The sequence below is a fragment of the Nycticebus coucang genome, chromosome 24 (genome assembly GCF_027406575.1).
Source record: "Nycticebus coucang isolate mNycCou1 chromosome 24, mNycCou1.pri, whole genome shotgun sequence".
In the NCBI taxonomy this organism is placed as follows: Eukaryota; Metazoa; Chordata; class Mammalia; order Primates; family Lorisidae; genus Nycticebus; species Nycticebus coucang.
This window is the reverse complement of record NC_069803.1, coordinates 31,103,362-31,247,243: the sequence shown is the minus strand read 5'-3', so window position 1 is coordinate 31,247,243 and position 143,882 is coordinate 31,103,362. Positions and strand designations below refer to the sequence as shown.

At 49.6% G+C, this 143,882-nt stretch overlaps 1 protein-coding gene and 1 pseudogene across 1 annotated transcript; both read right to left on the bottom strand.

Annotated features, from left to right (window-relative positions):
• Positions 1-1,061: 1,061 nt before the first annotated feature.
• Positions 1,062-6,513, bottom strand: LOC128576315 (60S ribosomal protein L32-like; annotated as a pseudogene).
• A 49,839-nt stretch (positions 6,514-56,352) lies between these two features.
• On the bottom strand, positions 56,353-95,289 carry SFRP1 (secreted frizzled related protein 1). The gene is made up of 3 exons (XM_053578703.1): positions 94,472-95,289; positions 87,629-87,706; positions 56,353-59,810 (listed from the first exon to the last, which is right to left on the bottom strand). The coding sequence occupies exons 1-3, from the start codon at positions 95,013-95,015 to the stop codon at positions 59,488-59,490; spliced, it is 945 nt and encodes a 314-aa protein (XP_053434678.1). The 5' UTR covers positions 95,016-95,289; the 3' UTR covers positions 56,353-59,487.
• Between the last annotated feature and the right edge of the window lie 48,593 nt (positions 95,290-143,882).

Genomic DNA, 143,882 nt, shown 5'->3' with positions numbered 1-143,882 from the left:
CATGGGGAGTGGGGAGCCAACAGCTCAGCCTGTGATCAGCCAGTGATTCCCGACTCCCTGAGGAGAGGCTCCGTTCTCTTTCCCAGGCTCCCCACACAGGGGCTGACTGCGATTGGGGCTCCTGTCCTGAGCCCTGTGCCCTGCTGTGGGGCTGCGTTCACCAGGGGGAAGCACCTCTTGCTAATTCACACAAAGGCACCCCATGAGCCCAGGGCTGCCCTGCATCCATAAACCCGCATGTCCCCTCAGGCATCAGGACAACTTGGGGACCTCGCCCAGTGCCCCACAGGGTTCACACTAAGCCCAGGAGTAACGTGAGGACGGGAGAGAATGGGGCCCTCCCGTGGGCCCACATGCAACAGGGACCATCGCCCAGACATCTGACAGAGTGGGAGACGGGGTCCAGCTCAGCTCGTCCCCACGGGAGGTCAAGCCAGACCAAAGCAGAAAACTTCTCTGCCAGGTCAGGCTCTTCCCTGGTAACTCTTCTCCAGCTGGGGTGATGGGCTGCTTACTGGAAAATACTGCCGGAGTCGGGAAAAGGGAGTTGTCATCTCTTCAAATGACTTACAGTCTCTGGTCCTCAGTTTCCCCATCAGAGAAGAGGTCCTGCTTGGGGTGGTTAGAGGATCACTTTCAGTGAGACAGTTAAAACTACTAAGAAAAGTACTAAGAAATCTGCTGACATAAAGCAGAAGGGAAGGTGAATCCTGGCACAATCCTCCTCCTCCAAATCAGATCTTTGCTCCTGCGACATGTCCTGTGCAAACACAGTGTGCAGGAGTCTGCAGGGAAGCTAGGCATGTGTAGAAACTAGTTTTTGATACAGAACCAGAAGTCTCAAGTTTCAGCTTGATGGGAGAGGATAGATGACCTTCCCTGGTCTTTCCAAATTCCCAACTGCAGTTTCCAGGAGCTGGAGAAGAACAGGCTGTGTCCTAGGCTGTCCTTGTACTCACCTCTCTGAGCCACCCAGAGGCACCAGCCTACAGGAACTGTCCCTTTTTTATAATCCCCCAGTTTTTATGATTTTATTTAAACACAAAAAACACGTGAGCTATCTATTCATTTTCTTTACCGCGCAGCCTGCCGTGGGGACTGGGGTGACCCTGACGGCCAGCTGGGCTGTTCTCTCCACGATGGCTTTGCAGCTCTTGAAGGAAGTGTGCACAACTCCACACAGGGAGATTGCTTGCTCATCAGCAGCACTTCCAGCTCCTTGACGCTGTGGACAAGGACCTTGGGGAAACCACTGGGAAGCGTATGTTTTGTTTGCTTGTTGTTCCCGTAACCGATGTTGGGCATCAAGATCTGGCCCTTGAATCTTCTCCGAACCTTGTTGTCAATACCTCTGGGTTTCCACCAGTTACGCTTGATTTTGACATGTCTTTCTGAATGGTGCTGGATAAACTTCTTGGTCCTCTTTTTGACGATCTTCGGCTTCACAAGGGGTCTGAGGGCGGCCAAGATGCTGACTAGGAGATGGTGCCATGTCTGTAGGCAGCGCCGCGGAAGAGCAGGGATTGTCCCTTTTGAAACTGTCACTCTTCCCAGTCATATTCAACCACATCCCCAGCTCTGGGGGCGAAGAGGAATCAGGGTGGGGAGGACATTGGCACAGGGGTCAAGGCAGATGTGGAGGACAGTGAGCCACAGTACCCCTACCAGAGTATACCTGAAAATAGTTTCATAATGTAAACCCCAGGACAAAGTCTTCCTTGGCTCCAGGAGTAAAAATTCTCCTGGAGAATTCAACTGAAGGCTTTGTTACAAATGCCTGGCATGATGGAGCCTATTAATATCTCTAGCTCCCAGTTTTGTAATCTCTGTGACAAAAATTCCAGGCAGGTCAGTTAAGGGGAGTGGATTTGCCTTATCAGAGGGCCCCCAAGTTCCTAAAAACTGGATCACGGTTGTTTTTTTATCCAGCTCAGGAGCCCCACTGCTGAGGCTTGGTCTTAAGTCTCTGTTCCCCTGCACCCCAGGGGATTTTCCAGGCCCATTGTGTTGGGGGTGACAGGAGAGAACTAAGGAGGGGTCACAGAGAGAAAAGTGCTTTCTTACAGCTTAAAATAAGGCAGACTGCCCAAGAGCAGGCATGTCGTGGTGAGTTTGCCTTTGGCTGGATGTAAGAGGGAGCTGCCAAAAGCCCCAGCCCTGGTCTTTATAAATTGGATCAATCAAAATCTCTCCTCTGGCTTTTATTAGTGAAGCTCCAGGCCCTTGGGGGAGGGTGGGGACTGGGTGGTGGTCAGGCTATCCGCTCCCCCACACAGACCCAGAATCCTCAGGAGCCAACGCCATGGAAATTGAGAATTCAGAAAACGGTGTCGACACTGATTGGTCCATGGCTGTGGCCAAGACAGAAAACTCCTGAGAGAAAATTATTATCTGTAAAGACCTCTCTAAATATAAACATATTACTGAAATAACTGGGGATCATTTCTTCCATGGACCTCAGGAAAGACTCTGAGACTGGGAATCTTTAACACCTGCCCCCTGACTATCCTCTGTGGCAGGGAGGGTTGATGACATTAAAACTTAGTGTCTGAGTGTTAGAGTCTGAGTGTTCCCAGACTCAAGGGGGACACAAACCAGTCCCCTCTACACATGGACATGGTGGGAGGCTACAAACTAAAAGAGCAGAATAAATGCTTCACCTGGTCACACAGTGGTCATTCTTGAAAGTGCCTTGGAAATTCTTTCAGATCTTCTTTATTTCTGGTGGTTTTTTATTTTAATTAAAATTTGAATGCATGAATGCACTCATTCATCATAAAGGGGTTTTTTAAGTTTCATTTAATTTGTTTATGCTTCCAATTTATATTTCCAATTGTTTGGAAATGTCAAGAAGATCATGAGCAGTTTAATTTTTAATCAACAAATAACAATTGTATCTCTTTATGGGGTGTAATATGATGTTTTGATCTGTATACTTTGTGGAAAGAACGAATAAGGCTAATAAATGTATCCATCACTTCAATACGTGTTAGGCTTTCCTTCTGTAGTAAGAATACTTAAAATCCGTTTTTAAGCTATTTTGAAATATACGTTATTATTAACTATAATTACTAAGCTGTGTAGTAGGTCACCATAACCTCTTCCTCCCGTCTCACTGAACATGTGTACCCATCAACATCTCCCCGGACAACCTCCGAGCTGCCCGCCTCCTCAGCCTCCAGTGACCACCGCCCTGCTTGCTTCTTCTCAGGGAGGCCCTTGACCTCCACGTACAGGTGGGATCAGGTGGTATTTCTCTGCCCATGTCTGGATTATTGCTCTTCGCTTCATGTTGTCTGTCACAGATGACAGAAATTCTTGCCTTTGGAAGGTTCTCCAAGAAGTTTTTGAGAAATTGTCATATTCTAGCTTTTTTGCTAGGTGTCTGGGATTGGATTTGTTGCAAAATTGCTAAGAATTCCCATCCTGGAGGAGCTGATAGTCTGCTGGGTTGGCGCTCGGGGAAGTAAGGTCCCAGGACACTCACTGGCATCTCCTGCCACATGAGGACTTTGTGAGAAGGCGGGATCAGGACAGAGCCGACCTCATTAGACACAAATCTGCTAGGACCTCCATCTTGGACTTCCCAGCCTTCAAGATTGTAAGAAAAAAAGAAATGCTGTTGTTTCTAAGCCTCCCAAGTTCATGGTGCTTTGTTATGGCAGCCTAAATGGGCTGAGTGGTTGGGCATTGGTGCAGGGCCTGTGGAGGCTGCAGGAGACACCGTCTCGTAGGAGATGCACTGTTTTGCTGGAGGGTTTGACTGTTTTTGTTTTGAAGCACTGGCATCTGAAGGTGGTGACGAGGGGTATAATTCTTTAAAATGTGACTTTTGCTTGTTTTGTTGTTAATAAATTACATCTTGGACTCTAACTACAAGCTCCTTTTGGCTGAAACCACTCTAATGATCTATCCTGAATTGTTTGGAAATGTCAAGAAGATGACGAGGACATAGCTGCCGTCACCAGTTCAAGTTGAAGCTCAAGCATGACCCGCATATGACCTCTGATGCCTCCTGCCACATGCCACAGTCTGGTCTCACTTGCCAGGTTCTGCAGAGGTCCCTGTGAGGCGTTCACTCTGGGATGACAGCCCGGGAGAGGTGTCTCTATTTGTGGGTACTGACACTTCCCTGGGGATGGCACAGTACCCTAGCACGTCACACCCGGAATGCATTTCAAGAATGGAAGCCACTTAGAAGAGAGGTCTGCACAGAGCCAAAATTCTTTAGTCACTAAAGTAAAGCCCACAGCAACACTTGGCTATGGGGTTTTCCACCCAGCCTGGGGAACAGCTGCTTCACAGGCAATCCTGCCCTACGTTTTTGAGGCCACAGCTAAAACCTCCTAAAAAGCCACCATTTGCACCAGCTCCTTCCCTTTACCCACCGGAAGCCTTACCTTTCCACCTTCCAAAAGCACATCCTCTGTGAGTCTTAGGACTCATCTTCAAGGTGCAACCCTGAACCCTGAGAGCCCAGCTGCCCAAGAGGCGTGTCGGAGCAGCACAGGGCAACCCGCTCACAGACATGGGCGGGGGGGGGCGGGAGACTCAACCATCTCCCGTTACCAGTCCACAGTACCATCTACACCTCCATCCTCTAGACATTTGCATTTGGCGTTTCCATTAAAAATCAGGCCCGAGCATCATTGGCAGAGTTCCTAAAAGCTGTTGATACTCATCCTTCGCCATTTCATAAATCTTTTCTAATGCGTCTCCATAACAAAGCCAAACAGACATATTTCATGCTCTTCTCTCCTTTTTTCCTTCTTTTCTTCACTTCTTCCCTCTTGCCTCCCTCTGCCTCCACCACCCCATCAGAGGGAGCGCATAGGGGCACATGCGGCCCAGACTTTGTTTATGCAGAGGAATTATTCTCAAGGCAACGATTTTCCCAGCAACAATGTAATTATGAAATATTACCCAAACACACTGGGTATTATTGAATGTGCCATTTCTGGATCTTGGCCAAGGGCTTTGGCAGAAAGGGGACTCAGAGGAGAAAAGAGGGGGAGAGAAATTATGAACATGTCCCCCCTCCAGTCCTGATGTTGAATTAAACCACATGTAAGTTTTCTGGATGAGCGTGGCAGAGTGAACAGCTCTGAGGCACAGGCTTCAGAGCAGAGGTCTTGCTGCTTGGAAATCAGCAGCTGAAACAATATAACATGAAGCCCAGGACATGTGGAAGTGATTAGGTTCCACTGCCATTCGCAGAGTTATTACCCAGCACCTCACAGCCGGCTACTTGGAGACAGGATTGGAATAAACACGGACTGGTGCTCAGTAACTAAACCAGAGGTCGTGAGCACTGTAGAGGGACGGTGGTGCAGACATCTTGTCCACAAAGTTGTGACTGTCTGTGCCAGGACTGAAACACCAAGTCACCACAGAGGAGCTCCCGAAAGGTGGGTGTGTTCAGTCCTCCACTCGCTGTTCATTTAGAAATTTATTTGCAAGTTTATTTAAGCAGTGCCACTCACAGTGAAAAGATTTGAAAAAACTCCCTGTCTGGTGACAGCAGAATACCGAAGCTCAACGCAAAACACAAGATATGCCCCAAGACAACAGATGTGCAAACGAGAATCTTCAGGGCGCGTTAGAGCGGGAGATGTGATTGCTGTGGTCCAGGGTAGCCTGAAAGGGAGGAGGTTTGAGTTGGGCTCTGGACGAGTGGACAGGAAGGGGTGGGCCAGGTGAGGCCAGACAGCACAGAGCTCAGGAAATCCCAGTCATGCTCCACCCCTGTGTAAGAGCTCTGCCATCAGAAGCAGGCTGATTAGATGAGCGTGCCCTTGATGGAAGCTGCCAGAAAGGCTGGCCGGGACTCCGTGCTCTTCTGTGCAGCTGGAAAACAAGTTCACAACTGGTCATGTTGTCCCCTGCTGCAAGGGAGGTGCTGACAGCCTCCAGCACGCCCAAGCCCTGTTTGTCTTGCCCATGTGTGTAGGGTTCTGAGCGTCCCTTCGTGGGATTCCACCACATGGCACTGTATTCCAGGACCTTCTGCCAAGGACAACAGTAAGGGGACCCATTTGACTCTTCCTCTAGCTGGGCTGTTTCTGCAGCAGCCCCCAGGACCCATTCCAATAGGGCATCGGGAACCCTCGTGGGACTTGGTAAGTAAGGAAAACAGCCCTGCCCTGAGCTGGCTACTACACAGGTCAACTTCAGGGAGCAATCTGCAACCACACAAACTCAAGGCAGATGGAGGAGTCTGGAGTGTACCCCTGGTCTAGACAACCCAGCTTCCTATCCTCTATAGAGACACAGATGTCACTGCCCAGATGTCTGGGTGGTAAAGAGAAAGTGTGATATATTCTCTGGGGTTCCCCTAACCACCTTCTCCTTTTATCATTTGTACTGTTCTAACTTTCTCTCCAGTTTCGTGGGCTACTTCACCTTTCCTCAAAATTTAGCAGGTCCCGCGTTACGAGCTGCACCCACCTCGCTCGGCTCCTGCAGGGGAAAGAGGACGCAGAGGGTGGGTGGAGGGAAGACGCTAGAGCCCATCTCACCTCCAGTTACAGTCGGATTTTCTTCTTTCTTTTCATGTCTTTCTTCTTCTTTCTTTTCCTCCACAAAATAGAATAGAACCTCCAGAGCTAACCACCTCCCTGCACTGACCACCTCCTTAAATGGACCTAATTGTAAAGAGTGGACATGTACCACACTACGGATCAGCACAGTACACCTAGTTCCTTATGCTGACCAGTGTGTTCCAGTCCCGTGGGTGGTCAACTTAGAGAGGTTCTACTGTACATAAAAATAATAAAAGCCGGGGGACCACAACTATGGAGCACATTACAAGTACAAGTTGGTTCTATCATGTGTAGAACACAAATGTCCTAATGCTATAATTGGGTAAATGAGATGAAAGCTATGTTGATTAGTATGATGTAAGCTCTCCAATTTGTACAAATAATCAACACACTGAAATGGGCATAAATGTATTTATGATCTATGTACAAAAGACTTAATAAAAAAATAAAATTATAAAAAATAATAATAATAAAAGCCATCTTTCACTGTGAGGGTTAGATTCGTAGCACAAGCCTACACAAATCCCAGTCTTCCCTGTTACGTTGACATTTTCACACTTACAGCCCCTCTCACACCCTTCCTGTCCCTGGATTACATCATGAAGAAGGATGTTCCCTGCAAAGCTCCCAAAGCCAGGGTTTCTCTTGCTGGCTGCGGGGTGGGCAGTACAGGCTGGGTAGCAGTTCCTCCCCACCTGCGGGGCCATCCTAGCCCCTCAGCCCTCCGTGCCTCACTCTTCCAAATAGATGGGCAGATTCTGAGTTCTATAGAGACAAGGGTGCTATTCTGTTCATCTCTCCTGACCCACAGGCTCTGTGCCTAGGAAGTCTCAAAAAGTGATTGGTTCAGGACGGCACCTGTGGCTCAGTGGGTAGGGCACCAGCCCCATATACCGAAAGCGGAGGGTTCAAACCCAGCCCCAGCCAAACTGCAACAAAAAAATAGCTGGGCGTTATGGCCGGTGCCTGTAGTCCTAGCTACTCAGGAGGCTGGGGCAAGAGAAGTGCCTAAGCCCAAGAGCTAGAGGTTGCTGTGAGCTGTGACGCCACGGCATTCTACCGAGGGCAATAAAGTGAGACTCCGTCTCTAAAAAAGAAAAAAAAAAAAAAAGATTGGTTCATATACTATTTTACCTCATTTCCTTAGGAGCAGCTAACAAAGGATTTAATAATGTTAAAATTTTCTCCATGAAAATCTTGCCTATCTCTTTGAAGGATTTATACCTAGACACCTCATATTTTAGGTTCTGATTTATTATGTTTTAATTGATGAGTATGACCATATGTATTTATGGGGTATAAAGTAATGTTTTCCAATTTGGGTCTCTTTTTTTTTTTTTTAAGAGATGGGTCTTGCTCTATTGCCCAGTCTGGAGTGCAGTGGTGCAATCACAGATCACTGCAGCCTTGAACTCCTGGTCTCAAGCAATCCTCCTGCCTCAGCCTCCCAAATAGCTGGGACTACAGGCACATGCCACTTTGTCTAGCACTGGTATTTTTGTCTTTAATGCAGCTTTTAATTGTTTGCTACTAATATACAGAGACGCAGTTGATTTTACATAGAATCATCTCCTCAGATGTCTTAGTAATTCTAATACTTAATATGCAGATTCTTCTGGGTTTGTTATGTAGAAAATTGTATTATCAGTGGAAAGAATGCTTTTTCTTCGTTTCCAAGCCATATTTTCTAAAAATGTGTTTGTCTTGTCTTCTCTGAAATCTTTGACTGAGTATGAATAAAATAAAGATGAATAGAAGCAGCCACAGTGGGCATCCTCATTTGGCTTTACAAACAATGTCCTCCAGGGTGGCACCTGTGGCTCAAAGGAGTAGGGCACCGGCCAACCCACCCCTGGCCAAAAACTGTAAAAAAAAAAAAAAAAAGAATGTTCTCCATTAAGTTTCTGGCAGAAACCCTTTATCTAAGTAAAAGTTCATTCTGTTGCCAGTTTACAAAACACTTGTTTTTGTTGTTTAAATAATGGCTAACTATGCATTTAATCAAATATTTCTTTTGCGTCTATTGGGATAAGCTTATGCTGTTACAAACTGAATTGTGTTCCCAGAAAACGCATGTTCTGCAGCCCTGACCACTGACACCACAAGATGGTACTGTTCATAAAGACAAAGCCTTTACAGAGCTGATGAAATTAAAATCTGGCCTATAAGGTGGGCCCTAACCCAATCGGTCCAGTGTCTTTGTAAGAGGAGGTGATCAGGATACACAGAGACTAAGGGTTCATATGCTCACGGGGATGACCACATGAAAAGGCAGCAAGAAGGCGGCCATCTGCAAGCCCAGAAGAGAGCCCTCAGGAGAAACCAACCCTGTGGCACCCCGTCTTGGACTTCCAGCCTCCAGAACCCGAGAGGATGAATTTCTGTCATTTGAGCCATCCCGTCAAATAAGCCTACGGCACCCTGAGACTACAGCTTTCTTCCTTTCATCTGGTCATCTACATGACAGGAAGAGATTTCAAAATTAATTCATCCTTGTGTCCCTAGGACAGTGAAGTTATGAAGGGCATATTTTAAATATATTTTACTTAGTATTTTTTAACATTTATATTGCCAAGGGAGAGGGGGTACATATTTCTTTCTTATATTGCTTCTATCTTGTTTGGCTATTGTAGGAGCTAAGAAAAGAAAAACAGCTCAGAGCAGTCAGATATGTGAGGTATGCAAAATTTATCAGGCCTAGAGAGAGAGGAGTGTGGGATTTCAGTTATGCCCCATGTTTAAAGGCATTTTGTTCTTGACAAGCTGCCTCACTCATTCATTATCTTCCTGTTCCTGGAATTTGTTATATAAAGAATCAATCCCTTATTTTATATATATATATATATATATATATTTTTTTTTTTTTTCAGGTGCACAAAGCTTTATTTCCATTTGGTTCAAGGCTTGGGAAAAGACTGCAAGGTGTTTAAAAAGCTGCCTTGTGGCTGGAGGAGGCCCTTATTATATTTTCTTTTTTTTATTATTATTAAATCATAGCTGTGTACATTAATGCAATCATGGGGCACCATACACTGGTTTTATAGACCGTTTGACACATTTTCATCACCCTGGTTAACATAGCCTTCCTGGCATTTTCTTAGTTATTGTGCTAAGACATTTACATTCCACATTTACTAAGTTTCACATGTACCCTTGTAAGATGCACTGCAGGTGTAATCCCACCAATCACCCTCCCTCCGCCCTCCTGCCCCTTATTATATTTTCATGTAAATTATTGGTAAACAACTTAGGAACAGCCTCTTCTTTTCCTTTAAAAACCCACTTGTAATTGCTGCTGATCAGAGCACATATTCAGTTTGAATCCATGTTCCCTCCAGGGTCGTAGTCCTCAAATTTGGCCCAAATCTACATTCGACTTGTATTGCTTGCCTCAGTTTTTTCCTTTGGCTCCACAGGGCCAATGAAAAATCTCCCCTTTGCCTCCTGAAGGTTCAGTGAAAAATTAACTACGGAAAGGCAGATTAGCAGGAGAGAAGGCATATAAATTATTAACGATGTGCTTAAGTGAGAACCACACGGTGTTATCACCCCAAACCCCCTATGGGCTACAGAAGCTTATACGAACGGCCTCTTTCGTGGGGAGGAAGAAGGGGAATGCAGACAATTATTCTGAGGGACATTAAGGGATTATTGGGGAGAATGAATGGACCCAACAGGCAAGCACTATAAAACAAAATATAAGATCTCAAAGAAAGGGAAGATGGTTTCTTACCTCATCTTGAGGTTTCAGAGAGAATAGGGGCTTAGAGTGTGACAAAACAGGTTATGGGGGGGAGAGAAGATGAGGCCTGGCCTGCAAAGGTGGTCAATAATGTACAGATGAAACCTCACAGGTAGCCGCCCTCAGAGAAAAACCACGGTAAATATTTCTTGTAGGCCTTTTAAAGTTGTCAGGCTCAGTTGATCTTTCCCAGATCTGGACAAAGGAAGTCTTGGAGAAAGTTTGGCTGCATCAGCACAGATTTTCTCTGCTGATAAAAATCTCTTCCACAAAAACAAACAAACAACAAGAAAACAAAAAAACAGCTTTTAAACTATTCCTGTATTTCCAGCCCTTCCAAATAGCCATCTTGAACTATGTCAAGAAGTAATATATTTGGGATGAACCCAAAACCATTTTGGTTTTCTTTAGTTTTAGAAGAGTGCCCGTAGACTGCCATGACCAAACTATCCGTGGAGCACCCAAGCACCCACTGTTTGGTAAGTTCCTTATCTACAACCCACACAACACTATAAAACAGTATCTTCATCCCCATTTTCAAAGGCAAGAAAATAAACTCAGAAAAATTAAGGCACTTACTCAAGGTAAGGAAGAAGATAGTCCCAAGGGCCTACGCCTGGACAGACTCAGTGAGGAAGCTGACGTCCAGGGTCAACAGAAACAGATGCAGTGGAGGGTGGAGGGTGAGCTGGTGTGTCCTGAGTGCTAGGGGTGGAAACTAAGTGATTCTGAGGCACCGTAATTGTAGGGGACCAATAAATGCCCAGCTAGATGTCAGAAAACCCAGTGACTAGAGAGGCATCTTTCCAGTTTCCAAACTATGTTTCTGTGTCTTTAAGACCAGCTACGTGGCTCTTTCTGGGACACAGTGACATCCGTTCTCACTCACTGCATATGTGTCCTGCTCGGAATCTGCATTCTTTGAAGCAATGAAGGAGGCAAACTAATACCCACACCCTCTCCCCCTCCGTCCTGCCCCTTGCAGTGTGAGCAGACACAGCGCTGTGTCCTGCTCCCACCATAAGACCTGCTGGGAGGGCACTTCTCCCAAAGCCCACGGGAGCACCTCTGCTCACAGTTGCTGAGATGGGGGCCTCCAGCATTTCTGTACAACATGGAGACCACTTCAGAACACTGTTAACATATTTAATTTGGGGAAAAGGGAGGGTGATCCCTCACTGCTCTTTGGTTCTTCCTGGGGTTGAGGGCATCTGCTCCTTTTGGGTTCCTGAGTCATGAGCTACAGAAAGGGGAGCTCTGGGGAAAAGGAGACTCCAGGCAGGCATTGGAGACATTGCATCTTTCTAATGATCTTTCCTATTACTCCTGAAAACCTTCCCCCCTTCTCCCTGTCTCCTCCCCATGTCTCTTAGGTGACTCAGAGCTCAGGGTATCATGCTTGTGTAAGAGGCCCACTTGAGCCTCCGGGCAGCCATTCTGGCAAACTGGCAGAGACATCTCAGCCACAGCCCATTGCATGAGGGGTAAGTAACAGCCTGGGAAAGCCTACCCCATCCCCTCCCTCTCACCTCTGCTGCAGCTCTCGCTGGGTGCTCTGAGGGAAGAAGGAACTAGGTACAAAGGGCTGGTGGCCAGTGTGAGGCGTGGGTAGTTGGACTTTTTCCCTACTGGCCTCTTCTGGGTTTTGTCTTCACAAAGGAGTCTGAAAGTCACAACTCAGAGAACCATTTCATGGAAGTTTTATAATCATCGAATAGCCAGCAAAGCTCCTTCAGGGCACACCACCAAGGAAGAAGGAAAAGACTCTCCCTCTACCCCATACAGGCCAGGGCAACAACCAGGGAGGGCAGAGCCCGGGGCAGGGCCTGGAGGAACTGGGCCAGAGGTGGACCCTTGGGCAGGTGCACCTTCAATGCAATTCTGGGTCTCCCAGGAACACGGGGAAGGAGGAGGTGTCTGGCTCCAGGTGTGTTAGCCAGGACTGATTTCTCCTTGTTCTTCTCAACCCCTCATCCCACCATTGAACTTTGCCTCTGTTCTTCTCTTTGCCTAAAAGATCCTCTAGTCTTTTTCATGGCCCCTTTTCTGAGTTTAAACATTTGGGGGGGAACCAATCATTGCAACGCATCCCTGAGGGAAGAATTTTGGCGTTTGTTGTTTCTGCTGACTCTTGCTCACAGTGGCTTGTTCCCTTGTACGGTCTGTGATTTTGAATTAACAGAAGGGAAGTAAAGTTGGAATTGGAAATTCAAGGAGTAATTCAAAAGTTGCTCAAACATTCAATGAATTCAAAGACAAAATCTCCAAAGATTTACTCATAATGACATAAGAAATTGCAGCCCTCAAAGATCTGAGAAATACAGTAGAATCCCTCAGTAAGATACTGGGCTAAGAAATGGGTGAGAGAGAGCTCCATAAGATGTAGTCCTGGCCCTCAAGAAGCCAGCAGATCAGCAGAGAATATAAAACCCTCATAAAGAACGGCCCCCATATAAAGTACAACATGACGCAGGATAGACATACCACTAGGGAAGCTTCATCCAGCAGGAGGAATCGAGGAAGGTTTCATAAAAGCAAGGAAGTGTGAGTTGGGTGTTGAGGGAAAGGTCGGACACAGAGAGAAGGAAGGCAAGAGCCTCATCCAAGGCAGAAGGGAACATCAGGAAGTCTGCTGGGATGCAGGGCAGGTGAGGAACACCCTGGAGGACGTGCTGGGGTAGGTCTCAGGTGGCTCCAAGGAATCACAACACTTTATACTTTATGGAGCTCTTTACTGCCAACTGCCACAATGACCCCACCACTTAGAAATTCTTAGATAATGAAACAGGAGCTCAAACAGTCTAAAGTAATTCACCCAAGGTTACACAGTGGCAAAAGTCCATTTTAAATCAGGAAAATACAGAGTGCTTTGCATAAGAAGGGATAAAATAGGAGTGTTGACTGGTTCCCAGTAGCCTGGGGCAATTTTAGAAGTTTGTTCTCCTACATACTTTGACCATTCCCCCTGAGTAAATAATTGTCCGATATTAATTTGCATTGTAAGTCATTTCTTTTGGTAAATATCTGGCTAAACTTCAGCCTTGATCACCTTTAAAATTTCCCAAATTCTGAATTACCAGCGAGTGAATGAATGGCGTTTTACTGCTTCTGTATACCAGGTCAGCCGTACCAGTTTGCAGCCTGTCGTCTTCACAGCCGCGTTTTAACTTGTTTTCTGAAGCTTTTGGACTCATAGTGGGGTCCAAAAGGGACAGGCTTTGTCTTTCCCTACCTTCTGATCCCTCTTTTTATTGACTTTTTTTTGTTATTGATGTTCTGTTTTCAATAAGGATGAAAAGACTAAAAGTGACTCACCTGCAGCTTTATGAGAGAGCTGAATGGATTGCATTATTACTTATTTTCTGGATTTCCTCCCCAAATGGTGTTGCAAAATTGAATTAGACCAATAGCAAATAACTGCTTCATGTGAGAAGTGCCTTGTTAGGCAGTAGTTTGTTTTTATTGTTGTTGTTTGGAGATTTCAGTTTTCCTGCTTGGGAATGGTATTTTGGTTTGGTTTGGTTTTTGTTGTGCTTTGCTTTGTTTGAGCCTAGGAGGGTTGCTGAACAAATTAGTATGCAGAGAAAGTGTTCACTGTGCTCTCAAGTCCCATGGGACTTGTGCGCACATTGGCACACTCCTGCCCAGTGCCACAGATGCCCTAAAAACATCTGCTATGTGAGAAAAATCATCTTCATGGATGTGAACCTGGAACTTTCTAGAGCTCCCTATCTGGGGTGCCCTTTAGACACTTGAGGGCCAGAGCACTGATCAATTCATCACCATTCCCCTCATAAGGCTAAGATGAAAAATGTAGACATTATTCGAGAAAGCTATGTTTTATGAAGTCACTGGAAACATGAAACATTGCTCCTAGGGGAAATACACAGGTTCCTGTGAGACTCTGGTCACACCATCTTCATCAACTGATTGAAACATAACCTCATTTGATGTCTGTTTCTGCTTAGAGAGACTTTAATATACACAGGGTATAAAAAATGTATACTCATTTTAGGAAAAAAAATATTAAAATTATAACATTCAACTCACGTTTGACTTCTGCAATTATAAGAGATACAACATACCAGATAACAAATGTTATCAGTACATATTGAGGATTACAGTTTTACGGGTTTTTCCTTTTGTGAAATGTGTGTACATTTTTCGACACCCTCTGTCTGTTGCTGATTCATTAACTCACCAAACTCATGGCCAACTGCACCATAACTCACATCTGAGCTAAGCATATCTAACCTTGTGGAAGGCACATCACACCCTTCTGGGGCTCCAGAATACAAACAGCACAGCACTCTGGCACTACACTTGGAGGGACATTTTAAACATGAAAATCACCAATGAAATGCACAAAATTGTAAAAAGCATGGCACAAAATAGACTGTGAAAAGGACGGTGGTTTAGAGGAAGATAAAAGAAGGCCCAAGTTCACCTTGTTTGACCTAAGCTGAGGCCCCACATTGTTCGCCTTTCTGCACAAGTCCACAAACGATCCCGAAAGTGCCATGAGTATTGATTTTGTGGTTACCAATAAATTTGAGCAAGCAGGCAAATTTGCAAATATGGAACTTGTGAGAAATAAGGATCAACTGAATATCGCAAATGTGTGTGCTTGTGTATACATGTATGTGTGCATGTGTGTACATGTATGTGCACGTGTGTCCATGCAGGTACTTGTGCACATGTGTGTGTTCTTGTGGAAAGAATGAAGGATTCTGTCGCTGGGCAATGTCAGGGCTGTGTTCAGCCAGATCACCCCCTACCACACAGCTGCTCTTCTGCACAGCACTTTCCAATGCATCAGATAGTGGCAGCCCCTCTGGGCAGCCTCAACCTCCCAACACAGCTTGAGGAGCAGGCAGAAAAATCAGCACCTTCAATTCAAGTAAAGAAAACCCCTTTCTCCAGGGAAAGAGGCTTCACCCCATACTCAGGGCTTGGTGGATGGAGCACGGACACCATTGCAGCCCCTCCTCTGCCCCTGAGTGGTGCAAACCGCAGAGCCACGTGTAGTGGCCTAGTACCAGAATATGGCAAGGACTGGCCAGTGCTGTCTGGGGCAGAAATGAAGCCTCAGAGCAGGTCTAGTCAAGGCCCTCCCTGGGGGACCTCTGTGTCCCTATTTCCTGTCTCTGACCCATGTTTTGCTTCAGACCTTGTAACAAATGATCACAAGCGCCTTTTTTGCAGTACTGGAGCCCACAAGTCTGAAATCAGGGTGTCAGCAGAGCCAGGCTCTTGGGGAGACTCTTCCTTGCCTCTCACAGCTTTTGGGGGCTCTTGGCCAGCCTCGGCAGGCCTCAGAGTGTACCTCTGTCACTGCAGTTTCTGCTCCATATCCACATACCCTTCTCGGTGTGTCCTCATAGAGATTTGTCCTCTTCTCTTTATATTTAAGACCCACCCTCAATCTCATATGACCTCATCTTAACTAACATAGCAGCAAAGACCATTTTGAAATGAGGTCATATCCTGCAGTTTCCAAGTGGACATGATTTCAGGGGAGGGAGACAGTAGTCAAACCCCTACTGCCCACGTACGTGAAGTTGGGGGAGATACTATAAAACAGCAGCAACCGTAACCGTCATCGGACACCCTTTGCCCAGACCTCTGGATTACTCTCAAGTACCATTGCACTCCTACCCCTCCCCGCAGTTTTAAGGTCCCCTTTTTCCCTATGTTCTCTGCAGGCTTAAGGGGTTTGAATCAATGGTAGCAAATAAAAAGAAAGAGAAGGAAAAAAAAACAGCAGCCCTAGGAAAAAACCTAAAAAGATTTCACCTCGAAAGTTTCTGCAAAAACACAGAACCTCATTAACAATGTCTTAAATTTTGCCATGACCCAAGGGCAAATTCCAAGGGACACCATGGTCTCAGCTTTAGAATTGCATCCAGAATAAAACAGGAGGTTAGACATTAATGATCCCTTCGGCCACATTTCCCAGGGACTCAGGAAAACAGGCTGTGGTGAGTACACACCTGGAGGAGCGTGCAGCCTTCAGTGCAGCTGAGCACTGGAGTCTTGACCAGGACACTTCAAGTCAGCCTGCCAGGTAGACGCCTGCCTACAACCCTCCCAAAGGCTTCCTTCAGCCTAAGTCCCTTTGACAATAGCAACTCACTTCCTTGAAAATGGCTAAATCTCTGAGATTAGTCAGATATCTAATATCTGGTCCATATCATCCTTTCTCCCACCCAGGGCATGAGCTGTGGGTGGAGTTAAGGGCTCCCCCACCCCAGGTGGCCATGGGCAGGGGATTGCCTTGGCCACAGCAGGTGGATGAATATGGGTGTCCGGCACAAAACCAAGGAGAAGCAATGGGACTATTTCTGGGTCTCTGGGGGAGAAGAGAGTGTTTGGGGAGAAGGGAGTGTTTGCCAAGCTGGTCCCAGCCATGCGCCACGTGGAATTAACTTGAGAATGAACCACATGAAGAGCAGCTGAGCAGAGAATGTTCATGCTGAGACTTGATGGTATCAGCTGTGCTCTGGATCAAGCCAGACTTTCAGTATAGGAAGCAGTAATACTCCCTCTTTGCTGAATTGAATTGGGTTTTTTAACCACTTGCAACAGAGAAACTCTACTAATGTGTCACCCACCATAGAAAACCAGCCAGGAAGGACGTAAGTGGTGACTCGTCCAGCAGGTGTGGCTCAGTCACTACTTCCTCCCTTCCTCTAACTAGGACAAAGGAGAGATGTCTGCACCAACACTGTCAATGCCATCACTCTGGCCCTCCAGGAGACATTGGTCTGGCTCGCATTGTACACCAAAGTCTTGGTGTGTGTGCATCGCTCCTGGGCTACTTCTGCCTGTCCTGCTCAGACTCTAGTGCCCACTTCAGACAGCCTGGGCCTCCCTGTAGCCTCCACAGCCCACAGACACTGAGTCTACACCCACCTACCAGCTGCAGGTCCAAGGCGGCCTCTGTGGTGAGTTGCATCCACCTGTCATGGTGGATGAGTGGCAGTGAGAAAAGGCAAGCCCTGTACCTTGCGGGGCCACCCAGCACTGCAGGCTGATGCCCCCCAGGCTGACATGTAGCCAACCCACTTCTGATGGGCCTCATCTCACCTGCACCCCACCCCAACCTGGAGGGGACAACTGAGCAGATGCCTGCCCAGCCACTGGCCGGGGAAAGCCCTTCCTCCCCTCCTGCCTATCCAATGCCCACGTTCTTCCCGCCTGGAAGGGCTCTGACTTGTATGGTACCTCTTCAGCCTCATGCCCTCCTTCCCCTGATCCAGCTAAGCCTGTCTCTCTTCTGCGTCAGGCAAGGATCTCTGAGAGGAGACGTCTGGGCTCCGTTGCTGCCTGTTCAGGGGGAAGGACGGAGATGAGGGAACGCGTGCCTGACAGCCCTCTCATGTTGAAGGATCGGATGCTGAATGTCGAGGGCTGGATATTCAGTTGTCCTTCTTTGCATTTTTTGTGTCACTTTTCTCCCTCCCACCCCCATGGGGAGGTGAGAGCAGAGCCATCGGGAAGAGCACTCTGTAGCAGCACAAACCCCACCTAGAGTGGGGCGAGCACCGACAGGGCCGGTCGGCCTGAGGAAGATTTCAATTCATTTCATTAACTTACATGCAATTAGCCATATGTAGCCGCTGTACTAGACTGGACAGCACAGAGGGAGGGTACACGCCTTAGACTCACCAGGGCCAGAGAGAAAGCCATAATTGCGAGTACACACTCTCCCCCTGCCCAGGTGCAGCTGGGAATGGCCGCACAGCTCTGCACACTCCATCTGGGACACCGGCTCTGGGGTTCAGCTACTTCATACCCAAGGCTCTCCCATCGTCACCCATAGCCACAGCTGCTGGTGCACGTTTTGGAGCTCTGCACACCCCACTGTCCCCTAACATCTCCTACAGGGGTGCACACCGTTTCCAAGAAACAGGTCCTTACCCGAGATCTCTCTCCTGCAGAAAGCTTCCTTGTTTTCCTTTGAGAGCTGTTTTCCTTAGCATCAGGGGTGGCCCACACCTCAGGAGCCTTTAGTACCGGAAGTTAGGGATCAGCAGGAAACAGTTCCACAAAAGCTGATTCTCCCAAGCTCCAAGAGGTCACAGAGAAGCACAACCAGCCAGGCTTATTTTCTTTGGGAAGTGTCTGTCAGCCAGGCCTCTGTGGGGAGTCTGTGCAGTCGATCCCAGCTCAGGGCCAGGGTGCTCCCGAGTAGGCCCATGGAGGCTGCGTTACACAATAACCCTGGGGGCGGGAAGGCCCCAGAAAGGCGGGGAAACCCCTACCTTATGCTCTAACTCTGAGTTCTAAAACCACAAGCCCACAACGCTGCACCCTGCTCTTTCCCACAATAAAGGGGGGGAGGGAACAGAAAGTCACTGACCACACAGTCTGGACTGTGGCTACAAGTGGTCACACCACCAACCCCATGCTGGTCTTGAGGCTGACGACTGTCAGGGGCACGCTCAAAACCTGCATCTGTGTGGGCTTCCAGCACTTTCTCATACAGTGTTTCACATGAATCCTCTGGAGCAGTTGGCACTGTCACCATCCTGCAGTGTGAGAAGAGAAGGCTGCATCAGCAGGGCTCAGCACCCTGTTTGATGTCACATGCCACATTCACGTCACAGGGCAGGTCCACGGTCTACAGAGCCCAGGGTGGTGTGGGGCCAGACACAGCCACAGAGGTGAGGGTGCCGGGCAGGGCAGAGCAAGGAAGGAAGTGGTCACGGGGCAAAACTCGCGAGAACGTAAGACATAGCCTACGTCTTCAATGGCACTGAACTCGGCAGGGCTCAAGGTGGTTGGTGCTCCTGGCCTGCACGCTGCCTGTCACCCACCCTGGACAGGAAGTCCCTGGGGTCACATGCAGGTGAGCCCTGGGGCTCCGACAATATTTTCAGTTTGCCAAGTTTTCTGTACACGATCTCATTTGACCCTCGCAGAGACACTGTGAGGGACTCAGGGGAGGGACATAACCACGGCCCCCATGTGGTGGGAAAGCTGCAGCACAAAAAGAGCAAAGATGTTATTTTTGTTTTTTACTAATCTTTTTTTTTTTTTTTTTTGCAGTTTTTGGCTGGGGCTGGGTTTAAACCCACCACCTCCGGCATATGAGGCCAGCGCGCTACCCCTTTGAGCCACAGGCGCCGCCCTTTCCTAATTTTTTAGTTTTCACTTTTTTTTAAGTTCTCGCTGTGTTGCCCAGGCAGGAGAGCAGTGGTTATCCATAGAACTCACTACAGCCTAGAACTCCTGGGCTCAAGTGATCCTCCCACCTCTGCCTCCCAATGGCTGGAACTCCAGTCAAGGGCTAAAGAGCGTGCATTTTAACCTCTGCCTCCAGGTCTGCAGCTCTTTCCTTGCAGACACAGCCCCACTGCAGCCCCAGGAACTCCACATTTCCATCTCTCTGCTCTGCGTGTCACCTCCTCTCGGGCCATCCCTGCAGGAAGGGGTGGTGTCTGGCTGTCCTTTGCCTCCCTGTCTGGCCAGTCCTTGACTAGATGTTACCCCTTCTGAGCAAGTTGAGGGAAACTCCAACAGCACCCACCTTCTGCCCATGCTACCCTCCTCTCTGGGGCTGGAGCCAGACCATGCTGCCAGCCTGTGTTGTGTCAGCAGGAAGCCCAGCCTGGCCCAGCCACCTGCCCATCTGTCCAGGCTTGTCTCCATCAGTCATCACATTCTCCCCCCCGCTCCCTAGGCTGTTCTGCGGAGTTTCATGCAGGCACCATGGCTGGGCCTTTCAGCTCTGCAGCTAGCACTGGAGCAGGGGCTCTCCCGTGAGGTCCGTGGAAACAGCTCCAGGCAAGGTCTCTCCCTTGTCTCCTGAAGATGCCTACCTTCTAGACTAGGGGTCCTCAAACTTTGTGAACAGGGGGCCAGTTCACTGTTCCTCAGACCATTGGAGGGCCGGACTATAGTTTAAAAAAAAAAAAAAACTATGAACAAATTCCTATGCACACTGCATGTATCTTATTTTGAAGTAAAAAAACAAAACTGGAAAAATACAATCATACCGCTGCATGTGGCCCGCGGGCCGTAGTTTGAGGACCCCTGTGACACTTCCTTCCTCCTCTCCTGCGTGTCTCCTCACCCGAGGGCCTGGAAGGGTGGGCAGCCCAGTCCCTGCCCAAGCTTGCTGAGGCTGCTTCCTGAGGGCAGAACAAGCCCAGGTGATTCTAGACCTGCTAACCAGCACCTCCCGCAGGAAGGCAGGGTGTGATCCCTTGAGCCGGGGGTGTTCTGGGAGAGGCTCGGCGTTCCTGGAAGCCACCTGAGTACACGTGCCTCCACCCCTGCTTCCCTGAAGGGCTCGCTGGGGCCACACCACCCAGTCCATCCTCCTGATCGGCTGCCGGTGGAAGGCAGGAAGACCTGGGCCACCTTGACCCAAGCCCCTTCCGTCTACACCTCCACCCACCGCTCTGCCCTTAGGGCCTCTCTTGCATGTGGGAAGCCAGAGTGCTGCCTCATCCTCCTGTCCTTTCATCCACTCATGGGCACCTGCTGTGTGCCAGGCACTCTGCTGGGAGCTGGGCATACGTATGCTCACGAGCAAACTGTCCAGCCCTGCTGTCTTTGAGGTGACTGTCTCCTTCTCAAAGGACATCACTTGTGGCTCTGTGCCTGGCACAGGGCTCCTACACACAACCACAGGTCCCAATGTCTGTCTACCCGGCGTAATTAACACATGTCCTTGTGCTCAAGGCTGCGGCGAGGGGCTGATGAGATGGTGCAGGATCAGCACTTTGTAAACTATAAAAGGATTATAATTGTGTCAGGGATGATTTGACTGTGGCCAGGACAGAGCCACAGCTCTGCTAGGCAGCCCCCACATGGAAGAGAGAGGAGGCTCAGCCCTGCAGGGAGAGGTGCTAGCCCCTCGAGTTCTTTGTGGTCAGAGTCAGGTCAGCTCTCCTGCCACTGCCCCAGGCCAACGGCTTTGTTGTTCTTTCTAAAGTTCTTCAACCTTTTTGAAGTCAGCTACTGTGAAGGCTCTGAGATTCTGCAGACCTCCTTCCTGAGCCTGCCCCAACTGGGGTCCTGCACTTGCACACTCTCTCACGCTGAATTTCTTCCATCTCAGTGAGTCACCCACCTGGGAACTCCAGCGCTTTCCCATTTTCTCTGCCCCTTAGGCAAATATGACTGACAAGCCTTGGATGGGTTTATTGATTGATTGGTCGATTGATGGATTTCTGGCCACAGTCACCATCTTATTCTACAGAGCAGCTCATTTGTAATGATGAGATCACCACGCTGAAAATACTGATCAGCATGGAAAGGCCAGGAAAAGGGAGTGAGGGCTCCAAGGCTGCCAAAGAACACGATTTGCCAAACACACACACAGGCAAGACCACACGACAGTTTCCTTCCTAATAAGCCCTTGGAGGAAAAGCTAAGACCTGGGTCTGCTCCCGTGACACTTTGGAAGCCAGTTCTCTCATCCTCTGCAGCCCTGTTTGTAGGGGGGCTTGAGTCAGGGTGCTGGGCTCACCAGCTGTGTCTGGACCTGCCAACTGGGCTGCACCTGGCAGACACTGAACTTGGCTGAGGCACCTGGTTAGGGATGGAACCAGCACCACGTATAAGGCACAGCATCACACCCACACACACAGTCATCAGCAGGGGCTGAGAGTGCGCCCAGCACCATGCCCAGGGGATGTGCACTGCTCAGAGAACTTGCCTTCTGCAGGCATCAGGCCCCCGCCTGCACCCACCTGCTCTCTCCCTATTGCCAGCCACCCTCCCTCAAGAGAATGGGCCACGCTGCAGAAGCTACCAAGCACCCCAAACCTCCACCAGCCCAGCCCTGCAGTCCAGGGTTGCATATGTGTTTGTGTGTGTGTGTGCATTTGTGTGTGTTTGTATATAAATTTGTGTGTGTGGCGTGTGTGTTTATGTCCATTTGTTTGTGTTTGTGTATATGTGTGTGTTTGCACACACATGTGTGTGTACACACACGCGTGTGTGTGGGGTGGGGTGGGGCAAGAGCAGGCCCTTTGCTGACAGTGAGAGCTGGAATGCCCACCTCCCTCCTGGCAGGGATTGAGACCTAAACACTCAGAGGGAGGAGGGCGGCTTCGGGGGAGACAGCACCGGCAGGAAGTCAGGCAGCCAGCTGGGCACACCCTGGTTGTGGACCATGAGTATGACACTCCACAGCTGAGTCCCGCAGACAGCTATCAGGCTGGACACGACACACAGAGACTCTGGCCCCACACACACAGAGGAATGAGAACAGCTGACTGTGCCATGATCTGGCTGGGGGCCACGAGGGAAGATTTAAATTCCATCTCCAAGGAGCAAGAAAGCTCCGAGGACGCCTGACCCCAGGAGAGGAGGAAGAGCCTCCTCCCTTGCAGGACCTTCCGCACACAGCAGGGCACAGCCACCCTCATGCCACAGAGGAGCCCACCCGGGAGCACTTCTCCTCACCCTGGATGGAACCCCTCCTGACCTCCCAAGTCCCCGTCACATGCCAGAGGCACATAAGACACCACAGCTGACACCGCCAGGCTGTCCCCATCCTTGTGAGCACCGCGTCCTCACTGTTTTGAACAGGACTCCTCAGTCAGAGCTGAGGGCTACCAGAAACACTTCTCTGCTCTGGGCACACAGGGTTTGGGCTGCCAGATGACAGTCACTGCCCCAGATCTGTGGGTCTGGAGAGACCCCACCCAGCCGGGTAGGGGATGAGTGGTGTTCTAGGGAAAGGCAGACTGATGGCCTTTCCCGTCAGCTCAGGAAGTCAGCCCTCCAAGCAGTTGCTCAAGCCCCAGAGCTGACATGGATGGCAGGCAGCTTAGCTCCCGATGGGCTGAACAGGATCAGGACGACCCCTCACTCTGGTCCATGGCCAGTTTGCTCTCGGATGGAGACTGGGACTCAGATCCCAGAGGGGCCTGGCCAGGAGGGGAGGTGCGCTTACATGGGGCAGGAGGGCCTGCAGCAATGCTGACCCTCGCTGAGGTCTTTGGAGCTGAAGTGACCCACTGCCCACAGCCATCTCAACGTCACCTCAACTACAGACTTCCTCTGGTCAACATGGCCCATGAGGCAACCTCTGGCCCTCAAGAAGCTGCAGTGTGGCAGCAGCCCCTGCCCAGCTGAGCTCTTCTCCAGGGCTCACCGAGTGTCTTCACACCTCCCCACCCCAACAGGGGTCAGTGAAGGCCTCAAAGAACACAGGAAATTCCAGGACATGCCACCATTCAGAAGCAGCCAGCAACAATGAGAGGAGGCAGGGGCGTTTGGCCTCTGTCACCCATTGTGCACTGGTCTTTGTTGGAGACTCTGCTGTGCCTCCAAAAAGACACTATCTCGGGGGCGGGGGTGGCACCAAGGTCCAGAGAGAAAGGAACTTGGCTGGCGGAAGAGCAGATGTGCCGGCTAAGCCCCAAATGCTAACTCCTTCCCATAGGGCTTCTCGTTAGGGGCTGAGAGGGGCTTGGGTGGGGACGATGGGGGGTCACCCTGCACAGCCTTCTCAGTTCCCAGCAGAATATGTTCCAAAGCCTAGTCAAAGCCTCTCAAGCTGGCCCCCCTTGACTGACCAAGGTGTCTCCCCTCCTGCAGGTGAGCACGGTCTTGGGGAGCATGCTGCTCCACCTTCTTGTCCCCCAGCCCAGGCTGGCGCTCACATGCCCCCCACCCTCTGGGCCTCTCCCCGACCCATCCCATGCAGACCATAAGCTTTGAAGGGGAGAGTGAACAGACTTCTGACTCAGGCACCCAGAGTCCCGCAGCTTCCCAGTCCAGAATTGCTGGGTTGGGCAGAACGCAGCAGGGCCAGGCTGGTGTGGTGTGGCCGTCGGCCTGGCCCTGGCTCTTTGACACCAAGCTGCGTCTACATCTAATCTGTGGCCCCTACAGCACTAGAAAATGCCATCTCCTCAGAGCAGCTGTCACCCCGAGCACTGTCCAGGACATTAGCTGTACTACCACATAAGGCAGTCTCGTGTCCAGCTTCTGGAAGTCTGTCCACCTTCACGGCCACCAGGAACACAAGGAGGTCACACACGAGCCGAAAATGCAATTTAGCTGAAAATGCAGCTTCTGACGCAGGAGGGCACCAGCATGTGCTTCTTGCCATTCTGCGGTTTGGGTGCCCCGGACCGGGCTGCACCCGTCAGGCTGTGCCCCTCCTTCAGCCTCACGGGTAGGAGGCCCTGGGCAAGGCTTGGGGCCAAACCAGAGGGTGACCCAGATTCCTGTTGTTGGGATTCTAACAGTCACCACCATCTGTTTTTTAACTTTTGGCCAGAGCCTTAGATGCACCAGAATTCCAAGTGACTGCCCCGTGTCACCGTCCCCCCTTCATTTTCCTCGTCTTCCCTGCCCAGAGCACACGCCGACCTCGTGGCTGCCCACACACTTGTGGGGAGCACCTCGCTGGGGGCCGAGCCCCACGTGCTCCGTAGGAGTTCCCAGAACACGCGTGAGCGGGAGCCGCGCCGCGGCAGGCAGGGCAGAGTCAGCAGAAGTGGAAGTGACAGAGCGTTCAGCAAACATTAAACCCAGGAAGCGTGAAAGGTCTTGGAGTGTCCTTAAATAAACATTTAGAATGGCTGAGAGGGCAGAATATGACATGGAAAGGGATGTGTAAACACTTTCTGTGGGTGGGAGAGGCTCTGACATTCTTCCAGCTTCTTCCGGTCATAAGGAGATGAGGGAGCTGGGTGGGGTCGGAACGAGGCCGTGGATTGCTTAAAACAAAACTGCCCTTTGTGAGACAAGCTGCAGTCAGCAGAGGAAAGGGACTGGGTCTCTGTGCACCTGGCCGGTCAGCGTGGACGCAATCTTCATGCTAGGAAGGGCCAGGGTCTAGGATGTCCCACGGTAGTCCTGGCATCGCCTCCCACATGCCCCAGCTAGAATGATCCCCAGGCACACCAGCACCAGAAGGGGCAACTGAGGCTGAGAGGGACAGCAGCCTCTGAGTGTGGCCAGAGGGCAAGCTCTGCCCTCAGCAGCACCCATGTTTCCAGGGAGTTCTGGGCACACACAAGGAGGAATGAGGGCTGCAGGGGACGAGGCATGAGGGCAGCCAAAGCAAGGGCAGTGACCAGTGAGGAGCAGGGAGACCCAACTCGACAGTGTCACTGGCATGGTACCTGCCAGCCTCGCACCACACCCTCAGGCTATCTATGGCTGATTTTCAGAGGGCATTTCCCACAGGGCTCCACTCAGCCCTAGGAATGGGCAGTGGGATGCAAGCCTGAGTCGGGGGTGGGTAGCCAGCGGCCCACCAGTGTAGGGGCTGAGTCCTGGCAGTGTCACCAGTGACAGTGTGGGGCCCTTTCTCCTGTGGCACCACAGGCTGCTGATAAACTTCCCAGCCAATGCCTCTTTCAGTCCTGACATCACAGGTGCAAAGGACAGTGTGTCAGGGGAGGGGCGTGTCTGCTGAGGACACCACGCTCACACTCGCACACGACTCCTCCCCAAAATATACACGTGCTCATACACAGTCGCACCCTACCTCTCCCCAAACACACACACACTCAAACCCTCTTTCTCGTGGAGCCCTCAGCTACGCCCTCTCCCTCTGGCAACCAAGGCACTGAAGAACTTCCCAAGGCGAATCCCCACCAGCAAGGTGAGTAAAGAAATAACAACTCATCAAGTGTGAGGGTGATGACAGAGCCGGTGCACTGGCAGCACCTTCCTGAGCCCCCACGACAGGCTCTGCCCTTGCCAGTGTCTGCAGGCTCATTCCACGTCCCTGGCTCCGTGAATGTCTCTGTCCCCACAGCCACCTGAAGGCTTTCCCTGAGGCATGTGGGCTCAAGCACGTGGGACAGAGCCCTGCCCACACTCAGTCCCTCACACTTGTGCAGTCCACCAGCACCTTGCTCTTTGCAGCCTCTGATTCTCATCTCTGTGACTCAGGCGTCCCAGGATCCCAGAGTCTGTGTCATCTCTGGCTTTCTGACGTGTTCCCAGCCTTCAGGTCCCCTCTTTATGTAGCTGCCTCTGCCCACTGCAGCCAGAGAGACTCCCCTTCCCATCCCTCCAGCAGTCTCCGGCCAGAGCTTGGCTCCCTCCCTCAGTGCCAAGTTGGTTAGTCCGAGTCCTCCTTAGACCCTAGTCCTTGGGCTCAGAGACCATGGCTGCTATTTCTCTGCCGGTATGTAACAAGGGCTTGTTACTTGGCCAGGAAAGGAACATCTGTCCTTTTTGTGATAAAGTCGGGCCACCAGCACTCTCTCCACAGCTGGGCTGGCAGTGTTGGTTCAGGCTGCACAGCCTGCTCCAGGCCAGAGCAAACACATTCCAGAGACCTGTGACCTTCGGCAAAGCCTCGGCACCTGCCCAGATCTGCAACAGTCCCAACAAACAACTCAGAAATTAAACATGGGCCTAAGTTCTGGTATGTTTAACTGAATACCTGGGACACTAAGAAAAGGGGGGAAAAGAATTAAAAAATAGCCTTGATCGTTACTTACTGAATCAGTTGTAAACTTCCACAAGCAAAGCTCATTCTTCTCCAAATAAAAATTATATTTGTAGCCTTACTAGCTTGTAGCAGCTTTGGTAGCCTTGGACTTAATGACTCAAAAGGACATTTACACCTGTGTGATCACAGCTGCTGGCACAGCCCACCTGAAGCTTCACATGTGTATTTGCTCCCATGGGCTGGGGCCATTAACTGTCTTCTTGTAATATAATAGCACAACTTATGCATGAGGCTTTCTCTCTATGGATAGTTTTCAAAATACTGTAGAAGTTCCAATGGTGGAAAGTGAGAGAAAAGCAGGGTGTCTGCAGTGAAACTTGTAGTGCAAACATAAGGCTGTGGCCCCCAGTTGTGGTCAACAGGAGAGAGGCCGGGCTTTAGAACAAGATGTGAACACAAACTGCAGTTTACCCCCTAGCCTGTGTGCCCTCAGAGAGCACCTCTGTTGTTGTATCAGGGGATACCCTCGTAAGGACACTCCTTCCCCACAATAAGGTTCCGTCCGATAAACCCACTGCAAATTGAAAAGATTATTAAGTTGAAAATGCATTTAATACATCTAACCTACTGAACATCACAGTTTAGCCAGGCCTATCTTAAACATTATTCAGAACTCTTACATTAGCCTATAGTTGGATAAAATCACCCAACACAAAGATTGTTTTATAATAAAGTGTTGAATACTATCCACAGATGACCATTTTGTAGACATGATAGATTGTCACACACAAACTCAACATCTGAAAAACATGGGCAACACAGTACACCGTAGGGTGCAGGTCCCAGGACTCTCCATGACAACCAAAATCCACGGATGCTTGAGTCCCCCATATAAAACAGAATAGTATTTGCATGTAATCTCTGCACATCCTCTCACATACTTTAAATCATCTCTAAAGTACTTATAATAATACAGCATAAATGCTATGGAAACAGTTGCTATAATGTGTGTTTTAGAGCTACAGTCCTCAAACCCCTGCTGCAGATCAGTACCAGTCTGCGGCCTTTTAGGAACTGGGCCACACACAGTGGGAGGGTGGGAGCAGGCGAGCCAGTGAAGCTTCTTCTGTGTTTACAGCCACTCCCCATCACTGACATCACTGCCTGAGCTCTGCCTCCTGTCTCTATAGCCACTCCCCACCACTGACATCACAGCCTGAGCTCTGCCTCCTGACTCTATAGCCACTCCCCATCACTGACATCACCTCCTGAGCTCCACCTCCTGAGCTCCACCTCCTGTTTCTATAGCCACTCCCTATCACTGACATCACTACCTGAACTCCACCTCCTGTCTCTATAGCCACTCCCCATCACTCACATCACCACCTGATCTCCACCTCCTGTCTCCATAGCCACTCTCCATCACCGCCTGAGCTCTGCCTCCTCTCTATAGCCACTCCCCATCACTGACATCACCACCTGAGCCCCACCTCCTGTCTCTATAGCCACTCCCCATCACTGACATCATGACCTGAGCTCCGCCCCCTGTCTCTATGGCCATTCCCCATCACTGACATCACCACCTGAGCTCTGCCTCCTATCTCTATGGCCATTCCCCATCACTGACATCACCACCTGAGCTCTGCCTCCTATCTCTATGGCCACTCCCCATCACTGACATCACCACCTGAGCTCCACCTCCTATCTCTATGGCCACTCCCCATCACTGACATCACCACCTGAGCTGCACCTCCTATCTCTATGGCCACTCCCCATCACTGACATCACCATCTGAGCTCCGCCTCCTATCTCTATGGCCATTCTCCATCACTAACATCACCACCTGAGCTCCACCTCCTGTCTCTATGGCCACGCCCCATCACTGACATCACCACCTGAGCTCCACTTCCTATCTCTATGGCCACTCCCCATCACTGACATCACCACCTGAGCGCTGCCTCCTGGCTCATCAGTGGCAGCAATAGATTCTCTACTGTAAACTGCTAATGTGAGGGGTCTAGGTTGTGCTCACATCTGTCACAAATTTATGGAATTTCTCTCTTTGAAGCTGCTGTTGGCCCCAGCCAGCTCAGGGAGTGATGCTTCTCTCTCTTCTCTCTCTCTCTCTCTGGTCCTCCTGTAAATCCTACACTATCCCTGGCTTGGGATCCACCACCCCTGGAAACCTTCCCTAACCCCACCAACCTCCTTAATCACTTTCACTGTAGGGGCGCCCAACCTTTTCTCTTTTCTGCTGCACATCAGAAGAGTAAGAGTTGTCTTGGGCCACATGGTAATCAATACACAGATGCTAACAAAAGCTGATGAGCAAAAGCATAGGTCTGTGCACACTGTCTGAAATATCTGACAGCGCTGGTGAGCAAAGCAGCCCTCCCATAATCTGCCTGCCACCTGGGTCCACAGGTTGAGCACTTCCACTCCCCAAAACCGTCTATACGTCAACATCTCCTCAGAGGGACCAGGAGGTCCTTGAGGGTGTAAACCACATCTTGGTCTCCATATTCTCCGGGCCTCACTGTGGTCCTCTGCATAGAGTAGGTACTCAATAAACACCTGTTTCTCAATTTCTTCTTTTCCTCCCATCCTCCTTCTTAAAATTGTATAGACTGCAACAGGAGGTGGTGAAAAGTGCAAGTCCAGGAAAATGTGACCTAAGACACGAGTATTAAACATGGGAAGGATTGCCGGTTTAGAAAGTGATTCTTTTAATGTCACATCAGGTTCCTGCAACTAATTGTATCCCACTGTGACTGGACTAGGGAGCCTCCTAGCTCCTTGTCCCCCAGCACCATAAATACTTACTGGGCAGTGGCCGCGTGCTGGATGCCCTGTCAACCACAGGAAATGTCAGGAGGGAAAGCCTCTCCCTTCAGGGAAGTAAAGGGCATGTCCATCTTGCTGTAACGCTGCCTGGCCCAACTGACGACATTCTGCCTTCTGCCAACCTACTTGGCAGGGGTTGGCCTTCAAAATTAGCTGAGCCCATCTATTGGAAAAGAATTAACCAGTGGAGAAAAAAAAAAAGTTTTCTAAATTCAAAAGAGGACCTGGTGGCGCAGTGTATAAATACTACCTTTCTCCTCCAAAATCTTGAATCTGGAGGCCGTTTCATTGTCGTGTGTGATTTGGGAGACTGGTTTAGCTGTTTGCATGTTAACAAGGTAAAATGATGGGACCGATCAACTGTATGGGCAGGTGAGGAAGAAGCCAGGCACACCTGCCATCTCACGGCTCCTCCTACTGTGTCCTGGGGAAACATGTCAGTGGCATCACCGTTACAGAAAACGGCTACTTCTCAAAGAAGAACCAAGGGGCCCTTTGAAGACACTCACTAAACTTGCTCTAACAAGACCAGCAGTGCAGGATTCCTTGGGTCATCTGGTTGAATGTGGACACAGTTTGTTGGTTCGATGCAACCTTTCCTGTGAGCTATGAGCATCTAGATATATCATCTCTTGAATTCATGTCAACATTTGATTTACTCTATTTTGTAAGGGCTTCAACTAGTATTTGCAGTAGTATTATCATAACTACTTGAGTATGTGAGCTAGGCAAAGGTGATTGTTAGAAGAATCACCTCCTGGAATTGTACTGAGTGTCAGAGATAGAATAGTCACTGTCAACGGGAAGGAATGAGTATCAGAAACTCACACACCACCCCACACCTTCCCATCCCGCTGTGGGTTGGATACAATTTTTTCCTTCCCTCTAAACCTCATGTTGAAATTTGAATGATGGAGACAGGGTATGATGAGAGGTATTTGAGTCATGGGGTGATTAATGCCCCCTAAGGGGTGAGTGAGCTCTTGCTCTATTCATTCCTTTGAGTATTAGTTATAAAAAAGAGGCTGGCACCTCCCTGTCTCCCCCTTTCCCCCGACCCCCGTGATCTCTGTGCACCCTGGCTCCCCTTCACCCCCTACAGGAGCAAAGGCAGCCTGACACCCTCCCCCAGAGGCAGATGTCCCAACCTGAGCTTTCCAGACATCAGGATTGTGATCCAAAGAAACCTTTTTTCTTTACAAATTAACCAGCCTCAATTTGCTGCGCTGCCACTCGCCCGGGTCATGGTCTGCGATCCTCACTGCAGACTTTGGAAAACTTTTTTTTTCTTTTTGAGACAGAGTCTCACATTGCCACCCTTGGCAGAGTGCCGTGGTGTCACAGCTCACAGCAACCTCAAATTCCTGGACTCACGCGATTCTCTTGCCTCATCCTCCCAAGTGGTTGGGACTACAGGCACCCGCCACAACACCTGGCTATTTTTTTTCTACAGACGGGGTCTTGTTCTTGCTCAGGCTGGTCTTGAACTCCTGAGCTCAGTCAATCCACCCACCTTGGCCCCTAGGAATGCTAAATTATAGGCATGAGCCACTGTGCCTGGCTCAAATGAAACTTTTCAAGCCAGAAAAGAATAATTATCTCCCTTTAACCTACTTAAACAAAACAATTTCAGCCCCAAATTCTATATCCTGCTAAGCTTAAAACAAAACAATTTTCAGCCCAAAATTCTATATCCTGCTAAGATTAAAATGGAAAGCATCACAAGAGGAGAAGCAAGAATCCAACGTACTCAATTCTAATATGAAGGTAGTAGATGGTCTAATATAAGGTGGGGGTAGGGGAATGAAGGAGTGGGCGCAGGGGAGGAGGCTGGGAGGCTGATAGGGGACATGGTGTAGGGCATACCTCTTGGAGGTGGGACACAATTACAAGAGGGACTTTACCTAACAAATGCAATCAGTGTAACCGAATACTTTGTACCCTCAATGAATCCCAAACCACCAAAAAAATTATCCAGCCTCAAATATTCCTTCATAGTAACACAAAATAGACTAAGACATACCCCAAATGTACCTCTGAAAATATGGTAGCTCTGCACCTCCCTATTATATATTTTCAAATAGCTGCTCATGAGACCCATCCACTCATTAAGAGCCTCCTGGGCTCTGTTAAAGCTTGATTGGTTTCTAAGCAGTGGACGTGAGAGGCAATTAACATGATTAGTTTCTGGGTCTGCAAATTCCTGTCCACATTGCCAAGGACATCATTAATAACAGCGCAATGGCTCTTGGCCCTGACCAGGACATTCTCTTGTCAGTGCTCAAGAAGTAAAAATGGTTCTGAATCCCTGACTCAGGATTCTCATGCCACTTTGCCTCTTATGGAGACCACTCAACATGCCAAATCTGTCTTAACTTGAGTTTCTGCAGGAACCTAATGAGAAAATATACATGAAAGCACTTTTTAAAGTTTGCATGGTGTCAGGGATTCTTGTATGGGTGCCCAGAATCAAGGCAAACTTCCTTCAGGGACATAGGAGTGGGAAGACTTGGCCAGTCTCTCCATTCCTTCTTTTTTTTTTTTTTTTGAGACAAGTGTCTCACTCTGTTACCCTCGGTAAAGTGCAGTGGAGTCACAGCTCACAGCAACCTCAAACTCTTGAGCTTAAGTGGTTCTCTTGCCTCAGCCTCCAGAGTAGCTAGGACTACAGGTGCCCGCCACAATGCCTGGCTGTTTTTTGGTTGCAGCCATCACTGTTGTTTGGTGGGCCTGGGCTGGATTCGAACCCACCAGCTCTGTGTATGTGGCTGGCACCTTAGCCCCTTGAGCCACAGGCGCCAAGCCCGCCCGGCTCTTTTTGTGTTGCAGTTGTCATTGCTGTTTTAGCTGGCTGGGGCCAGGTTCATACCGGCCACCCTTGGTTTATGGGGCCGGCACCCCACCCACTGAGCCACAGGCGCCTCCCCAAGTCTTTCCATTCTACAGGCTGATCCCTTCCACTAATAATACCACATTCATTGGTCCTGGTTAGCAGGAAGTAGAAACCTCACACACAATGGTGTGAATGCCAGAAATGTGGGACTTCAACGTCTCACAAAAATTCAGAGACCTTCCTTCAGGGTGAACTTGCCTGGGGTCCAGTGGTCTGCAGCCCGTAGAGCTATCCCTTCAAAACTGAAGAGCAAGTTGCCATCTCTGGCTAGAAGTCTGAAATAAACGTGCTGGCTCCAGAAGTCCCCAGGGGATACTCTGCCTTACCTCTTCTGGTTTCTGGTAGCCCAAGGAATTCCTTGGCTGTGGCAGCAGCGCCCCCATCTCTGCCTCCACCATCACTGCTTTCTTCCCTCTGTGCTCATGTCTCCACATGGTGCTCTCTTCTGTGTCCATGTCTGGGTCCAAATGTTCCTCTTCCTTTTTTTTTTTTGAGACAGTCTCACTATGTCGCCCGCAGTAGAATGCTGTGGCGTCACAGCTCATAGCAACCTCAAACTCTTGGACTTAAGCAATTCTCTTGCCTCAGCCTCCCGAGTAGCTGGGACTACAGGTGCCCGCCACAACGCTGGCTATTTTTTTGGTTGCAGTTGTCATTGTTGTTTAGCAGGCCCAGGCTGGGCTCCGACCTGCCATCTTTGGTGTATGTGGCTTGGTGCCCTACTCCCTGAGCCATGGGCACCAAGCCAAATGTCTCTCTTCTTACAAGGAAACCTGTCACTTGATCAGAGCCCACCCTAATGACCTCATCTTGATGACATCTGTAAAGACCATGTTCCAAATAAGGTTACATTCACAGGTACCGGGGATTAGGACATACCGTTTTTTAGTAGAGTGCCATGGGGTCATAGCTCACAGCAACCTCAAACTCTTGGGTTGAGAAATCTTCTTGCCTCAGCCTCCTGGGTAGCTGAGACTACAAGTGGACACCACTACACCTGGCTAGTTTTTTCCTATTTGTAGTAGAGCCTGTATCTCTCTCTTCCTCAAGCTGGTCTCCAACTCCTGACCTCACATAATAGACCCGTCTCAGCCTCGCAGAGTGCTGGGATTACAGGTGTGAGCCTCTGCGCCCGGCGAGGACATCAATGCCTTATGACTGAATTAGTATAATTAACTATATAAGATTATAATGGTAATGGAACATATTAATTTAAAACTACACACAGGAATGAAAGCTTGGGTCACCCCACCAGGTATGGAAGTATGACTTATAAGGTGCTTGGTAAGAACAGCGGTAGAAACACATGAAGATACTTAAAAATAGTAGCCGCAGCCACGCAGACTGTTTCAGAGTGAGATCAGCAATAACGTATTTATGTGTATATTTACCAATGATTTTATTTCTTACTCACTTTCAGTTTCTTACTATCTAAGTTGTGCTAATAGGACCTTCCATCTGATATTTAAGTCAGAGAATATTATCGGGGGAACGTAACTTAGCTAGAGATGGAGTGAGGCTCCCCCACAGATGGACAGAGGAACCTTATATCTCCCAGGGAGAACATTAGCACATCTTCAGCTGGATAAACAATGGCTGGGGGCGGTGCCTGTGGCTCAGTAGGTAAGGCGCCGGCCCCATATACCGAGGGTGGCGGGTTCAAGCCCAGCCCCGGCTGAACTGCAACCAAAAAATAGCTGGGCGTTGTGGCAGGAGCTTGTAGTCCCAGCTACTCGGGAGGCTGAGGCAAGAGAATCGCTTAAGACCAGGAGTTGGAGGTTGCTGTGAGCTGTGTGATGCCACGGCACTCTACCGAGGGCCATCAAGTGAGACTCTGTCTCTACAAAAAAAAAAAAATAATGGCTGGATTCCTTCAGTTGCATGATTTTGTTATTGTCTTTGTCAGGAAATTAAGGATGTGAAAATAGTTGTGTGTGGATACGAAGTTTACAATGGGTTGGATCGTGGTAAATTTGCAATAGTCAACTTAGCTTAACTGGAACAGTGTTCTCCAGACGTTCTGGGTTACTCCTGGCCACAAGCTAAATTTTGTGTGTCATCTGGAAGGCAAAAGCAAAGCCAAAGCCCTCTTCTTTGTAGGCTCATAAAGCTGGCATAGGGTCCCAGACCCAGCTGCCGCTCATTTCCTGGCTCTCCTTGTCAGGGTGGCCACTCAACCAGCCCCTGCCTCCCTCTCCCTGAGCCCGTTGACTCCGGAAGCTGTGGCTCTGTGACAGCCCTCATCCTTGACGTTGGAGGCTTGGAGACGACAAGGAGAGGATGCCAGCTGCATCCAGGCTCAGGGCTTCTGTGCCCCCCACGTGGGTGCCAGCATCTTTGTTCCCACCTGTCTGACTGCTGCCTTCAGGCCCTAACACCACAAGAAAGAGCCTCTCATAAACCTTTCACTGGCTTGTGCAAAGTCAAATCCCTACAGTAAACCTCTTGCCTCACATCCTCGCGGCCCTGCTTCTCTGAACCGTCGCCTATCAATGCCGTCCCAGATCCTCGACAGGCTGTCAGCCACTGGTGGAAGCTGCCTCGGTGTTACCAAACGTCACAGTTGCACCCACTGATGACCTCAGGATCTGAGATCACTGTGGTTCAGTGTTTTCATCCCTGAGACCCCTTTAGGAGTGTTTACCCCCTGCATGGTTTCTTTTAAATACATCATCTCTGCAGAAATGTGTCTATTAAGACCAATTCCATTGTTTTCCCTTATTTTTTGACTAACATAATCAAAGCTGCTGTCAGCCGAGAAAGCCGACGTTCCCACCCTACCCTGATGCAATTCCAGCCCAAGGACAGTAACCCAACATGCAGTCAGCTTTCCAAAGACCACAGAGAAAGGGAAATTGTCGCATTTTACGTTTCCCTGCAGGAAGGGAGGGAGTAGCAGTGATCTGGAGATGGGAGAGCCATGACTAGCCCTCCCAGTGACTCTGTGGGCCAGGTCGTAGCCCAGTCTCTGACAGAGGCAGGGATGTAAGAAAGAAGCAAAAGACAGACTGGAGATTGAGAAGTGGGATTCACATGCTCCACGGGGGATGCAGCACCTGGGAAGAGGCCACCCTTTCTGAAAGAGCATGAAAGAAGAACAGCTGCGCCCAGCTCCACAAAGAGGGCTGCCCCAAGGGGATTCACTCAAAGTGACATCTGGGACAGGCCCTGCCAACCTGTGTCCGGTTGGCTATGTCACATAGCCAACTTGGCTATGTGACAAGAGGCTTGGCTCACATTACAGAAAATCTGAAGACGACAGTCACCCAGCCTGGTGTTTGTCAGGCCTCTCGGGGACTCAGGATGTGAACATAAAAGAGTTTATCCCATGAGTTACCATCTAATAACAATGGTGGCAGAGCGGTAACAACAGCAACACTCAGCACAAGGCAGGAGGCGCACTCGCCTGCCGTCAGTCTGTCTCTGATGCAGAGGCAAGGCCGAGGGAACCATGTCACCCTTCCTGGAGCCTCCTTGACAGAGCTGCTGAAGGCCCATCTCACATCTGCATTCCTCTCCCCTGAGCTGACCTGCGGCTGGGGGGCAGCTGCCCAGCCCGGACCACACTTCCAGAACCCCCTCCTGACTACGTTCTTGCCAGCGGAATGAGAAGCGGAAGTAATTGGATCACTTCCAGACCAAAACGGACAAAACCCAGACGTACCTTGTCCATAGTTTCTCTTGTGTGCTAACAGGATGTCAACACCCATGACAACCTCGGAAAACTCATGGCCACAGCCTCCATCAAACAGCCTGTGTCCCCAGATGCACAAATGAAGCGAGCCTGGACCCCACCAGAGGGACTTGACATGAATGAGAAATAGCTCTTTATTGTACAGATTATAAGGTTTACACACTGAAGCAGCTGGAATAAACTACACCAGCCACTCAGTTACAAGTCTGTGAATACTTTATTTTAAAAAATTGTTTTACTTCATTTGACCTACAGAATGACAATCCCGTAAAATCAGTAAGTCAGGGAGATATATTTCCCTTTTGCAAATGAAAACCTTAAGCTCAGAATATTGATGTGAGTCCCCAAAGCTGCTGACAAGCTGTTAGACTGGGACACAGAGACTGGATTGAGTTGCAAGGACAGGGCAGTGCAGGTGGTCACATCGCAGAGCCCGAGTGTGGTCCTGGCTCTCCCTGGGGCTGCTCTGCAACTTTAAGCAGTTTTCCCATTTCCCCAGATTCCATTTCCTCCATAGTAAAAAGGGAGTACAGGTCACATTAATCTTGCAAAACTGTCGTAGAGCTAAAGGAGAATCCCTCCCTGGGAGCTTCTGACTCGTGGCTGGTACTCACGATTCCCCCTGGGACCACTCTGTTCACCTTCCGGCCAGTAGGTACTTGGTCACACTGAGCACCTGCCTCTATGGGCCTATCAGGTTCGTCCAGCCTCCCCACAAGTCACATGCAATTACATCACCCCTCTTAGATGATGAGATTCAGAAAAGGCAGGTCGTTTTCTCCAACATTACATGTGCTTAGCCTAGGTTCCCCAGAAAGCGGGACTGGGGGGAAAACGCAGGCAAGGCGGGAAGGAAGGAGGGTGTGATCACCATCGAGATGGGTAAACTGCTTGACCCCGTGGCAGTGTCCTCCAGGAAGCTTCAGAAAGTGAGACTTGTGGCTGTCCCCCAGGGGGCCGGAAGGTGAACAGAGTGATCCCAGGGGAATCGTGGGCAAAGCCATGAGGTCAGGCCCTGTGAGGTTGACCACTAGGGTCATCGGAGGCTGTGCAGAGCTGCTGTCCACAGTGGAGGTGAGGCAAGAGACAGGCGAGCTTGAGGAAGCCCGGGGCGGCATGCAGTTGGACCTGTTACAAACCGAGGAAGTGGCGGTGCTGGCCGGAGTCCTCTCTGTGTGTGGTTCCCGTGCCCCAGGGAGGTGTGGGCAGTGGGTTCATTGTTCCCAGAGCAAATGGGTTGTTGCAGACTGGCACACATGTTCTGTTCCAGTCTGTGACCAACACCTGTGTTCAAGGAATGGCCGACCCAATCAGAGGGACAGGTGTCTCCGTGTACAGGAAAACCACAGCCTTGTCTCAGGACAGCCAGCAGGTGGAACGTGCAGGTCTGGGGGTCTGTGAGACAGTTCTCCCAGGAGCCCCTATGGCTGGCTGACGAAGATGCTAAGGACGCAGCCAGCTGCACCCAGCCACACCCACCAGGGAAGAACAAGACCACCTCTGAAAGGAGCCCCCAGGCAGGCCTGGGCCTTCTAATCTACCCCAGGCAAATAAGTCCTGCCCTTTGATTATAATACTGTAATACTTCTCCTTCAAAAGTAACATGCTATTGTGAAAAATGTGGAAGTATAAATACACTTAGAAGTTTAAAGAAAAAAATGATTGTCACCAAAGATCTCTCTTTTCTACCCAGAGATAACCACTGATAATATTTTGATGTATTCCTCTCTGGAGATAATATAAATATGAACTGTATGTTTACGTGATACTGAGTCACGTGATGTGTTTTATTGTTCTGCTTTGTTCTGTTAATGTTTTATGATAAATATTTTATTGCCATTAAACACTCTTTCAAGACCCAGTATTTATAGCTGAATAATATGTTTTGGACATTCAGGCTGTTTATAATTTTTTACTATGATATATATTATAGGGCTGTGATGAACATCCTCAAACACAAGTCTTTGATCGTACTTCTGACTACTTTCTTTAGATGATCCTTAAAAATGAGATTCCTGTGACAAATGATATAAATATTTTTAAGAAATTTTTTATTGCCAAGTTGTTTCCAGAAATGCTGTTCCAATTCACAGATCCATTGGTAATGTGTTAGCACAAAAGCACCACAAAATAAGGCAGTATTTTTAAATGCTTTGGTGATTAATAGGAGGAAATGGTACTTCATCACTTTGATTCATATTTCTCTCATTAATGGTTCTATTGATCAATTCTTAGGTTTCTGCCCCTTAGATTTCTTCTTTTAGGAGTCACTTATTCATTTCCTTTGGTCATTTTTCAATTGGGGTATTACCCTGTTTCCCCAAAAATGAGATATCCTCTGAAAATAAGAGCTACCTACAGGAAAGATAAGACATCCCCTGAAAATAAGACCTAGCGCATCTTTGGGAGCACACCTTAAAATAAGACATTGTCTTATTTTCGGGGAAACAGGGTAATATCTTTTCATTGACTTGATATAATTAAAGATGCTTATTCTTTGTCAAACTTGTTGCAAATATTTTCACTATTTTTTTTAATTTCACTTTTAACTTTTAGGATAGAGGGTTTTTAAACATATAGATGATTTCGAGTTGTTTGTTTTATGTGGTTAAACCAAACAACAGTTACCTGTTTGACTCATCCTGTGGTTACTATGTTTATAACCTCTCCCTGATCCCAAGATCAGTTAGATATCTGTATTCTACTTTCTTCCAGATAATTAATAAAATGTATAAAATCACAACCTATCCAAATTAGAAGAGCTCTCAAAGTCTTTCATCTTATAGATGATAAAACTCAGGCTGCAGGGCGGTGCCTGTGGCTCAGTCGGTAAGGCCCCATATACCGAGGGTGGCGGGTTCAAACCCAGCCCCGGCTGAACTGCAACCAAAAAATAGCTGGGCGTTGTGGTGGGCGCCTGTAGTCCTAGCTACTCGGGAGGCTGAGGCAAAAGAATCGCTTAAGCCCAGGAGTTGGAGGTTGCTGTGAGCTGTGTGATGCCATGGCACTCTACCGAGGGCCATAAAGTGAGACTCTATCTCTACAAAAAAAAAAAAAAACTCAGGCTTCAGAGGTAAAGTGACTCAAAATTTAGATCACATAACCAGTAAGTGGCAAAGCGAAGATTTTATTTTTGATTAAAGCGTAAAGTGTAAGTAATAAAATGCACAGATCTTAAGTATTCAATACCATGAGTTTTGATCATTGCAGACTCTCCTGTAACCACCCAAATAAAGATAGAATATTCCCACCACCGTCAGCTGCCGGTATCTCATCTCTTTCACTATAGGCTACTTTTGCCTATATTTGGATTTTATAAAAATGGTGTCATAAAGTAGATTTTATGAGTGCCTTCATTTACTTAACATAATGCCTGAGATTCAACCATGCTGTTGTGTCCACAAGTAGTTCACTCTTTTTTTATTGATGAGTAGAATTCACACATGAATATGCTCCGTTTTCTTGTTCAGGGATACTTGGGTTGTTTCCAGTTTGGGCTCTTTATGAAGAAGGCTCTTATGAATATTCTTATAGAAGTATTTAGGCACATGATTTCATTTCTCTATGGAATGGAATTTCTGGGGACTGAATAGATGCATGTTTACCTTTATACCAAAGTGCAGTGGTGTTTGCTGCCTGACTCTCAAGACCGTGCCCTAATCCGTTGGCCCACACCGTCCCTCACAGACTCAAGCATTACGAGGTCAAGTTCAAATCCTAGCTCTTCCCTTTTCTTGTTATAAAAACTTGGGCAAGTTACTTATCCTCTCAGCGCCTGGGTTTCCTCATCTGCACCACCCCCCAGGGTTGTTGTGAAAATCAAAGGAGTTAATATAAACAAAGCACTTAGAAGGGAGCTTTGCTCATGGTTAGTTTTATTATTATTACATAAGAGAAAGTGTTTACATTTAGCTTGTCATAAACTGGAAGCAGAGGATGGTTCTCTTGAAACTAGCCAGGACAGGCCTCCAGGGAAGAGGCAGGCCACACTTTAAGATTACTTAGGGCAGAAGCTGTCCCTTCCCACAAATTTAGCTGGATCTGCCACCTGAATGTCCTAGGGTCAGCACATGGTGGCCTCAAGTGTCCCTGCTGCCTCTGAGGTCCTCACCCTCCAGCTCTTGCACTTGCCTGTTGGGTTTGGCACACACAGCTCTCTGCTTGGAGTGGCCCAGCCAGTGCCTTTAAATGCAGCTTAATGTCCGAGCAGGGGCCCAGCTCTCTCCTCCTTGGCCACCCACCACAGTGCCCAAGACTCCACTGGCTGTGATGATTCCTACGTCCCAGGTTGCAGCCTGTTTGGGGGCAGGTATTCAGGAAGACCAGCTTCAGGGTGTGCGGTTGGGACCAAACTCAACCGCAATCCTGAGTGCAATTATCTCTGGGTCACCACAGGGCTCAGTTCCAGGACACAGAGAGTACCCACACCCATGGACACCCAGGACCTGGCTATACGATGGCATAGTATTCTCATAGAAGGGGACTGACAATTAAGTTCATGAGCTCAACCTAGAAAAAGTGCTGCCTACGTCATTGCTGAGTACACTATGGTCACCTTCAAAGCTGTGCAAGTACCAACACCTAGTCCACCCTTCAAAGCAATTTTGGAACTCTTGTTACAGGGATGACCATTAGAGCTGTTGTCATACAGCACACAAAAACACATAACTATAATGAACGCCACTCAGCAAGACACCACCAAGCGTGGACACAAACACGGCTGGGAGACACTGATATACCAAGGTTATGGAACCTTACCAAGTTGTTTATACAGTGCTGCCAACATGAGCATGTGGTTCACAAACTTAACTGTCAGAACTTCATATGATAAAAAAGCTCTGATGGTCATTCCAGAAGAAGAATTCCAAAATTGCTTTGACAGGTGGGCTAGACATTGGCATCAGCGTATAGCTTCCCAAGGGGAGTTCTTTGGTTTTTTTTTTTTAATTATTTTTTATTAAATCATAGCTTTGTACATTGATTCATGTATGGGGTTCAGGGTACTGCTTCGATATACGATGTGAAATGCTTACATTGAACTAACACATCCATCACAATGATACTCATTTCTTAATAGTTTTGAAATGTACCATTGCATCACGCACATTAGGTGAGGTCCCCCCAAATACCCTCCCTCCTCCCATATCCCCCTCCCCTCCCCTCTCCCTCCCCTTCCCTTCTACTTTCTGGACTATAGTTATGTTTTGCCGTTCATATGAGTGTGTAGGTGGTTATATATTGATTTCATAGTAGTATTGAGTACACTGGATACTTTTGTCCAAGGGGAGTTCTTTCCAGGTGACCCTAGTGTATTCAGCAATGAGGTATGTAGCACTTTTTTTAGGACAAGTTTGAGAATTGTCAGATTTCATATAAGCCACACACATCCTCCTGAATGTGTCGTATCGTCTCTAGATCGCTTATAACACCTGATACAATGCCTATACCTCACTTCAGTCCCATGGATCCAATATCCTTGAGACAAAGCAAATTCAAGTTTTGCTTTTAGACACTTCGTGGAATTTCTTTTTCTAAATATTTTTGATCTGCAGTTGGTTGAATTCATGAATGCAGAACCATGATTACAGACGGCTGACCACACGTCCTAATTCTTTCTAGAACACTGTCTAATTCTGTCCTTCCTCCAGGCCAGCCTCTCTCACTGGACAGTAAGCTCCACAGGGCAGAAGATAAGACCATAATATTTAGTGCATGAGACCCTGGCCCATAATTAGCAAGGCACCCAACAAGTATTTTAGATGTATAAGGAAAAAAATACATTTGCATAGAAGGAAGGATTCAACACCTCTCCTCTGCTCTCACCTATGTAGGAGATTTCTGCCTTCCCCTTGTTTCAAATTCTGGGCTTTACTCTAAAGATCAGGAAAGGGTTGAGAAAGAGAGCAGAGGCCAGAGCAGCTTTTTAGATTTCTTTTGATGGTAGAAGCAAACCATTCATCCTTCAACAGAGGCATCTGTAAGTAAATTAGGGCTATGCATATAATAGAGTAAGTTGTTAAAACGCAAAATCGAACATACACTTGTTATGGACTTGCTCCAGGCACTTATCAATATGAATAAATCATGCAAAGTTCGGTTTTCAAAAGTTGGAAAGTGATATATATATACATATATGTGACAAATAAAGTTCGAGAACGCGCAATTTTGCTGTTACCTTGAAGATCTACAGTCATAGATGCTACGCAGTGGTACAAACACGTGTAAATAAAGTCGTGTGAGGATGCTGAACGCCAGATTTAAGGTGGAGGCTGCCTAATTTGGGACCAAATTATGTAGATAAATTATTTGTGGAGAATAACTGAAAAGTTTTGGAACCATAATCAGCTTGATCAGAGCTGCCATTTGGAAGGTGAATCTGATAGGAGAAATGAGGTGAACATGTATTCGTTCAATTTATCGAGAGTCTATTACGCGTCAGGCATGGTAACAGGTGCTTGTGAACCAACAGAAAACTCTGCCCTCATTTGCCACCTTCTTGCTTTCTAGCCCTGAGGCAAAAGAGCCATAGCCAAAGAGGATGGGGGCTTTCAGACTCGAAAAGAAGAGGGGGGATTACCCAGGTAGCAGCACAGGCTACGTAAAGGTACAGGGGACTGTGTCACGTATGAACACAGGGAGACCTGAAGGCTGGGGCGGCCCTACCTGGAGCAGGGACACAGGACTAGAAGGAAGCAGTTATTGTCAGGTGCCCAGCCCTGCGGTGGGGCCCAAGCATTACAAAGATAGATGACATGTTCCCTGCCTCCAAGGAGCTCACAAATTAATTCTGACAACCATTCATTCAGCAGATCATTCAGCAAATACTTTCTGAATAAGGGTGCAGAAGTCTGAACTGGGTGACTTTTCATCCTAGCAACCCAACAAGAAAGTGATCTTCAGCCTCACAGCAGAACCCGGCTGTGGCGGGGGCGGGTGTCTCATGCAAAGATAAGAGGTGGCCCACTCAGGCAGGAGTGCACATGGCAGAGTTCTGCTGAGCACTCACCTCTCGCCAACTCAAGTACCTGCACCTCTCTCCCTTAAACACTGTTAAATCCCGTGCTCCCGCGCCCTTGCTGGCTCAGCCTCCAGATCCCTAGGGCCACAGCCATAACTTCCCAAACTCAAAACATCCACTCAGAGGAGATAAATCTCGGGCTCTGGAAGGACTCTCTGGAAAGGAATGCTAGACAGGCAGCAGGCCTGGGGCGCCGGCCGCTCCCGCAGTGAGGCAGAGCAGCTGGAGGGGAGCCAGAGAGCGGCCTCCATGCCCCCACTCCCTCTGCACTAACCGGCTGGGTGGCCTGGGGCAGCCACCTGACCTCTCTGGGCCACAGCTTCTTCCCTGGTATGAAGATGCGCTTGGCTGCCCTGGAACCTATACGGCTATAACCATCGTGCTGCCTTTCCTGGGGCTGTGGGAACAAGTACCACGAACAGGGCAGCTTAGAACAACATAGATGTGCTGTCACCCAGCTGTGGAGTCACCAGGCTGAGATCAAGGTGAGGACCAGGGGAGTCTCAGGCTCGGGAAGGACAACCTGTTCTGTATCTCTCCTGGCTTCTGCTAGTTTGCTGGCAAACTTTGGTGTTCTGGGGCTTGGGGACACACTGCCTGGATTTCTGCCGGGATCTCCCTGTGGTCTCCTTGTATGTATGTGGGGGCCTCTTCACATGTGCTCTTCTTATTGGACACTGGTCATGTGGCATTAGGGGCCCACTGTGCCTGCTGCAGAATGGCCTCATCTTAACTAGTTCTCCACACAGTGACCCTATGTCCAAAGAAGATCATATTCTGAGGTGCTATGGGTTATGAGTCCAACCTATGAATTAGAGAAAAACACATTTTAACTCATAACTTCCATGCTGAATCCCTAAATTCTCCTCTCAGGAGCCTTGTAGGGCAACCATAAGATGTATTCAAGCAGAGAATTTTGAGACTTAAAAGAGGTATTGCTGAGAATTCTGACAAACAGCAGGTGTACCTGGGCACTGGCCCAGGGAAACTGGGAAGCATGTCCCTACGGCCCCGTGAGCTCCTTCAGCCTGCAGCTGCGTCTGCCTCCCACTGGGTCCTTCTGTGACCAGGATAAGAGCGCTGTCCTCAATCAAGATTAGAATGGACAGAGTCCAGGGAGAGGGGAGAAGGGCTGGAGCAGTGCCCGAGCAGGTTTACACCCTGAGATTAGCTGGAGAAAGTCACCCCATTTCAGGCAGTGACTTTCCTGACACCTGGAGTATGGACCCAAGCCTGGGTAGGATATTTATATGGAACTGTGTGGTGCCTGAAAAACATCCCCACAACCCATCCTGGGCGACACTCATCCACACCAATAGTTAGAGGACTCCCCGTGCTCAGGGAAGAGGTACCAAGCTCCGTGGCGCACCCAGAGTTTAGGAAAAGAGGCCTCTGAGTGCTCTACAGCAATCAGCAGGTGTGAAGGCGGGTAAAGGCCGGGAGAGCAGGGGACGACAGTTACGTCGTCTCAAGGACAGGGCAAGACCAGCCTGAGTCCGTGCGGCCTCCCAGCCTAACTTTCTCAAGCCTTCTCCTTCCTCCTCTGCTTCATCTATTTTATGTAAGATTGGCGCCACTTCTTTCTTTAACGCTTGATGACATTTTCCTGGGAAGCCGCCTGGACCTGGAATCTCCTTTGTGGAAAGGTTTTAAGTTATCAGTTCAATTTCTTTCCTTCCTTTGTGTTTTTTCCGTCTTCACTTCTTCCCGAGGCCGTTTTGGTAATTAATGTTTTTAGCTCTCTATTCCTTTCTTCGGTGCCAAATTGGTTAGCAGAGTTCTTTGTTTGTTTAAGCTATCTTCCATATTTCTTTTTTGTTTTTTTCTTGAGGCAAGGTATGGCTCTGTTGGCCTGGTTAGAGTGCAGTGGCATGATCAGAGCTCACGGCAGCCTCAGGCTTCTGGCCTCAAGCCATCCTCCTGCCTTGGCCTCCCAGAGTGCTATAATCAGGCATGAGCCACTAGGCCCAGCTGTTGGCAGGGTTTTTTAAAATCCTATTCATCTATTCATGCCTAAAACACTGTGACAAGATGGCACAGCCATGCACCACATAATGACATTTCCATCTATGACAAACCACATAGGTGAAAGTGGTTCCGTAAGATTATAAGGGAGCTGAGAAATCCCTGCCACCTGCTGACAAGCCAAGGAGCCCCAGAGTTTGCTGGTGACCCCCCAAAGGTAGAATGGGGCAGGGATAGGTTCTGTCCAGGAACCTTCAGGGACATCTTGCTGTGAATTCCCAGCTCCAGATCTGTGAGAAAATAAATTTCTATTGTTTTAGGCCCCCCAGTTTGTGATATTTTGTGACAGAGCCCTAGAAAATGAATACAACTAAGCGATTAACTTTGGTACATTGCTGGACACCAAGTGACCCACAGGTTGAGAACCGCTGGCTTCGAGGGACTTTCCCACCTCCCAGCCCCCTCGCATGCCACCCTCCCCCTTGCTCTGTACGCTCCAACCAGGTTCAAATGACTGAGTATCCTCCACCCTCTCCCCCAGCTGTTCTTCCTACATCGGGTGCCAGGAAGGCCGACCCGATGGACTCCAGCCAGGGAAGTCCCATCATTGGCACTGGGGGAAACAGTTGGTTGCTGAGTGGACACTTTGACAGGTCATCAGGAAACCAGGACACCAGCTATCGCCTGTCTCAGTCAAGCAGCTTGTTTCCTCTCATCTCTCGCGGGCCTCTCGGGTCGCTAGCGGGGTGTCAGAGCCCAGTGCCAGTTGTCCTGAGATGGGGACACCAGCATGACAGATGGAAGATGGGTTGGTGCAGCGTGAAAGGAAGTCACTTTTGTCCGAGCCCCCAGTGTATGTGGCCGGCACACAGCCCCAGGACAGGGTGATGAGCTGTGGAAGGAATGCGCTGCCCGTTGGAAAACAGTCGTGGTTTGTTTTCGTTCCTGCATCTGAAGACACACCAGGACTGATGGCAGCAGGTAGGCACAGCGAGCCACATTTCAAACCTAAGGGACCCAAACCCAGGTTCCTGCCATTCAGCTATGATATCTCTGCTGAACATCAGACGTGGCTCCCCCAAGTCAAAGGTGGTGTGGGCAGACCACTGTGAAAGGTGTGGAGAGGGGACGCTGCCCACCTGGCCTTGCCTCCATGAAGATGACGGACAACAGGGACCCACGTCCTGATTGCAGCCTGCCTGTAGCCCAGCCCTCAAGAGGGTCCCCAGCCAGGCCCCCATTGCGTCCCCCTTGCGAACAAGAAATCAGATAGGAAGGTGCGGAATGGGTGTGAGAGGGGTTAGGGGAGAGAGAGGAAGGAAGAGGATTTCAGAAAAGAAGAGTGGGAAGCGAGGAAAGGCAGCGAGCAAGAAAATGGGAGAGGAAGGACACCTTTAAAGGGGAGAGAGAAGAGTGCCAAGTGAAAAACAATGTTAGTGGTCACAGTTTGTGAACGCCTTGCTGACACACACACAATGTTTCCTAGATATGTTTCCCAAAGGGCCCCTGGCCAGGAACAGGACTGCCTGGTGAAGCCGCAAACTTCCCAGCGGCCAAGCTCTCCTGGCCTCTTTCTTCTAGGCAGCCATGGTCCTGGGGACCCAGGGAGATGAGGAGGGGCTCGGCTCCTGGAGGTCTGCTGAGTTGGCTGAAAACGCTGTGCGTACACACCTATGTAGCTTATCCGCCACCGTGGGAAAATCAGAGGTCTGATACTTTTGACTCTGGTGAGGCTCTTTTCCTCTTATCATCCTCAGTGTGGTAGAAAACACTCCCCAAAGGTTTTTTGTTTGTTTGTTTTTTCTATTCGGAGGTTACTAAAGCCGGGTGTGGTGGCTCACACCTGTAATCCCAGCACTCTGGGAGGCCAAGGCAGGAGGATCACTTGAGGTCAGGAGTTCCAGACCAGCCCGAGCAGGAGTGGGACCCATCACTACTAAAAGCAGAAAAGTTAGCCGGGCGTTGTGGCAGGTGCCTGTAGTCCCAGATACTCTTGCTGAGGCAAGAGTATCTCTTGAGCCCAGGCGTTGGAGGTTGATGTGAGTTATGACGCCACGGCACTCTACCCGGGGTGACAGAGTGAGACTTTGTCTAAAAAAAGGAAGAGGTTATTGTACTGCATAATTCAGAAATACACATCTGCTGCTCACTTAGCTTCTAACTCACATGGTCCCAGACTTTGGAAAACATCTTTTGTCTCAGAAATGAGAGATGCAACAATATTTTTTAAATTTTTGTATTTAATTTTTCACTGTGGTAAAATACACATGACATAAAACGTGGCGTCTTATCCCCTTGGAGTCCACAGCTCTGCAGCACTGAGCCTGTTCACATCAGTGTGCAGCTGTCACTGCACAGGGCTCTCTCCATCCTGCAGAACTGAAACTCTGCACCCACTCAGCCATGTTCCCGCTCCTCCTGCCCCGAGCCCCTGGGAGCCACCGCCTTAGGTTCTGCCTACAAATTTGAGGACTTTGGGTACCTCATCCATGGTATACAGGGAGCCATTCGGTATTTGTGTTTTTGTAACTGGCTTATGACACGAAGCAAAATGTCCTCAAAGTTCAGCCCTGTTGTAACATACAGCAGAATTCCCTTTCTTCTTAAGGCTGAATAATATAGTACCTATATGTCCCATTTGGGTTTGCCACAAATCTACTTTTTGGCCGTTGTGCATAAGGCTGCTATTAACAAGTACCCAACTATCTCTTTCAGTCCCTGATTTCAATTATTCTGGAATTATATCTAGAAGTGAAATTGCTAGGTCATATGGTAATCCTATACTTCATTTTTTCAGGAGCCACAGAGGCTGCACCACCTGACTTCCATCTTCCCATCTCTCCACCCCTTGCCAACACCTCTTGTTTTCTGTGTTCTTGATAGCGGCCACCCTAATAGGTGTGAAGTGGCATCCCACGGTGGCTCTCACCTGCATTTTCCTAATGATCAGTGACATCAAGCATCTTTTTATGTGCTTATTGGCCATTTGCGTATCTTCTGCAGAGAAATGTTTATTCAAGTCCTTTGCCCATTTTTCAATTGGGGTTTGGGGGTTGTTATTGAGTTGCAGAGAATCTTCCTATATTCTGGATATTAATCCCTTATCAACGTACCATTTGCAAATATCTTCTCCCATTCTGCAGGATGAATTTTCATTCTGTTGAATACGTCCTTTGGGGCGCAGAAATTTTTAGTTTTGACATAATGCAATTTATCCATTTTTCTTTTCTTGCCCTTGAAGAATGGTATTTTTCAGCCAACTGCAATACTATGGCTCTCTCAAGGTGCTATTAAGTGAGAGAAAGAACAAGGTAAGTAACTCCCAGTGCTGGCAGCTGCCATGTGAGTGCCCCCAGCACCACCACCTCTCAGGCCAGGCCCCGCACAGCAGGCCAGGAGCAAACCCTAGCCTTCCCTACCTTCCCTGTCAGAGTGTGTACATGAGGCTATCAGAAACCCTTCCTATGCAGACCCAGGCGTGTTAGACAGAGGGTTTAGTACTTTGGCTTTTTTCTTGTTTGTTGTTGTCTGGTTGGGGGTTTGTTCTGATGCTGGTAAATTTCTTTTCCTGCCTTCCAGGATTTTTTTTTTTTTTTTGAAGTCGTACAGCAAGGAATCTTGCAGAATTCACACAAAGGATCCAAATGAACCACTTATGTAGAAGAAAACGTCCTGGGCTTGCTGCCCAGCTGAGATTTTTGACTCCTGGCACCAGAAGGGATCATTCTAAAAAGTCAATAAATGGTCCCAAGGGGAGTGAGCCAAATGCAGACATTCCGCCATTCTGAAAGATAAGTGGCTGGGAGCATCTTACAAGAAAGTGCTTGGCATTCAGCGTCCTGGCTTTGTTTCATGAGCCCCAATTCTGATCCAGTGTCAGCCACTGGGTTCTCTGCCAAAGAAATACTGGAAAATGAGCTTTTCTTTAATTTCATTGGAATGTCAGCAGCTGATGGCCATCGTCTGTGAAGCCAGAACAACCTTTAAAACATTCAGATCTCCTGGGATGAGCGCAATGATCACACCAGCTTCCTTTGATAGTGAGAAAGCAAAGCTAGTTTAATGGAAAACGGCTTCAACCCAACAGTACCAATAAGAGGTAGGGAAGGGGCCCGTGCGGGCACAGCAAAGCTGAGGGACCCTACCCAAACCCTGCACCCTTCTCCCAGGAGCTCACAATGCTCAGAAGTCCCGTTGCTTCCACTCACAACTCTTCTCTCCTAATCACTCAATCCAAGTCACTTGAGTATACGGCATGTGCGAGGCAAAGACGGTGGGCAGGCAACACAGAACTAGCAAGTCACACAGTTCCTGTCCTCACGGTGCCCACGCACAGGTGGAAGTAATTAAAAGACGTTCAAGAAGGAGAGGGACCAATACAAGATGGACCTGGTGCCAGAGGATATAACATCCCATCGTGCACCGAGAATGGTGGGGGGCTCTGTGAAGAGGGGGGTAAAATCCTTAGAGGCCTGGAAATGGGGCGACATTACACAAACAAGATCGGGTGTATTCAGGTTGGTATGGCCATAGACGGGGCCACATTATACAAACAGACTCCAAGACACTCACACCCACATGTACACAGACTCTGCCCTACAAAGAGGGGAGCTCTTTCCACACCCGTTCAAGGATAAATGGGCTTTTTCTAAACATTCCTCTCCTAAGAGACACGAGAAATGAACAAAGGCCCAGGAAGAAGCCTGGTGGCCCGAGCAGGCCCGGCAACTGAATGCATCACAGGACATCTTGTGCCTGGTCCCAGGTCTCGCAAGCACCCTACACTCCTGGAAGGGCTGACTTTTGTGAAGGAGCAACTTGTTGTCAATGGGAAGTAGTTTCTGGAATTTCAGGTGAAGGAGAGAAGAGCCAGGCACTGTCTGCAGTGAGCCTTCATTCCTGTCACGGTTGCTGGCTGCCTCTTATGTGCCTGGCTCACTTTCAGCACAGGTCAAGTTCAAATGCCGGTATGGCCTGGACAGTGACCAAGCCTTGAGGAAGGCCAGGTGGTTCTGATTAGGTCTGGAAGCACATGACTCGTCCAGTAGAGGACCCATCAGCCCCCAAGGTCTGAGTTTCTATTCCTGCCTGCTGGGTCTAAGATTCACTCCCGAGGGAATGTAAGTTCCCAGTTCAAAGAGGAAATCTCTGATTTGTTCTTCCCACCTACCCTCCCCACAAAAAGCTACCAAGAAATAAAAAGGCTGCCTTGGAAGGGAGGCCCCAGAGTGTTATTTGGACATCACCCACCCTTTGTAAATCAACATTTTAATGCTTTAAGTGCACATGAATCAGAAACACCAGGGTCACATTTCCTCTGCAATACTTGGGTGTGGGGGTGCACAGCACACTCCAAATTTGATCCCCAATCACAAGGCGGGCCAGGGCCTTGTCAATTCTCTCTCACCCTGAGCAGCTGGGACAGGCCCCCCATCACTCCCACCCAGGTCAGGACCAAGCCGCTTTGCATTACCACGTGTGCACGTGCGGTGACAGCCACACTCGCGAGACTGATCGATGCCAAGGACACCCACGGGCCGGGCAGAATGGGAGGCGAGCAGCAACGAGAGTAATGAAGGGTCTGACGTGGAAATTTCAGTAGGAAACAAGCAATTACATGAGAACAAACATTCCGAACGCCACTTACAATCACTGGGACACAAAACAGTGATTATAAAAAAACAAGAGCAACAAATTGAGAGCAGGGGCAGCTTGCGTCTTGGAAAAAAAGGCATCGTTGTCCCGGGTGGAGCTGTGACCCTCTCCCTGGGCACGTGTGTGACTGCGTGCGTGTGCATGAAACACAGGAATTCTGAAACACATGACATTTATTAGACTTGACTGAGAAGTCAGATCTCTTTCCCCTGCAGTGGAAACCACTTCTCCTGAACAAACTCGTTTTCCTCCACTAGGCCCAGAGCAAACAGTGACTCAGAAAAGTGGGGAAGATTCTCCCCAGACCTGCCGTAGGTTCTGCGTCAGAATCGCTGGGAAATGTGCAGGCGGGAGGAAGAATGGTCCCCCAGCCAGGACCTGTGACCTCCAGCTCAGGGCAGAGGTGGGGTCACAATGACCAGCGTCTAGGAAAGAAATATTTTACCCAAAGTCAAACTGACCAGGACACACCCACTGTCCTTTCTCTTCATCAAGACAGTTCCAAGGGTTTGAAAGGTGAATTCTTTCCTCCCACTGGCTGAGTAGAAATAAATGTTAGTCTCTGAGTCCTGGGGGACATCTAACCTCTTCCAGTGCAGTCTGCACTGTGGGGGTACCTTGTCACCAGCCCTAGCCTGTGACATCCTAATAGCTGTCACTTCCAGCACTGTGGGGACAAGGCCCTCGCAGACACGGAGGAAGCTCAAGAGAATGATAAGGACAGAGTTTATAGGTGGCAGTGGTGGACAGGAGGCAGAGCCAACAGGTCTCTTTGCTGACAGGCTTTGCAATTTACAGGTGGTGCTTATTTTTTCCTCTAGCAACTGCTGGCTGTGTCCTCCTTGACTTCCTCTCCTCCAGCCAGGGCCTCGGGACCTCCCCCCACCCCACCATGCCTGAAGTGCCCTGCCCAAGGGGGGTGTTGCTGCGCCCAGCCCCTGAGTGACCTGCCAGGACAAGCAAAGCTGCCAGCTGCATCCTGGTGGGTGGGCACTGGCCTCAGACGATCCAGGGAACACTATGGAGCCCCTCCCCAACCCCAGGTTGTCCCTGGGACACATTTGTGAAGGAGGCACTGGCATATTGGCCTTCAGATCAAAGGGGCAAAACTACTCAGATCTGTATAAGCCTCCTGAGAAGCAGGCGGCAAACGTGGAAACAGAGCCCCTTAAACCACCGCCCAACCCACTCCCAGGCATGAAGACCGACAGCCGGGCAAAGCCAGAGCGGCCGGTGCACAGCGTATGAGGGGTCTCCCATTCTCTCCCCAAGGCTCTTCCTTGAGAGGCAATTCATCACGGTTCTGCATTTAAGTTCTGACACCTAGGGATCTCAGAGAGGCACCTGGCCAGCCGTTGGACAGAGGACAGTAAGAACATCTCCTGGAACCTCACAACTGCCCACAGCAGAACGTAGCTGAGATGCCAAGGACAGGCTTCCAGATCCTTCACAGCCATCCCGGTGCTCAGGTGATGGGAAGGTCAGCCTGATTACAATCACGTGCTGGGTTTCAGCTGTGGAAAATTGCTGGCTCTCTTCTCCTTCCTCCCACATCCTCCTTCTCTCCTTAACACACACACACACACACACACACACACACACACACACACACACACACACACACACACACACACACACACACACACACACACACACACACACACACACACACACACACACACACACACACACACACACACACACACACACACACACACACACACACACCCCTTCCCCTCCCTGCATTTAAACAAACAGCTCTCCCGTGATCAAGTACAGCCTCTTCTTATCTAAATAGTGCATAGACGTAGGATGACACAGGCACTTGGTGTTCCTATTTGGAAACTGTTTTGGGACCCAGCTTCTACAAACCTACAAAAAAGCAGCCAGCCTTGGTCACTACTGACGAGCTCCCTGTCGTCTGCTCCCCCAGTAAATCAGCCGGCTCAGAGGGGCTATCCTCCCATCTTCAGAGGTGGGATTTCCCCGCCAAAGGCTTCAGTTTCCTTTCCCTTTCCTGGCTCCTCCAAGAACCTGGCGTTGAAACTGCCCAGATGTGAACAAATGGAACATGAAAGGTCCCAATTCTGTTGTTAAATTCCTGTATCCCTTCAGCTGTCCAGATAAATATCACCAGTCGGTTAAACTGCACCCACTCGTGCGGGGCCAGGGGCTGAGTCGTTTAGTCAAGGGCATAGCCTGGAGTGCTGAGAAGCTGCTAAGGGGAAGCAAGGCAGAAATCTGAGTTTCCATAGTAAGCAGAGTCGGAGGGGACAGGAAAGAAATAAGTGGGTTCAGAAGATTAGTTCCCAGTTTTGTGTTTATAACCACAGCTCTCCGCATTTATAACCATAGCTCTCTGGTTTTTCTTCCCAATCCAGACCATGGTTAATATCTTGAATCCCTAGGAGATGGGGTCTCTTTGGAAATCCCAAAGATGGTATTGTTACAGCAGGGGCTGGGACAATGGGGGGTCCCTGCAGACCTGCTCACGTGCACCCCCAGGGCTGGCCAACCTTTTTTCCTTTTCTGCTGGAAAAACAAAAGAGCTGGAAGAAAAAGTTATCTTGGGCCACAAGGTAAACACACAAACACTAATAGAAGCTGATGAGCAATTAAAAGGTCCACAAATAATTTTCACAATATCCAACACAAGATAAGCAATAAGCCTCCAATAACCGGCATGTGGCCACAGGTTGGACACCCCTGGGAGCTTCCCTACTCCAACTGTACCCTGCCCCATCTGGGAAATGCAGGCCCAAACTCTTGGACCTGCCATCAGAATCTGCATGTTAAAACTGGTCCCCGGTGACTCATATGCATATTAAAATATGAGAAGCACCCTTGGAGAGCCAGATGTACCCAGCTGTGAAGAACAGAGGGCTCTTTTCTCCTGAAGGTAACTTGTCTTTGTTAATGGGTGTAAGAATAACTCACAGAACTTCAGACAGGGGAAGTGTGGAGTAGGCAAAGGAAGGTACCAAAGAAACCTGCCCTGCCTCTCGTTCCCGACTCGACTCGTGTGCCCTAGAAGAATGTTTTGCAAAGTAATGTCCCCATGGGCTGCTGGCATCTCAGAAGCCTGGTGTAGTCTGGAGTCGAGGCCCTCTGTGCAACCCAGAATTTCTGGGGGTGGAGTCAGGAAGTGCATGTCAGCTTCCTTCAGTGACACGTGCTAATTTTTTTTTCTTTTTGGAGATAGAATCTCACTCTGTCACCCTTAGTAGAGGTGGGGTGACCCGTGGTGTCATAGCTCACAGCCTGGGCTCAGGTGATCCTCCTGCCTCAGCCTCCCTAGTAGCTGGGATTATAGGTGCCCACTACAATGCCCAGGTAATTTTTCTATGTTTAGTAGAGATGGGGTCTCCCTCTTGTTCAGGCTGGTCTTGAACTCCTGAGCGCAAGCGACCAGGCCAATTCCTCAGCCTCCTGGAGTGCTGGGATTGCAGGCGTGAGCCTCCACACTGGCTGTGTCTCCCTCTTCCGTTGATTGCTGTAAGTGAATCTGAACCGCTGCATTCCTGGACCCGAGGTTCCTTGGAGGTAAGACCTACATAACCTGTCCCTCCATTTACCAGCCCTGAGAGGGAACGCTGGTGAAATTCACTGAGGAGGCTCGGGCACTGCCCCGTGTCAGGTTGAGACAGTGGGTGAGCATCTCAGGAGCACAGCCTCAGGCAGTCTTGACCCTCGGGCCCCCCAAACTCCAGGGCAACCCTCACAGCCTGAGTGGAGACGCCGTCGCACACACTTCACCATCCTTTTGCTGCTTCATTTTAAACAAAGAAAAGCAGAGAGAGGGAAGGAAGGAGAGGGATGGGGCCTTGGTATGTGCCACACCTTCTGGGGGCAAGACATGATTGCAAGAGGGACTTTACCTAACAAATGCAATCAGTGTAACCTGGCTTATTGTACCCTCAATGAATCCCCAACAATAAAAAAAAAAAAAGAAGAAAAACTGCAATGGGAAGGAACAGGTCATCGTGGTGGGGGCTTCGGTAGGGGTGACAGTGACATCTACACCCAGTCTAAAATAAGTGTTTCTTATTAACCATAGGGGCACTAAAAGGAAATGCCAATATTCTCCTTGGTTGGGCTAGTCTGTCCCTATTTCACCGGTCATTCGGGTATTAGTTGGGTGAAAATCGTTCTATGCTGGAACATAGCTTTCATAGAATTTTTACGAGTCCTCATGCCATACCTAAAAAAAAAAACAAAAGGAACCATAAAAGGGTGTGTCTGCACTTGGCTGTAGCTTGGGGAATAATCACGGATTTCTGGGTGAAAGTGCCAGTTATCTCAGGTTGGAGAAGTCTTCCTGATCAGGACTTACCACGATAACCACTATGGACTCACGCAGGCCGTGTTAGAACCTCTCAGGCAAGGAACACATGAGACAGCTGGGCTCAGCACACTGTTGCAGACTGCAGCACTCCCAGGGCCAAAGGGAAGCACAAGAGGGAACCAGACATGGTTATGGTTAGGCAGCTTGGATTCAGGAGACCTGGGTTCTAATTCCAGTAAAACTGGTGCCCTAGGAGCACCAAGCTAGTTGGGAAATCCTGGCCTTGTTGCGTCTACAATTAAGGGGGTAATAGGCTGGGCGCAGTGGCTCAGGCCTGTAACCCCAGCACTCTGGGAGGCCAAGGCAGGATATCTCGAGCTCAGGAGTTTGAGACCAGCCTGAACAAGATCAAGAGTCTGTATCTTGGGCAGCACCTGTGGCTCAGTGGGTAGGGTGCTGGCCCCATATACCGAGGGTGGTGGGTTCAAAACCGGCCCTGGCCAAACTGCAACAAAAAAATAGCCAGGCGTTGTGGCGGGCGCCTGTAATCCCAACTACTCGGGAGGCTGAAGCAAGAGAGTTGCTAAGCCCAAGAGCTGGAGGTTGCTGTGAGCTCTGACGCCATGGCACTCTACTGAGGGTGACAAAGTGAGACTCTGTCTCTAAAAAAATAAACAAATAAATAAAAGATTCATTTAAAAAAAAAAAGTCTGTATCTCCTAAAAATAGAAAAACAAGCCAGGTATAGTGGAAGGTACCTGTAATCTCAGCTATTCCAGAGGCCAGGCAGGAATATTGCTTCAGCCCAGGAGTCTGAGGTTGCTGTGAGCTGCGATGATGCCACAGCACTCTAGCCTGAGCCTCAGAGTGAGACTCTGTCAAAAAATAAAAAAAATAAAAAGTGGGGGGAGAAGGTTTAGACATGGTCTTCTCTAAAGCCTCGTATAAGTCTAAGATTCCAGATACAAGCAAGTTTTCAAATTTTGATTGTTCACTGTCACTGTGAGTTAGGCCAGAGGGCAAAGAGCATCTGTAAACAGAAACACAGAAACAAAACTTGGGCAGGGCTGAAAGCCACATTCTCGCAGAGCAAGTATTTAACCTTCTCTCTGATCTGAAACACACACAGCCAGGAGCAGCACTTCTGGAATTTATTCACAGGAGCAGATGTGAAATGAGAGGGTTGCCTCCCAGCATCTCCAGCCCACCCACACCAGTTACCACGGAACGCTGTTGAACACGGACCCAAGGACATCGCGTAGGCAGGGAGGAGGGAGAGGATGTACAACTGGAGGGGGGAAAAAAGTCACAGCTCACATTACCATTGATTAATTGAGTGATTTTAGTCAAGTGAATATTGATACATGGCAGGAAAAGCATGGAGATAAAATGAACAAGTACGGGAATTATCATCGACGGAAGTTATCACATCAAAACATCTGGTAAAATGCATTAAAAAAATACACACACACAAATGAAATGGAATGTAAAACATTTTCACAGTATTCCAAGCTTTTGTAAAAGATTTGGACTTGAAAAAAGATATACTACACGAAGGAACTAGGGAAGACAGGAATTGCGTCTGGGTCCTATATAACTGCTGGTGGCAGGTGCCACAGGCCAGTGCATAACCCCGTGGAAGTTGCCTACGGTACAATCCTGAAACAGATCACCTGAGCCTCGTGCATCTATGTGGTTGCAACAGAGCAACTGGTTATTTGGAGTCTGATGAGAAAAATGGGGGAGTGGGACTACTGTAATTTTCAGATACATGTTAAAATTGGAGCTCTAACTGGATTCTGCCTTCAGAACTTGGTGCTAACCCAGAGGCAGCAAGAGCCAAGGGTTACACAGGCTATTTAAAAAATAAAATGTTCTTGGAATTCTCACTTACCATTCTGTCTTCTAACTATGAATGTTCCTCAAAGATTTAGCCGAGTTCTGCCCATGGACTCACAGATCTCTATCCAGAGTGAATTTTAAAGCTTTATGCATCTGACCTTTGGACTAGCAGTAATTATCAAATCACATGCAGGGTTTGTCTTTTGGAAACCAATGACCGATGCGATAAGTATGTACATGAGTGCTGATAGATCCTTTAGTGGAGAAAAACAAAAGTTGGGGTTAATGCAGCTCTGGGCCCACAGGTAGCCTCTCTCTGGGGCCCGAAAGGTGACACACACAAAGTGGTGCACATCTAACATCTTCATTAAAGTGGACAGTGAAGCTCCACGTCCAGGGACTTAAGAGTCTGTACCAAAACTGACAACTGCCGCTCAATCCCCATCATTTGCAACTCTCATTAGAAGGGCTGCCTCCTACCTGAGAATCCCCGTGTTGAGGGGTGCACTGTCCGGCCACCTCCTCTTCCACACTCTGAACTAACTCCTAATGTCCCAAACCCCTCTGCCAAGGCCCCTGCCTTGGAGAGAAGGCCCTGTTCCGTGAGGTGCTGTCAAAATGAGCAGACCCATGTGGGCGCCCAACTAAGGGGTTCATCCACCAAGACCCAGACCCACACTCTCATGAAATTACTCTGAAATTCAGTTTGACAACAGGGAAGTAGAATGTTTCTAATTAACTAATATATACACACTTCTGAATCATCCAAAACTACAGGCAAATTACTCAGATCCCCCAACACTTTATGATTAAAGGTCAGAAAGAAACCGCCCCCACCAAATAAAAAGTGTTAAAATGTTAGGATCACAAATTGCCAAAGGTCGATTCTATCGGGATAACTCTCCGGTGACTAGGTTGGCATGCTGATTTTTCAAAACTGGAGTTTTCAAAAGTTAATAGAATCTTCTGTTTCTGTGTCCAGCTAGGGCCAGGGCAAGGGACACTGCCAGCCCCACTGCAGAGTCGGGATTGGGCATAAACACTCATCTAGACAATCAGTGAGGTCCCAGAGGTGCTACAGAGAATTAAGACTCAGGCTTGGAGGACGAAATCAATTTTTAAGAACTACGTCCTGTACATTGGATGAGAAAAGCAAAGTTATCTAAGTAAACTGCTTTAAGTACATCCCTTATCAAACACAAGGGCTTTGAGAAATGTCTTAGGGCACTTGGGGAAAACAGCAGAGATATTTTGCTTCTGAAACCCTCTCCTTAGATGGAAACGACTTTCCCCTCTGCAGAAATAAAAAAAAAAAATTTAGGTAAAAAGTGCTGGGGACAGGCAGGAAGGCTGTTCCAAATTTCTTTGATGGTCAGGAAATCACATTTAAAGGAACCTATTTCTTCTCATGTGAGTTTTGTTAGTATTGTGTGGGTTCCAGGGTACCGAGGACTCCTGGGGCAGGAGGACCCCTTGGCTATGGTGGTGGGTGAATCCCTCCCCTCCCCCCACTGCTTCTAGAAGGCAGCCTGCAATAGACTGAGAGACCTGTCTCAGCCTAACCTATCAAATTACTCCATGTAGATGTTTTCTTACAAAGAAGTCCTTGAAAAGTGGTTTGGTTTTTGTTGTTGATGTTCTTTAAAAAATGTGAAATGAATGAACAATGAAATGAGGATAGTAATCTTGTCACCCAATTTCACAATTCCCCGTGACTAGCAATTTCCTGGACCTAAAGTGGCTATTTTTTTTTCTTCTTTGTTTTTTTTTTTTTTTTTTTAAAAAAACACCAACCATTGGTGTTTCAGTCTGAAAACTGTCTTGCTTATTATGCCCACTGTATTTTCCTTTTTCTCACATAAAGGCAGGTGCATGCTGCCCCTCCACATGTCTGGGGGCACAAGCATGCCCTGGCTGACCGATGGGCCTCACCACTTCCGCAGCATCTGAGACTGGCCAATTCACATCCACAGACAACCAGGTGGAAAGGCCCAGGGCAGAGCTGCAGTGACCCCTCTTCCAGCCCCGTGAGGCTCAGGGCTGCCTCTTTTCCTCCTGCACCTATCACTTTGGGGAATTGATCTTAAAGCATTAAGTGCAGTCTGTATCTGTCTAAATTGGACAGAAAAAGAAATTGCTCTAGAGCTGAAAGCAATGTGACTTACTGATAGTTAGAATGTTCCAGTTGCAAAGGCATAGATCAGCCAACTGATATATACCCACAAGTTGCAAAACTTAGTTTTTGCTACTATCTCTCATTTTCGGCCCAATTGTGTGTGTGCGTGATGGCAAACACTGTTATTTTAGTGACACATCTCCACAGTGACTGCTGCCCACACTGCAGATCTTAAAAGCCTTCCTAATCTAAAGGGCCTCTGCCTCACCCAGACCCGGCTACCCTGGGGCCTGCATGTGGCCCTGGAGGGAAGGGAGTGAGAATGTTGCAAGAACAAGGCCACCCAGACTACAATGTCCACTGCCACCAGGAGCGGGTGTGTGTGTGTATGTGTGTGTGTGCACGTGTGTGTATGTGTGTGACCCGCTGGGGTCCAGCATCATCGCTCTCCCCCACCCCTCACCCCACCCCACCACACCCTCCCAACCCACCCGGGGACCATCATTTAAAGACAGACTGGAAAGTGGGGCACTCATGGTTTTTCATTCTCCTCATGAAGCTTTTGAACTCCCTGTTCTTCTTGTCCCACTTGTGGATGGCGGTCAGCAGGTACTGGCTCTTCACCTTGCGGCCCATGATGAGGAAGTAGGGGCTGAGGTTGTCCAGCTGGTGACATGGGCAGTCGGCCCCGTTCTTCAGGTATAGAACCAGCCTCTTCAGCTCCTTCTTCTTGATGGGTCCCAGCTTCAGGGGCTTCTTCTTCTTAGGGACAATCTTTTTGTCACCATTTTCTTTCTTCACTTCTTTTATTTTCATCCTCAGGGCTAGAGATGGTGGAACAGAAAAAGAGAAGAGGGTGGGGAGAAAGCATTTAGAACACAGTGTCCCAAAGGCAGGGGACAATGAAAAGCAAACAGCAAATAAAAGTGACTGTATCAGTAAAAACCAAGGTCTCCGTCATTCGTTCTGCTGCAACTCAGCCCCACATTCATGTTCTCTATTCTCAGTAACTGCCACTGGCACCATAAGCCTCTCCAATACATTTTCAAAACAAAATCTTATTTACCCCTTTTTAAAAAATCGGTGACTCAGAATATCATATGTTGCTTTAAGAGATCATATAATCGATTTCATCCATATAATCGAATGCTGTAGATCTCAGCATTCAAAAAAATGAGTTTTTTTAAGAGAAAGTTACTGGTTTAGCTTTTTGACATCCAAAAACCTAAAACTCTGACAAGTTGAGTCCTGTAAATGACACAGAATCTACATGTGCACACTCAGCCAGGGAGAGTTAAAGGGTATTTCAAATGTCCACGGTCAGGCGCACGAAACATCAGTGTCCAGCCTCAGCAGGTGCAGGGTCAAAGTCCCTGTGACCATGTCACTCTGGTGGTTGCACAGCTGATGCTGCTATTGGTCCATCAACCACTGATCCACCGCTAATCCCTACAACAGGAACCACTAACGTTCTATCCACCGAGCAGGTCCACCCAGGATTGAAATCTGACTTTCCAACAGATTCATGTGAGTCCTGGTGAAGTCCTAACAGATGAATCCAGGCGATGCTCTCTCCTCAGATCTGACTTGGAACCCAGGCTGCTCCGTTCTCAGCACAGCCTCAGCATCAAGGGAAAACCAGCCTGTCCGCCCACTGTGCCTTCTCTTTTCTCTGTTGCTACAGACTTTGAATGAACATTATTATTAATCCGTGGACCAGATCCTTCAGCGATGTCTCAGCAGGCCCGACTGATGAGGACAAATGATCAGGGAGACTCTCCATAAAGTCTCAACACAGCAGACACGTGCTGTCCTGGTGACAGTCAATTCCCCTCTAAGACGGGCCAGGCCCCAGGTATTTTGAAAGGAGTTAGAAACCATTTTCTAAATGCTAGTCACCAGATCATCCTCTGAGGTCTTCTGAATTCAAAATGACCAGCCCCCTCTTTTCAATAACACAAGGCTTCTACCCATGCTCAGTGAGGACAGTCTTGAACCTGAGCTGAATCACACTAACAATTACGAATGCATTCCAGGACACGTGCTACGTATCTGTCACGCTTTTCCTCCACTAATCCTAACAGCTTCAGAGAAATGTACAATATTGTACTTTCCCCACCTAACAAGGGGGAGAAGTGAGGCTTGTGGAGTTAGGCTGACTTGCCCGCGGTCACTAGTCCTAACCTGAAACCCTGATCTCCATGTCAGCTCTGTCAATTACCACGTTGTCCCAAAATTCTTCAGAATGAACCCCAAACTTAGAATACTGATCCAATGGGCCAAGATTTATATTTATTAGGGAGGAGGAACCCAGACCCTCTCCCCAGTCTCACCTGCATTTCAAAATGACTTTCCTTATGAAATAGTAAAAGATTTCCTCCTGGTTGGGGTGGCGCCTATGGCTCAGTGAGTAAGGCACCGGCCCCATATACCAGAGGTGGTGGGTTCAAACCCAGCCCTGGCCAAAAAAAAAAAAAAAAAGATTTCCTCCTGGTTGAAAGAGGCTACTCTAGCAAGGGAAACAACTGAGTTTTGGAGGCTTTATTATTTAATATTTAGTTGCCTGGAACAGCACACTTAACTAACTGAAGATAAGGAGGAGGAGAGAAAGATTCTAGGAACAAGTCTTGAATGAATGTGTCAAAGTCAGTCAATGAGACTCTCCCTCTGCTTTCTCTGTCTTATAAAGAGTCCCAGAGCCTGGCCCTGCGTGAGACCCGGGGTCTAAGACCCCTCACCCCAGGGGTGGCAGGAGGGGCAGGAACTGGGCACCAGCGAGCAGAATGTCCCAGGATTCACAGGGGCCCCCTGGCTGCTTCCCCACAATGAGCTGCTTCCTTCACACTCCTTCCCCTACCTAGACCGCTACCCAGGGCTCTTGGATGTGCTGATTCCTTCCCCATGGAGACCAGCAGGGTGGGTGTAGCGGACAGGAAGAAGCAAAGGTCACTCCTCCCGGCTTCACCCGGACACAGGCCCACCATGGTTCAGTGCCCACTGCTGGCTTATAAACCTGTCCCTGGGTGTTCACTGGAGCAAAGGATCTCCCCTCTTCTTGTCTGTGCTTCGCTGAATGAGAAAGGTCCTCAGTGGGGTTGAGTGGGGAACCAGCAAGAGGAATCTCACTGCCCAGGCGGGCAAAGGCGAGTCTCTACCTCTGCTCCCACCCCTCCCCGCCAGCAGAAGGCAGTGGTAGAAACCCCTTCTCAAAGAAAGGCTGCAAAGGGTGAGACGGGAAAAGCATTTCTGCTCCTTCCACTAGATACTCCAGGACATGGCCCTAGGTCCTAAGATAAGCCCAGAGATCTGAGGCCCAGACCAAGCAAGCCACTGGAGTGATTAAGTCGTCACAGGGCAAGTAGGTTATTAAAAAGAGGGGGGCTGGTCATTTTGAATTCAGAAGACTTCACAGGATGTACAGATGATCTGTAGGGGACCCTCTTTTCCGCAGAGACCCATCATTTCCTGAGCACCCCCCGCCCCACTCCACAGAGTAAGGGACTGGGTGACTTCCTATAAGAAAGTGACTCACCTGCTGTTTTAACACAGCAACATTAAGTCTCAAAGGGGGAGGCGTCAGGGACCACCTGTCTCCCCCCCCATCCCCCCACTGGCTTGTGACTTCAAGAAACCATTGTTATTATTTTATTACAGTTGAGAAGAAGGACTTGGGTTAAGTAACAACAGCACACAGCCTCGGTCTGCGAGACACAGAACCAGGATCAGAACCCACACCACCTCCAAAGACCATGCTCTCTCCTGCGGCACCATGACTCAGTTGAAAATGAGATTGCTTCAGTGGAAACTATTTCACTCTTCTCATTGTGTCACTTTTAATCACAACTAAAATCAAAAATTAAAGTTCCTTTGCCGTGACGGTGTAAAGGAATCTAGTTCACATGGGGGCGGGGGGTGGGGGCAGCGAGGGGAGAGTTAAGTCAAATGATGGGAACGTGTTACCCATTAGGCTTTTTATTTCTTGCCATTTGGCTCACTTTCTTTTTTGAGGTGGGGAGAGTAGGGAAGAAGGAACATATGGTCAGAAATTACTAACATCTTTGCGTTTATTTGGGGGATGCAGATTACCGCCCCTGTCTGGATATGTGATTAGCCATCCCAAGGTGATTCCCCTGTGCCCTGTAGATGTGTACCCACCCACCCCCCGCCAACACCACGTCCAGGGGCCGCTGGGGCAGGAGTGCAGGGGTGGGTGCTGGCCTGGGAGCAGCTTGGGACTGGTCCGCCACACCCCACCGCCAACTCCCTCCGTGCTAGTCCAGCTCAGGGGCTGAGTTTGCAATGCAAATGGCAGGCATGGGTAGGGAAAAGCGGCACCAGGGTGCAGGAGCTGGGGCAGCAGCCACAGCTGGGCCTTGGGTTCTAATCTGACCTGCATTCTCCATCTGTGAGTGTACAGAGTGGCTGCCAGGCTAGCAGAATTAGCACCCCGGGGGCCCATAGCAGGCAATGCGGGGAGACATCAGGCCCCTCCCAACCCCGGCCTCCATCCTTTGCCCTTCCTCTCTACCCTCATCTTGTGCCCTACACACCCAGGAGCAGAGTCACAGCTAAGCCTTCTCGAGGCCTTTGACTACACACCCAGGAGCAGAGTCACAATTAAGCCTTCTCAGGCCTTTGAGCTAAGCTGCTTGTAACAGCAGGACCCTGTGCTAAAGCAGAATAAAAAACAAAAATAAAAAATTTCTCTTTTTTTTTAGCAACAGTTTAACATTTGCTGCAAGTAGGATGTGACTGTCCACCTGGGCACCATAGGCAGCAAGAACTCAGAGACCCAGAAATTTCGAAAGCCCAAAATGTGAAGCTGCAATTAGAGGTTGCCTGAGCCTTTCTCAGTAATCTTAAAATAAATAATCTCTTACACTCAAGTAAACCATTAAAATTTCATTCCACTTTCAACCACCCAAACTTTTCTTTTGCTCACAAGTTATACTTCTTCAGGAGGCTTCCCACGAAGCTTGGCCGTATTTCTGAGGCTGAGCTGAGAGGGAGAAAGCCTGGACACCCATTCCCCAGGCCTTTTCGTCTAAGCCATCTCTGCCTCCCAACTTCCCTGCTTGTCACCGAGGCAACCATGGGCCCAGGGCGGATCATTTCCACCAGCAAGGCTGCAGGAATCCAAGAAGGGCCTGCCAGGATGAAGGGGAAAGAGGCTGAGTCAGGAATCAAACTTGTAACTCACCTACCTGAGTACAGGTAATAGCTGCAACGAAGTTGGTAAAGGACAAAGAAAAGAAGAGAGACAAAGAGAGACCCCCAAGGGCACCTTCTCTGGGACGTAGAGAACAAGAAGACGAGCTCTTTGTAAAAGCCATCGGAGGCACCAACGGGAACCTGGCAGCCCAGGATCATGAAAGCGACTTGAAGAAGGCATTCCAGATGGGGGAGAGGCCCCTCACCCGCAAAGGAGTCTCAAGTCTGGAGCACCCAGCCTGGTAATTTGGGGGATCGTGATGACCGGGATAATTCCAAAAAGCCAAAACCAGCGGGAGGGGAATGGAAGAAGGAAAGCCACACAGACAACCCCGAGCCTCTGGACAGCTCAGGAAGAGTCACAGCCAGTGCCAGACGGAGCACACAGAACCATTTCCACTCTTTCCTGAAGTCAGTTTAAAATTACAGTTTAAAAAACAAGATATAAATACATGCAGGAAAGTGGTAAGGAAAACAGGAACGTATCAAGAGTACTTTGTGCTTAGAAAGCAAATGGACAGTGGATCTGACGACACCGCAGGACCCAGGAGGGCGCCCACCCTGGGGCCCTGGGTGTCCCCGACTCCTTCACAGAGGCTGTATTCCATGTAAGGATCAGCGTAAAGTCCCAGCAGGGACAGGCAGACCCCTCCTCTGGGCCTTGGCTGCACTGCAGGTGACAACCTTCACCAACTCCAGCAGCAGCCAAAGGGTGTACTCTATACCGAAGGTCGGAACCAGCTGGCGGGCTGGGGGACAGTGGACACGCAGGAGGCAGGTGCTGCATGGACACCAAGGGGCCCCTCATATCTTAGAGCGCTACACTTCCATACCCCAGGCAGAGGACCAAGTGGGGACCCAACAAAACCCTAAAATGAGGCCAAACAAATCATAGGCCCTGCATACACACCAGGAGTCCCCAATTTTGTACCTCTCTATTAAATTTAAATGGACAAAGACTGGCGAGTATTTAAGGAAAGCTTCTAGATGTGAATGATAGATACCAAAACAAATAGAAAAAGAAAAGGAATTCAAAGACAACAGGGTCAGTGTAGGGAACATAAACTTTATTTAATGATAATCATATCAGGGGAGAGTTTGTATTCATAAAACAAGAACACAAACAAAGCTATTAAAAGGAAGGTCTGGAGACAGGAAAGAGTACTTGGAAATTTAAAACATAAGAGACGAAATAAAGAATGCAATATAAGGGCTTTAAGATAAGGCTGAAGAAATTTCCTGAAAAGCTGAACAAAATGACAAAGCCATGGGAAATAGAAAAAAGACAAAGCTCATCAATCCAAGAGTTTCAGCGACTGCGTGGAAGGCATTACAGCAGGAGAAAGCCAAGGAAACACATGGGAGACCCAAGAAATAATACAAGAAAACTTTAAGTGAATAACATGAGTTGTCAGGTTAAACAATACCCAGCTCAAAGAATCATACTATTTAGAATCACCGGGATAAAAAGAACTTTTAAAATCTTCAAGAGAAAAAGACAGCAAAGGATCCGGCACCAGAATGGGACTGGGTTTCCCAACAGCAATGCTAGAAGCTGGAAGATAGTGAATTGATGCCTTTAAAATTCCCAGTAAAGATACCCTCAGGCTTTTAAAAATGTCCTCCCAGGTATCTTTTCTTAGGAATCTACTCAGTAATGTGCTCTATAAAAATCCAGAATTTTTTTATTTTTAAAAATTTATCATTAATATTATTTTAATTGATAAGGCATAATAGTATACATTTATGGATACAGCGTGGTGTTTTGCTGTATGTATACAATGTGTGCTTAAATTAAGCCAGTAAATGTATTCATTGCCTCACCTGGATACGCTTTCTCCAAAGGGTAAAAAACATTAAAAAAAAAAAAAAAATCCTCCAGAGTCAGACAGATGCCAGACCACACACGCTGATTCCAAAGATGCTTGCTTTTTTCTCAATTGCTATCTCTTTTCGAGAGGGCCCACGTTCCCAAATAGATAGACAGCTTGAAGCACAGACTCGGGCTGGTTGCGGAGAGGCTGGCAAACACTTGCAAAGTGATCTGTTAGGAGCAGGCTTCCACCAGCCTGTCTGGTCAGGAAGGGCCCCTAGATGGGCACCCCAGTGACCAGCCCCACTGGCCAGCTACACCCTCCTACAGCACGGAGCCTCCAGGGGAACACCTCACAGAGCCATGCAGACAAGGGGGCCCAGGTCACACAGGCCTTGGGTGGGCAACCCCGAGGCCTGAGGCAGGAACCCAGCTGTGCAAATGAGATTAAGGAACAGCACCAGGAGAGGCTCTTCACTGGTAAGAAACTGCTGCCTCCTCCACCAGGCAGCAGAGGCCCTAGGCCCCTGACAAGCTGGCTGTGAGCACAGAGGGCCTGTGATAGCAGCTTGACAGACCCCCTGCGCCCAGCAGGAGCAGTGCTTGGCATTATTAATTCCCTTAGCAAAGAAAGGAGCTTGCACTTTGTCCCAATAACTCAGCCGCTTGCCCCCGACCGCAAACCACATGCTGTGTACTTACACGCATTTAGTAACTCTGGACATGTTATAAAAAAAGCAAAAACAAATGGGGGGGGGGACGGAGAAAGGAAGAAAGAAAGAAAAAAGAGAGAAGGAAGGGAAGCAACTGCTTTTTCTCTCCTCTACAAACAACAGCAGATGTGGAACTTGCTCCTTAGTGACTCGGGGCAAATTATTCAATTGCAGTTGTCCTGTTTCCTGGATCCTGACACCACGGGGAGTTGGTCAGGCAGTAGAGTCCAGTCTGCAACTTTACAGGGCCCTCCCCACTCACGCACAAGAGCACACACAGATGTGCGCGCGCGCACACACACACACACACACACACACACACACACACCAGCAGCAACCACGGCAGTCACCTGGAATTCTGCTGCCTAATTGCTTAATTCCATGGATTGTGTTAAATCCCCACTGGTTTAAGCTAATGGTGCAAAATGAAAGCCCCACTTTGGGAGAACAGTGCTGCCTGGCATGGTTTTGTTTGGGAAGGAATGTGGGTGGGCAGCTCTGGCAGCAAGGGCTTGGGCCTCGATGAGGATGGAGAAGAGCGTCAGCCCGTCAGCCCCTCCCCGGTGCACACCTCAGCCATCCCCCCTCCGCAGCCCCCGCTCTGTGCAGGGTCGAAGAAGAACAGGGGAGTCGCTTAAATAAGACAGCCACCAGGACTGATTGAATCTTGGCTCCAAGTCCAGGCAAACCTGCCAAGGCAAAAGGCTTTTCCTCCCATGGGGTCACTCTGTCTCCCCCTCTCTCTCCATCCCACCCCCCACTGTCTGCCGAAGGACAAGCTGAGTGTGGGCTGGGGAGAGGGGGCTGGGGAGCGGGCTTGCGGGAGCCATCCCTCATATGAGCTCCGCTTGAGAGTAGTTCTCAAGTGATATCCCGAGAACCTCCTGGAGGGCTCCTAAAAATGCACATGGCTGAGCCCCACCCCCATTAGTGACAGTGGGATGGGGCCCAAGAATCTGCATCTCTAACAAGGGCCCAAGTGATGTCCCAAATTGCTGGTTGTTTGAGGACTACACTTGAGATCCACCAGTTTAAAGGGTTTGAAGATGGGATGTGGGGCTTTCTGGCTTGTCACCTTCGTAATTCATAATGGCGTGTTTGAAGGATGCTTTCCTGGGTGATGTTCAGGCACGCTGGAGCAGGGAAGCCCCCAGACTCACCGAAGTTCGGCCTGGTGTCAGCAACATCAGCACAGGCCTATCCAAGATCCAGCAGATGCACAGCAAGCCGCCAGCCTAGCGCCACTTAACAGAATTGCTGAGGTCTCAGGGAGCCCACAGCTGCAGATACTTGCAAAGACGGGAAAGCGAGGGTTTTGATAGCGAGAGGCAGCACGTTTCAGAGGCGAGGACTCCAAGTTCAGAGTCCCCAAGTCCTGGCTGACCTCCCCCCTGACTTTGAGTGCTTTTAACTCCATCACAAACTCCTGCTGGAACTTGGGTAAATCACTTCACTTCTCCAGGTCCTGGTGTGGCCACGTATAAAATGAAAAGTGTTGGGCATGTTCATCTCAATTTCCACTCCTGCACTGGCCATCTAAATCTCAATCTTCATATTTCCTCTCTGTGTCTTTGAAATCTAATAATAGAGAAGCCCAGACTATGTGAAGGAAACTATCCCGTATCTCAGATGGCAATGCTGCCTGGCCCGGCTCTCTCCCCTGGGGACCTTGCTGCGGGGCAGACGATGGCCCTGAGTGTGCCCTTCTGTCCCCTTCCCCCTGGGAGCTCCTGCAGGACAGGGCCCATCACTTACTAATCTCACCTCCGCGACTATTGCAACCCCTGACACATGTTGGGCTCAGGTACACGTTTGTTGGACACACAAATAAATAAAAAAGTTGTAGACAGCACAGCCCCTGTCCTGAAGTTCACAGGCTCACCCATGAGACTGGAATTCTTTGCACAAACCTTTGCTTTAGCGCTAATAATGACAACAGCCCACAAGTACCAAGTACTGGCCCAGGCTGGGCACCGGGCTACTCGCCTTTACATACATTCACGCTCTAAGTCCTCTAACAGCCCTACGAGGTAGACATTCTCATCGTAACCGGTTTCTAAATGAAGAAACTGGGGTACAAAGGATCACATGAGTTGCCCGAGGTCCCACAGCTAGACAACACCAGAACTGGAATTTGATCTAGTAAATTTAGCTCACAAATACAAATACTATAAAAGGTAAAACAAGCTGATGTGCAGAACAGGAGACCCATGGCTAGGGTGTCCCTCCTTCCACTGGGGCTAGTCAGGGAAGGGTCTCACTCAGGTCTCACTGGCCTGCCAAGAGTGTTCCAGGTATAAAAGGACTCTGGGAGGGAGGCAGCCCTCTCATTCATCACAGATGTCTCCCAAGTACAACGCTGAGAAAGCATTTCTGTCCCTTCTTCTCTCTAACCACCACATGATTTCCCTGACCTGGAAATGGGAGCCTGGTCTCTGTGGATCTGGACACACACCCACCCCAACAGTGTCATAGCCACAGATGAAGGATTCCTGCCCATTCCCATTTCTGACCTTACCCATCTATCCACCTTCCACGCTGAAATTGCCTCTTCCTTCCTCTCGGCCTTCCCAGGCTTTGTGCCAACAGCAGAAAGGTTCAGAGGACACGGACACCCAGAGAGCCTGCCTCACACTGGCCCCTGGCAGGCACTGGGTCCAGTCCAAGGCTGGGCCCAGCACACACCTTCCCACCAGATGGGCAGCGGCTGGCTTCACCGCAGGCTCTGCAGCGTCCAGGGAATCAGGGGACGGGTGACACAGCAGAGGACTCTCCTGTCACCCACCAGCAAAGCCCCCCCAGAAACTCATGCACATCTAGTGGAATGTAATGTTCCCCAAACAGGATGGGGACGAAGGCCAGCCTCTCAAAGGTGAGATTTGTCTTGGCCTGACACAGGTCTGGTTGAAGCCAAGAATCAGAGAAGCTAATGGCTGTTGGCACCCAGTCCTATCTCAAAGCTGGCCTTATCTGTCTTCCTGCATTCCTGTCCCCGCCACTCAGCTGGCAAACGCTCGGCAGCCGGGGGCTATCCAGCTAGAGCAGAAGGTCTTGACTCTGAGTCTAATGAAAACTCGGCCTGGCATGGCTGCTCGTGCCTGTAGTCCCAGCACTTAGAGAAGCTGACTGGGAGGATCTCTTGAGGTCAGGAGCTCGAGGCCAGCCTGGACAATACACCAAGACCCCATCTCTTAAAATATTAGCTGGGTGTGGTGGCAGAAGCTGATAACTCCAGTTACTCGGGAGGCTTAGGCAAGAGGATGGCTTAAACCCGGGAGTTGGAGGCTGCAGTGAGCTATGACGACACCACTGCACTCCCACTTATCTCGAAAGAAAACTCATTTGCCCCCCACTTTGTGCTCCCTTCCTTCTCCAGGAAAGCCACTGATTAGAAACAAACACACACAAAGCTTTCCCCTGGCTGTGGAAGCTGCTGACCCATGGGGGTCACTGTCCCAGCAGAAGGACAAATGGCTCCAGCCCCAGAGGAGATCTACATGAAGTCTGCTGGGTGGGCAAAGACTCAGGATGGACAGAGGCAGAGCTTAGAGGGACAGGTGCCCAGCTCCTGCATGTCCCCAGCTCCTGTGTGCACTGCCATCACCGAGGCGCTTACATCCAGCTCCTGGCAGCAGACTGACAGTCCCTTCTGCTATACCACAACAAACTCCATGCCCACTGCTCCCCTTCCTACTGAAGACAGTCAAATTACGGGGTTGGGACAATGGCTCCTGTCCTGTGGGGCGGTGCCGTGAGTGCCCAGCTGTCCCAGCAGACGTACCTTTTCTAACTTAGAGCGCCAGCCCACCCAATGTTCCTCGAGGGCCCTTCCCCTGCCCTCATTCTTCCTGCCCAGCTAGCACTTGAACGTCCTGTTCATGGGCTGGTGGCCCTCACAGGGAGAGAGGAGTCCCTCCCCTGCACCCCGACCCCAGGCCCTGCCTTGCTCTCGCACCCCTCCCGGCCTACACTGCATAGCATATGATCTGTCACACAGCTGGAGCACCAGGGGGCACCGAGGCAGGCCCTGCACAGACCTGCTGGTGGAGGTGGACAGGAGCGCCCCTCACCTGCTCAGCACAGGAGGACCAACGTGGCCGCCACAGATGGGCAGGACAAAAGACAGATGTCACTTTGCACATAACCCTAGCTAGAGCACCAGCGAAGTCACTTCAGAACACAAAATGCTTCAGCTCATTGCTCCCCTCCAAAATTTCAGCTAAGCTGGTGAGTGGGGAGGCAGCACGCACACAGCCAGGTGCTGTGCCAACCCCAGCTGGCATCTTTTGTGGACAGATGTGTCTATAGAGATGTAAATTATAGTCACAAAGCCAACTTGTCACAAATGAAGGGTCTGCTGCACACCCACCCTTCATGTGGCATGCACACATCAGCCCGTTGTGGCCAACAGCTGGAGGGGCTGTGCACAGTGTCCACAGGAGGCCACCACACCCTAGGCATGAAGAACTTCACCACATGGCCAGTTGGAACCACACAGCTGCCAACTGCCTCCTGCTCCAATCTGCCCTCATCACTGTGCATCCCGTGTTCCTCTGCTGCATGCAAATACTGTGCCCAATGGACAGGTTTTAAAAGGTCCTCGTTTGTCTAAAAAGCTTAAAGTGAGTGGCTGGAGTGATTCACCAGAAAGCTGGAGACCATCAGAGCACCAGGCACAGAGGGGGCACCTCTGCCCCTTCATCCCCTAGATGACCGCTCCTAAGGGCCCTGTGGGGGGCGGGTCGGTTTCCCTCCGTGTCTGCGCCCCACTCTCCCTGGCTCAGCTGCAAGGCAAACGGCCTCCCACACCCCATGCAGCTCGAGGCTTTATTTGGTCCATCTACAAGGGAGCTATAAAGTCAGAAATTAGGTCTTGTAACACGCCCTCTTCCCCAGAAGCTCAGCTGGTGATCTTTTGAGGTGCCCCTTCTTCCTCAAGCCACCAGAAGCCAGGCCCTTCTGGACTTGACACAGCGTCCTTGGATAGCCACCCCAGCCTAGAATTTCCTCCAAAGTCGAATAATACTTTCTTCGTCAGAAACCCCTCCCAAAAATTGACACGTCAGCGCCCAGGGCAGCTTCGTGGAGCTGGCTTTCTGGGTGTGTGGTTTCAAGTTCATCATCCCCCTAAGGGCCACGAGCTTTCACCATCACCCACCAAATCTGCCTTTGGAATCCCCGGTGTGGGTCGCCAAGCGCCAGGCACGGCTCTGTTTAACCTTCACGACCACCCTGCTGAGTGGACACTGCTGCCATCTTCCTCTGAAGACAGACCTCAGCACATGCTCCTCCAAGACACAGCAGCTAGGAAGTGACAGAGCCGGGATTCTGTCCAAGGCCGCCTGGCTCCAGAGGCTCCCAGCAGGGTGGACAGTGCTCCTAAAACAATCCTGTCTAGCTGGAACCTCAGAATGCAACTGTGCTTGGGAATAGGGTCACTTGCAGATGTAACTGGTTCCATCAGGAGGGACTGGCGCTGGAGTTAGCTGGGCCCTGAATCCAATGACTGGCATCCTTCTAAGACAGAGAAGAGAGACACAAAGATACATCCACAGACCCACAGCAGAGAAAGTCACCCACAGACAGAAGCAGAGACTAGAACTACAAGCTGAGGGACACAAAGAACCGCGGGGAGCCCCCAGAAGGTGGGGGGCTGGGCCCTCTCCCTCAGGGTCCCAGGAGGCCCAACACACCCACTCCTTGACTGTGGAGTTCTGGTCTCTTGGCTTGTGAAATGACACATTCTGGCTGTTTAAGGCACCCAGGTTGTGGTGATTTGCTAATGTCTTATGGCAACCCTGGGAAAGAAGCCCAAGTGCAAACTCAACCCTACCCTGCGCTCACCTCTGAAAAGCTGCAGCCAACCAGCCCCGAGCAATGCAGGGTCTGCCCTGATGCCTGCCTGCTTCCTCGGGCCCTGCCCAGGGTGCTCTGGGTTCAAATCCCACCTGTGCTGTGTGCAAATCATTTAATCTCTCTGAGCTCCATTCCCTAATTCAAAAAGGAAAACAATACTTTCCACACAGGGTCAGGCACAGACTCCATATACACGTAAGCTCGTGCACGGAGCAGCATTGTGGGAACAGCAGCCGATTCCTCTTACTTTTAATTCGGTATTCTCGCACATTTTTTCTCTTAGGCAATGTGAATACGCTGCCATTTCAAAACGAACTTACATACTCTAAAGTAAGTTTTATAAGCAGATTTATGGTTTTGACTATGCTGCATTCATTCATTTCCCAGATTTCCCGTTTAAATTTTTTTTTTTTTTTTTTTTTTTTAGAAAATGAGTCTTAAACTCCTGAGCTCAAGGGATCCTCCTGCCTCAGCCTCCCAGGTAGCTGGGACTACAGGCATGAGCCACTGCACCTGTGCCCAAGTTTGAAGTACTTCCTTCAAGACAGTATTTATGTATTTTCCTTCAGGAAAACCAGGGATGTGCAAATACAGTTTTTTTACTCCAAAATGACTCCATCTTTAGAAATCTGACCCATTTCCCTGTGGGTGTTCAAGCTCTGTGACCGCCTACGATCTCACTGCTCTGCAATCCCCAAAGAGTGAACATTCCAGACTGGTTTACAGGTAAGAACACCGCTGACTGAGATCCTTACTTTTGATTACATGACCTTTGATAACATGAATCTCCACCCCATTTCTCCCTCTCTTTCTGGCATGCAGACTTCGATGTTTTTCTTTTTTTTTTCTTTTTTTGCAGTTTTTGGCTGGGGCTGGGTTTGAATCTGCCACCTCCGGCATATGGGGCCAGCGCCCTACTCCTTTGAGCCACAGGCGCCGCCCTGATATTTTTCTTTATTGCACTTCAAGACACAGTCGCATCTTTGCTTCTTCTTCCCTCTGCCACAATAAAAAGTACTTTTCACCAATGTGTGTTACATCAGACCACCAGGCAGGTGTCACCTGAGGTTCTGGCCCCTCCTCCATGTTGCCCGGGAAAGTTGGTGCTTTCTCCCTCAGGAACGGAGTGGAGTGAGCCGACGCTTAGCCCCTTCCTTGGACGATGTCACGTCCTCCTCCACATCGGGCAGACCTGGTGCTGAACAGGAGACCCAGTGACATCATCCTCGGAAAGTCGACTTGTAGGCGCCAGATTGTTCTTTACAGCCATTCTCAAGATACACTTGGTGACAATCCAGTGGCGTCATCAGAGGGGGCCAGGCCAAAACCAGCAGCTGAGCTTGTGATAAACCTTCCAGATCAACACTCTTTTGTGTAGAAGTGAATCAAAGAAAATTCATTCCCCCAATTTTCTTCTAACTATTGATTAGTTCGACTATCACACAGCGGTGATGAGAGCTTAAGCCTGGCTCAGAACGGCCAGTCCACTCCATGGCACAGCCAGCAGGAGCCACTGGGCAACCCCCACCCCGACCCCACCTCGTCACCTGTCTGCAAACGGCCCGTTACACAGGTGCTGAAGAACCATCTGGAGAAAGTAAGACTAAGGCTGCTGGCGGGTAGGACCCAAACACACCTGGGCACATCTAGAGGACCCTGGGGAGAGCCACATCACGGAGCAAGGGGGGCAGCCGGGGGAATCCAAGAGCGGCATCAGAGCGTCCGGTCAGTAGCCCAGACTCAGAAACAGCATCTGGGCAGAGGGGAGAGAGCTGGCTCCATGGACACCCAGCCATGCTCTGGGAGAAAGCCATGGGAGCTTAAGAGAAAGCTGTCACTAGAGGCTGTGACACATCAGGGCAGGTGCTGGGTACGGCACGCTCCTGAGAGTTGGGAGTGGCAAGCGACAGGGACAGATCAGTGAGCTTTTTCTCGAATACGTTTTTTCCCGGAGGCCGGATGCTCCCACCTGTCCCCGAGATGTGCCCCGGGAGTAAGTGACTGTGTAAGGAGATGTGCCCCTGTGTGTGGGACCTGCTGGCCCATGCTGCCTGGATCTCTATAGTGAGGCTGACGGTGAGATTTCCTCTGAAGGAAAGGCTGAGCTTCACAGCACATGACTGCATTTAAGGAGCACAAACTTAGGACTTCCACAGAAGCACCGGTTCTTAGAGCTGGATGAGATTTGAAAAGCCATTTAACCACAGTCTCAGCTTACAGACCAAGAAACAGAGGCCCAGAGAGAAAAGGAGGCCCACAGCCCTTCAGACCCAGAACCAGGACCCCCGAGTCTCTGCAGCCTCCACCGTCAGCCGTGCTTCAATCCTGACATGTGATACGTCCTTCTCTGATACAGTCTGGGAGGGTGGCACCCGGCTCCTCGGGGTCCAGCCCCAAGGACAAACAGCCTCCCTGCTTCTCCAAATGCAAGCCAGCCTCCCCCTGTGTCAGTGCCAGAAGAAAATGACAAGAACTAAAGAACTGAGCCCACTCTGGGCTAAAGAAGTGCAGCCCCAGCTCACTACCAGTTAAGTCACTTCCTGGTTGTAGGGTTGAAGCAGGAGAGCCGGGAGGCCGGCCCAGGCCAGGGTCATGGTCAGGGAGGACAGCAGAGCTGTGGCTGAACCCCACCCTGCCGACCTAGGAACTCAGGCTGAGCCCCTGGGACCTGCCCAAGAGTGTCCCTGACCTGCCCCCTCTGAGAAGCACACGGGGTGGGCAGGGCCGGGCCAGGCAGAGGTACTCACTCACGTAGCTGCAAACACTAGAGGACAAGCAGTGCTAGAAATCAGAGGGGCATGCCAGTCACCCCTGAAGGCCACCCCAGAGGTGGCCATGTGTCAGGGTCGTATGCAGAGATTTGGGTTATCTGCAGGAAGTTTGAGACTGATGGCCCCATCAGAGGAAGGGGGTGGAGGGCAGTGGGAGCCCAGAGAGTTTCCAGCTGGCCGAGACCAGATCCCCGCACCATCCTACCCCCAAAGAGCCTTAGGAAAGGGGGGACGGGGCTGGGGAGGACGAGCGCAAGAAAGGGAGCTCTGAGCTCTTCCAGAGACCTGCCCGTTCCGGGTTCTCGTGATGGTTCAGAGCAAGGAAATCTACCAGCAGATACATTAAGTGTGTAAGGGAAGAAGGCTCCAGGGGCACAGCTGTCAGTCACGAACAGAACCCAACACCCAGGGAAGGGGCCACCTCTTATACCACCTGCCACCGCCTCCCCCACCCCAACAGCCACACGCCTGTGAAGGTGAAAAATGATGTCTTCAGAATCACCAGGAAAACTGTCACCAGGGGAAACAGAGGAAGCAGGGTGGGACAGGAAGAGCACCAGGGGCAGAGGGGCAGGTGGGCAGGGTGGGCAGGAAGGGGAGGTGCTGCCTGGCCCCCACTCCACCTGTGAGGCCTCCGTGCCGGCAACAGGGGAGCTGCTCCCAAAGAATCAAGACGCTAGAACGCTCCAGGACATCTGTCTTCACCTCCAGGACATGAGGCACAGGACCAAGAGACTCTGCTCTCACACGCTGCTTGCCCCTTTCGCCTTTCCTCGCTGCAGGTCTGCCTGAGCCAGCTCCTAGGGATAAGACCCCTCTCCCCCAGCCTCACCCAACCCCTCACCCACGGGGCCTGGAGTTCTGCTGCTGGAGATGCTTTGGGTTAAGGGCTGTCTTCCTCTTTGCCTTTTCCTTCTCTTTCTGTTTCTCCCAAATAGGCTCCGACCATCTGTCCAGACTCCCCATCCTGTAGCTCAGCAGTCAGGACCCTGCCCAGCAGCTCTGCCTGCCGGGGCGGCTTCATTTCTAGACGCTTGCCAGCACACCTGACAAGCTGCCCAGAGAGGTCAGCCACCCCATGCCACGCTGCGGGCCTGATCTCTGCTCAGATCACCTTCCGATGCCCAGTCTCTTCTGCTGCAAACTCCTGCCAATTCCTTACAGGCCAATACAAGACTGCTCCTCTCCTAGGAAGAAGGGGCCCCTCCTCTCTGCTTCCAAGGCTTCAGTATATGGGAATTTCAGCACCTAACCATGGGGTGTATTTTGGACATCCTCCTATCCCCCTAGATGGCGAGATGCTCTGAGGGCAGGACACACATCCACACAACCACTCCACGTGCACTCACCTGTGGGGAGCCTGACATGCCACACGCCCTCCATTAACTTCAGCAGGTCTCTCACTCACACACACACACACACACACGTGTGATTACGGGAGTCAGCGCCTTCCTCCCCAAGACAGGGAATAACTTAATAGAACAGCACAAAAGCACTGTGAGCCAGGGCAGAGTGGCAGTCGGAAGCACATTTGGGAAGCTTCTGTCACCAGTGAGGTGCCCTGGTCACTCACGGGCTCCCCCAGGGACATACCCCGTCCCCACTTCAAAGCTCACCAGATCCTGTGTGGCCAGCTCAAGTCAAGTCACCATGAAGCGGGCACTCCCTCCCACCCAGGTGGCTTGTCACTCCCGCACAGTTTAAAAAGGAACAAACGTGCCACCAGACAGACCTGTGCCTCGCCCCTCTCCCTGCCTATGCTGAGGGGCACAGGTGAGACCTCACAAGCTGTCACTTTCCTGGCCAAGGGCTTAGCAAGGGTTCAGAGCACTTGGGGGAGAAGGAGCTCCAGAAGAACACTCCAGAACGCAAGGCTGACCCTGACAGCAGCCCGACTACTGGGACTCGCCTCTTCCAAGGCCCTGCAGAATGACACAGACACACCTATCTGCACACTCAGAGCTCTCTGGATGGAGATCCCAGGTCGGGAGATGTGGTACAAAGACTCAGCAGGTCTACGCTGGGCAGAAGCAACAACTGGGGCTAACTACAGGGCTAACTCTGCACACCTCCACACCTGCTGTGGGTTGCTGGGTCTTCCAAGGAGAACACACACGCCACACACCTGCTTTGTAAGTGAATACACGTTAAGAGGGAAGACCCTGGAACCCAAGGCACTGGCTGCAGCCCTTCTCAGCCTCTCTGTGCCTCTGCTTCTCAGAACGAAGGCAGCTAGCCCTGCTCCCTCTGGGTGGAAGGTGCTGTGGGCTCCAGGGCTGAGCAGCTGATCTCACGGGCTCTGCTGTGCCCGTCCACTTCCCAGCACCTTTTCCGGTGCCAACAAGAGCTCACTTGACCAACCTCCTGCCGCTGCAGCCAGGCCCTGCCTGGACAGCATCTCTGACTGAGGCCACGCCACAGCTGAACTGGGGACACCTATGACACTCCTGGTCACCCATCAGGGCATTGCTGGGACTGTCACCCTTGGGGCTGGGTACAGAGACAGTGGCCATCAGAGGACGAGTTCCTTCTGCCTCCCCTCAGCCCAGCCTTTGTGTCCCATGCCTGGACACAGTGCTCAGTGACTGGCTAGAGCTGACAAATGACCCAGGCCAGACTTTCTTCCCCTGCAGCAACTGACCCACCTGACTTAGGTTTTACCAATTTAAGAATCACTACTTGTTTAGAGTCTTCATTCTCTTTCTCTGCCCTCATCTGCTATCAGGAAGGCCCTTCTTTTCTTTCCCTACTAATCTTTAATCTGGCAGTTAGGTTCTTAATCTCATCCGAGAAACTTCCCTGAAGTCTCTGGGTCTCACCAGAGAGCTGGAGTGACACACTGAATCAAACAAACAAGAAGGCCAAGCCCTGTCCCACCCTCCAGACCCTTCCACGTGTCACAGGCAAGAGATGAGACCAAAGGCAGGGAGGACAGTACCGGGCTGGGCCTCTGCGTCCGAGGGGCGTGTGGGCAGCTAATGTGCTGCCCACCTGGAGCTGCAGGAGAAACCTGCTCCTCGCACACCCGCTGTTCCCGAGGATGTGACCTGTTACCCAGCCTGTCTCCAGATCTGATGCCACAGACACAGGGTTAGAGCGTAATCTGTGCTTAATCATTAGCCACGTCCACAAGTTCAAAGGGTCTGCTGTAGATGACATCACTGTGAAACGAAGTTCAAAGAGCTCACCTAATGGAGAAGAGCCCGTCAGACAGACAGTCCCCAAAAGGAGACGTCCATGGAAGAGGCTGGTGAAAGGACTGGAGAGAGAGCAGAGGGAAAATCCCCCTCAGAATCCTGCCTAGATGAAAAAAAACATCATTTGGGGAAGCTGGGGCCTCTTTTTTTCCCCCATTGCCAACGTACTATTTTGGCATCTCTTTCCGATTCACAGACATCCTTTCAGAATTTGTAAATGTTTTCCCTTAATTCCTGCCCTCCAGAAAATACTCCTTTATTCTCCCCAAATACCTGCAAGCCAGGACACATCTCATCTACTTATTCCCTGCAGGTCGGTCCCGAGTGCCGTCCAACCTCACACATTCACAGCCCCACCAGCCCCCAAAACAGCACCTTCCACGCCTGTGCCTCAGATGTGAGCGTGGCTGCTCTGCAGAGCTCAGACCCCATTAAAGTGACACAAATGTCACCTCTTCTCCAGGATCTCTGCTTCCTGCCTCTGCCACCCCTTAGAGGTTGGAATGTCAAGGATCGAGAGTGGGAGCTGCCCATGGCCACCTTTAAACTCGAGCCTGCATTAAGGACCCCAAGGGCAGCGTGATGGCAGAGAATAAGCAATTTATAACCCCACGACAATCCCTGAAAAGCCCCTGTTAACTGTGCTACCATGTCTTCCTCGGAAGGACCCGGAAGGCATTCGCTCACCTCTCTCCACCACCATCACTCACTTAGCTCCCTCACTCACGTGCGTGTTGGGCGCTCCCCCCTCAAGGCTCACGGGACTTGATGCAGCCTCTCCTTACTCCCAGTAGATCCTCCACAGCCTCACGTGAACAGAGCCAGAGGTCTGTGGAGCACCCACAGCTATAATTACAACTCGTTAGGATCCAGAGGCACCTCTGCCCCTGTTCCACCACACCCTGGCCCTGGCTCCCAAATCAGTCAACACCCCCAGCCCCAGCCAATTCCATTCAACAAATGTCTGTTTTCAGAGAAACCTAAGCTGGCTGCTTCTGGTCCACTTCCTCTGTAACTCATCACAGCCTGTGTGATGGGGGGAAGCCGTCCCGAGGCCTGTTCCCACTGAGCCAGGAAGTCCCCAGGTACCAGCAGTAAGTGGCGCTCGGAACCGGTGAGGCCCCCTGAGCAGCAGCGGCTGCCGCAGAGCAGACTCGGGACCAGTCCTGCCTCCTGGATGCCCAGCCGGCGGGACAGCAGGACCAGGTCTTCTCAGGCGTGGCGGAGTGACGGCATTAGTGACAGCCTGGCCTCGGATGCAGCAAAACTGCACTTCAAATATTTATTGTATGTGTCTGGCTTCCACACGGAATTTGCTACCTGCCAGTTACCAGTGTTTACCTTGGTGGAAATTCACGGGAAATCTTAGTCTGAACAGGCCCAGAGTTTATTTTACTGCCAGACAAACAACTTTCTTTGATAAATCACCCGTGTGACAGTGTTCCTGAAAGACTAAACAAAGATTTCAAGCACAATCTATAGGCCTGAGAAGCCTTCCGAAGCTAATGCACGTTTAATTGGCTGCTCTAAGCAGGTCGAGGCAGGGCAAGAGGCTGACATTTCTTTGGCTATTTGTTCAGTGTTTTTTCTTTTTTTTTAAAGATGCAGATTGGACGGAGCTTCTGGCTCAGTGCTGCACAACTCCGTGAAACTGACCAATATTGAAATGCTCCTTTGCTTCTAAACACAGCCTATTTCTTGGTTAAAGAAAGTGAATATCTTAAGCAGCTGCTGGAAAACATTTTTAAAAGGGAAATCTGCCCCAGAAATGTTGCACAAGAAAAAAGGGCAGAGGGTCATACCAAAGGGTCTGAAGTCTCCCCAAAACATATCCCAATAAATTATGAGTCAAACATACTGGGTACAAGGCTCTGGGAGTCCTATCAGCACACCGTCTGAAGACTCCTGGTTTAACTATGACTTGAGAGTGTCGTCGAACTAAAACCCAGATCACCTGGCTTTTTGGTATACAGGGTTTGGGTTTTGGGGGAAATATTTTTGTTTGTTTTTATTATTACATGTAGCAACTTAAAGCTGCATGAAGCTTTTGCAGGTTTTCCAAATAATTGAAATGTTAAAAAGGTTTCTTTAGTTTAACTCCCCTTTAACCAGGACATTCCAATCTACTTCCTAACTTATTTATTTATCTACTCAACCAGCTGATTTCATTAGTGCTAGAATTTCTCGCTGCCAGGCTAATTTTCACCCTGAAACAATTCTTTCCAGTATCTAGTGATAATAATTATTATGGCCGGAACAGCCACCATATTCCAGGGAAGGGTACACACTTGATTACTTCAGCCCTCCCCATGCTGCAATCATATAGAAATGACCATCCATGTTTTGCAAATGAAGGGAGAGGCTCAGGGAGGTTAGGAGACTTGCTCAGGGCTGAGATTTAACGCAGTCTGTCTACTGCAGGTCTATACTCTTTCCACTCTACTGCCAAGGAAGACGCCCACGACTGCTGAGCTCCTGCGGTGTGCCAGGCACAGACATCGGTCTGTTTAAATACTACAAGTTTTTTTTTTTAAGTGGTAGAGATAAGTGACACAGCACCCACAAGACATGGGCTGCAGGTGTGGGCTGTAAGCAGCGCCCTCATCTCAGCCTGGTCCTTACTCTCTTTCTCCACCTGCTCCTAGAAAAGCTTCAGAAAATAAAGGTGAACTTGAGATCCTCTCCGACTCCCCTCTTCCATGAGTCTACACACATGTCCAAAAATGAGAAAACAATGTTTAGTAAAATAAGCCAGACATAAAAGGACAAATATAAGATCCCACCTCTCTGAGGCCCTTAGGGGAGTCAAATCCACAGACCCCGAGAGTGGAGTGGAGGCTGCAAGGGGCTGGGGGAGGGGTGGGGAGCAGGTGGTTAACGGGGCAGAGGTGCAGCATGGACAGACGGCGGCGGGAAAGCAGTGTGAATGCTGCTGACCGAACACCCCAAATGGGTACTATGGTCAGCTTTGTGTTACATGTATGTTACCACAGTGAAAACAAACCAAAAAAAAAAAGATAAGGAGGGCTAAGCAGTGAGGCGGGGCCACTCACAACCACTCACAGAACTGCAGGCTGCAGGGAGTTTCAGAGGATGCCTGGGCCACACCCACAACGTTTGGCAAGTGACCCAGAGTCTGAGGCAGACGGGGGTCAGAACAAGTCTTAACCATGAAGGGGGAGGGGTCACGTGTCTGTCAATCTAGCATGGCGCGATGAGAATGGCTGAGAATTAGGTTCAGAAAAGATTTCAATAAACGTGCCCAGAGTAGAGACAAGAGCACCGAGAGCACCCTCACTTCTCCCCTGAAAGCTGTGCGGGTGGCCTCATCTGCCCAGGACACATCGCTGGGTCGCCCCCTTCCTGGGAAGAGGACCGGATGGACCATCACACACACAGCCGGTGTGCCGAGCCTCCCCTCCCACACTCCTGTCATTGCAGGAAACTGAGGCCTGGAGAGGCTGAGAAACTTTGCCCAGCACTGCAGGGCACGCACTGATCCACCCACAGTCCCTGGATTTCTGCACCCTTGCTTACCCCTCAGCAAACTTTCCCTGGCTCAAAGACGCTGATGCGATGTGCCTTGCAGGCGCCTTACCAATGCATCTTCCCGACACTGCGGTCGCCCAGGGAGACTCACTGGTTAAGACAGGATGCGCCACGCTCGCCAGAGGGGGAAACCCGGCTCTTTGCACAGCTTTTCCTTGTGGCTCACCCAACAGGTGACTTCAGCCCCAACTGTCCAAGGCCGGATACCCTGGTTCAGGCCCCCAGGCCCAGGCGCACTGAAGTGCTCTCCAACCTAAGACTGCAGACGAGCAGATAACTGGCATCACAAACTCACTCCACCAGCTCGAAGCCTTTCAATTTGGCCCTGGTCTCTGCCCTGGACCACTCCCATGCACTTGGAAAACCTGTTTAGAAATAGGTGCAGGCCATGAGCTGTGAGCTACACCTCCCTGCACTTAACACAGGCCAACCCCACATTCTCCCTACAGAAAGGAAACCCCGTAGCAACTCCCCCACGCCTCTACACGTTTGTGGACGGGATATGCATTTTACAGATCCTACTGAATAAAAGTTCAGTTCACTTCAAGTAAGTGAGGCAAAAGCCTGCCGGCTCCACCCCAGGAAGCACTTCTTCCCCCATGTCTACTTTTACTTTGACTAAACTCTATTTCTGGATGCTAGGGCCTTTTTTCTTTGTAACATACACTCACATCACCCAGAACAGGGTATGTAGTTTTCTTTGAACGGAATAAACAAGTTGCAGATACTCAGAAACCTTTCTCCTTTATATAAAGGAAGCCCAGCATCCTTACCCTTACAATGACGCACTCATCAAACTTTTGTTTTATGCTAACCACGTAAACAACAACTTGCTGGGGATTATTTGAAGACAAATAGACCTTATTTTGTTAATTCCAAGATGCAGATCTACTTCACATTTTAGCATGAAGTATGTTTTTTCCACACCAGGGGTGCAGAGCGAATGGGGGGGTTTCACAAGTAGGAGGCGTCCCCCATAAGGGACAAGAGGCCTCAGACACAGACCCTGCTCTCAGGCCGAGGGCAGATGTTACCATGACGTTGCTGGTGGCCAACTTTCTCCACCTCTGGGGGAAACGCAAGGTTTAGTTTGTACGGGCTGAGCCTGCTTCCTGCCAGAGATGAAACTGCCCCTCAGAGTAGAATTTTAGGCCTCCTAGCAGCAGCCCAGCCACGATACCTCAAAGGAAGCATGAGATAGAGTGAGAACAAACACTCTATCTGCAGGAACCTCAGAAAACGTTTCTTCTAGGAAACTCTCCCAAGTGCTGAGAGCTGATTTTCTTTTCTTTCCTATTTGACAAATCTCAACGTTGCAGAATACAGTTTTTCTCTTTATAAGGAAATATAAATTCCTTATAAAGAGAAAAGGGAAAAAATTCCTGAAGGCAAGGAAAATTTCTGAGGACAAAGCAATCTTGTTCCATAGGGAGAAAATACTGGGCTAAAGAGATTTCCACCTGAAGCCTCAAACTCAAAAAACTGGAGAGGCCAGTATGAGAAGAGCTCTGACTATCTTAGCAGAAGCAAACCAGCATACGAATCTCTGCCAGAAAAGCTCACAAGTGTTTACACACAGTGGAGAAGCCATAGAAGGTGGCTGGAGGCGGGGATCCTAACCTCACAGCAATTATAAATCAGATCTTCACATCCCTGGGGTAAACCAACCTGAAGGGAAGACGGCTGTTGTCGCTGAACTGTTAACAGCAAAATTACTAGTGTAGCAGCCGCAAATTCTATACCAGCCTGTTTGAGAGGCAAGAGCGGCAGGCACCCTGCAGTCACAGAGCAGGAAAAGAAAAAAAGAACAAAAACCCAAGAGGTGCGTACTAACTGAACCCCGACAGGCAGCCAGCTGCCACATTTTACGTGGAGCCTTCACACCATGTAACTTTGGGTTCCACATCTGGAGAGAAAGCTACATTCCTGGGTGTCAGTGCACAGGAGATCCAGCTACATTCCTGGGTATCGGTGCACAGGCTTTTCTGCTAATGTTTTTTCCCCCGTTTGGGGAAAAAAAGTGCCCTGTAACCATGAGATCCGGGGGAGGGGTGGTGAGATACGTGGCCAGGCAGACCTGCCAGCCAGGGCGATGCACTGCCGGGAAGTCAGAGAGGCTGGGCCATGCCCAGACCCCATGGGGGCTGCAGGAGTCCACGGAGGTGTTGGCAGCAGGGCGACTGTGCGTGCTGGCCCCAAGGAATGTGCCCCTTGTCCCTGGAGCTTCCAGCAACCTGATGTCTTCCCACCGGGGATGTCAGAGCCACTTAATGCAGAGTTTGATCCCTGGCAGAGGGAGTCAAGCTCTCTTTTTCTTCTCCGTTGTGTGTCAGCTTGCATTGTTGTATTTCTTTGTCTCCTAACTGAATCCCATCAATGTGGCTGACTGCCTCACTTACTTGAAGTGAACTGAACTAGGAAACAAGTTTCTCAACAAGACTGCATTCTCCAGGGTGCTAAGAAGGGCAGAGCTAAGCTCAGCCCCTGCAGAGAGGGAGAGAAGGAGAAAACGCTATTTATTGTTTTATAAGGTCTCCCTGCCTCCAGATCAAAGAAGTCTGGCACAGGCTGTTCTTGCAGTGAGGAGGTCGGTGCCTCCATGGCAAAGCCTGGTGGCTGCTCATCATCACATAAGGGAGGAAGGCAGAGGGGAGAAAGAGGACTCTGCACGGGAAAGTCAGATTCCCCCTTTATAAAAGAAGACTCAAGAAGTGCTCTGCGAGGTCCAGAGGAAAGCAAAAGTTCCGTGAACCTACAAAGAAAATAATTTCAGAGCTAAAGGAACACAATCCGGAACAGCTAATCGCTCAGATTCACCACACCTGTCAGCTGTGACCCTCAGATGCTCTGGAGTCTCCCTCCAGTGTACAGCACGCTGAGGACACCTGCTGCAGTGGACAGAGGAGGCCCATCCAGGTGAGTTACCTGAGCGCTCTCTACAGGAGAATTTTTTTTTTTTTCTGAGTGCTCACTGTACCTGGAGGTCAACCTTGCCACATTCTAATTCTTTCCAAGCTTCACCTCCTCAACTCATGTCTAGGTTGTCTCTAGTTCAGCTAGTTACCCCGAAACTCCCAGGTGCCAGAATTTGAGTGAGAACTGTGAGAGTAGAAAGGAGACTTAATGACGATTTCAAGTTGGTGAGTTCCAGACAAGTGTAAAGACACAGACCCACTTCTCACTTCGGCATGCCAAATTACCCGGGAAATTACTGATCATTAGTGTTTGAATTTTTTAATTTTAGTATCAAATTTAGTTTATTGTAGGCAAACGTTTGGGGATTGCAGTTGGGCAGCACACTGCTTTGTGCTCACACACCCAGTGAAGGGATCTGTAGTTCAGGAGTCCTCACCCGCTGGACACCTCTGCACACTGGCACTGGGGTTTCCCATCACTCTTCTCACAGGAGCAAGCAACACGTTATCTTTCAGAGCTTAACAATGATTCCCTGGATTTGCTAAAGTGTCAGAGGGCCAGCTTCTCAAAGTGAGCGCTGTGACACCTAATGCCAAAAGAGGATTGATGACACTGAAGAGCAGCCACTTGGCTGTCCGTCCCTTGCAGAGGTCCTTCAGGATCTCAGCCACAGCTGGGCAGTTTCTTCCCACCCCAGCCATGCAGCACAAGGCACGCTGTCAGAATTTAACGTATGTCCCTGTTTCTTCTAAATCTATAACGCACCATTAGGAAGATTGGTGGTAGCAAAGCTTGTTGTGGAGGCCATGTGGGGCTGTGCACCCACAGGCTTTACAACAGGAGACCCAAAGGCTTAGCCCCTCAAGAAGCAAGAGCGTTAACATCTAGAAGCAAATGTTGCTGCCACGAGATAGAAGGGTGAGCAAGAGTCTGAAGACCTCGCTGCAGATACCTGCCACAATTTTATGTGAGTTCATTCAAAAGGACAACAAGAAAAAAGGCTGTGACTTGGCCAGAAGTAGGAAAATGTCCAGTAGACTAAATTTTTCACATAGGTGTCCTCTGAGAACACTGTCTTTCAGAACTTTAATGTGACTCTCCCGGATTTGCTAAAATGTCAGAGGGCCAGCTTCTCAAAGTTGGAGGAGGCAGGCAGGGATCCCTTCTAAAGCAAAACTCATCCCGTCTCAGGAAGCTTTCTCCAGCAAAGGGCCTGAATTTCCCAACTTCCACGTCCCTCTCTCCCTCCCTCCCTCTCTCTCTTTACAACACATACTTACATTTATTAAATTTATTTGGGGAAAGAGTTCTATCCTCAATCTATATCTATAGAGCCCAGAAAACACCGCGTACAGAGGCAATCATCACTAATAGACTTGAGTTGATCTTCCCCACCCGTGGAAACGGTATCTACACACAGCTCTGTGGCCATCTGCACCCAGCTTCCATCGCCTACCACCATTACCAATGCCCCTGAGAACAACCTGCTTAATGTACAATTCCCACCCTCCACGTGCGTGTGCTCCCACATACCTGCTCCTTCACACACGCTCTTATGGCACATGACCTTTGTGTCCTTTATCATGTTTGCGTCAGTGAGAACGTGACCACTGTGCCTCTGAACGGACATGAAGACTCACCTACCTTTATGCTTTTCCTGGAAAGAATCCTGTAAGAAATCCAGTCTCAGGGATGCAGAGCAGGGATTATGAGAAACACATTGTAGTATGCTGAAAACTGGGCCTGGCTGAGCCTCTTCTCTGCAGCACTCGGGCAAGACAGAGGCCAGAGAGAGGGAGTGGCCAGCCCTCCAGGAGGGGAAGCTGAATGCAACTGGGGCAGATCCCAGGGACCGGTCAGGGATGGTCCCCTATAATGTGACCCTCAGGAGACCTAAATTCCCAACACCCTGGGAGTCTCTCCTCTGATAAAAGGAACTATAAACGGTATCCCGCAAGTGCCAATTTGGAATTCTCTTTTAACAGGGAATGATTTGGGAAGAAGAGAGAAAAACCACACTCCTGTGGGGATGTCAATTATCTTTGCTTAGAATGGCAGTTCTCAACCTGTGGGTCGCAACCCACAGGAACTGTATTAACGGGCCGCAGCATTAGGAAGGTTGAGAACCACTGGCTTAGAAGAAACTAACTGAGGACCCTCTTCTGAATCTCTTGAGTGTTGGAATCCCCCTCCCTGGAAACGCACCCCGCCATGTACCATTTAAACCCCAGGCTGAGTCCTGCTGACATCCAGGGGTGGAGATGAAAAAGGGCAGTCCAGAGAGAGCTCTGGGGAGAAGGAGGGGACTGTAAGCTGCCACCCCCCTCAGCCCCTCTCCACCCATCCCTGTGTCAGCTGCCCCCCACTCCTAGAGAGGTCCCCAGTAACCTGTCTAGTGATGCCTCATGCAGAAGAATGGGGGCAGTTTGACTTTGATAAAAACCGGTCTGTTCTCAACCCTGCCTGGTCTTCCCCTGCCTGAAAAAAGCAGCCCACTTGGAGAGAACAGGGAAGGGGACATGATGCTCTAACAGGACGCAGCAGGGCTCTCTGCTTACTGGGGATACAGACCAGGAGAGGACAGACACCCCAGGGCCACCAGGCACGCTCTCTTACCAAACTCGCTGGCACAGAGATGTTCAATTATGGCCTCAGATTTCAACTCGTTGTCACAAGGAGGGCAGACCGTTGTGCCTAGGAATAAAGGGGAAGGGACAGAAGCTGCAAGTTATGGCTGCGGTGGGGGACCAACCCCTGGGGAAGAGTCAGGAGATCTGAGAATGGAAAAGTTGGGCCCGGAGCCCAGGATCTAAAGCCATAAATGGTTTCTTGAAGCATTTTGAGCTGAGTTGTTGAATATGACACATTTAGCCAACACAATCTGACACTAGGTGAGGGCAGGTCCTGTGAAGTGTGACTCGTGGGGTGTTGTGGGCTCCTGGAAAATATTAGCTCATAACCAAAAAGACACATTCCAGTTGTGTGCATCCTGTCCTGTCTCCCTCTTCTGTCAATAAACCCTCTAATTCCTGCCCCCTTTTACTTCCAAACTCCCAGGACAGCTGACCCATCTGATCAGCTCCCCAGAAGCATCAGCCAGACTCCTAGCTCCAAGCCCAGGGCCCTGAATGCCCCTCTCAGAAGGGCTATTTGCAGTGGGAGCTCCTACCCGAGCAGGAGGCCAGAGCAGCCTGTGGGGGTGGGGCACTGACCAGAGCCACCAAATGGGAGGACAGGGCTGGACCTGGACGGGGAGGCCCTCAGAGGCCCTTTCATGGGTGGCTGTGAAGTGCTTTGAAGAGGAGGTGTAGTGGGCAGGCATGCTCACCCCGGGAGGCGGCCACCCCCAGGGGAGGAGACTTCTCAGACCAGGCAGAAGCCACCTCCAGTTGAGTTGCTGCAGAAGCAGGAGGGCCAGGCAGAGGGAGAGGGCTGGACCCAGGCTAGAGTGGCCCATCATCATCGTCACCCTCCTCATCTACCACGTAGCTGGGAGTTATCAACATTCAAGGACCGCTCAGCCCTGCACAGCTCAGGCTGTGCCAGACTTAAGCAGAAGAGCATGGGAGTCACTGGAGACTGCAGCTGAAGGGGACGCAGGTCAGGTGGGTCTGGAGACTGCAGCTGAAGGGGACGCAGGCCAGGTGGGTCTGGAGACTGCAGCTGAAGGGGACGCAGGCCAGGTGGGTCTGGAGACTGCAGCTGAAGGGGACGCAGGCCAGGTGGGTCTGGAGACTGCAGCTGAAGGGGACGCAGGCCAGGTGGGTCTGGAGACTGCAGCTGAAGGGGACGCAGGCCAGGTGGGTCTGGAGACTGCAGCTGAAGGGAACAGAGGCCAGGTGGGTCTGAAGACTGCAGCTGAAGGGGACACAGGCCAGGTGGGCCTGGAGACTGCAGCTGAAGGGGACACAGGCCAGGTGGGTCTGAAGACTGCAGCTGAAGGGGACGTAGGCCAGGTGGGTCTGGAGACTGCAGCTGAAGGGGACGCAGGCCAGGTGGGCCTGGAGACTGCAGCTGAAGGGGACGCAGGCCAGGTGGGTCTGGTGTCCTCCCCTCTCCACAGTGGCTTCTGCAGCAGCATCTTCCCCAACCCTATGCCAGCCCCCAGTTCAAGGCTGCCCTCTGGACACAGCTGGCCCGCAGACCTCTCCCCATTCCAAGCAGATCCCCCCATCTCCCAGGCCCAGCAGAGGCCACACCCTTAGTATTTACTGATAGACTCAGCTCCTGCCTCCACTCTGCACCCAGGACTTAATACTTTTCAGATTCTCAAGGCAGCAAGAACCACACTCCAAGCAGAAAGTGGCGAGACTATCCTTAGTCCAAATGTTGGAAATCAGCTTTGCACCAAGAACTTGAGATGGGGTTCTGGAAGTAGGGTTTCTGATAGAGGAAAAAACTTACCCAGAATTTTGCATTATGGTTTTTGCTTCCACGGGTAGAAGGGAAAAAAGACGTCCCTTAATATGGAAAGAACTATGTCAACTATACCAGGAGACTGAATTGTACTTTTGGATTTTCCTTGGTTAGGTTATCAAAAATAAAAATCAGAAGTTACCATGTCGCAAACTTCTACCAATGTAATCTTCACCAAACAAGAAGCAAGGTCTGAGGCAAGGCAATCAGAATTTAAAGGCCACACCTCCAATCTGCCACACTGTGTCTCCTCCAGGCACTCAGAGCTCCCTGACCTGGTGGGTAGCAAGGGCTTCGCACATCACAGGGGTGTTTTCCTTCTCCCACCAATTACATTTGGACCTCACTGCCTCTTAGAGTGGGAACAGCTCGTGGTGTGGGCTCTGGGAGTTTTCAGCAAGGCTCTCTCCCATCTCGCCTTTTCTCCAGGCCGGATCCAGAGCAGCTGATCCACAGAGAGGAGCAGAAAGTACAGCTCAACCTTCACCTGGCCTGCCCGGTGAGGCCTGCAGCCTTGACCTGGCCTGCACGGTGAGTCCTGCAGCTCAGCCTTGACCTGGCCTGCACGGTGAGTCCTGCAGCTCAGCCTTGACCTGGCCTGCACAGGGAGTCCTGCAACCTTGACCTGGCCTGCACAGTGAGTCCTGCAGCTCAGCCTTGACCTGGCCTGCACGGTGAGTCCTGCACCTCAGCCTTGACCTGGCCTGCATGGTAAGTCCTGCAGCCTTGACCTGGTCTGCACGGTGAGTCCTGAAGCCTTGACCTGGCCTGCACGGTGAGTCCTGCAGCCTTGATCTGGCCTGCACGGTGGGTCCTGCAGCTCGGCCTTGACCTGGCCTGCACGGTGAGTCCTGCAACCTTGACCTGGCCTGCACGGTGAGGCCTGCGTCCAGCCTTGACCTGGCCTGCACAGGGAGTCCTGCAGCTCAGTCTTGACCCGGCCTGCATGGTGGGTCCTGCAACACAGCCTGACCTGGCCTGCACAGTGCATCCTGCAGCTCAACCTTGACCTGGCTTGTACAGTGAGTCCTGCAACTCAGCCTTGACCTGGCCTGCATGGTGCATCCTGCAGCTCAACCTTGACCTGGCCTGCACGGGGAGTCCTGCAGCTCAGCCTTAACCTGGCCTGCATGGTGAGTCCTGCAGCCTTGACCTGGACTGCGTGGTACGTCCTGCAGCCTTGACCTGGCCTGCATGGTGAGTCCTGAAGCTCAGCCTTGACCTGACCTGCACGGTGAGTCTTGCAGCCTTGACTTGGCCTGCACAGTGAGTCCTGCAGTTCAGTCCTGACCTGGCCTGCAGGCCACCTCCCTCTGCAGCAGAAATCCACCCTGTCGTCCCTCTGACAAGAACTGAATCAGTGTTTTAAAGTGTGTTTAACATAACATTTAAAGCAATGAACAATAACTAAAAGGTTTTGTGTTTTACTAGCAGTTAAGAAGGAATAAAGGAAAGAGACTAACTCTGAAATTAGTATTAAGTGAATTTTGTTTAAGTTTTTATTTTTTCAAATTAATATGAGGGTACAATTTTTAGGTTACATTGTTCTCACTTCCAGGGTAACAGTACATTTTAAGTGAATTTTTTTTAAATCAATGCACACACATAATCTTCCTCCCTCCCTCTGTTCCCCCACCCTCTACCTCTCTGCCCCCCAACCCCTCTCTCACACACACACACATACACAGTCTCCCTGAGCCTTGAAAAACCAAGACGGGACCCTGAGGAAGGTTCTCTGGGTAAGTGAGGGCACTGAGGCCTCTGTAATCTGTGGCTAACACAGCCAGGCTGACCTAACACAGACATGCCTAAACAACACGATGAAAACAAACGTGCTTGTTCACACAACCTGAATCAGTAAAACCTGGCAGAAAAGGGGAGCAACAATATATCAGCCTGGGGATTTACAGGTGTAATGGAACTGCCAGATTTAGAAATAACTCTCCCAGAAAAAGAATGATTGTCTCTTCCAAAACAGAGGCTGGTGTGGCAGAGGCACCAGCCTTGGGGGGGGGGGGGAGGGCGGGAATAGATTTTTACTCATCTCTATTATCAGGTTCACCCTTAAGAACACACAGCGTGGGGCCGGGCGCAGTGGCTCATGCCTGGGAGGCCAAGGCAAGTGGATTGCCTGAGCTAACAGGTTCGAGACCAGCCTGAGCCAGAGCAAGACCTCGTCTCTAAAAAAAGAAAACAGCTGGGCATTGTGGAAGGCACCTGTAGCCCCAGCTACTTGGGAGGATGAGGCAAGAGAATTGCTTGAGCCCAAGAGTCTGAGGTTGCTGTGAGCTACGACGCTATAGCACTCTACTGGGGGTGACAAAGTGAGACTCTGTCTCAAAACAAAACAAACAAAAAAAAACATAGCGGGGTGGCACCTGTGGCTCAGTGAGTAGGGCACCGGCCCCATATGCTGAGAGTGGCGGGTTCAAACCCAGCCCCCGGCCAAACTGCAACAAAAAAAACAGCTGGGCGTTGTGGCAGGTGCCTGTAGTCCCAGCTGCTCGGGAGGCTGAGGCAAGAGAATCACATAAGCCCAAGAGCTGGAAGTTGCTGTGAGCCGTGTGACGCCACGGCACTCTACCCCAGGGCGGTACAGTGAGACTCTGTCTCTACAAAAAAAAAAAAAAAAAAAAAACACATAGCGTCAGCGGCCCATTAAGGAGGTAATATGTCCAAATGTATGAACAGAAACCAACCTAAATTACACAAAGATATGACAGTGCTTTGAAAATTCAGTTTAATTCTAAAGAATAAAAGGAATAAAGAATAAGTGAATAAAAGAGCAGCATGTGTGTGTACTTATTTTCATCTGAAAGTACCAATTCTTATGCCAGGGCCAGTTATAAGGACCAGGAGAGTTTGGTCAGTCTTCCAGAGGTCCTCAAACTTTTTAAACAGGGGGCCAGTTCACTGTCCCTCAGACCGTTGGAGGGCCGGACTATGGTTTTAAAAAAAAAAAATATGAACAAATTCCTATGCACACTGCACCTATCTTATTTTGAAGTAAAAAAACAAAACAGGAACAAATACAATCACACTGCCTCATGTGGAGTTTGAGGACCCCTGGACTCTTGACCTACGCAGCACCCCCAGTTCAGTGGCCAGGCAGCCTGGGGGGAGGTCAGATGGGCTCCCTCTCTCCCTCTCTGCAGTCCTGGGGAGGAACTGAGTGCCCTCATAAGGCAGAGCCACTCATCAGAGTCACTAATGGGAGGACTGGTCCCAAGACCCACTCTGGAATATTCTGTTCACTTCTCTTCTCTCTCTTCATTCATAACAGACCTGGTCTTGGGAGAGAGAAGGACAGAAGAGGATGGTAGACAGCCATGCTGAGGAGGGCACAGAAGGTGTCTTGGAGACAGAGATCATGGGGCTGCCCCTTGTACAACTGGGTGGGGATTGTCTCTCCTCCAGAGCAGGCACCCTATCCAGTGCCTCATCTGCCCCTGGGACTGCAGCCACTGTCCCGCAGCTCTTCCCCCCAAAGTCTCCATTTTATGGCCACTGACAGTCCCCAGAAAGAGAGTATCAGTGACCATCAGGAATGGGCTATTACTCAGCCAAAGCAGAGCAAAGCACAGCCTCACAGAGCCAGGCACAGCCTCCGCAGAGCCGGGCTGGGCTAACCCCCTCGCTGGCCAAGGAAGTGGCAAAGGGAAACCGTGCCGGCTGCGCAAGATGACCACACACTCCCGGGACACAGTGTTTTGTCTGCTCCAGGTAACTGCTCAGCTCTGGCTCTCAAAGAGCTGCGTGTCCGCAGAAAGTTAGCCCGGAAAGCAGAGGTGCCTCTCGCACCCAGCCCAGGACCCATGCCAGCCAATGCCGGTCACTTGGGTCCATCTCATCTCCTCCCTCCCTAGAATAAGCAGGAGCATCCAAAATCCCAGATGTTCCCCAGCCACACAGCCCTCACTTTGGGGAAGCTAAGCGACCCCACACTTCTGCTTTTAACTTCAATAATAGAGGTTAAAGCCACTTTAAGAACAGCCAAGGGTACAAGTAGCCCTTCTCTCTACCCATTGCCCCTTCCCCAAAAGGCCCTGGAAAGCCAGCCCTGTCCTAAGTACACCTGGGGTACAGCTCCCCAGCCCAGAGCCCCAAATCCGCTTCCCTAGAATTCCAAGTGGAATTCATTCCTACAGAAGTTAGGCCACCAGCTGGGGTTTTCTGGTTTTGTTTTACCTCTCCAGGACTTTTTTCTTTTTCAGCCCCGAAGAATTTCCATTTAAACAGAAGGGGGTTCAGAGAGGAAACTCAGGCCATTCCCCAAGCAGTTAGGAAAGTCTCGGATTGCGAGTTGAAATCCCCCAGGAGGTGATGAACAATGAGCTAATTACATTTTTATCTTTCTAATTACCTGAGGATTTGTGTAAATGAGAGAAGCCGTGGGGGACCGGGAGCGGGTAAGAAGGGACTCTCCTGGCTGAGTGCAGCGCAGTTACCTTGCCTGGGCCGAGGAACAGAAATCCCCACCGTTTCCACTTTTCTTTTTCTAAGCCAGTTCTGCAGCAGTCCCAGGGCTATTTGGTTTAATGGCTAACTGCAAAAAGAGTTGTTTATTTTTTTTTAAGTTTTCATCAAACCTATTAAAATAAACACAGCAGCGCCTAGCATTCCCTCGGCATTTTTGAGCGTCCTACATTGGGGGGTTTGGTTTCTTCCTCCTAGAGCACCCCAGTCTCGGATGTTAAAGACTTCCACAGGGATTCGGTGTCCCCCACCCCCACCTCCCAGAGGACAGGAACGCTCCAGGCTTTGTTCCAGGTTTGGAACGAGCCAGCCTGGACCCCAGAAGAGCCGCTCCCGGGACTAGACCGAGTGTCTGCGGGGCCGAAGCGCAGAACCCCGATCCGGGCCAGCCCCGCCGGGCAGCTGGGTGGGCAGAGGCGCTGGACGACACCCCAGACACCCCAGGCAGGGTTTGGGGCGTTCTGCACCGCGTGGGAGCCACCTCGGGGGCGCGTCCGACTCTGGCCAGTGGCGGGTGCCCGGGGCCGTCTCCAAGCCCCGGCCCGCGGAGGGAGGGGGCGGTCTTACCTTGGGGCTTGGCGGCTTCGGTGGTGTTGGGCGGGGTCATGGCGATGCAGACGTCCCCTTCGGGGAACTTGTCGCACTTGAGCATCTCGGGCCAGTAGAAGCCGAAAAACTGCATGACGGGCTCGCACGAGTCGCGCACGGCCTCGCAGAGCCAGCGGCACGGGTAGATGGGCCGGTCCAGGCAGACGGGCGCGAACAGCGCGCACAGGAAGACCTGCGTGCCCATGTGGCAGTTCTTGTTGAGCAGGGGCACCCAGCTGCTGGCCTGCTGCTTCACCTCGGCCATGGTCTCGTGCTCCAGCAGGTTGGGCAGCACCATCTTGTCGTAGCCCACGTTGTGGCACAGCCTCAGGTCCGCCGGGATGTCCACGCACTGCGGAGGCTTAGCGTAGTAGCGGGCGCCCTGGTACGCGCCGATGTCCGACTGGAAGCTCACGTAGTCGTACTCGCTGGCCGAGCCCGCGGCCAGCAGCCCGGCGGCCAGCGCCAGCAGCACGCCCGGGGCGGCCCAGCAGCGGCCCCCGGCGCCGCGCCCGCTGCCCATGCCGACTCGGCGGCGGCCCGGCTCCCACCACGTCGGGGCCAGCCCGGCCGCCGCTCGCGCGCGCCCCGCCGCAAACTTCCAGGGACCTCCCGGGACAAAAGGCGCCGTGCCCGGCCCTGGCGGGCTCGGCGGCCGCGCGCTGCTGCGGGTCTCCAGCCGGTGGCGGCCCTGGCGGGCGCTGGCGCGAGACTGCGAGCGAGCGGAGGCGTCCCGGCTCCCGGGCGCGGCAGCGACTCCCGCGGCGGCGGCGCTCGAGTGCGCGGGGCTCGGGCGGCCGAGCCCTCGGAGCCGCCCGCACAGCCAATCAGCGCCCGGCGGGGCGCGTCCGTCACCGGCGCAGGGACCAATCGCCTCCCGCGCGGAGGGTTCGCTCCGCCGGGACCGGACGCAGGTCAACACCCCTAAAAAACGCCACCGAAAATAAATAAATAAAAGGAGCCGGAGGAGAGAGGCGCGAGGAGGAGGCAGGAACGCGGGTGGGTGCAGAGAAGGCTCGGGGATGTCACGAACGTGCGTGGCCGGTTGGCAACGCGGGGATCCTCGGGAGCGCGTGCAAACCCACGGGATCATGAAGACTTTTTTTTACACTTTTTTCTAATTTCAAGCAGCAGCCCTCAGACTAGCGGCTCCGTCCCCAGTTCTGTTCTCTACAGCTACGCTGCAAAGGTCGTTTCCAGGCTCCCTGGTACCGAGGAGGGAGGAGGGAGTTCCGCCTGCAAACCCGGGGGCTCTGGCCGGTAGAGGCTCGAGGAAGGTGCAGGCAGGGCTGTATTTTGCTGTATTCGACGTCCTGTCCCATTCCTGGTGGAGCCAGGGATGGTGGCCCTTGTCGACACCGGTGGCGGCAGGTGAATGTTACTCCATGTGGCGGGAAATATAGTTTGCAAAGGTGTTAGCTTTGGGGAAATTTTTTTTAAGGTTTTGTTTTAATAAACTGTACTCGAGTCCCAGTTCAGCCGGCCGACAGCACGTCTGCGTGTGCGTGCACATGCACAGTGCCGGGTTTGTGGTGTGGGAAGCCCAAACATTGGAAACACATGGGCACTTATCAGCGTGGCTGTGTAAACACCAAGCAGGTCGCTCAGGCTCACGTGCTGCGCCCAGTGAACCTCAAGTGGAAACCAAGGGTCCCGTTAAGACAGAAACCGAAACGATGGTATTGCCCGAAGCACAGCTCAGCCGTCTCATCCAGCCCCTAGGAACAGAAGTGTCCCTTCACCCCCCACCTCCGAGATCCCGGGAATTCCTGTCGTTTCACTCCCGTGAGACAGAAGAGGGCCGAGCTCCAGAGGGCTGGGAGACGGCAGGGCAGGAAGCCTGCGGCTCTGCACACTTTGCGTCCTTAATGTGGTGGAGGGAGGCCGAGAAGGCTCCAAACTGTACCTGACAGGCGCCCCCAGGGGGCGAAGGGGCCACCGATCCCAGCGCTCAAGGCAGACCCCGTAGGAGGCTGGCCGGCTTGTTTATAAAGCTCTGGGGAAGCTTGCTTTGGACTCTGCAGACCTAATTTCTTGATGGACAGAATCCAAGTAAAACGACTCGAGTTTGTAAAGAAGCAGGGCTATTTTCTTAAAGCAATCATGCAAGGATGGAGATTGTGATTCCCCTGCGTGCACAGGAGGCATCTGCAGATGGGCACATTCTGTCGTTTTTTAGGCCAGTGGAAGGTGCCCTCAAGCCAGAGCCGGGTGAATGCGAGGAGAGAGAGAGAGAAAAGGGGAAGCAGGACTTTGGATGGACAAGGGTTAAACCCAAAACAGTTGGTAAGGGTCGACCTGCAAGGCAGAGGACGACATTCCTCACAGAGAACAGACCACAGGAGACCGGCCACTGTGTCTCAATTTAAGGGGCTTTTAGAGAAACGGGGTCCCTTCTCGCCTCAGACCAGCCCTTGGCCCCAAGCCAAATGTGGCTGTTTATTCACTGGGAAGATTGGTGGCTGAAGATAACATCCTCTGCCTCTGAACCCAGGTTCAGCTGATTGTTTGCAGTGTTCCCACATGGTGGGAGGACTTGGGTCTTTCTTTTTTTTTTTTTTTTTTTTTTGTGGTTTTTGGCCAGGGCTGGGTTTGAACCCGCCACCTCCGGCATATGAGACCGGCGCCCTACTCCTTGAGCCACAGGCGCCACTCCCAGGACTTGGGTCTTTCTACCATTAAAATTCTAGAAATCAGCTCAAGCAACTGTACCTCCACCAGGTCTGGAAGTCCCCGGGGCAGGAGTAAATCTCCCAAACCCACACATGTTGGGCACCAAGCCTATGTCTGCCCTTGGTCACCCCATTTGCCTGCTTAAACCCCCTGTGGTCAAACTGCTTTACAGATGAGCCTCCTGGCCCACTCCAGGGACACAGCTGTCTAGCGGTCACACCGAGTATGTTGGTGTAAGGCCCCAAAATCCCAAATCCAGGCTCCTTGTGGTTTCTCCCAAGGCCCAGCTGCAAAAGAAGGGCTCCTGGTGTCAGTGCAGCAGTGCAGTTTGATCCACACGCCGGCCGTTGTGGAGGGCCTGCCTGCCTGCTGTGGGAGGTTCCCAAACTGGTACCAGCACCAGGCAGATCAGCCTGGAGACTTCGTGTTTCAGGCACATGCAGTGTTTTTGCCCTTTTTCATACTGTCAAACATTTGCATTTCAAAGCTCCCCTTTCCAGCTCCCCTTTCCTGATGGCAAAAGCATGTGTGCATCTGTGTGTACACAAGAGAAAGTTCTAGAACAAAGGCTGTTTAAAACATACAACTGGCACGACAGAGTTTCCAGAAAACAGGGTTCCTGAGTCTGAGAACTGTGGGCCAGGAAATACATCCTCCCTCCTTCCTGAATGGTTGAAATAAATAGGGATAAACTATAACTTTAAACCCAAGTTCCTCATTTCAAAACCAGTTGTGATTTCCCCATACTGCCAGGCGGTTGTCCATGAGAACTGCAGGGAACTTCCCTGTTGCTTCATCACAACAACTTGAAGAGGCATTTTTAGTTTCTAGTTGCCCAAAGCTGACAGTCAGGCCACCACAAGGTCACCCAGGGCCCCACAGGTGGCATCGTTCCTCCCCAGAGCTCCTTCCTGCCCTCTCCTAGGAAACTGGAAAGGGGGAGGCTGCTCAGCACTGCTGTGGGGGTTCCTATTCGTGGCTGGGTGGCCGTGGGTCAGGCGTGATGCAGAGAAAAGCCCTCCAGCCCACAGTCAGGAGACCCGGGACGCGGCTCCTGCTCTGCTGCTAACACACTTCACGTCTCCAGCCCTAGCACAGTCATCTATAAGCAGACCTGCCAGTGCCTGTCCTTTATTACATGTTCCCTCATGTAATAAAGCACCTGCGTTTTCTAGGATCCAGGTCACTATGTTTTCAGTGAAGTCAGAAAGATTTAAAGTGGCATTCCCTGCAAGACATGGTAAAGCACAGTCATGCCCTTACTTGGACAAACTTCTTTTCTTTTCTGCCTCTGTGGATGTACAATCCTGGGAATGGGCTTTGGGAATATCCATAAAGAATCTTAAAATTCTGGAGTAAACCTGTAGTCCCAGCTACTCGGGAGGCTGAGGCAAGAGAATCGCTTAAGCCCAGGAGTTGGAGGTTGCTGTGAGCTATGTGATGCCATGGCACTCTACCGAGGGCCATAAAGTGAGACTCTGTCTCTACAAAAAAATAAAAAATAATAAAAATTTTGGAGTAAAGGCAATCCCAGCCTTACCTCTTCCCAGGGCAAACATCTCACTTTATGTTCTTGACAGCGGATAGCTGGGCATCCCTGTCACTTCTTTGGGACACAGGGGCCGCGTTCAGGGCAATCTACTAGAATGTTCTTCCTTCTGTGAAGGGAAACTCTGCTCATGTCACTTCTATCATCTCAGCACCAATTCCTACCCTAGTCAGCCAGAAATAGCCTTGGGAAAACACCCTCAGCTACCCCCCATCGGGGAGGCCATGGTCCATTCTCCGCCCCTCTAGTCAGGATGGGCCCGCCTGCCCACTCTCCACATGAGGCTTAACAATTTCTCTTCATTTATTTCTATATTAATTTATATAGGAAGTGTCAATTTATATACCACTTTCTAGAAAGGAGGGAGCTAAAAATAAAAGGCATAATTGTTAGATTGTTTTTAAAATAGAAACAAAAATGTCTAATTGACTATTTCTCCAATTAAAACTTTCATGGCTCAGTGGCTCATGCCTATAATCCCGGAACTTTGAGAGGCCAAGGCTGGAAGATGACTTGGAGCCAGAACTTTCCAGACCAGCCAGGGCAACATGGCAAGACCCCCATCTCTTTAAAAAAAAAAAAAAAGAGCTGGGTGTGGGGTGTGCACTTGTAGTCCCAGCTACTCAAGAGGCTGAGGCAGGAGGATCTCTTGAGCCCAGGAGTTTGAGGTTATAGTGAGCTATGACAACACCCACTGTACTCTAGCCTGGGCAACACAGCAAGACCCTATCATAAAAAAAAAAAAAAACCTGATAGACACTTTGAGTGGCCATAGGAAAATGCCCAAACCTCAGTAAGATATCAAGATGTTGGCCTGCTAATTCTCCATGGCTTCATCTCTCAGCTTTCCTCTTGCCAACTCAGTCTCCAGTCTTGGGAAGGACTTACATTTACTTACTACTTGGTGCAGCAGCTTCCTGCACCTTGTGCCCTGTGCTCTCTGCACATGCTGTTTTTCTGTCTGCAATGCTCATCATCACCTTTGTACAAACTCCTACTCACAGGATTCCCAGATTAGCAAATAAAAATATAAGACATTCAGGAAAATTCAAATTTCAGATAAACAAGAAATCTTTCTAGGTGGGCGCAGTGGCTCACGCCTGTAATCCTAACACTCTGGAAGGCTGAGGCAGGTGGATCACTTAAGGTCAGGAGTTTGAGACTAGCCTGAACAAGAGTGAGACCCCCATCTCTCCTAAAAAAAAATAGAAAAATCTAGCCAGGCATGGTGGTACATGCCTGTAGTCCCAGCTACTCAGGAGGCCAAGGCAAGATGGTCGCTTAAACCTAGGAGTTTGAGGTTGCTATAAGGTACGATGACACCACGGCACTCTACCCAGGGGACAGACTGAGACCTCTTCTCAAAAAAAGAAAAAGAAATCTTTTTAGTATAAATATGTCCAAAATATGGCATACACTTAGACTATAAATCATTGTTGATCTGAAATTCAAATTTTACTTGGTGTTACATATTTTACCTGGCAAACCCACTTAATCATCCCTCCTCTGGACAGCCATGCCCAGTGTCCTCCCCACCCATAACTTTCCTCCACCTCCCTGGTCAGGTAAATTGTTCCCTTCTCTATGGGCACATTCTGTGTGACTATGAGCTTGAGAGAGAGAGAGAGCCGGGACCCTGGGTTTGCATCTGGCCTCCCCGGCACTGAGTACAATGCCACAGGTACACAGAGGGCCTGGGAGGCCTCCTCACTCCAATAAACAAATATGTGGTAGAGGGAGACCCAGTGCAAAACCCTCGGTCTTTGAGCGCTACACTCGTGTTGATTTTGCACTGAGAGTCTTGGGAACAAAAGCAACAAGCAAGCAGGAATAGATAATTCTCTTTGTCTTCAGGAAAGGAAATTCTTTTCAAGGTCTGAATCCTAAGGGATGTGATCGTTGGTGCTTTACATGGAGACTGTAAACAGAGTGTGGGGCTTTAGTACTGGCTCTCTTCCCATCCCAGAGCCAGCCCTGTGGACAGATGCCGCAGCCGACTCGCCTTTCCCCAGGGCCTGCACCAAGCAGAGAGCAGGTGGGCAGCTGGGTGCCGTGGCCAGTTCCGGGTGGACAGCAGAACTTCCTGGAACTCCCGCATGCGTAATCGTCTCACAGTCCCTACCGCTGTATATAAACAGGGGCTGGTCCCTAGAAGGCTGAGGTTTCTGGAAGCCTCAACAGCACCAGGCCGTGGGGAGAAGACCGGGCATGTGGGTGGTGGTCAGCAGTGTGGGACCTGGTGCCAGGCTCTGTCTTTGGTTCGGTGCTCAAGGCTTGGCTGGGACCAGGCACGGGCTTTTAGGAGCTGCCTTCCCTGCTGGGAAGTGAAAGTGAAGTGGCATAGGCTTCGGTGACTGGAGGCCCCATAAATCTTTCAGATCACTGCAGCAGCCTCGGAACACATTCGCCAAGGAGCCACGTGCATATTCACCTAACCTGTGGTGGCAGGCATGCCGCTCCTCCACCTTCCTCCAGGGCTCGAGCTGAGAACAACCTGGATGACAAAGTGCCCAAGAGAGGAGTGGGGGCATCCATCATGGCACTCCCCCTTTGCAGGACACCCTCCCTCTGCTCCCCAGGCCTCGTGACCGCAGTGCCCCAGAGCTCTCCTCACCTGGATGACACAGCTGCCCTCTGCCCTGGGAGAGGCGTTGCCTACCTCTCCTTTCTGCAGCCTTTCCTAGTCTGCACTCCACCTGTGTCATCATATCTGGCCCTCACAAAAAACCTCAGACCTGGCCAAGAAGTTCATTCCTCCCATTGACAGAAGACGTGGAGGTGCATGTGGTGGGACCCTGGCCAGAAGTCCAGCCACCAGAGCACTCTGGAGCTAAGGAGCACAGCCCCTTAGATTCCAAATCCCATTGCCTTTGTGCTAGACCTAACCTCCAGTCCCGGGGAGAGGAACCTGGGGAGCTTTTGGGTCAGTAACATCTCATTGTGAATTCCTCAACCAGACATTTTTCCAAGAAGGTGAATGTGGTTTTAAGAGAGACGGGTCTGAAGGTCCGGGGAGGGGCAGGAACTGCCTCATGGGGGTCCAGGGATTGGGAAGAAGAATAGGACAGGGCAGCCTGTCCCCTGCAGGACTTAGAGCAGGTGTTTGGGCCCGCTGCAAGGCATGGCGCTCGGCCTGTCCTGGGCTGACCACAGTGTCCTGTGTGGGCAACTTCTCACAAACCTGCATAACTGACCTGCCATCATGTGGCTGCCCAGGGGAGAAAAGACTGAGGGAGGCCCACGGGACAGAAAGGGTTATGGCCTCTCTAGGGGCTGGAGATCTTGAGAGCTCTGTGGCCTTTCCAGGGTGGTATTAAAAATATTTAAAACCCAGTATGGCGTGGTACCTTGGCAGCCTGGCAGGTGCATGCCAACAGAACCCTAGCACATAGGTGGTTAAGTGGATACAAGGTTTCCAGGCACGTGTCTCTGTGCCTGAGTGTGTGCTGTGCTCCCTGCCCAGATCCGTGGTGCAGCTGGCCAGCGTCTCCCAGTGAGGTCTCTGTATCTGTGTGGTTTTGTGTTCCCGTGCACCATGCTGTCCGAGCACCTCTCCTCAAGCACCCTTTTGCTTGTTTGCATTTCTGAAGTTCTAGAAGCTTCTTGAGTAAAGAAACTATACCTTTTTTGTCTTTGTATCTCCAGTGCCTGCCACAGAGTTAGTGCGTGGTCAATGTGTGATTGCCAAGTAAGCCGCCTTCACAAGACTGGTCTTACAACCGGGCTCTGACCAGTAGAAGTGGTAAGTAGGGCGCCCTGGACACAGTGCCAAACAGCTCTGCACACTGCCTGTCCCCTCTGTGGCCTGCCTGGAATTCAGATGTGATATTAGGAGGTTCAGCAGCTCTCTGGTGACCATGAGACCACAAGCCTGATGATCAATGCTGACAACTGGGAAAGACAGGAAGAGCTTGGGTCTCACATCAACCTGTACCAACCCGATGCTGCCCAGTCTGGAATTCTTATTAGGTGAGACCTACTATCTCTCTCCTTTACTTGTCTAAATCCAAAGTCATTTGGATTGTTCTCATGTAGTTAAAACCAAAGCTAACTAGTATGGATCTATGAATTCCTAACTAGTATGAATTTATGAATTCTCAGAACAGGCACTAAACTCAAAGGCTGCAGATTCTAATTTTTACTCTGTCCCACAACTTTGCTACTAAAAGGTGGTCCCCAGGCCAGGAGATCTCATAAGATAAGCAGGCTCTCAGGACTTCCCCCCAAACCTACACAACCAGAATGCACATTTTAGCAAGATCTCCAGGCATACCCTTGCACATTTAAATCTGGAGAAACTCTTCCATGTCCCTGGAAATTTGTATAGCTTCTCCTGTTTTAATTCCTAGAGCTGCAGAACACCCTTTCGTAAGTGTCACTGAATCTGCCACACCCACATTTCTCTGGGTCCCTCTATTTAGCCTCCCACTGGAAGGTTCCTAGGGATCCCCCACTTTTCAAAAGAGGGGACAGAGTCATAGAGAGGTCCCTCGGCCATTCCAGGCGCCAAACGTTTAACAATGAAATAAAGTGAAGTTCTTAGGCAGAAAAGGTGCACAAGGCTACTCTCTTCTGCTAAGGAAGCAGGTGCCTCAGGGAAGACGTAACTGTGTCACAAAGCAGAAGGACAGGCAGCAGTCAGGAGCTGAACAGGCCTTGCTTTCTGTCTTGTGGGCAGTAACACAAACAGAGGTGTAAGTGGAGACTTCCGTGATCTTCGGCGCACTCCATCATCTTTAATACCTGTCACTAGACAAACGTGGCCTTTTATAAAATCCTTCTAACACTGATGGTGCTACAAAAAAGACATACGTGAGCCTCCCCCACCCAGAAAAGCATCATTTGTTGTTCTTTATTTTTAACTGTAAGTCTGAACACCGAGTTGCTTACTATGCAGTACAAACCTCCATAAATAACACCGTTCCAGGCACAGCCGCTGAGCCATGGAGTGCTTTCCAAGGTCTGCGTCAGCTCCTCAGCCATGGAGGGTTTCCAGCCATTTCTGTCCATAAATATATTACTGGCAGCTTCCTAAATTGCTACATAATCCTTACCACTATCACTTACATTTTCTTTTATTGCCATTATCACTGGCACATGAGAATAAAATGTTCTTTCTTTCGTATCCTACATGATTTCAACTCCTCTAACTCCCAGCGTTGGGGTGTCATTTCCATCCCCACTGAAGGAAATGGTCTCCTCCAATTAATGAGTATTTCGGATTGGAGTTTAATTCCATCTTCTCTCTTCCTCTGACACGACTGTGGCCTGTAGCAGGCACTGTGTGAGCCGTGTCCTCCTGACTTGGTCAGCCAGGAGCCCACGGGTGCCTCTTAATCACTTGCTGTTTGTCCTGCCCTGTGCTGGGCTGGGCCAGGAGGAGGGAACCTCTGAAGTGTAACCCCTAATCTTGAGATTAGGGGTTACAGAGATGGGGAGGAGAGAGACCAGTGATAACAAGGCAGAGCGAAAACTGGGGTACATGGAGGTGAGACCAGGGGGCATCAGCCAGTCGGGACAGCGTGCGTCATTCCCGTGGACAGCTTCATCTGCCTGCCCATTGGCCAGAAACCCAGACTGAGGCTGCCAGGAAGCCCACCTTATTTTTTCTGCGGCGTTAGGTGTACAGAGATCCCTATCCTTCACAGGCCAGGATGGAGACCATGTTCATTCTCCTCCCCCCACCTCTGTCATGCAGGCTCCTGCCTTCTGATATCTCTCCCAAAGTTTAGGGATTGTTGTCAATGAGATTAAGCCCATTTGTTATGGGTGAAGGGGGTGTGGTGTGGAACTGAGCTGGACAGCACTGATGTCCAAAAAAGGAAAGCAGTCTGAAGAGTGAGCTCACCCACCCGGGGCGGGGAAATCACCTGCCAGCTCTCTGTCTTGTTAGGAAGGGCTCCGGAGCCAGAAGGCTGGCTGTACTCACCTTCCCGCCCGCCTTGGCCGAGTTCCCCTTCAGGTTCTCCAAGGTGAAGGAGAGTGAGGATGGAGACTTAGTTTTGCAAAACACAAGGAGCCAGAGGTAGCGACCCAGAGATCCGCACAAACCTCCTTTGTACTTACCAGGGTGTGGGCGAGGCTGCGGCTGGGCAGCGGGGGCCCTCTTCTGCCTGCTCTCCTGGCGTCTTATTCCTCCTGGGCCGGCATTGCTGAGCCTGAAACGAGACTTGCATCCTGCTCAGAATGAGTCCTGTGACCCTCGTGTCCTCTGGAGAAGGAAGACTCCTGGCAGGGAAATGGTTACAGAGGAGAGAGGGCTGCAGACACCAATGGCCTGATGGTTCGGGGAGGTCCAGGCCACCAGCCCTGTCACAGAGAAGCCACCAGTGCCTCCTACCCTCTGCTGGCACCCAAGGCATCCCGGGGTCCTGATGCTCCTTGCTCACTGCTGGCACCCTTACTGGACTCTCAGGCACTCTCACACCTTCCCTACCCACCCCAGGAGTCCCAGATGGGGTGCCCTCCATGGGAGCTCAGGGCCCCTCCCCAGGGGGCTGGGGCCTGCAGGCTGCAAAGCAGAGGCAGGGGTGGGGGGGTCTGTGGAATGCAGCCCTCTGCCCACACTCAGGGGCCGGCCTGAGGGGCACAACAGAATACATTAGTCCCCTGACCCATTCAGCTCTGCCTCTCTGGGAACAATGATGGCAAGTGAGCTGATTCTCACCAAATGACTGGCTTTAGTCCTTCGGGAGCAGACAAAGTCTGCATTCAGGACTTCAGAAGGGGTTGGCTAATGGGCACTGGGGTACAGCCTGGGACCTGCACCCAGAGCATCCTAGTATTTAGAAAGGAGCTTTAGGCTGAAACTGGCCACCCAGGCGGTCCTGAGGCAGGGGGCTCAGATTTGGTTTTTAATATGAGATTCCAGAACACTCTATTATTTAGCATTTTGCTTAGGAGAAACCCACTCAGCTGCTAGAAGGAAAGGGTGCTGTGACCATGCCAGCCTATGCAAGGCTCCTGCAGTTGTGAGCAGAGCTCTGCTAGGCCAAGAGGCTAGTGTCCAGCCTTCAGCGACCAAGTGACTTTCTGCAACCTCTCCACTGCCCTGAGTTTCAGGGCCTCGTTGCATGAAGCAACTGGGCAAGGCAGGCTCCAGGCTCCTTCAAACTTGGAAATTTTATTTGAAATGAAAACTCTGACCTTGCTTCCTCTGCCACACCACACAGCATGGGAGCTCAGAAAACAGAACTTGGAAAACTGGAAAGCCCGATGCAATGGCAATGTTCATTGTCACATTCAGCCAGGATCAGTGTTTAGCCAAGAGCACAGCCAACACCAAAGATAGAGCTACTCTGATGTGATAGTATTTTCTTTCCATAAGGCAGAGGTCAGAGCGGGGCGACAGGAGTGCCCGCTGCAGGCTGGCCTGGCTGTGTGGAGCAGGCTCCCGCTGCACGGCCCTGGACAGAGCCTGCCTCCCCTCTCTTTTGTCTTTTCTCCAGTGACATATCCCTGAGTAAAAGACCCAGGACTTGGCCACATGCTGTTAACACTTTGCTTTGCATTTTTCTTTTCAAATATTGCCTTATCATTATCTTTGATATAAGAGTTTCACCTAGATTTTTTGTGTGTGTGCACACAGAGAAAGTCATTTCAAGCCCTCAAAGATTTGATGTTGAACACAGAGCATCTTAGGAAAGACTGCTGTCCTTCCTCGCCACACTCAGACATCACCCACTCAGTAGGGCCTTTTCTATTTAGAATTGCACCCACCTGTGCCACCCTTCCTGCTGCTCTTTCCTGCTTTATTTCCCTCCATACTTTTTGTGCTCTCCTAACGTTCCGCTCAGTTGGCTCACTTACTTTCTTTATTGTCTGCCACCACCACTGTCACCAAAATTGAGCTTCCCAAGGACAGAGACTTTTATCAGTTTTGTTCACAGTGTATGCCACAGATCAGTGCCCTGGTGCTTGGCGACTACTCAATAAATAAAAGCTGGTAGGAGGGACGGAGGGAGGGAATGGAGAATACAATGGATACAAACGTATGTATAGTATGATTCCCGTTTTGCAGAAATAATGGAAGGATGACAGGAAGAAACGAGAGACAGATGGCAGGAAAGAAAGGGAAAAAAGTTTCAAAAACCACTGGAAACAGACACACTGAAATGTCACTATCTCTGAGGGCTGGGATCACGGGTGGTTTACACAGTCCTCTGAGTGCTGGGATCACGGGTGGTTTACTCAGTCCTCTGAGTGTTGGGATCACGGGTGGTTTACACAGTCCTCTGAGTGTCGGGATCACGGGTGGTTACTCAGTCCTCTGAGTGTTAGGATCGGGGTGGTTTACACAGTCCTCTGAGTGTCGGGATCATGGGTGGTTTACTCAGTCCTCTGAGTGCTGAGATCACGGGTGCTTTACTCAGTCCTCTGAGTGTCGGGATCACGGGTGGTTTACTCAGTCCTCTGAGTGCTGGGATCACGGGTGGTTTACACAGTCCTCTGAGTGCTGGGATCACGGATGGTTTACACAGTCCTCTGAGTGCTGGGATCACAGGTGGTTTACACAGTCCTCTGAGTGTCGGGATCACGGGTGGTTTACACAGTCCTCTGAGTGTCGGGATCACGGGTGGTTTACTCAGTCCTCTGAGTGCTGGGATCACGGGTGGTTTACTCAGTCCTCTGAGTGTCGGGATCATGGGTGGTTTACTCAGTCCTCTGAGTGCTGGGATCACGGGTGGTTTACTCAGTCCTCTGAGTGTCGGGATCACGGGTGGTTTACTCAGTCCTCTGAGTGCTGGGATCACGGGTGGTTTACACAGTCCTCTGAGTGCTGGGATCACGGATGGTTTACACAGTCCTCTGAGTGCTGGGATCACAGGTGGTTTACACAGTCCTCTGAGTGTCGGGATCACGGGTGGTTTACACAGTCCTCTGAGTGTCGGGATCACGGATGGTTTACTCAGTCCTCTGAGTGCTGGGATCACGGGTGGTTTACTCAGTCCTCTGAGTGTTGGGATCATGGGTGGTTTGCACAGTCTTCTGAGTGTTGGGATCACAGGTGGTTTACACAGTCCTCTGAGTGTTTGGATCATGGGTGGTTTACACAGTCCTCTGATTGTTGGGATCATGGGTGGTTTGCACAGTCTTCTGAGTGTTGGGATCACAGGTGGTTTACACAGTCCTCTGAGTGTTGGGGTCACGGGTGGTTTACAAAGTCTTCTGAGTGTTGGGGTCACAGGTGGTTTACACAGTCCTCTGAGTGTTTGGATCATGGGTGGTTTACACAGTCTTCTGAGTGTTGAGCTCACGGGTGGTTTACTCAGTCCTCTGAGTGCTGGGATCACAGGTGGTTTACTCAGTCCTCTGAGTGCTGGGATCACGGGTGGTTCGCAGTCTTCCTTTAGCTTTTCTTCATTTTCTAGAGTTTCACGATGATAATGTATCACTTCTGCAGAAAGCAAAAGGTAAAGGTATAAAGATTATGAATTTTAAAGAAAAGAAGCTAGCTATCCAGTATAGCATCAATCTTTTCACAGGCAGAAGGAACAATGAAGTCTCTGATACCAGCCTCTGTTACACAGGTTCTCAAAAATCCTACCTCATCGGCAACATCGGGTCATTATTGCAAAAGATTCAGTGAGGAGGGAGCGGGCGAGGGCTCACATTTTCTGGATAACTGCCCCCATTGTCCAGTTTACGATGCGTGTGCCATCGTGTTCGCCATCTTTCCTCCAGACCACACAGAAGTGAACAAGGGGGCGAGAACTTTTAGGCCAACAATCAATCAGCAAATGTTTAATGAGCTCCTACTATGTGCAGGGCTCCATGCTCCACATGTCTGTCTGCTCTCTCACTCCCTCTCATTTGCTCACTCGCTCAGACATACCTTCATCTACCACTCCTCATCCTTCTCCCAGCCCAGCCTACCTCCCTGGACCCAGGCTGCCTCCCCCAAACCCCACATGTCTCCCTGGGCCGCATGTGACTCCCCTGGACCCAGCATGCCTCCCTGGGCCCAGCCAGCCTCCCCAGGTCCCACATGCCTCCCTGGGCATGAGTTCATTGCACCACCTCAGTCCCCCGGAGAGGAGAGAGTCTGAGTCTCTTCCCCTGCTCCAGCTCTGGACAGGGAACCACAGGAGGGTTGAAGCAGGCTCAGAGAAATTAAGCAGCATGCTTAAGGGCTCACAGTAAGTCCTGCATCCCCCCACACATGCTCCTCAGGCCCCACTCAGCCTGGAGCAAGCACTGGCTGTGCTAATCCCTTGTCAGGCGGCCAAGCCAAGAGCACTTGGAAGGACATATACCTGTCATACCAGCGCACTTGCCAGACGCCCTTTCCGGCTGCAGGAATTCATCCTGTGATAACTTGCCGTGCAGAACACACCTTTCCCGTTGGGACTGGCCCTTCTCCCAGGACAGGAGGGAGGTGAAAGGCTGCCCTGGGTTCTGCAGGAGGCTGAGCTCCCAGCAGGGAGCTGAGGTGTCTGTTCTCAGGAAAGGCAGGTGTGCTGTGTGTCACCCAGGCAGCGTGGCAGTGCAGGTGGTGGGAGTGTCTGGGCATGAGGTGGGACCCAGCCAGGCTTGGAGGATTCCCTGTGGTGCTAACGAGGTTCAGGGAAGACACAGCCATCACAGGAGTCCTGATCCAGCTGAAGCCCAGCCTCAGCTTCTCAGGAGGGCATCAGCATGTGGGCACTGGACTTTGTTCCCCATAGAAAGTTCCAGGCCCCATCCCAAGCCCCATGGCAGGGCTCTTCTGGGACACCTGTGTAGCACCTACTGCTGGCCTCACCCACGGTGGCTCTTCTGCCTCCTCCCTCACATCCCCAATAACACAGTCCCCAGGAAACTGTGGGCACAAGAGCCCATGTCTCTCCCTCCCCACATCCCCGCCTGTGTGCTGTGTCTCCGGCCATATGCCTGTGCAGCCCACCTCTTAGGGTCTGGTTGGCAGCTCTCAGACCCCAGGTGGAGCATTCCTTCCCCATTCCTGTCCACATCTCCCGAGCAGTGGACAGCACCAGCAAGGAAAAGCAGCGTGGCCCAGAGCAACCAGCAGGGCCTAACTGCAGGGCCTCTCCTGATCTGGGAGAGGGAGGACACCACGGATGCTAGAGCCTCCACAGCTGGCAGGACGTTCTCCAGAAGGAGGTATAGCTCCCCATGTTCCAGCAGGGTGGCTAGCACCAGATCAGCATCTAGTCTCAATAAAGTGGATGTCGTTCTAGACTTCTTGTCTCCCATCCAGCCCTGCAGGGTGCTGGAGAATCGGAGTAAACAGGAGGCCAGTGCATGCTCACCATAACCCCAGCTCCTGCAGGAAACCCCCCTCACCTGTCCTCGAGCTGCAGTGTGATCAGACTGCAACCATGTGCCCCCTCAGTGACCATTCACACACACACAAGCACGACACGATCTCTGCAGGTCTGGGAGCAGAGTCATTAGGGAGAGACTGAGAAGGGACTGAAGGCACTCTGCTCAGGGAATCTTTGACACGACGTGATGGGCCTGGTGGGGAGCCCTAAGACACAAGAAGGCTGACAAATCTTTTTGAGCCCCCCCGCTTCACGTGCCTGGTCCTGCCTCCCTCAGTGAGAGATCCTTGAGTTTGCACAGGGCAGCCCCACACCCAGAAAACACAGGCTCTTGCTGGGATGGGCACTGCCTCCCCCCACCGCATGCCAGCCCCAGGCCCAGCAGAGCACCTCAGGGCCCTCTGCATTCTTCAAACAGCTGTGGCCACACAGCAGGGGATCCCATCACAGGAGGGACACAGAGGTGGGCGCTGGGCACTGCTCTCCGATCTGCAATCTTTTCCTTTTCTATCTGTCTCTCTTTCTCCCTTTTAAAAAAGGAAGCGAAGTCTCTATTGTATCCTATTGTGCCCTGGCTGCCTGGCCGCTGGTCTTTCTCACCCTGTCTCATTAAGATGGATGGGGGCTGCTTTATTAATAATTAGGCAGGTCCCTCTTTGTTCCTCCTCCCCTTCTTGCTAATGATGCCTGCTCCAATGCCTCCATAGAGAGCTGCAGCCCTCAGGCTAAAGGGGCACCCACTGCCAAGGCAGGTCCAAGGGCCCAGCCAGAGTGCCTTGCCCTCCCTCACCTCCAGACCACAGGGGCACGGCTGCCAGCAACCACAGAAATCGATCATGTCATCCCTCCAGAACAAACCTGCCTGGGTAACCCTGGGGCAGAGTCAACAAACCCAAATTCTAGTCTAGACCTGCCCAGAGACCCTCTCTGCACCTCCTCGTCCATCGCTGGCCTTGCCATGCCCCCTCTAGCTCGTTCCTGCCAGCCATCTAACCAACCCATGAGCAGACACAATGGGTTATCATGCCAGGGGCAGAGAGGACCCATCCCTTCATGACTTCATTCCACGCATTTCTTTTTAAGGGTCTACAATGTGGCGGGTGCCATTTCAGGCACTGGGCCTCGGTGGCAAGCGAGGCATCCAGGGGTGTTGGCTGCCCGCTTCCTAGTGGAGCAAGACAAGAAAGAACGAACACACAAATAAACCAGACAACACAGGACAGCGGGGAAGACATCCAACAGGGCAGTACGTCTAGAGGGCTTGGATCAGAGAAGGCCTCCCTGAAGAAGTGGTTTCTAGCTCGAAGCCTGAGGGAGGAGTACAGGACAGCCCCTACTCCCCAGGGAGGGAGCGAAGTCCTCATGGGCCAGGACAGCTCTTGTGGAAGAACTGAGAACCACCAGGTGTTACGTTATGCCAGCCTGACACTTAGCTGGACTTGGCCAGAGCCTTCAGGAAGGTGGCAGAGCCTGGGAGGTGATACCAGGCCAGCTGAGGAAGAGGTTAGTGGGTGTTCCGGGGCGTTTCAGGTAGGGCAAAGGCTGGTGCTGGGGCAGAGAGCAGGGCAGATATTCCAGTGAGCTGGGGACAGCTGCTGGCCACTCTGGCCTAAGACTTTCAAACTGATGTATCTGGGCATTTTAAAGCCCCCACTCTGCACCCCAAATCCTGCCATTCCCATCCCAGATGAAAGTGACCATGTCTGGAGGCACAGGGGAGTCAGGGAAGGCTCCCCAGATGGGGGACCCTGGGGACCTATCTGGTCTCTGAATCCTGACTTTTCTTTCTTAGTTCCACTCCACGGCTTCAGAGGCAGTGACAACAGAGAGAAACGGAATAGGCGGCATGTCCAGGTAAAAGAGGACCCCCATGAGTGGGTGCAGCCCCACCACCATGTGGGGAGTTTGCAGAAGCCTCTGGCTGCATAAATTAAGTTCAGACTGTGTCAGGCCTCAGAAAACACTCCAAAGTCCCTCTGTCCACCTCTGCCCCACCACCCAGAAAAGGTGTAGCGTGAAAAGTGAAAGATAGAATTTGCTTTCACAATGCTGCTTTGATTTTCTTGGTGCCAATCTGACTTTTTATGCCCCAGGCTGATCAACTACAGCTCATTCCCACAGCCAAAGAGGACGAGGATGTCTCTGTTCACAGGCATGTCCCATGTGAGAGACTCCAGCCCCAAAGCCCCCTCCCCCACCACAACCATGTCAAGGAGATTAATGCCTTTTCCCCAACCTGTGAATGGGAGGCTGGACTGTCACTGACCTTCCAAGGACAGCCGTCTGCATCTGGGTGGGAGTGAAAGAGCCTGGCTGAGCACAGGAGTCCGAGTGTGCGAACACACACAGACACACACACACAATCTCTCACACAAAGGTCCTCCCAGGCCCCACCAGGTGGAGGGGGCTTTTATTCTCAACTCTGTGTCGGCTGCATCAAAACTGACCTGGTGTCCACGTGGAGGAATTCCCTTGATCCCCTCTCATAGCTGGGAGTTGGCTGGGGTAAGGGGGTCCAATCTGACCAAGCTAACTGTACAATTTAATCGGCCTCCACAGTTGCCCAACCCCTGAATTTACCGATGAAAAAAGAAGGAATCTACTGGCCACGTGCTGAGTGCCACCCTTGCAGGGCACGGGAGTGCTGGGGTGGACGGTTCACTCAGAGTCTCTCCTGAACATGATTGCATCTGCCCTCCCGCCTTGGGGTCTGAGGCACTTTTATCCCTTCAGTCTCACCACTGGGGTGGCATTTTAAGTGGCCTTCCCTCCCTATCACACTGTAGGCCCAACAGGGAAGGCGGAGACCGGCAGGGTCTGTGCTTGGACCCTCTCTGATCTTGCCCATGTCCCTAAGTTCTTCATTTAATTCTTAACACTATTTGCATATGTTTCTGAGCATGTTTGCGTGGCATAACCTGGCAGTGACCTCAGTCAATGCACTTAAATGAGTGCACACATTCAAAGGTTGACAATGTCATACAAGTGAAGCTTCTCACCTGGGGACCTCAGCTGTGCTTATTCTCCTCTGGAAGGGCAGAACACCCCAGGGTCTGCAGTATAGAAACTGAGGCTCGTTCATCTTTCTTCCCTAGCCCTGGCTTATTAGTCAAATGTTTGTTCAAAGTTTTCATGGTTCCTTCAGTTCTGGGTGCCAAGCTCTCGGAAGCATCAGGACTTGGTACCTGAGGGACTCACCGTCCCGAATGCTGGGACTCAGCACTCTCCGTGCTGGGGCATTTGTGTGTGTGGGGGGGGTGGGTGGTGGGTAATGGCATTGGGGCCACAGAGGCAGGAGGGAGAGGAGTTATTATGGAAAGAAGCATCTTTCAACACTCATGAACACACCCTAAGAAGCAAGCTCAGCTCTCATTCCAAAGGAGAGTGTGACTGGGACACACCTGCTCTCCAAAGGGGTGACTCTGTGTCTGACTGCCGCAGACTCTGCCTCCCAGAGACTCCGGATCATCCTTCATCCCAGGGTTTTTCCTCCCTATGGGCCATCCATCACCCAGTCATGTGGCCATGCCCGGCGCCTCTTTCCCACCGATTCCCACCTTGGTGCGCACGGTATGAGAGCAGGGAGGACAGCAGATGGCTGCACCCCCTTCACCACCAGCAAGAGTCAGGGTGACAGTGCTGCGACTACCCCCCAGCATCTGAGAAGGGCCAGGAAGATTCTCTGCTGATGCTGCTGCTTCTAGCAGCACAGCCGTCCCAGAGCGCAGCCCTGCACATGCCGAATGCTTTCCGGAGCACTGCCGTGGGTTCTGGGACACCTGCTGCTCACATCCGCACCTGGGGACCCTCTGCCACTGGGCTCACGCCACCCCTCTAGCTCCTTTCTCTCTCACTCATACTCCGTTGTCAAGTCAAACAACTCACTAGACCCTGAGCAGCCACAAGGCTTCCCACTGTCCAGCCTCTCCCTCCTTGCTCTCTCCTGTCACCTCCACCATCTGAAATGCCCTCCAGGCTCCACTAGAGGCCCCCTCTCCCTGGCCCACACTGAAGAGATCCTGTCTCTGAATGCCTGTGACACGTGCACTGAGGTGTGGCCCTGCTATCTGTCACTTTGTTCTCTGTGTGTGGTGCTGTGATCTTCCTCTGGCGCTGGAAACTCTTAGGGAGCAAGGAGCTGGTCTTGTGTGCTCCCCACACAGCTTGTGCAGGATGGCGGGCCTACTGGAAGGAAGGATAAATGGCTGGAAGAAAGGACAAAAGAAGAGGAGAGGGAGGGCGACAGGGAGGAATGCAGTAATAAACCAAAGACCCTCTGCCCTGGGGCTCTGCCAGCCGCCCAGTCGGTGGCCAGAGGGGCCTGGGTCTTGGAAGACAGGGTGGAGACTTGCAGGCACCCCGCGTGGCTTCCTACGCCCCCCCACACACACACACACACACCGCTCCTGGGGCTTGTCTTCAGCAGCCTCGTCACAGAGGCCTGGTCACTGAGGGAAAAGACACTCAAAGGCCGACACGCTGGACCCTTTATGCCACGTCCCCAACACCCTGGAAGCTACCTGAGATCACACACAGGCCCCTCATCTGGGGCATCCCCGGCTGGCACTGTGGTGACAGGTCCACCCTGACACCCTGGAAGCCCAGCCTTAAGCCAACATCAAGGAGCGGCGAGAAAGGCCGCGTCCAGCAGTGCTGCCCAGGTCAGCTGGGACTCCAGCTTCTGCATTCTTCCTCTCACTGAGGGTTGGGGTTTTTGTTTTGTCTTTGGATCACAGTAATCTCTCTGAAGGAAAAAGAGAAGCAATCTAAGAAAATGAGGCGACATTAGAACTAAGGGCAAAGGCTCGGCACCTGTGGCTCAGCGCCTGTGGCTCAAGCGGCTAAGGCACCAGCCATACACACCTGAGCTGGAGGGTTTGAATCCGGCCCAGGCCTGCCAAACAACAATGATGGCTGCAACCAAGAAATAGCCAGGCATTGTGGTGTTTGTAGTCCCAGCTACTTGGGAGGCAGAGGAGAATTGCTTGAGCCCAGGAGTTGGAGGTTGCTGTGAGCTGTGATGCCACAGCATTCTACCCAGGGCAATGCTGTCTCGAAAAAACTGAAAGAAAGAAAGAAAGAGAGAGGGGGGGAGAGAGGAGAGAGAGAGAGAGAGAATGAAAGAAAGAAAAAAGAGGGAAAGAACTGCGGGCAAGAAGTTTGCCACAAAAGCCAAGGAGGTGGGGTGGGGGGTGGTCTTAACATCTGGAGTTTCAGTGACAAGTCAGGGGAGGCCACATGAGCAGCTGGGTCCCCAGGCAGCAGCCACAGAGACTCCCACGTCCCAGCTGCCCTCAGCCCGCACCTGCAGAATGGAGGCTGCTGCATGTGCTGGCTGACCGATCCAGACCACAAAGGCCACCGGGAAGGCTCCAGGAGGTCGGCGTCTCACTGCTGCTTGTTTTCCTTCCCCTGGTAACTGAAAAACGTGTGGACAGTATTGTCACTAAGACCACCCGCCAGCCACCCCTTCTACTGCCACTGTGGACAGAACGTGAGCTTTGGAGCCCAGCAGAAGTTCATGTCCTCTCCTTGTGACCTTGGCACAACACTGAATGGCCCAGCCTCAGGGTCCTCCTCTGTGGTGTGAGATGATGACACAGACCCCCATCCAGGAGCTGTGGGCGTCAACAGAGGTGCGTAGTCTCCAGAACTCAGTCCGAGTCCCACACGGAGCCTCCTTCCCTTCCTTCCACATTTCAAAGCACTCTCCCAACCCGGGAAGTCCTCGTCCCCAAACGTCGGTCTGCTTTGACCAGCCTCTCACCCTGGGCACAGTGCCAGCCACAGTACATGCCTGGAATAGCTCATGTAATCCTCACGACAGCTCTCTGATGTAGGGACTCTTACTGTCCCCGACAGATAAGGAAAAGGGGGCCCAGAAAAGTCATACCCTCAAGGTCACATCTAATAAGGAATCTGAGCCCTCAAGCCCACAGGCCTGGCTCAGGGGCTGCGGGACACAGGAGGAGCCCACACCGGTGCCGTGCCGGGGACCCGAAACAATCGCAGTGGTGTGATTTTCCCATGTTTGCAAGTGGGAAATGCTAAGATCCTAAGACATTAACATTGTTATTTTACTCGGCTTATAAGAGGCAATTCAGCTTCACCTCAGGAAAGGCCGGCAACTTTGCCATTTTCTACTGTCCAGTCAGACTGCCCAGCTTCCAAAGATCCCAGTTGGGCACACCCGGGAAGGCGGCACACGCTGCCACCTTCACGATGGTTTGAGGGCGGTTTGAGTGCTTCTCTGTGACCCTGAAGCACACACCACATCCCGGCCTGCAGGTTGCCCTCCATGCCTTAGAGAGCATGAGTTACATCATCCGGACAGGAGTTCCCAGACAGACTGGCCGTGCTGCCTTTATCTGGGCTCAGCTGTCTGCAGGCAAAGAGCAGAGCCCAAACGGATTATGAGAGAGGATGGGACACGTGATGGTGGGGGCCCGGCGTGAGGGGACACAGTGCTGAATGCTCAGGAGCTGTCAGGATGTCTGGGGAGGGTGTGCATGTTCTGCCCTGCATTGTAACCCAGCTGTGCAGCACCGTGAGCGCCATCACTCTGATGACGGAGCCACTAGCACCCTGATCCTGGCCCTGGCACTGGCTGCCTGCTGCACAGCTGAGGCCCTCTTTATACCTGCATGTCACAAACACGAGCGTGGTGAGGCAGGGACAGGAGCAGAAACACCTGCAAACGTGCAGTGGGAACTGGTGCTCAGTTCACTATAATTCTCACCTGTAATCACTGGTCGTCAGTCTCTGGTTGAGCCACTGGTGGGCATCCTCTCTGTGTTCTCCACAGCCCTGAGCGTGGGGGGCCCCTTCCGATCCTCCCAGTCTCTCCTTCCCTAATATAGGGACCCGAGTCACAGAGAACACCACACGCTGACCCTCTGCAACTAACCCTCCTTACAAGAAAAGCACAGCCTCCTCAGCTGCCCCTTCCTCCCTGGGACCTGAGACCCTGAGGCCCTGCCCTTGCCCAGTGCGATGCCTGGAGGGTGCGCAGAATGTCGCCCCTCTGGAGCATGCAACAGGAGCACTTTTAGGGAGATATGATCCTCCTGAGTTGGGGGGCACCTGAGAAACACCAAGCTGGCCAGAAACGGGCACCATCCTCCTTCCTGTGTGCCCCCATCTCAGCTACTCACGTGACTCCATCTTCTCTTCTCTTAAAATTAATGGGCTATCTGAGTCCAAGCCTTGCACATCTCTGCATTTGACCCTCTTTCCCTCCACAGAAGGAGTCACCTCTGTCCTGCTGTAGCCCACCCAGCCTTCCAGGGCACACAATGTGACCTCTAGGGATCCTTGTCTCCCACCCATCTCGTCCCCCTTGCCTGGCAGCAGATGTTGTCTCTCGGTCCCCTGAATTCCTGCAGCACCGTCTCTGCCCCTGTCCTAGGTTGTGTGTCTCTGCGCACATTGTGGCCAAGGTGTTTGTGCATTGTGCTGTCTCTCCGATGATGAAGAGTCATTGAGAGATGGAACTGTAGTTTTTATGTCATTATACCAGCCGCCGAACGAGGGCAAGGCCTCTGGATAGATTTGTGGAACAACTGAATGAGTGAAGCCCTCAGCTTTTGCAGACAGTGCACGTATAGCTTTCTGGGCAGGAACCTTGGGTTCTTGCCCAGAAGCAATTTGGTGTAAAAGCATCCCTATTTACCAGGGCTAGGTCTCTTGACAGCGATCTATAGCCACCTCTTTAATGAAATTAAAATCTTTCATATTCAACAAAATTCCTCTCGCAACCCTATCTTCACCCTAGTCCCCATGCACGGATGATTGAAAGCCAAGCTTTCTCCCTTATTCCTGCCTGGAACTGAGCAGTCCTCCCCCACCAGCCCGATGCCCAGGCCACCCCACCCCCACCCAGACTCAGCCACTGAGCTCATGTCCTCAGCTTAATTCATTTTCTAGATAGATGGAGCAAATACCTAGCAAATATTATTTATGACTTTGTGATAAATAAGCCTTTTACAGAAGTTATCCAAGGAGCTCTGGGGAATTTCAAGGATAACTTTCAGCAAGTTTCAAAGGTCGGGTCAGCCTGAGATACTGAGCCTATAGTATTTGCCACTCATCTGTTTTGAATTATTGGTCTTACCCAACTTTAGTTGGGTCTCAATGGACAGGCTGTGCTATAGGTCCCTGGCTATATTTTATTTCCATCGTGGGCAAGGAGCTGTAGACATTATTTGTGCTGGACTGACAGTGGGTAGAGAAAAAAGAGATCATAATGGAATTCAATCTCCAGCAGGTGTGCTGGGAAAGATGGTCCTACCTGCCCGGACACCCTCGCCCTTTCACCCCCTGCCCCGTACCCTGACAGTGGCCTCCCCTCCATGCAGATGAGAGCGGGCGCCCACCATGCTGAACCTGGCAACACAGAGTCAAGGTCACCAAGGGCAGAGCTTTCCCAGAGGGCCACGAAGACACAGGTCTAGCCTGGGCCCTTTTCTAGTATATGAATGCACATCTGATCTGGTGTGGGCTCTGCAAACACAGCTCCTGGGAGGTGAGACTTTCACTCAACTCTGCGACCTCAGAATCTAACGCTCTGCCAACACGTAGTAGGGGTTCAATGTCAAATCAAATCAGGTCCCTGTTCCCTCCATTCTAACTGTGGTTTCGTTTCACAGAGGCTTTTTTGTCTAGGGTTTTTTTTTTGTTTTTGTTTCTTTTTAATGTTCTCTTTCCTTTTGCTTTTGTTGGGTTTTGTTTTGTTTTGTTGGTGGTTTTTTGTTTTTTGTTACTTTGCTTATTTTTGGTCGTTTGGGTTTGATTCTGATTTACCCTCAGAACGGATTTGCTTGAGGCCGGTTTAACTTAGAATGTAAAGGCCTTTCCAGATCTAGACGTTTCTCCCCAGGTGATTTGACAGAATCCACTTCCCATTCCTGAGACCTCAGACTATCAGCCCATTATTTCCTAAACGACATGGAACAAAGAATCAAAGATGCTGTCTCGTCTTGTTCACTCTTAAAATAGTGAAATTGGTACCACCCAGCGGTCTTCCCTGTCAGTTCAACTCATTTGCAACAACACTCTGCTGGCAGATTGCAGCGGGCACGCATGGGGTCTTGAAAAAAACCTTGGTGGAGTGAATTGAATGCAGAAAGCCTGGGTTTGTTCCCTTCTTTTGCTGTTTGTTTTTAATTTTGGAAGGTAGAAAAATGTGTCCTCCTGTGAGAAATCAATCAAGGGCGTGCTTGTCTTTAGGCAAGGCACATTCTGTTAGGTTCCTCTTCTTATAAACATCTGTCCTGCTCACTTTACATGATAAAAATGGCCTGAAAAAGTGCTACCTTGGTTACTATAATTATTATTATTATTTTTTGTGTGTGTGGTTTTTGGCCGGGGCTGGGTTTGAACCCACCACCTCCGGCATATGTGGCCGGCGTCCTACTCCTTTGAGCCACAGGCGCCGCCAACCTTGGTTATTTTTTAAATCAATTTATATATTTACATATAGGAGAGGACATTGAAAGGAATATGTCCCACAATATAACAACTCTCTAATTTACCTACTTGCCCAGTCTGAGCCTTTCAAATTGGGTTTGCTCAGGGGAAATTCATGTCTTCTCTATTCTTCTTTTACAAAAGACAACAGCAGTGGGTGGGTTGTGTGCAGTCTCTTTTCCAAACACAGGGACCAGGACTGAGGCCCCGGGGGACAGGCCTGTCTGCCAGAATTGCGTGTGGGTCCCAACAGGACCCCTGCTCCAAAAGGAAGGTTTATGAAGACAGAACGAGCTGAGACCACCAGTCCTCACAGAGGTCATGAAATCACGAGGGAAGGCCCAGGCCAGAGGGGGCAATGGGATGGGGTAGCAGAGAAAACAGGAAATACTACGCCCACTGGGCAAGAGAAATTGAAACCCCATGGCAAGGGCCTTTGATGCTGCTGGCCGGCGTTCGCTCCCACATTCAGCTCAACGTTGGGCCACTTACGGGCAAAGTCCAGGGACTGGGCCAGCTGTTCCCCGGTGACCTTTGAAGTCCTATCTGCCCCTCCAGTTTCTGATGTGAACCTTCACTCATAACCCTCTGTTCACAAAGATATCCCCTTCCCCCACCTGAACATGCCAGCGATTACCCTCCCTTCTCTTTCCTGAACCTTTTCATACTCAACTCCACAAACGAAGAGGGATGCAGGGTTCCTACCATGCTGAGTGCTGCAGGTCGATTTCAGGAGGAAAAATGTCCTTTTTAGTAAAATGGAGAGAAAAAGAAAAAATTGAAGACTTTTCCCTGGTGTTTCAAAGCATCTGGCCAGCTGCATGCCCCCGGTCAGTCATGGTCGGGTGGCCGAGCCTCTTTCTGAGCCCCCTTCTCCTGGGCCTTTGCCCCATCTGCCAGAAACAGACTATGTCCCAGTTTCTCCTTCCTCCTCTGACAAACCTCTCTCTTCAACACCATCCCAGGGACAGAGCTTCGGGGACAAAATCCTCCATATTTGCTTTAGTGAACTATGACTGTGTGACAAACTACTTCAAAACGTAGTAGTCCAAGCCAGCTACGTATTGTGGTCTGTCACAGGCCTGCTGACTGGTCAGCTGGGTGGTTCCACTTAGGGTCTCTTGTGGGTCGTAATCAGATAGATGGAGGAGGCCATGGCTGGAGTCACCTAAAGGCTGCACTGGACTGGATGTCCAGTGTGGCCCAGGCATGTGGCTGAAGGTTGGTGCCATCGGCTGGACAGCTGTGGCTGTGACCAAATCACCTCCACGTGGCTTCTTCAGGCACTTTGGGCTCATACGTGGCAGAGGCCAGGTCCCAAGAGGGGGTGTCCCAGGAAGCTGCAAAGATACTTCTGGCCTAGCCTTAGAAGTGTCCAAAAGGCACTCCCACCATGTCTTGTAGTTCAGGAGAGGGGAACTGGACCCCCATCTTGGTGGGATGGAAGGTGTGCGGTACAGGAGGGAGGGAAGGCAGCTGGTGCATTTGGAGACGGGATCTCATCGTCCCACTGTGTTCTGTTCTCACTTTTGAGGCTCTGATCACGTTGCTCTGTTCTGACCCAGTGCTGGCTCTAGTCCCTGCCTCCAACCCTCTAATCCCCTAATTAGCACCAGCTTTCCTCTTGAATTGAAAACAGTAGGTTTTGACCCAGAGAATGGCTGATTTAAGAATCACTGGGAAGCTTTTTCGTTATTGCTGTTACTGGGTTTTTATTTTATTTATTTTTTATTTTTTTAGAGACAGAGTCTCACTTTATTGCCCTCGGCAGAGTGCTGTGGCGTCACAGCTCACATCAACCTCCAACTCCTGGGCTTAGGCAATTCTCTTTCCTCAGCCTCCCGAATAGCTGGGACTACAGGCACCCACCACCGTGCCTGGCTATTTTTTGTTGCAGTTTGACCGGGGCTGGGTTTGAACTCGCCACCCTCAACATATGGGGCAGGCGCCCTACTCAATGAGCCACAGGCACCGCCCTATTACTGGGTTTTTAAACAATGAAAGTCCGTAGAACTCAAGTTCTAAGTCACAAACACTCCAGAAATTTCCAGGCATTCTCCTAGTAAGCATTTTTTGGTTGTTGTTTAAAAGAAAACAGAACTGGAAACCAAACATCAAACTGTCTTCTGAAGTTCTTCTCTGGACTTCTATTTAAGAGGGAAAAATAGTCAAAAGAAAGGAGAAAATGACAGGAAGGGAAAAGTGAAAACTCAGCTAAAAAAATAAATGAACCTTTGAGTGTTTGAATAATTCTACCACCTTTCTGTTTGAAAGGAAAGTTGAATCTTCCAAAGCCTCAGAGCTCTGAAACAATCTTCCCCTCCAGTGGCTGCAGGACCCACTATGGTGCCAAGAGGTAGAGATAGCCCTTCCTTGCTGCCCTGGAGGAGGCCAAGGTCTTCCCTGCCGTCTGCTCCCACCTCCTTCCTGGACCACCCAGGGACATCTCTGCTCTGAGGGCCGCCCTGTCCAGGGAGCGCTGGGGGGAAGCAGGGCTGGAGAAACTACAGAGCCCTGCCAGCTCCCTTCTCGCTGCCCTGGGCATTCATGAGGCTAAAGATGGTTTGTGAAGCCACTACCAGTTTCTTATAGGATTATATGGCACTAACAGGAACCAGAGGACCAGAGCAAAATATTGCTATTTGCATTTTATGCCCAGATAATTTTTTTTAATTTTCTCCTAGAAGGTTGGAGGGAAAGATGGGGAATCTCACAAACTGGAATCTGACCTATTACGCTGCCCACACACTGGGGGCCCTCTCGGGGCTCCTCTCCTCTGCTGAGAAAGCTGAAGGTTCTGCGTCCCGATCTCCAGGGTCTCTCCTGGCCCCAGATCTTCCCTTGGGGGGACCAAAAATAGGATGATCTGATGTTGCAGAACATCCCAGTCCCCAGGCCACCTGGGGGAGGCAGTTCCTCTGCCTGGTGCCCCTGGCCCCTCAGCCCTTTGAAGCCACCCATTTGGTCTTTGCTGAGAAGAGGACCAGTTTGCAAACCTGCCACCATAGAGAAAAGGCAAGGAATTGGGAGGGTGGGGGGGAGGAGGGCCTGTTCTCTGGCTCTGGAGGTCTCCGTATTCTTTAGCTCTTAATCATTAGATCGGAAAAGGGGGAGGGGAAAGGGGGAGGGGAAGAGAAAAACCTCAATGACAACAACAAAAAAAAGAGCCAGCCTCACACTCAGGTCCTCGGGACGGGGGAACTCCATTCAGAGCTCTCAGAAAACAGGGTCAGGCATGTCTCCTGACCTGAGACCCCAGAGCTCCTCTGTTCCCCGTAATTATCTAATACAGCACTCTCCCTACCAAATACAATGAAACAATTTGTCACTTCAATTATCTGTCAGTCAACACCAAGGCCTTTTCAGCAGGCCAGCACATGTGTTTGGAGAGCTCCTCAGTGAAGCTGTCTAGCCAGGGCCATAACCATGCAAAATGGAACCTTTGTTAATTCTGGTTCTTAGAAAAATAAATCCATTCAATTTCGCTCCTCTCGCTCTCTCCTCTTTTCTAAATGCCTTCAGTTTGCAATTTGCACAAGGAGCTGAATTGGTCCTGCTCTGAACCTTCAATGACTGGCCAAAGGATTTGCATGAGGAAGCAGAAATTAATTATTCTTTTCGGGGTTTTTTCCCCCTCATTTTCTGTAATTCTGTGTTAGGAGCGAGATTACACCCTGCGTTACCAGCCGAGGGGGTGGGGAGGGTGGAGAGTAGGGCCAGGCAGGAGAGGCTGCACTGGGTCAGCAGCTCCCTGCCTCCCCCTGCCTCTCCCACCCCCTCGCTCTCCTGCAGGGAGGGGGCAACCCCACACTGGCCACCAAGTGGAAGACAGGACTAGCCTGTGGCACCCTTAGGGAATCCTGAAGATTCTCACTTGGAGAAATAATGGAAAAGAAAATAGATCATTCCTCCAGGCAAACCGCCATTTCCACTGCTAGGTGCAGACAGAGGAAGGCTGATATTTCCTGCCTGGGAAACAGCCTCCTGCTCCCTATTGGGGGACAGATCCTCCTCTCCATGAGGACAAAGCAGGTCCAGGGCTGAGTCCCCGAGACCTATATGTGCGATTTCCCGAGACAGTCTAACTTTAGACACTGCAACCAGCTGTCAGACCGTGTGGGAAGTGACATTTCTTCGTTCAGGTTGGAGAATATAAGGGCGCCCATAAGAAAGCTTGGAGGGTCCTCACACAGAGAAGGACAGTTGGGAGGCACCAGAGTCATGCCTCATTGGATCACACTTCACATTTCATAGCTCAATTGTTTCCATAGTGATTTTTTGATACACTGTCCTTTAACAAAACTATAATATTGGGCGGCGCCTGTGGCTCAGTCGGTAAGGTGCCGGCCCCATATACCGAGGGTGGCGGGTTCAAACCCGGCCTCGGCTGAACTGCAACCAAAAAATAGCCGGGCGTTGTGGCGGGCGCCTGTAGTCCCAGCTGCTCGGGAGGCTGAGGCAAGAGAATCGCTTAAGCCCAGGAGTTGGAGGTTGCTGTGAGCTGTGTGAGGCCACGGCACTCTACCCGAGGGCGGTACAGTGAGACTCTGTCTCTACAAAAAAAAAAAAAAAAACTATAATATTGTAAACTATAATATTGTACAGCCTGTCCCATCCCTGCCTCCTCTGCGTTCCCATCCCAAGCCTGAAGCTGGACTCTGGCACCATCTGCTTCTGGGAGGGCTTCCTTCCCCTCCTTCCCATCTAGGAGCCAGCACCACAAAGGACACACATTGGTGTTTTCCAGGTGTTGAGATGGTACCCCCAGGCCCCTAAAGATTTCCAAGTCAAAGTCTCACCTGTCGCACAGATGCACTGGAGGGCGTCAGGCTCCCCCCAACTCCTGGTGGGAAAGGGTCCTTCTCGGCTGTGCTGTTTCTCTCTGCCTTCCCTTTTCCGCCCCTCTTTTCCTCCCTTCCTCTCTTCTTCTCTTTTCCAATCTCTTTCCTTTCCTACCTTTCCCCCACCAGCTCTCTCTCGGTATCATCTCCTTTTCTTATTTTTCCTTAAAACTGTTGGCTTCTTTCTCTCATTTTTTTCCCTTTTTGAACCTCAAGAATTTCACTGCTACTGCTACAGTTGTACAGAAAGAGAAACTGCCTTGTGGTTCTACTTTAGAGGCAAGAAAATATAAGCCAGAGTGTGGGATCTTCAGGCTTTGCCCAATAAAGAAAGCAATAGGTCACCACCAGGCAGACTCAACCCCAGCCGGGCTCCCAAAGGCAGCCTGGCCTGCAGCTCGTCCCAGGACAGACTGTGCTTTTCCCGCCTGACTTAGGTGGCAGGATTTCTCTAAGGAGGGATCCTGCCAACCAACCTGTACGTGGTCCAAGATGTGACTGGGTTTTTTTCTCCTAAGCTGCAAGGGCAGACTCTCTCCTGCTCTCGAGGGAAGAGTTCATCTTGGCATAGGGAAAGAAAGAGACTTTTCTTTCTGAAGTCAACTTGGTCCTACAAAATGACCACTCACTTTGAGAAGCTATACGCTTACCCCAAATACATTGACAATTAGCAAAATGTATTCGGAACATGGGAATAAAATATTGATAGGAGCAGCGCAGAAGCGTCACTTGTGTGCTTCTAGGAAGCCCAGGCTTCCCAGGGGCTCATTATCAGTGGACCCCGCCTTCCTTTACCTTATTTCAGATTTTATTCTGATTGACTTGTGGATTTTTCAAAACAATATCAGGCTTACCCTTAATGTAGGAAAATTAGTATGGGGGGAAAAGGAATATAACCCTTAGTTTAGGAAAATTAGCAACCATTAGGGCAATGTGAAAAACTATACCTCGATACTGAAAGCAATTCCAAAAGGAGAATGTTTCTAGAGAAACCAAAGTCCAGACAGGACTGAGGTTATTCAGCAAGACTAACCTCTGGGAAGGTCCCGTGAGTCTCCTGCAGCACGGGGACAAATGCCAACCCTCCAGGCGGCTCATGTCCCACAGACACACAGGTGGGGACTGAGACTGAGGGGAGGGTCTGTCCTCCCTCACTCAGCACTGGGACAGGCTCTCCCTCCTCCCCTTTCCTCACCCTCCCAGATGACCTGCTCCCCCTCCCTCCAAACTTCCCTTCACTTTGTTGATGCTGGTGTTTGACCTTTCACCTCCCGCAACCTCCACTGTGTGCTCCTTGGGAAACATGGTGACATGGTGGCCCTCTCTCCTGGTTGCTCCCCAAAGAAAAGGGACAGAAAGAGCCCCAGGTGGAATGAGTGCTCTGTGCCACTGCAGGCCCAGGACAGAGGGCTGTGTCTGATCCCATCTCATCCCTGCACTTTTCAGGAGCGTTTCCCAAGGGCTCCCTGCAGCCGCAGTGACTCCTCTCTCAGGAAACCCACTGTCTTTCCTGCAGACTGCTTGATTCTCATCCTGCCTTTAGATAGTTCCAATGTTCCTTCCCACAGCCACTCTCCCTTTAAGCCTAGGAAAGAAGAAAATATATTTGGGGAGAGTGACAACTGCCCACATTGTTAAATTCAGGGCCTGCAGCCAAGCTGTCAAGAAGATCCTTCCAGAGAAAATACCCATAATCTTTGAACAACTATCCCGACATCCTTGAGGTCCCCGGGGACTTGGGGACGGACCTGATGCCCTAATGCCACATTCCTTTGGGTAATCCAGGCTTTCCATTTTTTCCTTAGACTCTTCTCCATTTAGCTTTCTCTAGCTTTAATCACAAAATGTCCAAAAATTAAAATATGTGCCATTTCTCTTAGAGCAAGTATTTTTTTTTATATAATTTATCTACAGACTCAGCTATGTTAGCTGAAACCAGCCCAAATACAAATCAGTCACCCTTCTGAGAAACAGTATAAAGCTGCTCCGGTTGTGAAGCAAAATAGCTTTAAAAAGTAACAACACAAGGGGGCGGCACCTGTGGCTCAAAGGAGTAGGATGCCGGCCCCATATACCAGAGGTGGCAGGTTCAAACCCAGCCTCGGCCAAAAACTGCAAAAAAAAATTAACAACACAAAGTTTGAAAACACACACTAATTCGTTGAGTCCAGACAGCTTAAACCAGTTTAAACTGTTGTTCATCTAAGCTAGTACACATTGTAAAAGCAAAAATTATTTCAGTGATACCTGTTAAAGCACAGTAAGGAAGACGTTTTCCAGGGACATCGCAACAGGCACAGGGACTCCCGCAATGGGCTCTTGCATTCGGGAGAGCCTGGGCTCACTCTGAACACAGCACAGGAAATTTACAGCCAATGAGCAACTGAATGGAAAATTACTAAGAGGAACCGTCAAGGGTGAGAAGGGTTCTAGCTACACCAACCTATCAGGATTCTCGCTGAAGACGGGCCAGGGTGGCAGACATCACGGGGGGCACGATGAGGAATGAGGAGCCTGGTCAGACATGGAGGGCGGGGTCTGGAGGGTTTTGCTAAACTGACTTAACAGGCCTTGGTTGTTTTTTTTTTTACTAAAACTGGATTTTGTAAGGATGTACACAGATGGGCCTAGAAGAATGTTCAGAAGCCTGATGAAAGTTTGGCCAAGTAAAGAATCTTTGTCAGTCCATCTCTTGTTCAAGAAAAAAGAGGCCTTTTCATTCTCTTCCTTCCCCTCCCCCTTCTTTTTTTGTGGGGGGGAGCAGTCTCCTGGGTTAAAGTGCTGTGGTGTCATCATAATTCACAGCAACCACAAACTCGTGGACTCCAGCAATCCTCCTGCCTCAGCCTCCCAAGTAACTGGGACTACGTGTGTACACCACCAGGCCCAACTAAATTGTTTTTTATTTCATAGAGATGGGGGGTGGGGGGGTCTCACTTTTGCTAGGGCTGATCTTGAACTCCTGGCTGTAAGAGATCCTCCTACCTCAGGAGGATTATAGGTAATTATAGGCAAAGCCACTGCACCCGGCCTCTCCTTTCCTTGGAACAACATAAGTCCCCTTTCTTTTTTTAATAAACATTGTTTGTTTGTTTGTTTGTTTGTTTGTTTGTTTTTCGGCCATGTCTGGGTTTGAACCCACCACCTCTGGTATATGGAGCCAGTGCCCTACTCCTTTGAGCCACAGGCACCACCGTGCTGAATCATTTATTGGGACTTGGCGGTAGAGGATCTCTCCTCAATGGCATGAAACATCAGGCCTTTAATGAAGGAAGCTTATCTTCTAAAAAATAAAAGAAAAACAAGGTTACAGTTGGAAAACATTATTAACTCAGTTCCTGAGTGCAGAAGACAGCTAGTCAAGAAGACTTCTAGATGGCGGAGTCTTTTCTGCTGGAGTGAGGACAGGCAGCAGCAAATGATAGAGTTTCCCAGTTTGCAGTTTGAACGTCAGGAAGGTTGTCTGTGAACAACCTGTCAAGGTGACCTCTCTGAAGTTGATATTAAGTTGTCCAACTGTGTGCAGAGCTTCTGGAAAAGTACAGTTTTAAGTTTTAATTTCAATGATTTCAGGCCAGAAGGGTAGGGTAAAATTGGAAATATTAATGTCCCCAGATAATGAAGGGAATTAGGATTAGAATTCAGGATCCTGCCTAGATTACACACAGATCATAAAACATCAAAGAAAAGGAGCAGGGCCTAATAGTGGAGCATACCATAGTTTGTTTCTGAAAGATCCTAATTCTCTACAGTCACCCCTATTTCTAGATAATCAAAACAAGACTCATTTGTTCGGAAAATAAATTTAGTCTCACTGATCTCGGCTTGATTATTGACATAAATGCAGCAATCTCTAGATTGATCATAAAATCTATTTTAAGTTTGCTTTGCTAGAAGGTTTCATAAAGACTCTCAAAGTCTGCAAGGACTCACCCCCAGGTTGTGCCTCTAACACCGCTGTAGGAATACAGAACTCCTTCCTCATCACAGTCCGACAAATATCTTGATGTTCCTGGGCCTGACAGGACGTGATAGTCCTTACTCACCTGTAAGGTTAGGAACACTCAAGACAGTTTTTCCAAAGGGGGGACTTTATAAAATCAACCTTCATTTCTTAAAGCTGTCAAGCCCTATCTGAAAATAGGACATTTTAGTCAAAGCTTTGGTGATATAGACGGGGCTTCCAACAGTGTCCTGTCACAAGGAAAACCAATTCATATGGAACGTGTGTGAGCAAAGACCTTGCCATCAGGATAAGAATCCTCCTAAATAGTTTCCTAATTCTGGAGACATCAGGTGGAGAGAAATGTTTCTATTTTGGTTCTCAAGAGTATACTTTACCAAATGGCTGTGACTGTAAGTAGAAGAAAAAAGTTCCCTTAAATCTGGAAAATAAAATGTTTACAGAATCGGCAATGTTTCCAACAAGAAGTCACTAGAAAACTGATCCTCGTCGGTTCATTGGGTAACCATGCAGTTAATTCTTGCTCGATTGTGTTGGAGTTCTGAAAATTCTTGCCTAGTTTAATGATAGCACCTTAAAGTTATCTGAAACTTAACACTTGTCAGAGTTCTTTCCATAGATATCAGTGCAACCCTTTAGAATTACAGTTGCTTGCATTAAAAAAAGATGCAACCTTTTAGAATTACAGTTGCTTGCATTTAAAAAAGATGCAACCCTTTAGAATTATAGTTGCTTGCATTTAAAAAAGATGCAACCCTTTAGAATTACAGTTGCTTGCATTAAAAAAAGATGCAACCCTTTAGAATTACAGTTGTTTGCATTTTAAAAAGATGCAACCCTTTAGAATTATAGTTGCTTGCATTTAAAAAAGATGCAACCCTTTAGAATTACAGTTGCTTGCATTAAAAAAAGATGCAACCCTTTAGAATTACAGTTGCTTGCATTAAAAAAAGATGCAACCCTTTAGAATTACAGTTGCTTGCATTAAAAAAAGATGCAAACCTTTAGAATTACAGTTGCTTGCATTAAAAAAGATGCAACCCTTTAGAATTATAGTTGCTTGCATTAAAAAAAGATGCAACCCTTTAGAATTATAGTTGGTGGTGGGTTCAAACCCAGACATGGCCAAAAAAATGTTTATTAAAAAAAAGAAAGGGGACTTATGTTGTTCCAAGGAAAGGAGAGGCCGGGTGCAGTGGCTTTGCCTATAATCACCTATAATCCTCCTGAGGTAGGAGGATCTCTTACAGCCAGGAGTTCAAGACCAGCCCTAGCAAAAGTGAGACACACACCCCCCCAATCTCTATGAAATAAAAAAACAATTTAGCTGGGCCTGGTGGTGTACACACGTAGTCCCAGTTACTTGGGAGGCTGAGGCAGGAGGATTGCTGGAGTCCACGAGTTTGTGGTTGCTGTGAATTATGATGACACCACAGCACTTTAACCCAGGAGACTGCTCCCCCCCAAAAAATAAGAAGGGGGAGGGGAAGGAGGAGAATGAAAAAGTCTCCTTCAAGGTGCAAGGAAGTGTACAGGTGGGCCTAGGAGAAGGTTCCAATGCCTGACTAGAGTTTGGGTCTTTGTCAGCTAAGTTAAATAAAATGTATAACTTGTTTTATAATTATCGGCCTGTTATTATTACTGTACTATCTCAATAAAAATGATATAAGGACATATATAGTCATTGCAGCGTTTGGGGGAGATTGTTACCAAGCTGGAAACAGACAAAAAAGGGCAGAGTAGTGTAAAATCCAGGGTCACAGATCCATCTGATACCAGGAGCCAAATGCCTTCAGGCAAGTTACTAACAATAACAAATTAGTAGAGATAACAGTGAATATCTATGGAAATAAAAAACAGTGGCCTGCCTTACTCACAGGCCCAAGATGAGTGTCCAATTCATGTAGGTTAATAGCACTTCCCAAATTTACAGGTGAGCCGGCCCTGGTGTGGACCCCAAGTTCAGACTCAGAAGAATCAAACAAATGAAAGATTATTATGACTATCTAGTCTTCAAAGCATGTAAGTGATCTTGAATGTGGATATAGTCACACCTATTTGGAGGATAAATATATGCATCAGATTCACAGAGGGTGCCAAAAAATGTATACACATTTTAAGAAAGGAAAAAACTGTATTAAAATTGGAATGCTCAATATATACCAATATCTTAGAGTATCTTACATCTCTTGAAATTGCAGAAGTCAAATATGAATCGAGTATTACAAGAATATTACAATTTTAATATAGTTTTTTTTCCTTTCTTAAAATGTGTATACTTTTACTGGCATCTTCTGTATAATTTACCCAAGTCAGAACAAACACATTTACTCAGACACATTTTTGTCCAACTCTTTTGTAAAGGGGCTCATTAACCCTGCCAAAAAATGTGAAGGAAATATGTGAAGTAGACTTGAATTCCTTCCCTCCGTCCTGGTGACTTTAAATAGTCTCATCTGAAATGTTGATTTCAAAATATCATCGATCATCACTTTATGTTCATGCAGACTCTAACTTCAGGAAAAATTGAAATGCATATTCATATATGTAGAGAGAGACTTAGTCTGCATTCTCTCCTGCGTGTGCTGGTCCAGTCTGCAGCCTCGGTGAAGAGGACAGACGAATGAAAGGTCTAAGGGTGTAAACCTGGAGGTGGCTTCTAAGGACTTCACCAAAAGGCATATTCACATGCTTTTTCTGCAAATAGCCCTCTCAGCAAGTGGGGAAGATAAAACTCCTAGAAGCAGAAAGCGAAGGATTTAGGATTCCTTGAAAACCAAGCAGGTAATTCAACTACACCCCAGTGAGCAAGAAGGCAGCAGGAAGCCCAGACTTGGGGTGGTTCTGCGAACAAAGCTGCTATTGGAGAGCACTTGTTGGGGCCCCTGGGCTCTGAAAGACGCTGATAGACATGCAAATGGAAGGTGCCTGAATAGACCCGCAAAGCTGGGTTTCCACAGGCTGGGCGGGAGAAAGCTTGGGGAGATAGCGGAAAGCAGGAGCCCGGAGCCAAAAATAATGCTTGCGCTGTAAGGACGCTTAGGTTGAGCTGAAATGAGCCATTGAACGCTTTCTTAAAAAGTGCCTTTGGATTCTGAAAGGGCGGCAATAATGCAAATTCGAAGTTTGCCTTAGTTAATTGGGCAGAGGACTCATCAATTAATCGTAGAGAGACAGAAAACTATTATTTGGTTACCACTTTAAAAAAAAAAAAAAGTCCTACCAATGAAATGCTTAAAAAAAACTACTATAGCCCCAGTGTCTGAATCTGACAACCTGAACAAAGACTAGGAAGGCCTTTATGTAACTGCCCTGATTCACCTGGGCTGAGATAAACAGCCCGAGCAGTAACAGAGGTTGCTTAACATTCAGTGAGGGATTAAAGAGCCCCCCCAGTGCCTGGAAAGGCCTTTTCTTGGCCAGAACACACGGGGGCTGCCCCAGGGGACAGCAGAGAGCAGGGCCAGTGTCCCACATTTTTTCCTGCAGGCTGAGCCCTGAGAAACATCCCCAGGAAATAGGTCATTCCTGAAGGCCCCCCTCTCCTTAACAATCTGGAGGAATAGCTATACTCTTGGGGGGCGGGGGGGGACAGAGTGGGGAAGACCATCCTCCACTCAGTTCTCAGGTGCCTGGTGTTAGACCAGCTACCCCGGCTTCCTTCCCTGCAAAACAGAAATGTATAAACTGAAAGTGTCTTTTATTATCAATAACAACTTTGAAAAGTATATCTAGTCCATTTCTTCTCGACTTTTGAGATAATAGTTGCAGAAATTATTTTAGTGTGGTTTGTCAGTTCCTGCCTCAGGTGAAGGTATAAAAAAAATTTTTTTTTAGAGACAGAGTCTCACTTTGTCACCCTCAGTAGAGTGCTATGGCATCACAGCTCACAGCAACCTCCAACTCCTGGGCTTAGGCGATTCTCTTGCCTCAGCCCGCTCAAGTAGCTGTGACTACAGGTGCCTGCCACAATACCCGGCTATTTTTTGTTGCAATTTGGCCAGGGCTGGGTTTGAACCCGCCACCCTCGGTATATGGGGCCGGCGCCCTACCCACTGAGCCACAGGTGCCGCCCTATAAAAAATTTTTTTACTAGGAAGAATAATGTGTGCCTGAGGGAGGAGAAACTGAGTTGGATCTGTACACAGCACGCTGCTTGATTTTTCAGCATTTTTCCACGAGATTTGCATGCAGTGAAAATAATTCTTTCTAGAAAGAATAAACTGTCAATTAAGATGTTTAAATAAATATCTTGACTAAAGTCATATTTCCTGCACCCATAAGTAATGATCTATATTTTTGAGAACTCTGCCAACTGTATCTTAGATTTTGCATTATAAAATAATAAAGATCTCCTGAAAACAGCCTGAAAAGCTTCCTGTCAACCTATATCCTGGTCCACCTGATTCACTAATATCCAGGACATCAAAGTTGTTCCTCCAGCTTACAAGTGCAATTTAGGGATTTCTTTTGTTTTTTTGTTATTTGGAGTTTTGGCTTGATTTGGTTTGGTTTTGAGAAGGATCTTGCTCCTCTCCACACCTGCCCTCCTTCCCAAACTTTCTAGATCCACTCAAAAAGCATCAAGACCTAATTGGTGGGACCACATCTACGGTTCATCTTACAAGGTACATGTGAAACTTACTAAATGTAGAATATAAATGTCTTAACACAATGACTAAGAAAAAGCCAGGAAGGCTATGTTAACCAGTGTGATGAAAATTTGTCAAATGCTCTATAAAACCAGTGTATGGTGAAAAAAAAAAAGGCATCAAGACCCAGGAAGCCAACTGCCTGGGGACCTGAGAGTAGGTTGGAAGTTGTCCCCTGCATCTTGGAAATTGTAGTCCCCATAAGTAATTTGCTGTAAAAACGGGGGTCTACATAAGAGAGGAAGAATAATGGGAAAATGTTGGATGCCAGAGAGCAGATGTAGGACTGGACACAGGCTTCTGGACTGGACACAGGCTTCTGGACACAGGTGGTCCAGAAAAAGTCAAACATTAAGAGAAAAGTCAAGACATATGATAAACACTCCAGAATTAGCATCAGTAGGAGTAAAAATGAGACTAAAAACAGAAGGAAAGTCTAAGACGCTGAGATCTCAGATGCCACTGAGCAACTGGCCCTTCCCTGATCCTGGAAGAAAAGCAGAGATTGGTTCCCAGAAGAAGGTAACATTGGGGTCTCAAGACCATAGAATACCACTGCACACCAGGGTGAAGGAAGTCCCATATAAACAACACAGGGGGCTGAAATGAAAACCTAGATTCCAAGAGCTGACACCCTGTGCTTTCCCTGTCACCCGCCATCCAGATCGCCGGCAAGGCGATAAACACCTCTCTCCAGGAAGAAGGTTGGAAAAGCCTTCTCTGGGGAAATCTGCTGTAGTGGGGTGAGGTATGCTCATCCCCGCCAAATCTGGTATTGAAATTCGATGCCTAGTGAGACAGTGTTGAGAGAAGGGGGCTGATGAGAAGTGTTTGGGTCATGGGGTAGATCCCTCAAGTTCTCTATTAGCTCCTGTGAGAGCTGGTTATTGAAAAGAGTCTGGCCTCGCCCCCCACCTTGCCCCTCTCTGGCTCTGCCGCCCTTCTTCCCAAGAGCAGCACCCTCACGCCCTCCCCAGAAGCACCAAGCTTCTTGTACAGACTGCAGACCTGTGAGCCAGATAAACCTCTTTTCTTTACAAATTACCCACCTTCGGGTATTCCTTTAAAACGACACAAAGCAGACTAAGACAGAATCCAACCAGAGCAGGAGCCAGGACCTGACTTGGAGGCTCCCCAGTAAAGCATCACAATCAAAACGCCTTCCAGTGAACCCCCAGGACACTGTGGCCTTTCCCGGACCCACTCTCAAGTGCAAGAAGATGATGGTCAAACTCAAGAGAGTAGGGGAGTATCTCCAGAATGAAAGATGGGGTGAAAGTAAACAGAGGAACACAACTTCGCAACTTTGCAAGTTGTCCAGGGGAAGCTTCACACAAGTTGTCCAGGAGAAACTTCAAAGGAAATAAGGGAACCCATGAAACAAGAACAGGTGACCCTAAGAAGCAACAGTTGAAGGACAAAAAGCATAATAATAATAACAAATGTTGGGAATTTGAAATATGACACTTGAAATGAAAAACTCAATATTAGAATTAAAGTATAAACTTGAGGACTTTTCCCCCCAAACAGACCAAAGGACAAAGAGACTCTTGCATGAGAATTCCACAGAGAGAGACTCTGCTCTCGGGGACATGTAGGGCAGCCCTCATCCTTAACTGTGGCTCTGAGCAGGGACTCCCTTCCACAGAGTGTGGGGCAGGAAAGCAGGAAACAGAACGGCCTCGTCAGCCTCAGCTCAGTGATCGAGGTTGACAGATGGCATGACCCCTCCATGCCATGTGATGAGAAGGGCATTTCCCCTCTGTGGGCTGCCACCCAAGAACACATTACCCCCTTCTCACCACGAGAGAAAAACATCAGACAAAGTTCAGTTGAAGGATGTTCAAAACTACCAAGGTCATTAAAACAGGGCATGTTTAAGAAACCACCACAGTACAGAGGAACCTAAGCAAATGCGACAACTGACTGTAGTATAACAGACTTTTGGACAGACTAGAAAATAATGGCGCAATTTTTAAAAAATTCTGAGACCGTATTGCAGAAACGCTGCAGCTATCTCCTGGTGACTCACAGAAGGACAGGACAGTGCTGGCTTGCCCATGATGACCTGGGCAGGTTGGCAGCTGCCAGGTTACTCCACTAGGAAAACCGCCCTTGACCTTCTGTATCTGGGAGCTATTCTGATATTATGCCAATATTCCATCCCTCACCTTCAAATTTCCAGCCTCCACTTGTATGATCCATGGGCAAGTCCTACCTCCTTGTCAACTCCTTCATGATATTGGCTGAACGATGTCACTACTAGCGGCCTTGTTACAAACTGGAAGAGGTCTCCTTCCTCCTCCATTCATTCATCTGTACATTTACTTATTTTCTTGAACCAACATAGACCTGGAGTTTGTATGGTATTCGACGGGTTGTAACCCAATACTCTTATTATTTATTTTAAAGCTCATATTCTTCTAAAGTTGGCCAGTGGGAGCCCCTTCAAGCTGGCCCCTGTGTCCTTTTGAAAGGTCCCCTTAATTCTCTGCACAGAACCTTACTTTCTAATGTAAGAGATTCCAGAAAACCTTACTTTCTAATGTAAGAAATTCCAGAAAACCTTACTTTCTAATGTAAGAGATTCCAGGCTCATCTTGTATTTCCCTTGCCCTGGTCTGGATTTAGCCATTTCTCCAAGCAGATACACACACAGGTCTATAATCACTTATATATTTGATGGGAGATACACACACACACACACACACACACACACACACACACAGGACGCCCAGAAGTGTATCTACATTTTGAGAAAGGAAAATACTGTATTTGGCTTCTACAAATACACATTTGGCTTCTGCAATTACAAGAAGTGCTCAATGTGACTTGTATTCATCTTTTGTTATTGGTCTATATTGAGTGTTACAATTTTAATGTAGTTTTTTTCCTTTTTTAAGTGTGTATACATTTTTTGCGTCCTCTGTATCTATGTGTGTGAGTACCCCCCATGAGCTCCTGGTGACACTTGCAATCCCAAGCCCACACCCCAGAGTTCTTTCAGCTTCCCCCTTTGCACACTTGGACACACCTTCTCATCCTTGTCTCTCCCTGTTTCTCTGCTTTATCCGTCTCGTTTCTCTCTCTGGCTCAGCTTTCTCCACTTCTCCAATCCACATGACAGACAACATGGCTGCCAACAGTTCCTAAATTTGAGGTCACAGCTTCAGCTAACCAGAGAGAAACAGATCTCTCCTTGTCTTTCTGTTTTTAAAATTCCTATGAAAGAGTGAATGGCCCAGTGCCCTAAAAGTAGCCTGCAGGGGGGTCATGTGGTATAAACCTGGAGCTGTGGAGGGAATAGGGGAGAGTCAGAAGCCAGAGCAGTGGGGGTTCCAGAAAGAAGTGGGGCAGAGAGGGGGGCTGAGAAGGGGGAACAGGGGATGCCCTCCCCAGGCCCAGCCCCGAGCACGTGGACAGTGGACCTGAAGAGGGGCAGGGGGGAGCACTGGGAGCAATTCTCCAAATCTGTTGGAAAGCTTTGTGCCAGCACAGTGCCGACTCCCAGGGACCGCAGAGTAAAGAAAACAAACTAGAGTGAGGCCATGAAAATGTGCAGCAGAATGAGAGGAAAGGAACTTCATCCAAAGATCTAGGAACAGAACATGCTTCTGAAAATTAATTAATGCAAGATTCAAAAAAACTAATTCATAAAACATTTTGGCATTCTCAAAAAAAATGCGAAAACACAAGCAACCATTTTTTTTACCTATACATGTGCTTATTAGGTTTCCACTTTTTGCCGTCACAAAATTAAAAAGGCTTAAAATTTAATAACAATAACAATGTTTAAGATAAGGACTAGAAATAAAAACCTCGTAAAGAACGAAGGAAGATAAATACATTCAGAAAAGAAATCAGACGATTGCTGCAACGAAGTATTAAGCAATAAAAATAATAGTAATGCAAAGAAAGTAACACTCATATTGTCAAATAAGAGTATGTCTATTATAGAATGCTTTGACTCTGAGTTAATTGATGACTCCATACTGAAGCTCAGAGTCAAAGCAACCATTTTTAAGTTAAAAAAAAGAAAACATAAAAAGACAAAAGGATAACAAGATGAAGGGAAAAGACATATGGATGAGATAAGAAAGAATTATCACTAAACAAAGGATATAAGCAAACCAAACTAGAATATAGAGACCAGTCCAAGAGAAGAAACTTGGGAGAATATGGGAGAAAATTGCCAGCTATGTGCGGGGTACCCAGACCAGAACCTGCGGAGGAGTGAGCCCTCTGATACCAGCAAGACAAAGGATCGGAATTAATTCTCATGGATAATGAACACAGGAACAGAACCAGATATAGTCAGATATCTATATTAAAAAGCAAAAAAAAAAAAAAAAAGGATATGTAAAGCTCATTTAAAGAGTAAATCACATTCTAGTTGAAAATCAATGAGCAGGGGGCAACGCCTGTGGCTCAAAGGGGTAGGGCACCAGCACCATATGCCGGAGGTGGTGGGTTCAAACCCAGCCCCGACCAAAAACTGCAAAAATAAAGATGAGTGTTTTTTTTTTTAAAAAAAAAAAAAAAAAGAAAGAAAGAAAATCAATGAGCAAAGACCCAAGCATATCTTAGAATTTTTAAATGACCAGACACAGGTAGAAATTCTCTAAAGATTTAGGAATAAATTATTTGCAAAGCCACGCATGGTGGTTCCACCTGTAATCCCAGCTACTTGGGAGGCTGAGACCGGAAGATCTTTGGATCCCAGGAGTTCAAGACCAGTCTGAACAACAGGTGAGACCTGGTCTCATAAATAAATAAACAAATGCAGATTATCTTCCCCAAAACATGAGACTGGTTTAGAATTCTATGCTGCAATACTGAATGCCAGAACTAAAGTTCACAAGGTTTTGAGAAGAGTTTTGGGCCCAAGATTTATTCCCATGAGAATTGCCTTTCATGTATAAAGGAAAGATATGATTATATGAGCAAGGGATTCGACTATAGTTCCTTAATGAGTTTCAAAATAGCCTTTAAATGAGGCCAGGTGCAGTGACTCACGCCTGTAATCCCAGCACTTTGGGAGGTTGATGTGAGAGAATAGCTCGAGGCCAGGAGTTCAAGAACAGCCTGGGCAATTTAGCAAACCCTGTCTCTACAAGAAATAAAAAATTAGCTAGGCAATGGGACACAGGCCTGTTGTCCCAGCTACCCAAGAGGCTGAAGTGGGAGGATGAATCACTCGAGCCCAAGAGGTCGAGGCTGCAGTGAGTTATGATCTGCCTGGCAATGTAACAAAACCCTGTCTCTTAGAAAAAAAAAACAACCCTTAAATGAGAATTCAAGGATGGTGTACAGTGCTGCCAATGATGACAACAAAGCATACAGAGGGTTAAGTTCAAATAACTATCGCAAGTCGGATTAAATAACTAATTGCAAATTACTTCTGAAATAGAAGATGCATAATGCAAAAATAACAACTTAGAAACAATAATCTGATGGTTTCACAGATGAATTCTTTCAAACTTTCAAGGAAGAGATAATTCCCAAGCTATTTAAATTCTCTCCAAGCATATGAAAAGATGGAGAACTTCCCAGTTAATTTTTACAAAGTCCACATAACTCTCAAACCAAAACTTAAAAAAGTACAAAAACTACAAGCTAATATCACTTCTTATTTTAATCTAAACCTCTAACTAAAATGTTAGGAATGGAATCTAGCAAGTAATAAAAGAATAATACTCCATGACCAAATAAGGTTTATTCCAGGAATGAAGGATGATTCAACCTTATTAAATCAATATACATTCACAAAATAATAAGTCAAAACACATGAATTTCTTGAGGGAAACTAAAAGGTATTTAAAAGATGTTAACCATTATTTATGATTTGTTTTAAAGACAGTAAACTGGAATTAAAAGGACACTCCCTTAACCTAATCGAGAATATTTATTTTGGATCAAATTTCATCACCAAGCTTGATTATAACGTTAGCATCAGATAAATCTTTGAAGTCAGGGAAAAGACATGGATAGTAGCTATCACCACTGTTAACTGACATAAAAGTTCTAACCTATGCAAAAAAAATTAGAAAAAGGATCTATACAAATCATGTATGAATAGAGGGAGATAAAATCAACGACAGTAGAACCTCCATAGTTGACCACCTCCTAACATTGACCTGATTTTCAAAGACTGGACAAGCAGACGTGCACCAAACGTACTTCAAGTACAATAGGTCTAGTTCTTTATGAGAAGCAAAGATGGTTCATATATGCATATCAATGATTCACCACATAAACAGAATTAAAAACAAAAACCATATGATCATCTCAATAGACGAAGAAAAAGCATTTGACACAATCCAATATCCAACATCCCCTCAACAAACAAGGCAGAGAAGCAACACAACTCAAAGTGAGAAAGCCACGTGTTGTAACAAACCCACAGCCATCCTTGTGCTGAGTGGGACTGAGCTGGGCGAATGGCTTTGATGTGAGTCTGCAAGCAGTTGATTTACCCTGGTCTCTGTCCAGGCAAACCTCTCCTCTCAGGATTATCTGTACTTGTGGCCACTCCCCAGCACCAGCATCACAGCCCCAGCTCCACATCAGATCATCAGGCATTAGGTTCTCGCAAGGAGCACAACCTAGACCCGTCACACACCCAGTTTACAGCGGGGTTCTTGCTCCTCCAAGAATCTAATGTCGCTGCTGATCTGACAGGAGGCGGAGCTCAGGCCGTGACGTGACAGGAGGCGGAGCTCAGGCAGTGACGTGACAGGAGGCGGAGCTCAGGCCGTGACGTGACAGGAGGCGGAGCTCAGGCCCTGACGTGACAGGAGGCGGAGCTCAGGCCGTGACGTGACAGGAGGCGGAGCTCAGGCGATGACGTGACAGGAGGCGGAGCTCAGGCCGTGACGTGACAGGAGGCGGAGCTCAGGCGGTGATGTGACAGGAGGCGGAGCTCAGGCCGTGACGTGACAGGAGGCGGAGCTCAGGCCGTGACGTGACAGGAGGCGGAGCTCAGGCGGTGACGTGACAGGAAGCGGAGCTCAGGCCGTGACGTGACAGGAGGCAGAGCTCAGGCGGTGACGTGACAGGAGGCGGAGCTCAGGCCGTGACGTGACAGGAGGCGGAGCTCAGGCGGTGATGTGACAGGAGGCGGAGCTCAGGCCGTGACGTGACAGGAGGCGGAGCTCAGGCGGTGACGTGACAGGAGGCGGAGCTCAGGCCGTGACGTGACAGGAGGCGGAGCTCAGGCGGTGATGTGACAGGAGGCGGAGCTCAGGCCGTGACGTGACAGGAGGCAGAGCTCAGGCGGTGATGTGACAGGAGGCGGAGCTCAGGCCGTGACGTGACAGGAGGCGGAGCTCAGGCGGTGATGTGAGTGATGGGGAGCGGCTATAAATGCACATGAAGCTTCACTTGCTCACCTGCTGCTGTGCAGCCAGGTTTCTAACAGGTCCTGGACCAGTACCAGAATTCGGGGACCTCAGGCTAACCAGAATCAAAATCCCAGCAAGATCTCTTGTGGAGATTGACTAACATTGTCAAATCTATACATGAAACTCGAGAGATCTAGAATAACCAACAAAACACTGAAGAAAAAGAACAAAAGTAGAGACTGATAAGACCCAATTTCAAGACTTACTATAAAATTATAATATTGAAAACAGTGCGGTATGAATGACCAAATAGACACGCATTAAATCAGCAGAACAAAATAGATGGCCTGAAATAACAGACCTATACAAGTACAGCCGGCTGACCTTGAACAAAGAAGCAAAGGCACTTCTGTGCACAAAGGATGGTCTTTCCAGCATATGTTGCATGAACAACTGGGCAGCCCTTTGTAGAAAAAAATTAATCTAGACATGCATATTATTCCTTTACTAAAACTTACCCCACATGGATTATGGACTTAAAATACAAAACTGCAAAAATTCTAGAATAAAACATGGAAAAATCTAGACGACCGGGGTTTGATGATGAGATTTTAGGAACAACATCAAAACCATAACCTATGAAAGAAAAAAATGGATAAATTAGACTTTATCAAAATTTAAAATCTACTCTTTGGAAAACACTGTTAAGAGAATAAAAAGAAAATCCATAGGTTATAAGAAAATTCTTGCAAAATGTGTATTTAATAAAGGACTCGTATCCAAAATATACCCAGAACTCTCAATACTTAACAATAATCAATACCTCAGTTATATAATGGCTATAAGATCTCAGGAGACACCTCATCAAAGATATGCATACGAAAAGAGTGTCAACATTTGTCATTAGGAAATTTCAAATTAAAACAACAATGAGATATCGCTACACACCTATTAGAATGGCTAAAATCCCCAAACCGACAATATCAAATTCTACCAAGAACGCAAAGTAACAAGAACTCTCCTTTCTTGCTGGTGGGAATGCACAATCTGCAAAATCAGACAGCCACTTTGGAAGTAAGTGTGGCAATTTCTTACCAAGGTAAACATAGTCTTTGCCTTACAATCCATCATCCACACTCCAGGCATTTAACCAACTGCTTTGAAACCTCTGCCCATACAAACACCTACACATGAATGCTTCGGTGGTTTTATTCATAATTGCCAAAAACTAGGAGCAACCAAGACGTCCTGGAATATGTGAACTGATGGACAGTGGTATATCAATACAAGGCAAAATCATTCATTGATTTAAAAAACACAGAATTGAACTTTATGTGCATATTGATAAGTAAAGGGAGGCAGCCTAAAAAGCTATATGCTACATAATTCGATTAAATGACATATGATAAAAAGCAAAACTATGGAGACAGTAAAAAAGTAAGTGGCTGCCAGGGGCTCAGGTGGAGGGGAACAGAGGCAAACAGGTGAAACTCAGGGGATCTTTAGGACAGTGAAATCATTCTGTGTGATTCTGCAATAGTGGATACATGCATTTGTAAAGACACATAGATTTGACTCTAAAAAGAGTGAACTCCGATGTATGTAGATTTAAAAAATCAAATCAAATCATATAAGAGGTTAGGGGATCCCAGAAGGGAAGGCAGACTGGACAACTGTATTTGTAATAACTGTTATAGTTGAATGATACAATTATTATAAATGTAGCTGATCCTGGAAAACGTGGATTTGAGCCGAGTGTTCGAACTGTGCACATTTTTTTCAGTAAATATAGTAGGCCCTTCATATCTGCAGTTCCTACATCTATAGCCAAAAGTGGAAGGAAAATATGCCTCCAGGGAGGCGAAGCCACCTATGCAGAGAGCCAGGTTTCTCACAGCCACAGATCCTGCAGGGCTGACTGCTGAACTTGGGTCTGAGTGGATTCGGGTCATCCACGGGCACTGAGGGACTGTGCTGTTTGAAACAATCTCAGCGGAGGGCTAGGAGGAAACTATGATGACTTGAGTCATTCTAGAAGTGGATGGCGTCTGTCAATGTTAGGACAGAAAGAGCCATACATCCACCCTGCCCTCCAGTTGACGGCTCTGCTCTCAAAGCAGCAGAAGTTAACAGTTCCCACACTGCTGTCTGTGGGAGCTGGAATTTAACAATGATGTCAAGGCATGACGGGCAGTGAGAGCTGTGTTGCTCAGTGTTGGAGCAGAAATTTCCAGAAAACAAGGGAGGAAGCTGAAACGAACAGTGTGGCAATGGATTCAAGCCGGAGACATCAGTATGAACTCTGGTGTAGATTCATGTAGAGTGTGTGATTACATATAGAAATACTGATAGATATTCACATGCAGAAGGGTTGGTATACACGTATATACCATATCTGCTTGTTCTGTCAGCTAAGAGGGCCAGAAGCAATAATGTCACAGTAACGCACGCACCCAGCACCCAGATCTTGGTTTCTAATGTCATTCTCCAGTGGAAGGACCCAGTGCTCCTTGGAAAAATGGCTGATTCTAGGACTGGGGCAGGATACGCAGGATGAGCCTGGAGCATCTTTTGGTGCCAAAACGAAGTTCTCAGGAAACATACACACACATACACATGTTGATGGGAGTATGGCCGAGGTGACAAAGGGGCACAGGAGCCAAGGGAAAGATTCTCAATGGCCAAAGCTGGAACGATCTGAGCAATAAAATATATAAAGTAGCACTGGATTGCAACAAAGTACAAAATAGATATTTATGACATAATACTGATAAATAAGTGACTGAGTAAATAAATTAATCCGGGAGATAAGACAAATCTCCCATATGCAAAAATTCCAAATAATTAACGTCCACCCTCTAGAAGGGGAAGTGTAACTCCCTGCTCCGTAAGGAAGGGCCATGTGGCTCGGCACCCATAGCACAGTGGTTACGGCACCAGCCACATACACCAAGGGTGGCAGGTTCCAAGTCAGGCTGGGCCAGCTAAACAGTGACAATTGCAACAACAACAACAACAAAAAAAAAAATAGCTGGGTGTTGTGGCAGGTGCCTGTAGTCCCAGCTACTTTGGAGGCTGAGGCAAGAGAATCGCTTAAGCCCAAGAGTTTGAGGTTGACTGTGAGCTGTGATGTTATAGCGCTCTACTAAGGGTGACATAGTGACACTCTGTCTCAAAAAAAGGGCGGGGAGGGCGAGTATAGTGACTTCCCTCCACAGACCACAATATAGACAGAGGAAAAAGGATTAAATTTTTTCTCATTATTTAGAAAATAATTAGTTTCTGTAATCAAACTCCACGTAGATAAGACCTTACATATTTAATACAGTACATTACCCCTATACAAATGGAAAAAAAAAATTAAGTTTAACATTTCTAGACCAATATGGTTGTTAATTTCTGTACAATGCCAACTCAACAAAGTAAACTAGGATACTTTTTTCCAAAGTTGACAGCACAATTAAAGTTTTCAAAAATTCAAATTTTATATGTATGTATTTATATAAAAGACCAATAATAGCAGTATGTTATCTATCAGCACTATCAACAGCTTTCCCAGGTTCTGCAGCCATCTGAATAAAATTATAGAGACATCAGCACATCCATTAAAAAGTGGGGGAGGGGAGGTAAAAA

Bases quoted from the DNA above. Each gene is read 5' to 3' on its own strand.
- SFRP1 (XM_053578703.1), bottom strand. From the start codon at position 95,015: ATGGGCAGCGGGCGCGGCGCCGGGGGCCGCTGCTGGGCCGCCCCGGGC. The intron at 87,707-94,471 runs GTAAGACCGCCC...CTTTATTCCTAG, and splicing joins CGAAGCCGCCAAGCCCCAAG to GCACAACGGTCTGCCCTCCT. The intron at 59,811-87,628 runs GTAAGAGAGCGT...CACCATCTCTAG, and splicing joins TCTCTGTGCCAGCGAGTTTG to CCCTGAGGATGAAAATAAAA.